General features: G+C 31.1%; 1 protein-coding gene across 3 annotated transcripts; it reads right to left on the reverse strand.

Annotated features, from left to right (window-relative positions):
* Positions 1-41046: 41046 nt before the first annotated feature.
* LOC143238664 (serine/threonine-protein kinase minibrain-like) lies at positions 41047-114305 on the reverse strand. 3 transcript variants are annotated; one of them, XM_076479083.1, is made up of 11 exons: positions 114190-114305; positions 108662-108808; positions 101164-101306; positions 74162-74370; positions 73100-73288; positions 72044-72209; positions 69461-69747; positions 61203-61349; positions 49165-49305; positions 46791-47372; positions 41048-46452 (listed from the first exon to the last, which is right to left on the reverse strand). In XM_076479083.1, exons 3-10 carry the CDS (start codon positions 101267-101269, stop codon positions 46998-47000), a joined length of 1620 nt encoding a protein of 539 aa, XP_076335198.1. In that variant the 5' UTR covers positions 101270-101306; positions 108662-108808; positions 114190-114305; the 3' UTR covers positions 41048-46452; positions 46791-46997. The 3 variants fall into 3 exon arrangements, with proteins under 3 accessions (XP_076335197.1, XP_076335198.1, XP_076335199.1); XM_076479082.1 differs by lacking the exon at positions 108662-108808 and having other exon boundaries at positions 41047-46452; positions 114190-114283; XM_076479084.1 differs by lacking the exons at positions 108662-108808; positions 114190-114305 and adding an exon at positions 102967-103165.
* Between the last annotated feature and the right edge of the window lie 29874 nt (positions 114306-144179).

The raw sequence follows: 144179 nt of genomic DNA on the forward strand, positions 1-144179 counted from the left end.
GTAGATGCCGAAAAACTACTGACCGAGGCGATCATGGTTTTATAAGGTTAACATATCAAGGTCAAAAGAAATTTTGCAACACCTTAAGACATGAATGGCACGAACACACTCATTTCTGAATATCCAAAAAGAACATTGGATAGGAAGTTGACCTAACGTGGCTATCTTGCAAGAAGGGTTACTTGCGAACCAATGTTTACCAGAACTACCGACGTCACTCTGTCACTTGGGCAAGACACCATGCCAACTTACAGTAGGACACTGGCAACATGTTATCTTTGGTTTTGTTTCCGCTTTCTGAATGTGATGATATTATTTGTGTTAGTCGTTTATCTGGAGAACAGGCAAGGAAAGAATGTCTTTTCCACAGTGGTGGTGCGGTATATGTTTGGACAGCTATTTATTATTGTTGAGAAACTGCTCTCTATATCCCCCAGGAAAACGTTAATGGCGCCTCCTACAGACATCACATGGAGACGATATTTTAGCAACGTACTAGATCAAGGCTTGACAATAAATTTGTGTTCTAGGATTACAATGTCACTTCTCATAGTGCGAACATTATACAGGATTATCTCGATCAGGAGGACGTTAGAATATTGTGATTCCCAGCAAATTCTCCAGATTTCATTTCCATTGAGAGCTGTTGGACAGAATTGAGTCGAATAATTGCTAACCACGACCCTAAATCAGTTATTTTATTTGAGTTGCATAGTCTTCAAGTGAGAAGTTAAGTCAGAATCAAGGTTTATTACATCAATAACCTCATTTATATCATGCAACGTCGCCTTGCAGGTTATTTGAGTACTAGTAGAACCAGCATAGTACTAACGATTTGATAAAAACTGATACAAGGTTACTGACACTATCTGTAATAACTTGATGTTTTATTTTAGCATTATATATGTTTCGTTAATGTTTTGCTGCAATATATGAAATGCTGAATTACTCATTTCTTTACAGATGCCTGTTAAAATCTTTTCCCAGTCTAATGAATATTTTATGGTGCCCAAAGAGCTTGTTTTATTATACTAATAACATATTAGATATTTAATATAAACATACATTTTTTTCAGTTTGACAGCACTAACGAAGAATGATCATATTTATTTTAGTATATGCAGACATATTAGCCAGAACTGTAGTTTCAAAATTGTTGTCCAGTTGAAAAGATCCAATAGTTCTTTTTCTTAAGGATTGTGACTTACACAATTGTAATCTTATTTCTGAAACTTACTTTGTCTTCCTTTACCTACTATTAAATATTATCTTAATAAAAAAACACAATATTTTTATGGTTTTAGAAAATTAAAAGTGGCAGGGTAATTTATTTTGATTGGATGGTCACTTTTTAATCGTATAATAATGAAAACCTCAAGGAAAGTATTTGTATATATTTCACAAATATACGTATATATATATATATATGTTGGATATTTAAAGGCTTGTCATGCAGATAACGCAATTTTAAGTTTTTGTCAGTGTACATTTAGAACCATAATGGTTCTATAAAGGATCTGCATAAATAATTACAATATTAAAGAAACTAAACTTTTAAACACTTTAACAGTAACCGTTCCTGTTCACTCTGTGTTTTTACAGTAGTTTACCATGTTATATTAAAACGATTTTGACGCTTCACCACAACATCACATTCCGTGTTGACTCGTCTGGTAATGCTTTACCTGGTGATTGTGTATATTAACCATTATAAAAGATTAAACGAAAATTTGGCAAAAGAAACTTGTGCACTTGTTTTTTTTTTATACAGACAGAGTAGAGATCTTTCTTGATGATGTTGCGTGCTGTTGCTTCAAACACGTAGATGGCTCATTTAAGTACGTGGATTCTAATCTCTTACAATACGCTGCAAGTTTACTTACCATGACTTGAGTACGAATTGTTACGTGTCTTTTTATTAGATGGTTCTTGTTCCCAATTCGATCCACATGATTTTACTTCCTACTGCCGTTAAGCAGGAGGAATATTCTTGTGTTCTTAATTCTAAATACCTGATCTGAGTAAATATTTTTCTTTACATAGCCTTTTGAAAAACGATTCATTTTCGGTGATATCACTATACCTATGTACGAATAAACAATGTATAACTGTAGTTCTGATACAGTTAATTCCACTGCGACTCAAATTGGTAATGATTATCACTTGCCCTATTAATATACATAATCAAGTTCGTTTTAATATAGTGTACTCAATCTTCCGATTCATTCGAATAATTATTCTCATTGATAGACACACATACTTTTCATATTTATTATTTAAAGAAAATGAATAGCATAATAATTCGTTTATATAAATAAGCAAATGAAACCGAGTATGCGGTTCATTTGGTGATAAAAGGTAAAGGTCAATTTGCTTAATACGAACAAATAGCTTTCTTTAATCTTCTATATTTTTAAAATTTGTTTGGAAAATGTTTTTTGCTTAATTGGCCTTATTTCTGTTTTTTATTTTGATGGTTACTTGATTGTTTGAATATGAGACTAGATAGACAATTCTGACGTTACAGTCTCTACTAAACCCGAAAAAGTTGCTGCTTTAAGCGTACACCTATTAGTGTCAAATATTCAAGACATTACTAATAGTTTGTGAAATATTAGAATCTGTTTCGATTCTCTAAAACTATTTTGTATTGCTTACTGCTTCGTTGAACTGAATAATATTTTTTGTCTTATGATTTCCTCTGGGCGAGACAAAATGCTGAGAAAAGTGCGACTAAAATCCCCTAAGGACTCAATTGATGGCTCGGTATGAGTTTGATTTAAAAGTTTTCCTCCCAAACGTTATCTATGAGCGACAAAACGCCTCTAGAGTTTGTAAATTAATATCACATATAAAAAGAACTATTTATGAAGTTTAGTCTTGAGAATTCATCATTCAGTTTACTATTCAGATTTTAGTGGTGAATTATATTTTTCATTTATACCACATTGTAATATTTGTTACTCAACGAAAATTAACGTGAACCTGTAACTGTTAGCAGCAACACATGTATGTTTTGTAGTGTTCTGTTTAATTTTGCATCTCTTTGAGTTTTTACTTTTTTTTATGCTGCTTTTATTTTTGTTATAATAACATACTTTTTTTAATTAAGGTAAATCCTTATCTCTATGGGCAAATTACATATATGCATTAAATTAAGATTCGTACATGATGCAAATGAAAAAAAAATATTTGTGAAACATTAAGTTTTCCTTATAATTTAAATGTGTATGATTATTAACACTTTCCATTAGGTATGATTAACGTTATCATGACGATCTGAGAGAAAAGCAGTTTCAAAGATTACCATATATTGACTTTTTGTTGTTTTGTGTAAAAATAATAGCAATACTCAGACACTGAGAAAGGAGAGAGATATATCTATTCATGAATAATGTGAGTGGACTGTGAATACAAAAATTATTAATCCATGATCCATTTCCACACCCCCCCCGCTAGTACAACTGTAAGTCTACGGATTTACAACGCTAAATTCAGGGATTCGATTCCTCTCTGTGAACTCAGCAGATAGCCCGATGTAGCTTTGCTATAACAAAGCAAACACACACGCACTCACTCCATTTCCACTAAAACTCACTTCACACTTTGGATACGTGGATGAGTTATAAGTGTGAAGATCAATTCTCATTGTTTCATAAGACAAAAGTTGGAGGTAGATGCATTATATAATTTACTTCTTTTAGTCTGAAGGCTCAAAATTACATATAACTATATTCAGATAGTCCTGCTTGAGAAACTAAAATAAAACAAAGTATGAGATGACAAATTTGAAAAAAAAAAATTAATTAAGGTATAATTAAAAACTGAAGTAAATTCGTAATCAGAAACCATAAATTTTACAAAAACAACTTTACTTGTTTTATAAATACTTTATCTATAGAGGAAAATTATAACCAGGCCTAAATTTTATTATAAATACGTTTTTAAGCCGTGAAAGTCTTATTTTTTTACGTATTATGATTTATCCCGGACGAGCCTCTGATTTATTATATTATGTATTACGACTTCAAATAGCATGAAAATGAGTTAAATTGTATTTAAACCAAGAAGTTAATTAAGTGTCGAAATGTATAAAATTTATTATATTTGCCAACAAGATTGATACACATAATTTTTTTCTAATATACAAGCAAAAATATGATTTACAATAACGGTTATTACAATAGTGATTTATATATAAACGTTTAACAGACTTAAGAACAAAACTGAGTTTTCTATTTGGTCTGGAACTAAATATTGTATCGGCGGTTCACGATGAGCGAATTAATTTTTAGTTGATGTAGTACACTTCACTTAACGGGGAGCTAGCTAGCTCTTCTGATTACACATGAATTTTTCCAAGCTGTAATTATATAATGTCTTTGAAAATATACTAACGTCTGAAACTAATTTGTTGAAGCTAAATGATTTGTAGTATTCCAAATCTATAAACGTTCCTGGTCAAATATTTGTAGTTTCCCGATTAAAAGACGTTAATCACAGTTTTTGCCTCCGTGATTTATAATATACCAACTGTAGCAATATATATCTTCTCGCGTTGCATCGGTTACCACATTTTATAATCGTTAATCGAGGTTTGAAATTTCAGTTGGTAACAATACTAGCAATCACTTGTATTTACATACAACACATAGTACATTGTTTATTCTTACACTCAAGAATCTTCTTCAAATTTAGTGACTAGGCAGGAATTTTGCACACACATTTAACAGTATAAGCTCACGTATTTCTAAATATAAATGTCACTTACCCAAACGTCAATATTAAAATAATTATATAAGAGTAAATCCGTTATAATTTCAACTAATTATTATACTTAATACATAGAAGGTGTTGTTAGGACTAACTGCTTATGTCTGTTCGTATGTGTGTGTAAACTTTGTGTTATGATTTATCTAAAAACTCGCATTCTTCAATTTACTTCTAATTAAGTGTGTGTGTGTTTTATTATAGAAAAGTCACATATGGTTATCTGCTGTGTCCACCAAGGAGAATAGAATCCGTGATTTCAACGTCGTCCCACCCGTAATTAAATGACAAAATTCTGTCTTAATTAGATTAAGGTGCGAAATAGACGGAATAGATGTAATACAAGAGAGAAACGTAAATAAATATTGAACTGAAAGAAGTAAGAAATGCAAAGAAGAAAATCGGTACAAAGAAGTTATTGAAAAGATGTAAGATAAAAATATCTCCAAAGAAAAAGGAAAACATATCATAATGACGACAACTGCTATTAGAGCGAAAAAGAAATCACCTCTTCAGGACATTTGAAAAAACTTCTCGGTTAAAATATTGCAAGGAAACTACATTTGTCGTAAATTTCTAGGATAATGTCGATATTGAAACACCGTAGGCGAAAATAATGGCTTGAAATTCTCTCAAAAGTCAATAATCACAACAGATAAAAGAAAGCTTGTCTATTGTCCCTTATCGATGGGGTTTTTCATTTGGTTGCAGTCTTACTTCTTATTGATTTAATGAGATAACTTTCAGCATTTCTCTAACCCACCTCTATTATCAGTCACTTAGCAACTTTACATGTTATTGATGAATCAATTAATTCTCAGATCCTACATGTTACTGAGGTTACAAATACCCACAAAAAGAGCTGCGACAGGTATCGCTTTATATCGAGTCTGATATAATTAATTCTACAGTGTCATATAACAGCATTTGCTGGTTCATTATTTTCAATAAAGTGTGATATACATATTAACCCTTTACACTGTAATTAATCACAGAAAAACTCATAAAGTATCATTTTCTTTAAGTCTACATTGTTACACTCAAGTACCTGACTTCTAAGTGATTTTTAATTGCAGGTACATAAGTTTCTGTATATATGAGCAACAAAACTATTATTTAAACCTTTGGAAATAGTTTCGAGGGGTATGTTTTCAGTAGTTTATAGGTCCTGATGTATGATGTGGAAATATAACTAAATTATTTATGAACTCTCTGAATGTGAAAACGTCATAAAATATACCTTCCTTATTGCTACAGTTTTTATTGTTTTTTTTATTCATTTTGTGATGACGAGTAAAAATGTATTCTAAAGACAGATGGTATGGGTATTACATCTTTAATTATAATAAAGTACGGAACATTTTTTTTCTGTTTGGAAATTTTATGCATAACTGCACAAGTACAATTTGCTCATAGTTTTCCTCAAGTATAAACTATTTTATATTAGAGTAAACACAACCTAACTACAGCTCTTGGGCTATTATTATTTGAACGAAAGGACTTGTACTTCACTCTTATAACACACGATAGCTAAAGGCGCAGAAAACGTTTCTGTAGGCAAGAAAACTCGAGCATAAATTATTGGATTCCAAGTTCGAACACATTAGCCACTAGACAACGATCACACATATAATAATGGTCATCTGTTAGGTTTACTAGCAAGAAAAAATTTAAGTACATAAATCTAAGTATAGTAATTGGTTTCAGCTGGCAGGTAACGATCGATTTACTTTTCACATGTATTCATCCTACTTGAATACAAAGAGCACATTGATAAACAGAAGAAAGAAAGTTAAATGAGACGTTTAACATGAGAAAAAAAAAAATATGTTGTAGTTTGCTTGCAGTTTCCAACAATTTGCACTAGGAAAAAAATATCATTTTACTTTTCCTAACATTTTAATTCTAAGCAGTTTCATATAAATCGTAATAATATTCCTTATATATTTATTTTAAATATGACACAATGATCAATTGCTAGTATCAAAGCCAATCTAGATATTTATTTACCTTTCTCTCGCATTGCCAAGTTTTCTGATAGAGATATATATATAACATTTTGTTCCACACTACATCCACAAATGAAATATCATGAATTGTTTATCAGGAAACTTGATTTATATACAACATATATATGGGCCTGGCATGACCTAGCGCGTTAAGGCGCCAAACATGCTCGCCCTTTCAGCCGTGGGGGGCGTTATAATGTGACGGTCAATCCCACTATTCGTTGCTAAAAGAGTAGCCCAAGAGTTGGCGGTGGGTGGTGATGACTAGCTGCCTTCCCTCTAGTCTTACACTGCTAAATTAGGGACGGCTAGCACAGATAGCCCTTGAGTAGCTTTGTGCGAAATTCCAAAACAAACAAACAAATACAACATATATAAGGTACTACTAGGTATAACTATTAATTTAAGGGTTTGCAATCTTTAATAAAATGAAAGCCTTTTCACTATAGTTACGAACATGATTGTAGCCGAATCGATGTGATGAATTATCTAAATGATTCCATTTAGTTGTTATTTTAAAAAAGTTTAAAAGAACAAGCTCGCTAATCGTAAGTCAAATTTACCCCTTCCCAGAAAGCACCTCGATGCGTAAAACAATCTGAACGTTTATTTTTATCCGTGTTATCTCATAAAGTCATGCATTTTACTGCCAATATTCGATTACGAAGCTTTATTTTGTAAAAGTTTTGTGATTAATGATAATAATTGTAATTTGGAAGGATATAATACGGTTATTCTATTAAAACGATACACTCTTGTACATACTGTAAAGCGATCCTCGAGTTGAATTTTCTATGTATTCTGAATACGAAACGATATGCACGTAAGAAAACTGAAATTAATTTACTCTAAAACTCACTGAATTCTGAACATTTTCTATCAAAGTGCTTGAAGATACACTAACAGTAAATTGTGTTATACTTCCTAAATTCCAATTAATTGAAAACTTCTTTTCGAAAACTTTTTTATATTTTCGTTTTCTCCTTTAGTAACTTTATTGTAAAAATTTATGATGTCACTAATTCATAAATTCACACCAGGCAAGTTTAAAACATTTAGTTCATTTAAAGTTTTAAAAGTATAGATTAATAACAGTATAGATAATAAACTACAACAAAGATGATACTGTTATGGAAACTTGTTTCTGCATGTAAAAAAAAAAAGCACTAACATTTAGAACCTATTACACTTAAATAAATCCCACTTGTACATTAAAAACGACTTATGCTTGCATAACACTAGAAAGGTTTCGAAACCAATTACGACTTGGCTGTCTTGTTTCATAAGCATCTACAAACTAATAGTCCCAAAAGATTTGTTAAAGTCATTTTTAATTAAATTATTATTCAAAGCAGTACCATACTGTTTGTATAAAGTTTTGTTGTAGACATATGAGATTTCGTAGAGTTGCCTTGCAACTGGAATGAGAAAATAAATAACATTTCTTAAGTTACACGGAAGGTGTGAATAAAAATATTATGAAGAATAACAAAGTTTTTTCTAACCCTAATGATTTAGGAAAATTTAACAACTCTTAAGTAAACATTTTGAAAGCTTTTAATTTGCTGGAAGCACGAATTAGGAATTGATGTAATAAAAAGCTCTATATATATCTAAATTATATTTAGATAGATTCACAATAACGTTTTATTCATAATTCATAAATAATTCAGTTTTTCCGCTTATTAGTATTATATCTTCAGTTAAGTAAATGTACAATTTTTAAACATAATTTGAGATTTAAACAAAACATGCACGTTTCAATATTACTTTACAACATGGCTGATTTTCAAACCATTGCCACAAACCATTATCGATTTTTAGTAGTCTTTGCTCATATGCAGATTAACAGATTCGATTTAGTGTGTAAGTTCTCTGTACTCAAGTGGTAACTTCATAGCAACTGGAACTTAACAGAAGGATTTGTTGTAGCGAAAAACGTTGCGAGTCAGTGCTAAAGATATTTATAATTCTGAAATAATAATTTATTAATATCGAATGAATATCTCACAGGAGACCTACAATGCTGATGGAAATATTAAAACTTAAAATTAAAGAAAACAACCAGTAAAAATTTACTGACGCAATGGACTTTTAAAATAAAATATATCTATTTACGGTAACGGTTTGTCGATCGCAAATCAATCGTTGTCATGGTAAGGAGACTATACAATCATTTAAGTCTAATTACTAAGTAGAAGAAGATATAACACGTAGTATAGTAAGATCTAGAGTACTACGTAACATACGAGTAAATCCAAATGTAATATAATTTACCGATACCATTTATCATAGATCGAAACTGTAGATGATTAGACTTATGTGATGTTATAGGACACAAACCAGCCAACTAAACCTTTATTTTTTATTACAAAGTATGAATTCCAAGACTATTAGTAATGATAATATTGATTAACATAAGTTATTGTACAAACCCTACTTTCCTTGCCATTATAAAAATGATCGTTTAATTAGAATTATAACAAACGAGGGCTCAGAAAGTAATAAAAAAAAACACTCAGATAGCTTCTTCAGTACTTGTGTTTCTCGTTATAATAAAGGAACATCGGGTTATTTGCTTTGTCCACTGAAGGAAACGAGGGACACTTCTACAAAAACAAACAGTTCAGACTGTTTTAGTAACTAAATTTTATTATCTGGCGTCATGAAAAATATTTATGGCAAACTATTTGGAAGCACTCAAGTTCAAAGTGTAACACGTTATACACTTTTTAAAAGGTCATAAGAGGTAAATAGTAAAAAAAAAATATGCATCTATACTATAAATTTTAAACTGAACGAAACTTCAATAAAATCTGTAGCCATGCTAAAAATATACAAATTGGAACTTTCAGCATAATCCTGATTTCTTCAAGCCCGTTCCCTTGATTGTGGTTTCGCTAGATAGTAGATAGGTACAGTGAGAATCTCGTTAATCGTTAAAAACGTGAATAAAGTACAGGCTCAAAATGCTTTCAACGAAAAAGTAATCGTCACAACTTAGCAAGTCTTCACTTTCCTAGGCATTAAGACTACGACTCCTTCTGGCAAAGATACTCCAGGGCTATCTGCGCTAGCCGTCCCTAATTTAGCAGAGTAAGACTAGAGAGAAGGTAGCTAGACATCATCACCCACCGCCAACTCTTGGGCTACTCTTTTACCAAAGAATAATGGGATTGACCGTAACTTTATAACGCCATACAGCTGAATGGGCGAGCATGTTTGAACCTGCGACGCACAGATCATGAATCGTGTGTCTTAACCACCTGATCTTGCCGGGCCTGACTCGTTATGGTCAACCGCTAATATATTTAATGAATTTTCCCTCTACCTCACCGTTTCAGCAGTAGTTTTGACAAAACAAAACTACACTCGAATACTTGTAATCTTCTTACGGAGGTAAAATTATAACATACATTTCGTAAGTTTATTACCACGTCTGTAATGTAAATAGCCACTTGCCACTTGCCACAAGTATGTCGACATGTAGTGAACACAGGTTTATGTTATTTAAATAATAGGAATATATGTAAGAAAATCACAAACTCTTAAGATAACATTTATACAACTACAACCTTGTGCAAATTAATTGAAACAAGACGGAAAATTACGATTTTTTTCAATTTTTTGCGTTTTATTTCTGAGAATCCAAAAATTACTCACAAATTAATACATGATATGACCGCCTTTATTTTTCAGAAGATCAGTAATCCGCTTTGTCATCGAGTCCACGAGTTGACTGCAATCTTTACTAATTTTTGGATCGCGGTACCACACCTCAATTATGCCCTCTTTCATAGTACAGTCTTTTCCCCGAAGATTTTCTTTACAAATTGCCCAAAAATTTTCAATAGGGTTTAAGTCCAAAGAGTTTCCAGGCCAGTCCAGCACCTTTATTCGCGTTGTAGTAATAAAATTCTTCATAAATTTCGATATGTGGCACGGAGCCAGATCTTGCTGAAAAATGCCAGATCCATCTGGAAATCTCTTTTTTCAATTCTGGAACGACTCTTCTCTACAAAACTTCGATGTACTGTGGTACTCCCATCATACCTTATATGATATGTAAGCCTCCGACGCCATAGTAGCTGAAAAAGCCCCAAAACATCTTCTTCAAGGGATGTTTTACGAACCGATTGATGTGAGATTCTCGAGGTTTATCACCTGGAGATCTGCGAACATGCAGACATCTTTGACCCTGTACGAAGAAATGAGTCTCGTCACTGAATAACACCTTCCTCCATTGTTCTTGCATCCATTTCTTGTATTTCAGACCCCACTGATACCGTTTTTTCTTCATTGAGTTGATAAGAAGTTGTTTTATGACTAGTCTCCTTGCCCTTCTAACGCAATTTTGAATGACGTAATATTCCTCAAAATTTCGTCACATTTCCCAAAAATAGATCGACCGTACTGCAAAACACAGCTAATGACGCCATCTGTGTGAAAAAATGACTATTAAAGGAAATCAGCGGGTCCAGCGAGCCTACACCGGCTGCCATGCTGAAATATTGTAAAATGAAAATTGTTTCAATTAATATGCAGAAGGGTGTATTGCGCAGCATACTATTATATGTCTTTTTCCTTGTTACCGAAAGAAATAAACACAAAGTTATAAGGCTGATAAAGCAAGTTAAAAATAGATCTTTATATACCATGAAACGTAAGGTGGTTCACTTCTGGGAATTAATATGTGACTTGGTCCACACCCGACCAATTATTCTTTCTTCCATATTTTCAGATTAGGATATAGTTTTTGTTTTTGTTGTTTGTTTGCTTTTTGTACAATCTTCACATGTTGTTGGCGATAAACGTTGTAAATAACACACTTCTATGTTCTGTCTGTTGTATGTCTACATATCTACTTCGCGGAGTGTAAATGAATCTTCACTAAAATTGGCATGAATGTTAATTACGTATTAATTCATTTTTGAAATTTGAGTTTTGCAATTCTCAAAGTCATTTTTTTTTGCATTTTCTACTACTACCTCACTTTCAGTGAATGGATATTCACTATATTTGGCATGGAAGCTCTTTGAGTCTATAGGAATATACGCAACTATTTTCAGTTTTGCGTTTTGCAATATTTACAGGCAGTTTTTTTTACAATTATATATAAACGATACAACTTTTCATGTCTTGAGATAATCTCTCACTAATCACGCATTTCTCCGACTAGATGATGATAATCCATCTAATATCTGAATATGATAATTGCATAATACAAAAAGATTGTGTGTACAGTAATAAATACAGAAACTGAGAATATACTTTCGTGGTATAACTCTAGAGAAAAAAGTTATAAAGGCAAACATAGTTTCATGAGAAATAGACTTTACTTTGTTTTTATCCAACTTTTGAAAGGACTGCATTGTTATGTTACAGATAATCAGCTTTTTAAACATTATATTTCAGTATTAAGCACTTGAACAACTTTTAAAGATTCAGCAACTAAATACAGAACTTTTCTATCACTTCTTATAAACACTATTTAATTTAAATGTATTGAATAGAACTGAGGATCGAATTACAAACTCATTTGTAGTACTTTAGCAACTGCCAATCGCAGTTTCTTTCACCCCTTTTTATTGTTAATGAAATATGATACCCTATGTTTGTATTTATCACATTGATGTATTAAATCAATTAAAATCTTACAAGACTAGATAACGTAACTACGAAAAGAAATCGCCTTAACGTATAAAATAATAAAAATAAATATGGAAACGATTTTAAAAAGGTGCAAAAGACACTTGCTTCAGATATGCAATTCCATTTCGTGTGAAAATTAACAGCAAAAACAATTACGAGGTAATAATTTATGCTATGATTCGTTGTTGCTCAACTAAGCAGGAAGTCTGGCACCAGCATAATGTCTATATAAAGTATAGGAAATAATAGTGTTCCAAGTAGTAGTGTGGTGAGGCAGTTTTAGAAATAAAAGTTTTTTCTTGTGTAAAATATTCCATGAAAGGATATTCGACGTGATTTCATGTTTCATTATGAACTTTGTGCAAGATTGTAATGAGAACACGTAAAATTCCTAATGCTAGTAATAGACGTAGTCGACGTAGAAAGTCGACATTTTTCAAAAGTGACTTTAAGTAATTAGGATTATGGTGTTTATCAAATTCATGAGAATAAAATATATATCTAACAAGTTATCTGACTGTACGTACATGTGTCAATACTAACTCGGTAATAGATTACATTATTTGGATTGAACAAAGTGGTTTTAGTGAGTGTGCAGTGTCTCAAAATCGATTTATGAGATAAGTTAACCAAACAAAACAGTCAAAGTTGGCTTCATACTACTATAAAAAAGCTGATGGCATGTGCCTGTCAGTTTCAATTGATTAACAACAATGAATTAAAGTTTATTCGACAGCTATCATAGGAAATGGGCAACAAGAAAAGTTGTAGATGGAAGGAATAATTATAAACCTGTTACTTATGAATTTAATATTATTATTGTGAATCTCATCTTACAGTGCCAAGTATCTACATATAATGATGGCATTCTCACTGATGACTCATATGTAGGGGATTCTTCTTCCAATAAGCTAGTAATCTGAAACATACAGCAAAAGAATGAATTACATATGTAGTTAAGAGACCAGTGGATCACTCAGAACCATAGCTAAGACCACAAAAAGTACTGATATACTGATTATGGAGCTTGTATTTCATGGAGAATAATATAATGTTTTACACTCTTAATAAATTCACTACATAGTTTCAAGTTATTTTTGTTTGTAATTCTTGCATAGCAGTAACCTTTGTATTTCCATAATTATTATCAATAGTGTATATATATATAGGCTTTGTATTCAACCATATGTAGAGGCTGGTACGTTATAATAAAACGATTTTGTAGTCTTATTATGTTGTTAAAGTTTGAATCATTATGTCTTATTGTGTTTGATCTGACGACCAATTATCTTGTAAATAGTCCTGAAGGATCGTTTTATTCGCGAAAAATTGTTTTAAAGTCCAAAGCACACCAGTACTCCCTCTAGGCTTTCAATAATTCATCTAATATGCGAAGATAACAACGGTTTTCCACCTCTCATTTAAACAATACAATCAATCAGAAATCTAAAGGTGACTTGACCCTATATCTTTCCATTATCTAACTGCTTAAAAAAAGTATTTGATGGTTGAATGTAATTATAAGCAGAAGCCTTATCTTAGTGGATTCATACCAAATTTACTTAGTTTCTACAGAAATCTGCTCTTCATCCATTAACGAAAAGAAATTGATCAGAGATTTATTATAATTATCTAAGTACACATACAATTTTTCGAGTGTCATTACATGCTGCAATTTTTTTTCATGGTTAGGTAGCAATCATAAAATTTCCTACAATTTGTCTTTCATTCATTTACAAGAGACCGGATAATGTTGCGTACGGGTGAATGAGACTCCTAGATAGTTTTTGCCATTTATCTTTGTGTATGTATATTCTCACCTGTTACAAACTCAATCATTTGAATACCACTACCGGGGGACGTGCTGTTGTAGGCCACTTTTTAAGTGGTGCTGGTGTTCTAAGCTGCTCCACATTTCTTTATTTGTCAATCCAATTAAGTACAAGTAATATACCCTCTTCAAAATTCAAAGTCCGTAATCTTCACAAATCTTCATAATCTGAATGTATTTTGAAAGGGCTGTTACAGACCATTCTCAAAAATGATAAAATTTTAATGACATCTCTTTATGTGCGAAACACCAAACAATGTCAAAATGCAATCCAAATACATCCTGGTCTTTCCATCAGCTAAAAAAGGGAGTACATATGCTGACAGTAAGAAACAACAACACTTAAAAACTACAGTAAACATCAGCCGGTTAAGTACATTAGTACGATTAGCCTTTTAATTGAAATAAAGCATACCGTTAATAAAATCAAAAAGAAAGTGAAGTACAAGTATGTCACGATCATAATAAAGTGGTCTACAACGCTTACTCAACAGTTTGGAGATGTCAGCTCAAGTTATGATTACTTGAAAGCAAACTTTAAAAACATTTCAGAGGTTGAAGCCACAATAAATAATGACGAACTACAATTAAAAATTTATGTTAGGGCTACTTCTACCTTCCGCTGATGCACTAGCTTAAACTTTATTGCTTTCTATGATTTCCTTTAAAATTGAATTCGTTAATAATTTGCTATCGAGCCAAACACATCCTAAAAATTATTGTGTCATATAAGAGGTTAAAAATTGGCTACATAATGATGTTGTTCGCAGTTTATTATTTAATATACACAATTCGAAACACGTTGTGAAATAAAATCATCCATGTGGTAGTACATTGAACAACAACTATTTTAATTACAATTTAGAACTTCAAGCCGATAATTCCACAATGTGTAAGGAGCTCCATGTTGTTAAATTCCACGAATATGCTAAACCAATGTCATAAATTGCTTGTTACATGCATGCTAGACATCTATCCTCATTTGGTTCTGAACGTTAAAACTGAAATAAAGAATAACAAAAGGCTATCGCGAAGACCAATGAAATTCACTACATATGGTTTGCTTGCTGTAGACGGGTTTATGCTTAATGATAACCTGAAAAATGCTTCTAATATGACAGTGTCGTCCTAAACGTAAAGATTGATGGGGTTCTTATTAAATTACAGAAGAGTAGAGGAAAATATAAAGGTCTGGTTAAATTGTAATATTCTGAGCAACTCTGCATTGAAGGAATTCTATAGAAAAATACCATAGAAAGATAACGTATCGTGTTATATAGCACGATCTATCCAGTATTAAGCTGAAAAATGTTTAAAATACACCTTTATTAGCTTTCTACTCCGACCTGGATCATGTTACATCGCTCTGGAACGTCTTGGTTTGTCGCATGAGAAATACTATGGTCATATCTCAAAATCACACTGCATTTGGAGATGATTTGTAACAGAAAAGGGAGGTTCATTCTATCACGTGTTAGTGGCAATCGTTGGTAAAATAGATCTGGCCATAATAAGCAAAATTGAAAATCCTGCAAAGAAATATGTCACTTTCATACTTAAAGTGTTCTACTCCTAAGGTTTTGTACAAAATATTATATATATATATATAAGTGTTAATTAAATTATTCATATAAACGTTATAGTCTTTATTTGATATCTACTTTTCACTCTTCTAAGCTCCAAATAACGTAAAGAAAAAATAATACTTGTTTAACTGGAACTACACTGACTATTTGTTCTATTGATATTTTGAGAGCAGTATTGAGAAAATAGTCTTTGGATGTTTGTAAAATTTATCTGATGTTAAACATAGACCTGTGAAATTCTTATACCGCTAAAAAACCGTGGTTGGCAGAGTACATATAACCCTTTGTGAAGCTTTATGCTCAATAATAAACAACAGGTGTCGAACCAGGTTGTAACGGTATAAGTCCGCAGACATACCGCTATGCCACTGGTGAGGGGCAATATTTATTTGAGTCTAAGATGTCTACCATAGTACCAGTTATACATTGCTACACTATAATATGTACATAATAAATCTTCTTACCTGTATTTTGATATTTAGTTTAGTAAAGTTCAAGTCATAATCTATTACATACTATTGTCAGTTTGTTTTGTTTTTCGGAAATTCGCAAAAATCTACTCAAGAACTACAGGTTACCGTCAATACTAATTTTTAAAGGATAGTCTAGAGAAAAGGCAATTATGGACAGTGCCAACCTCTAGAGAAGAACAGTGAGATTTGATTGCTATCTTTATAAAACATCCAAATCTCCGAAGTGTTCAGTGCAATTTTTGACGTAACGGGATGCTCCACAAAGGAAAGCAAATATTTGTCTTACATTCTTCATTCCCGCAAACTTTTATGTAAGATTGCCTCAGAACTTCAATGTTTTAGTGTTAATTTATATTCTTAAATGAAAAACAAAATGTATAAAATATGCAGATTTTTTTTCACAATAACAACATATATTTCAGTAAAATGCTAACATTGACTGACTGGTTTCTTTTTATGGAGAATTAATATATTCTTTTCATTGTCATATTTTTATCAATTAAACCATTTTCTGCTATTCATTCCGAAAACTTGACAAGCAACTTTAACAAGACAAAACCCAAAGGCTTTAAAGCCTATTAGTGAAATCATGACAGTGTTGCTTTATAAGTCCCATTTTTCATTAATCCAACTACCTGTAAAGCACAAAAGCAACTTCTTTCAGTAATCCCTCTAGGAAACGTTAATCTACAAGACATTTTGGCAAGAACACAGATTAACACAGCCTGACAGATCAGAGGTTTGATTATGAAAAGTGTCGATCATAAAACAGCGGTGAAAATGTCATAATTGTTATTTTTACAATAATTTGAAGTTTTAATATTATCTTCATTGGTTAAAAAAGTTTGTAATAATTACGAGTATCAACGATACTAAATATAATTTAAGGAACTCCAGTGAAGAATGTTCGCAACGATTTTGTTAATTAAATTTATTTAAAGCAATTGTTTATGAAAATGGATTAAATTCAATTTATGTTCAACTTATGTTGAACAGATAATAATTTTATACCATATTTTAAGGAAGTTAATTTAATATTAAATCTTTTACACTTTATCCTCTTTTGGCATACCTACCTAACAAAATAATATTATGTTTATATAATTAAGAGTTTAACAGGTTCATTCCCTATCGACAACGTAGGTGTGAATGCTGATGGCATTTGTATTAATGTTACCCATTTTTTCAAATGAAGAAAAGTGTCATTCAAAAGTAAGGAACAAATCTGCAATATTTTAACTTTTTAGAAGATTATACATTGGTATCTATAGCATTTGTCATTTTTCTCACTTACTTCATGTTGTAAAAATTTAATCACTACTCTTAAAACAAATTTCTAATGGTTTTAACTTTTCTCATAATACTATATTTTTATCTGTTTATACCACATCTAACTTCAGTAGATACTAGGCTGGATTGGATATTGTATTCTTCCACGTGAACATTATCGTAAAAGAAATAACACCTGTAGGAAGAAGAGTTTAACTTGTGACGATCTAAATTTTGATTCAGAGACATCTACTCTTAGATGGTTACTTAATGTGAAACCGGAAGTTGCAGCCCATCACGGTGCTGCTTTCAGAAAGATGAAAGCAAATCCATTTCGGTCCGTCGTGACAGCGAAGCGTAAGAGTGATGGACAGGAAATCCTTTTGTGGCCACAAGACTCAGTAATATATTTCGCAAAGTACAATAAAATAGACTTCTCAAGGAGATGAAAGGAGAAAGAAAAAGAAATCTGATAGTATACCATCTACAAGAAGGCTAAGAATTTAGTTCAATAAAAGTTCCCCAGGTAATAGGCTTATAAAAGCTACTTTTTCATGTAAGTTTGTTGTTGTTGTAGAATATTTTTTGTTTCTACTAACACAGTTACTTTTGTACACTGTAAACTTTTCAAATTCTGTGGAAACGGTGCAACTTCTTTCTAATTTTCTGTAAAAGACAATGTCATTTAATATATCTTGTTAAATGTTTTGATTTTTATTCTACGAAACGAAGGTTACTCTAAAAATAATGTTTAAGAGCTGAAACTCAAAAGTTACTGTTATTTCATTTAGGATAAGTTTTTGGAAGTAAAAGTATATCTATGCATTCCTAATGAAATATTTAATGATTTACAGTGAATTATTTTCACTAGGAATGAATAAAAGGCAAGCTGGAACTTTATTCTAACAAAAAGTCATACGTCAAAAACGTTGATCAATTTTGTTGTCTTAATTCGATATTTTTGTTTTGATTTCAGTGAACAACCAAAAACGTCATTTTTAAAGAAATTTAACAAATTGTGTAAAATATGCTATATTAATGAGCTTTGATTGTGTTAGAAGTCTACTCTGAACAAATATTACACTACGAGTTTTCGAAAGTAATAAATATTTGCATTTTAAAAACCATCTGTCAAAATTACCCAACTATAAAAATCTTATTTGAAGAGTGTTAACATTTCTAGCACATAACCTTGGAAGACTCACAAATTTACAGAATAAAAACAACAACATTTTAAAACATTCTAAAACGCTTAACGAATGACGTGTTGAAAACAGCTCCATCCATCAACATTCACTAATTTATTTTATATATCAGCCTCTCCCTAAACACCTGTATTAGTCTATATTTTTAGGTTATTTTGATCTAAAATTGATCTAGAATTGGAATTATAATTGTATAGTTATATTTACCAATTATTTAACCAAGTGTGTGTTTTATAGTATTTAGTTATAAAATTCTTATTAAATAAGACACACATGTTTTCATACAATCTGAAGAAATGCATCAGTTCACTGTAACTTGCTGTTACGTATTATAACTTATCTCCGACAAATCCCAAATTTATTATGTTACATACTGTAACTTATCTCGGACGAGTTTCCGATTTATTATGTTACGTATTTCAAATATCCCTAAATTTTAATTTTAATTTAGAAGTTAATTGAATGTCAATAGGTGTCAAATTTATGATATTTGTCAATAATATTGATACATAAATTTTCTTTCTTATCACAAATATATTTTAATATAAAACAACAATGCAATTTTAATAACTGTTATTATAAATACTTATTACAATTAATGATTTGTATACAATCATTTGAAAATCTACAAGTAATACTGAGTTTTTTATCTAGTCTGGGACTGAATATTTTATCGATGGTTCACGATGAATGAATTAATTTTCTGTTGATACACTGGTACACTTCATTTGACGGAAAGCCAGCTAGCTTATTCACACATTAGCTTTTTACCAACGAAGATATCGTAGAAATACTAATTTCCGAGGTTAATTCACAGACCCTAAACGGTTTATAATGTGTCCAAATCTAGAAATGTTTCTGGTCAAATGCCTGTAGTTTCCCTATTGATAAGCGTTAATCATCGTTATGCCTTCCCAAATTTATAATATATTAGTTGTAGCAAATCAACCTCAGTATTAAACTCTCTTTTGTCGTGTCGATTTATAAACTTTTAGGGTGAAGTTCTCGAAAGTTTAATTGGTAACGACATTTGAAGATACACTAGTGTTTGGTAAACCATATATTGTTTATTATTATACTCGATAATCTTCTACAGCTTTAGATAATAGGCAGAACTTTCACAATACACATGTTTCTAAATATATATTAAACTGAAACATCCGTCGATACTAAAATAAATATAAATTAGTAAATCCATTACATTGATTATCTTCGATCCACAGCTTACAATTGGTTTGGTTCGTATTTTGCGAAACCCTACACAAGGGCTAGTGCAGGTAGCCCTCCCTAAGCTAGCACCGATGGGTAAAAACACCATCCACATCCAGCTCTCGGGCTACTGTTATAAAATGAAGAGTGGGATTGATTGTCACATTATAACGCGAAAAAGGCTGAAAGGGCTAGCATGTTCTTCGGGGTATTTGACCTGCATATTACAAATCTAGATCTCTAATCACCAAATCCACACAGTATAAGAAACGTTTATCAAATTCCATCAGGTGCATAGTTGCACACCAGTTTGTCAGCAAGAATAAGTTTTCAGAAACCACGAGTAAATATTTTTTAGGTTAGATAATAATTTGTGCATGAATCTTTCACTTTTAAGACATTCGGTGCTTTTATATACTATATTTTATACATTTTTTAAATTAAAAACATCAACAAAAACAAAACAAATATTTTCAGATGGCCAAGAAACGAAACTATTATTGTTCTGGAAAATGTAGTTCTTGTTTTACAATCCTCTTACTTACGGCAGGAATGCACAATTTATTATTTGTTATTTTCTATTGCAATGTTGCCATATTACGACCTAATTACTTAGAATCTTTTAAAAGGCGGATATATGTGATTGATGCTATTTTCAGTATCTCCATCGAATTAAAGAAATGAATACAGCATAAATTACACTTGAAAACCCCTTGTAAGCTAGTGCCTACAAATTCTGATTAGAAAACATATATTCAAAATTCATAAATAAACTCAGAATCGGTTATAAAACAGATAATTAGCTTTGCGTTCGTTTAAGTACTGTAACAATTATAGATGCATTCCGATATTTTTTCTCCCCTCGAATAAAAACAAAGAAGTTAAAGTGGAACCCTTACTCTGCCATATGTAGAAATCGGTTCATTTCGAAATTTACATTTTTATCTTAAAATATAAAGCCTTTAATGTTTAATTTTTTGCTTCAATATAATATATTTGCTTATATTTAACGTTTTAAATATAAATTGATCATCGATATTTACCAGAAACAAATTACGTTAGATAAATTGAAATAAGTACCTAAAAGGCATGCAGACTATTTCAGTAGCATGGACTTTTATACTTTCAGCAAATTAACAACAAGCAAATTATTGATCAACTTTATATTATGTAATCATCGTATTTTTATATTATAAATATTATGTGAATTCAAAATTTAATTTCACAATAATACAGTATTTTTGAACATGAAACATGTTACTTTGATAAAAGAGTAAAAGGAAATATGATTTTGAGTATACAGTAATAACATTAAATTAAATAATAGAAAATTTAAAATGAATAATTTCTGTCAATATACGAAGACAACATACTATCTGATACCCCAGTGGCACAACGGCATGTCTGTGGACTTAAAACGCTATAAACCAGATTTCGATAACCGTGATGAGAATAGTACATATATCTATAGTGTAGCTTTGTGCTTAAGACAAACAACGCATTCTAACCGAATCTGAAAATCAGCCAGGGTAAGTTAAAATGTTGCCTTGTCTCTGAATATATGTCATCATCTTGACAGATGCTTGCTCCTATTCGATGTTTTCACCTTAACACTTTTCTGCTTATATCTTTTAATAAAAGAATACATTTAGAATTCCCAGTGAAGATAAAACACTTTTTGAGTGATAAAATTTCAACACACCTTTATTTCAGGTTTGTTATTATTCTAAAGCTAATATTTTTGGTAATTAATTAGCTTTAATCTCAAACAGAAGATCTGAAATAACATTGAAAGGCAAAATTGTAATCGTATAAACATTTATATAAAATTAATTACTAAACACTTCGCCGTGGTGAATGTAAAATTTCGCACATGTTGAGCAGTTGAATCTAAAATAGAATAATTGTAAGATTTAGTAACGATTGCACACGTGATTTTTTTACAATACTATAATAATATGTACTTTTCACACTCCAAGTATTAATCATCTTTAAATTACTTATAGCCAGTGAAAAATTATATTTCCCCATAAAGAAGTTAGAAGCAAATTTAAACGTTTGTATAAAATTTTTAAATAAATAGGATATTTATTCTTGTTTTTCTAAGAACATAAGAATCGGTTTTCGTATTTCCTGGATAAATAATTCATATCAATTGATTTGCAAGGTAAGCTTTCTTCAAGGTTTCTACATATTACATGCATGTAGACTATTAAACTAAGTTAAAAAATCACACATTATGAAAGGAAATTACATTTACAAACGTTATCATTACTTTTTATGTATTCGTCAATAATTTACGATTTTATGCCTATCTTTAAAAAATTGATTATTTTCACTTAACGTGCATGATTTGTTTGTAAATTCTTTCCTTATTTATCGAATAACACATTGAAGTCAACATTTAATTATTTTTTTAACAAACAAAATTCTTGTACGTATGAACATGATCACTGTCTAAAACATTACTGATTTTTATTTCAGTTTAATGCTTTTTATGTTAGTGACAATAAACAGAAACAACCTCCATTGTAATTGAATGAAAGTTTTCCTTGCATAAAAAACAACCCAACTCTGAATTCTACAATAGAAGCATTTACATGGGAAATAAGAATTTCATTCTTATTGTTTATGATTTCATGTCCGAAAATAAAAAGAAATAGATTTCAGTTTATTAACATTTTGTTCTGTTTTCGTGTAAGATTGGATTGGTCAGGAACTGTGTGGTGAGCGTCCCTGCTATGTGCTTATATACTGCTAAAAATTTATACTCTAAACGTCAAACTTGTGATAAGGAAATCTCGAAAATTTTATGCATATTTATTTGCGCTTTAGAAAATATTAAGAAAATCCATTTGGTTTTACACCATTCTAAAAAATGTTCCTTTTTCCCTGAATCATAACTATCAGATATTAAATGAGGAATCATCATTAACTTTTAATCAAAACAAGCTACCTGCATATATCAGAGCCCCTCGCTAGTACAGCAGTATGTCTCCAGATTTACAACGCTAAAATCAGGGGTTCGATTCCCCTCGGTGGGCTGAGCAGATAGCCTTTATGGCTTTGCTAAAAGAAAAAACACACCAACGCATATATCAGAATGGAAGATTATTTAATAATGGATTATCTGGCAAACCTCCGATAGTGATAAATGAAATATTTTCCAAAGATACAATTGTTGTTTTTATCCTTATTTCTGTATTTATGGTGTTTCCCAAGTACTAACGGTTTCAAGTATGAATTATATGAAAAAACTGTGGTTGCTTATGATGACTAAAACACATTGTTTCATCAATGTAGTTAGTACTCACTTATAAAGATTTTTTAGCTAATAATCCTGCTAATATCTCACATGGAGTTGGCCAGCTTAGTAGAGACAAGATAGTCGCAAATTAATATCTTCTGGTGAGAATACAAAGTGGTCATTATGATATTATATGCATATGTATACAGATATGTTAAACATTTAGTCAATACCGTTAATTACAGCGATTAACATTAGAAAATAATAGAATATAACTTACTTTCAAAAGCACATAAAATCGTGTCTCCTTGTCATTAAGCTTACCGTCACACAAAGCTAAAATCTGCGGTTCGATTTTACGTGTTTGATAGAGTACAGATATTTCATTGTATTTTACGCGTGACACCAATAATCTTAAAAATTATGTGCTTTACTCTAACAAGGTATATTGACCAAAAAAGCTCAAATTATGTAACTTTTGAGTGGTTTAACATCTGAGATAGAGCACAAAACAAGATAAAGTTTAATTAAAGAAACTTATAGCAGGACAGTACAGATGTTAAAATAAAAACTACTGTTTATGAATATAAAATTAAAAATAATAGCAAGTTATGTTTGAGTTCAATGCAATTATTGTATGTTGATTTTTTTTTGTATACAGGAATGAACTTAAACTATATTTCCAGTTTATGTACCAGTGAAGTTAGACTTATTGTGCAATTTAAGCATCTGATGTTTGGTTTGGTTTGATCAGTTTTGAATTTCGCGCGAAACTACACGAGAGCTATCTGCGCTAAGCTTTTAAGGAGACATATAGGTTGAAACATTTTCCATTTCTGTACAAATACAATACAGTAAAAGCCATAAACACACAGTTTGTTTGTTTGAAGATAAGCACAGATCTACACAACGGGCTCTCTGTGTTGTGCCGACCACGAATATCGAAACCCGGTTTGTTGGGATTTAAATCCACAGTGTCATGGAAAGGAAGGCGACACACAGTCAAAGAGATACCTTATAAAATACGTCACAATACAATTACTTCTTCATGATTGGCTAGCTGCAGTGAAGTCGACAACAAACAGTCTCTACGTTCTTTTGTTCTAGATTAAAGTTGTTGTTTGCTCAGAGACCACCAGACCTTTTTTTGTCACCAATAAGATGTTGAATGGTGCTCAAGTATATTCTTCGCTGTCTACATTTATCATAAGTGAGTGTATACAAGACATAATACTTTACTTATTCTGGCACGTCAAATAGAAAGCGTCAAGACAATATACAGAACAACCTGCACTTTGTCCTGCCTAGTGTCAAAATTCCGTAACTAGGCCTGGCAAACCTCAAAAGGATGCACTGGCTTTGGGCAGATGTGATGCTAACTGGAATAGTGGGACCACCGATGGAGGAACTTCAGTTAAAAGATAAAGGAGTTGCTTCACTGAATTAACCAATTTGCATCCATCATTCCACTCCAAACACAATATAATTAATCACCCAACTATGACTTTATATCAGGGTATAATATCGCCTCGAAATGACAATACAGTTAGGGTCACAAAACTAGTTCGAAACTATAAAATTAAAGTAAAGCGATTTTGGTTTTACTTTCCATTACAATGGACTTTGTCGGATTTTTTCTCATTTTCAACCTATTTATTAACACCTTCACTATCAAAATGGCGAACTTATTTTTTATCATAGCTTCAAAACTTTATGGATAATTACTTTCAGATACTGAGACGAAATGCCTATGAATTGTCATGTTTCTTCACTTCATAATTAAACACAAGCGAAAAGTCAAAGGTTAAATACACAGAGCATTTACAGTGCAGCTCGAACAACTAAACTCAAGTATATAATACCTGTATCGAAACTACTGTTTACAATATAACCTACCTTTGTTTTTTTGTTTTTATTTCATCTTCGCACAAAGTTACTCGAAAGACATTTGTTTTAAGAGTCCCTAATTTTCATGTGTGGCCCGGCATGGCCAGGTGGTTAAGACGCTCGACTCGTAATCCGAGGGTCACGGGTTCGAATCTCCGTCACACCAAACAAGCTCGCCATTTTAGCCGTGGGAGCGTTACAATGGTACTGTCAATACCACTATTCATCGATAAAAGAGTAGTCCAAGAATTGGGGTTGGCTGGTTACGACTAGCTGTCTTTCCTCTAGTCTTACACTGCTAAATTATGGACGGCTAGCGCAAATAGCCCTCGTGCAGCTTTGCGCGAAATTCAAAAACAAACAATCAAAATTTTGAAGTGGTAAACTGTAAGGAGGGAAACTAATCAAACCCATTCAATATCATCTCTTGGGCTACTCTTTTATTAAAGTATTAGTAGATTGACAGTCAAATTAACGCCCCAACGGTTGAAAGGGTGAACTTGATCAGTAGCGGGAATGTAACCGGTGACCCTTAGATTACGAATCCAGCGCTTTAACCATCTGGCCATACAGGGTCTTCTCTTTCACACGAAAAACTTTCTACACAGAAAATACACAAGTGTTTAAATGAGCATAAGGTTTACAAGCCTAAATGAGCCAAATAAAATTTTTATTTTAATTTTTATATTAAAATTTGGAATTAGAATAATATGTAACAAGCGAAATGTGTATATTTTAGAAGAAGGACCCGAAAATGCTTAACTTAAAAAATAATGTAGCCGTAATACATGCGCCGTAAACGTATCCATGCTACGCGTGAGACATTACTGTCATTTGACGTGAACTTTATTCCTTCTGGTACCGACTTTCACGTTCAGTTAATTACTCATTTACTGCATGAAGCTATAAAGACAGAAATAATGCTAAAATTGAACCGTTCTTCCGATTGTTTGTTTATTTAAATTCCAACTTGTAAAACCAGAGAATTAATATAATTTATCTTGCCGTACAGCGATGTTGGAGGAGTACAGTATTGCAATGTATTTCTTTTTGTTTGCTTATTTTGGCACAAAGATGCATGAGGAGTTATCTGAGCTCTGACTCCCAATTTTAACCTTTTAACCTGACAAATTTTTCGCTGAGCCATGACAAATAGAAACAAATGTGAAATTTCTACAGCCATATCAATTCTATAACCCTGAGCCTCTGGTTAGCAGCCCGACATGCTAACTACTGAGCCATGCCTGGCTCTTTGGTATATGGAAAAGCATTAGCTAACAGTTTGTTACTACTTATTATATGTTGAAAATATAACGTGTTAGATATTCGAGAAATGCACGTTTTTAGTGATATAAGTAGTATACATTGGCTAATAAACATGTTGTTTCTTACCGGTTCTAGATATAGGATAAATCGTTTTGCCCTCTTGTCTATCAGCCTACTTAATTTATTTTGCTCAGTTACTCTCTACGATGTTAATAAATGTTAAATAAGATATATCATTTTTACAGAAAATACTATATGTTGAATATCTTAATCAGGATTTTAATGCTCCATATGAGCTATGAACATCCTGGACATTCTCACACACAAAGTCATAGTTTTAAACACAAATTCATTCCAAGAAGACATCTTGAAGTAAAATACTGTTTAAGTTAGTATAATTTATAACAAAATCATTTAACTTATAGTGTCCAAAAATGAGTGTGACTGTATTTGAGGCAACACTGATTCTTCTCAGAGTGACAAGACAGGTCCGCTAACTATGGGAAACTTTAGTGATGAATAATTCTATGGTCTCTTTCTATTGGAGTTGTGTTGGTTAAAATAAAAAGGCTAAACCACGTGTGCAATTAAGGTGCGCATTTATAATGTAAGACAACACAGTTGAGAAATACACTTGACTGGTTACAAAAGATAGTTGATTTTTCTTATGTCAACTTCCAAACAGTTTCTCTCAAGACCGTACTGCAGACTGTTCTTCTCCCGAAACATAGTTTCAACTTTAATAATTTTCACATAATTCACATAAGCTGCTTCACTCGTTAATGACAGACTCAGCCAAAGTAGCTAGTGCTTCTTTTGTGACTAATACTTCTCCAATGGAATACAAGAGAAATCTTCATATACAGAGATCACTTGACTGCCAGTGATAAAAATATCTGTCTGACTTAACATAACCTGAGTGACCAGAGGAAAGACTTAAGTTGCTATTCTGAGTAAATTACATAGGAATAGAGACAACAAACGTGAAAATGATTTATCGACATTTTTGGTACAAAAATGGCACAGAATAACAAGTTATAAACAGTTCTTCATTGATACAGAGAAGTAGAAAACATTTAGTGTTTTTATATATGATAATACTTTGGTACTATCAAGCAATAAAACTTCAATTCAATAGATACTTTGATCATAATTAATCAAACAGTGGGACTGCTAAAAATGAATAGATAATAGCCATTAATATTACACTCATACGAAAGTTAAATAACTGATTGTCTTATGAAAAAATAGCAATATTTTATTTTATTCTACTTATGAGTGAAATATGTATCTCTTATCAGATTACAAATAATCATCAACTTGAAGATTTTTTCAGTTATTATATGTGACTACTCTTCCTACCCTCCAAGATTTTGAAATTTATTATCTTTAGACAACAACATAAAAATAATGGAAATTTAACCGTGATGTTTTTAAATTCGAAATTTCTCCAATAAATTAACAATTGTAGAATTTCTGCATGTGTCAGATAATTTTATTGATGTATATAAACGTTTATATTTCAATGTATTTAATACATCGAATAATAATATAAGAATTGCAACAGCTAAAAATTGTAGCCGATAAAGTCCAAATAATGCATTAATGGCTAATTAACTGTAATTTTATTATATGGCAACCAAACTTGTATAACTAAGACAGCAACAAAATACAAAGATAGTCAGGCCAGAAGTATATCTGAAACCTATTTGATTGAAAAAAATTATGATCTAAGCACAGTCATTTCTCATGAGAATCTTCATTTTTGAAACGCCCGATATACGTGGAATCTCGTCTGATTCACTAACCAACGGGGAAATGAAATTGGCTTTTACTCGCAAAAGTCAGATGGTTTCAAAAGAGTGAACCCTCCAGGAGCTAGGCCTATCAAAACTCTTCTGATGTAATCGAGTTCGCTCAAGCTGCTTTTTTACCTCACTAGTTATTAGCTATTTTCACGGACAAAAACCTTGCTGCTCTGATTACTTAGCTGATGCGGATTGTCAGTCTTCCAAAGGTAGATAGTATAAACTGGGAACTGAATTATATCCGAAGGTTAGATTGTATAACGCTATTATAGGACAACGTCTTCATGCTTTGTATCAGAAGATTAGTTGTAATTATTGATTATTTTCTGCTTTGAACAAAGAGGAACCGACAAAATAAAAAGCCAAAACATTAATCACGAAACCCGATAGTGATTCATAATAGGGATCGCAAGTAATTGCAGAAAACCCTAAGAGCACTTCAGGTCAAAAGCACCTTGAACAGTAAATATTTAGTTAAACCAACACTTTAAAACCTTAACAATTGACTGATAAGGCTGCACACATATATAAAAAAGCACAAAAAAAGCATGCACATTAAACTTACAAGGAAAAAAATCCGCTCAAAATGACTTGTTTGTAATTCTTATTGTTATTATTTTCTTGCTAGCTTACAATAAAAACAACTGGGTATATTTTACTCAAATCTTTTGTAGAATACTAAATTAGATACTACTTATAAAAGACATTTAAATGCTAAAAATAAACGATTGTATAACAATGAATATTTCATTTTATTTAAATTGGGCAGGTTTAGCTTTACAGGTTCATCAGAATAAAACAGTTTCTGTTTTTGTGGAACGTTTCTAAAAGAGCTGTAAAATGAAACGTTGATTGTTCAATTAATTAAAGAAAAACAACAAATTTCCTGTTATAAGGTCGTTCATTACCAGCGGTGGACTCAGCAGATAGTCCGGTGTGGGTTTGCTATAAGAAAACACATACATTACTAGCGTTATTTTATATCTTGCTGACTTTTAAACGTTTTTTGTATAAGTTAGCACAACAGTTTAATAAACTTTGTATACAAAGTTTGTCCACGTGTTTATTGAAATGCGTTATTTTCTAAAGTGCCTAGCATTTAAATTAATCTAATTTAAAATTTTTAGGACACATTTGCACCTATAATTGAAAATCTCTTTATAAAGTTTTATTTACTAAATATGGTTTGACTATATAAGTTCCAAAAAAGAGACAAATAAAATAGAATGCTATTTTTTTATGGTGTATTACATTTTGTTTCACGTACTGACGTGCTGGACACAGTCAGGAAGTTTAACCTGTTGATGTTGCTTTGTGTCTTAATTTAAGTCTTCACTTCATAAAACATTCATACCAGTTTATTGAAACATCAAACAAGTACATTGTTACATAATAATATTTCGGGCTTGAATACTTTGTTTTGAACAATTAATTTAAAAGTAAAAATAAATATTATACTCTTTTTGTTTTTCGTGTTACACATTATAACTTTTTCTCAACATAACAACTTTTTTGCACTAAAAAAGTAATATAAATCTATTTTTCTCAGAATTTTAGTTTCCATTACATTCTTAAAACAAATGGTATTTCATTACTTTATCTGTTAATAATTTGTGCATTAATCTTATAATGTATAAAACGCTAATCTGCATTATGATAACGAGAAACCTATTTAAGAATACATAGCTAATCTGTAGTATTTGTGATATGCAGCCCTCTCACTGCCACTGTGTTTTAATAAGCTTTATAAGTAAATATGTTTGTTACAGAGTAACCGTTGACTACGGGAATTTATATAGGCCTAATCTGGTTAACTGTAGACAACCAGAAGTATTTAAATATGAACTATTTGCTTAAAATTAAGCACAAAGCTATACAATGGGATGTCTGTACTTTCCGTACGACAGGTATCGAAACACGGTTTCTTGCGGTGTGAATCGGCAGACATAGTGCTGTGCGACTTGGGAGCTTAAATATGAAATATTTTAAGTTCGACTAAACTTATGAAGAGCATTATTGACTCCAAAAGAAAATATAGTTTGACTATGTTACGACATTTTAACTTCAGAGCTGTTTACTTTGTGTATCGACGCTTCGATAACACACTTATCAAGAGTCTGTAGAACAGAATAATAAGTAATTAATTCTTGGTAATAAAAGTTTGACACATGTATGATATGGACCAACAGTAGTGTAATTATTATTTTTCATTGTATACAGATACACGTGTGGTGGTTATTGTACTTAAAGTTTAATACATTACCAGGGTGAATAAAAGGTATCAAAAAATTAGAATTCCTATACCTAAATCTCACGCTTATATATCAAGCGAGAAAATTTTGCTTTGTCTGAAACATGAATAAGTATTACAGTAAGCAGTTCAGGTAATTAGCTGATATCTTAATTAAAAAGAAACATTATTTGGATAATTAAATGGCATCTGTATACTGACTACTTAAACTCTAAATATTGCTTAAAATAATCAGTATGATATCAAAAACACCTTAAAACAGGCCACTATATATACATTCAAACTTTGAACACACAACGCAATATTTGCAAAAAAAACTTAAAATTTAATTTATCCAAATAAAACATTTCCTACCGATAAGAAGAATGTATGTGTTCGCAAAATCCTTATGTGTCTATTTTTGTCCTGTTGTGTAACAGCACTACTAATTTTTTTTTCTGTTCCTACACCGATTAATGATCTTGCTATTTTGACTCTAAATAAATTATTAACTTTTGTTCTTTTTTTGTTATATATCGATATGTACTAGTAAAGCTGACAAAATTTTAATACCAGAGAGCTAATAAGTAATATTATAAAGCAATTTAATTATATCTAATGAATATTTCTATATTTTGTTCTTTACTTACTTTTCTTAATGCTAAGTTACACCAAACGATGCATACGCTCTATCCACCACAGAGATTTGGAACCCGGATTTCAGCGTTGTAAATCCATAAATGGACAACAAACATGGAGTTAAAAGGCGCTCATACCACCTTTTTATTGGAAACCTCTGAGGACCAAACAAAAAAAGAGGAATACATGTTTAAAATATTCCAAGTTGTTTTCATTTTGCGTTGGAAATGATATTCTTAGAAAATTTGACACTTTTTCGCATTCTGAGCGTTTTCCATTTAAACGTTCATAAAGTTCCACATACAAGGGGTTGAGTACGTTATATTTAAACGATTTTGAATATGCAAGTCAGCAAGTCATATGAAAATCACAGCAGACGTATGTCAGAACTACATTTAATGACATTGAAAGAAATGGTATACGGATAAACGTGAGAAAACAGAAAGAGATGTGCGACAAATAGTACCCAAGCTGTAATAAGAAGACTGCGGCATCTTGTAAAGATCTAGAGCTCACTAGAACCAGGCAACAGTACACAACATATTCAGGAAGGGTAACCGAATGGATAAAAAACAAACAAACAGGGTGTACACAAGTTGATTTCACGATATATTTGTTAGACCTTCACATACTTCAAGCAAGGAGCTGAAGAATGAGACAGGTAGTGATATTATTCCAAATGAAAACATAAAAGTAAAGTTGCCGGACGTGTACCTGTAGATTTTTGTGCAATCGATATGTTGAAACGCATACTGAGAAACCATCATCCTTTCATGATGGGTGGCTTATATAACTGATAAAGAAAGTGAGGTCTATTAGACATGACGGTCTTAAAATGGAGCTTTTATCAATGAAAGCTATAAAAATTACACTGCTGGGTTATTTTAGAGCTACACGGTTGTCAATGCATGACTTAAGTGACAACGAAGTCTGTAATGACTTGATGAAGCTACAAAATCGTTATATTATAATGTATTCAAACACTGTAGATTAATATTTTATAGATTTCGTTTTAATATCCTTTCATTGATATACTTCCTGAATTTGTACGAAAATAAACCACTACTGTGATATTTATACATTGAATTGTCACGACTGATCAGATTACAAAATTACCTTAACTTTAGCGTTATCTAGTGACAAATTTGATAACTATATGAAAGTTTGATTTTTTATATTGTAAACATTTCTTATAAAACCATTCAGTAATTACATTAGTTATCCACTTTTGATTGTGAAATCATTATTATACAATAAAAATATGTATATATCAGTGCCCTATAATCTTTTTTCTTACAGTGTATTAAACGTAGTATTTAAAATTTATGCAGAGAAATGCAGTGTAACTAAAGATTCATTAAACTTAGCCAGACGTGAGTGTTTTTATAATGCGTTTATATATGTAAAAAACAACAACTTGAATTTAAGAACACCGACTAATTTGAGCTCTGTTACTTAAATTCTAAATGAGTTTCATAATGAATGTCGTTGATTAAAGTATTATTACTAACAATATTAAATATAACTGTTTCCGTAAATAAGGCCAAACAGCCTACTTTCAGTTTTTAATTACTTTTTAGAAAAAAATGATTAATTCATGGGATATTATTTATTAAAATATAAGAACTTTACGACATTGCAATTTTCATTTTTATTACAAATTCGGTAAGCATGGCTTAGTGAAAGTTTGTGCTATTAAACCTTAGAATTACTACTTTTTTAACAATCATATAATTAAAACCAATTTCAGTTTGCTTTGCCAGATATTTGCATCTGACTAATGCATTAGAAGTTGCTGTCAACGCAATTGGACGTAAGAACAAATTTACAAAAAATATCATCCTTTAGCATGCCTTCAATTAACTAATACTGAATGCACTCAATACGTGTAAAACACTCACTTTGTGAAGATTTTCGCTGTCTCGAAACTTCTTGGATCAGGCGTGATCTTGTGACTAACGTATCGAACTGCATATATGAAAATTCACGATTCAAAAATCGTATCCACAAAAATCTGTTTCAGACTTTGAGATCCCTAGATACGTTATAGGAGTGACAGTCAAATAAACCCTTACAGTTGGAGACAGATGTTTCTGGCCAGCTGCTTTCTCCCACGTCTTTTTTTAAAAGTTATCAAAGGTTATGCGCAGAAAGCCTTTGAAATAGCTTTGCACGAGATATACAAACAAATAAATTAAACATCCTCGATATTTCCACTACACATTCGAAAACCAAGTTTTATTGTTTACAAAGATGGGTCCTAACGAAGGTGGAAGGTGTGTGATGTACATCACAAGAGAATCAGTCAAATAAACATCAAATAACAACATCAGTATAAGGACATGAAGTGTCTACTGATTGGCTTTGACATTATGCGATCTTTCCCAATAACAAAAAAAAAAAAAAAAAAAAGAAATTCACAAACGCTTTTAAATTCCCTAATATGTGTTGTTCGAGTTTCAAGTTGTCTTTTTTTTTCTGCTGAGATCCGCACATTAAGGAAATTAGGATGAATCTAATGTAAACAGCTAATACTCACTCAAAGAAACGTAATTTAAACTTTCACAGCAGATAAAGTTACGATACAATTTCCGTAACCATGATGGCGTGTATGCATTTCTCTCTTCTGGAAATAACAAATAAACATTTTTCATGAACACAGTTAATTTTCCGATATTCAGATTTATCGTGAATGTTCCACAACTGGATAAGAGTCTAAATGTTATCTTCTAAACGTGTATGTTCGCTATACCACTACGATGACTGCTGAATTTGTAATTAAAGATCAAAATTTAATCAAAACGTACTTTTCAGTAAAGTAATAATTTTCTTTATTTTTGATAATGACTTCATATAATATGTTCAGTCTAAAAAATAGTTTAACGGGGAACATTAAGCATTCTAATAATTTGTAACCCGATATTAAGGTGTAAAAATACATAGCAAGATTTCTCAGATATTTCAACGCAGCTTTAAATTTTATATTATAATCATACTAAACTTCAGACATTTTGCTTAACCAAAGTTTGCTAACAACTTTAAAAATGTTATGTACAGTGTATAATACCTTGGTATCTTCACATTCGTTTTTGAGCTTTAAAGAAATTCAACAGCGTTGCACAGTATTAAATTTTATTGTTGTATTTTATATTAACTAACATCAAGAACGATTGTTTTTAGATTTAATGTCATTTTAGGACTTTATTGTTACAAACAAATATGGTATTGTTAAGAATTTGTACAGCTGATACTTTAATTATGTTTTACACGTATGATCCTTTTCATAAATCTATTAAACATTGTTTGAAATACATCTATTTTAGTCATATCTTGTTTTATGTGTAACAACTTACAATTCTATTAACAGGATATTACTCAAAGTGAGATTAGTTTTTGTTTACTTCACAAATTTCTGATAACAAAAATGTTGCAGACCAGAATTATCTCGTATTCCGAGGATCGCAGGTTCGAATCCCATTTTCATCATTAAGGTATACATTTGTCTATTTGCGTTATAAACACCGGCGCAGGAAATCGAACCATATATTTTATCATTGTGAGTTTGGAGACTTACTGCTGACTTATTGAGGAATATAATCGAAAGAGCAAGAAGCAAGTGTTAAATTGGAATTTGGGCCAGTCACTACAACTATTATGAACTATAACTGTTCGTTCGATGTTATGTAATGTTATGTGTGTGTTATTGGTGACATAAGCTTCATGTTCGCTAACGTATTTTTTTACCAGCTTCTTGTCTCAATTAAGATATAGCTTTACGCCATTAAAGTGGTAAAATTGAAGTGGCTGTCAAACCCGAACTGTTTGTCTAATTTCTTGTTCCTTTAAACTCATTTCCTTTCCTCGTATTCTTTCTTGTTTCTGGTTGTTGTCCACCCGAGCTCATTTAAACAAATTTAACAGAGATTAGTTTAGCCAGTTCCCAGACAATTGGTGATACCAGAAATTGCCCGACATGGCCAGGTGGTTAGGGAGCTCGACTCGTAATCGTAAGCTGCCTTTTACCTAGTCTTACACTGCTAAATTAGAGACAGCTAGTGCAGATAGCCATCGAGTAGCTTTGCGTGAAATTCAAAACAAACAAACAAAAAAATAACACCAGAAATATTGAGAAACAAATGGGCAACTGAACCATATATATGCATTTAAGTTTATAGAAATATTAGAGAAAAATAAGACTGAAGTAAAAGCAACATCTCTGACGCTTCTTTGAGATAAACCATTTTGAGAAACAAAATGCTGCATAACAAAATTCCTAACAAAATGTAGATTATTATTGTAAAACTAAGACGTTTCGGGTTTGTTTTCAATATTAGATTATTTGAAAGCGAATCTGGATATATCACGGGCGTACCAAAGGTTTTTGTCACCCGGGGCGGATCCTTCTTTTGGCACCCCACCCCAATAAATGATTTTAAAATTCAAACACACAGAAGCCTTTTTATCAATCTCCTTATCTTCAATTTATGTAAATAGTATTGCATTTAATGCATACCTTAAAACATGTACTCTTCCTGCTTTGATCGGTTTTTCTGATCGTCTCTTTTCCTTTTTAATTTAGGTAAAGGAGTACATATTTTTATAGCACCGTATAGATATATTCCACAAATGGACAAGTTAGAATTAATTATAAATGATTTGAAAATCAAAAAGGACTGTCGTTTCTTCTTTATTGAAATTTATCCGCTGTTGCCGATTAAAACATGTAATTCAGTATTGATTACATTGTACATGTGCCTTGTAAATCGCATAAGTTTAGAAATATTCCGCCTTACAGTTGGCACTCCTAATTACAAATCAATTAATTGAATATAAATTCACATATATAGATATTAATACTAACAGAATATAAAAATGCTACATGTGTTGATATATAAATACGATACGAGGATACATAGACAGCAGATTTAAACGTTGTGCTGATCCAACTGGGAATATTTTAATAAGAGATATTGTTTGTTTGTTTTTAAATTTCGCGTAAAGCTACACGAGGGCTATCTGCATTAGCCGTCCCTAATTTAGCAGTGTAAGACTAGATAAAAGGCAGCTTACGATTACGAGTCGAGCTCCCTAACCACCTGGCCATGTCGGGCAATTTCTGGTATAACCAATTGTCTGGGAACTGGCTAAACTAATCTCTGTTAAATTTGTTAAAGGAGCTCGGGTGGACAACAACCAGAAACAAGAAAGAATACGAGGAAAGGAAATGAGTTTAAAGGAACAAGAAATTAGACAAACAGTTCGGGTTTGACAGCCACTTCAATTTTACCACTTTAATGGCGTAAACTATATCTTAACTGAGAGAAGAGACTGATAAAAAAGTAAGTTAGCAAATATGAAGCTTATATCACCAATAACACATACATAACATTATATAACATCGAACGAACAGTTATAGTTCATAATAGTTGTAGTGACTGGCCCAAACTCCCATTTAAAACTTGCTTCTTGCTCTTTCGATTATATTCCTCAATAAGTCAGCAGTAAGTCTCCAAACTCACAATGATAAAATATAGGGTTCGAATTCCCGCGCCGGTATTGATAACGCAGATAGACAAATATATACTTTAATGATAAAAAAACAAAACAAAAACACCATTAACAAGAACAACACATTCGATATTGCATATTTTCTTGGGGTGCCCTCTCTTGGTAGGAATAACAGTTACACTTGGTGCATGATAGACAAGAAAATTCCAATAAACGGAAACAGTTCTGTATTGAAATACCATAAATGACAACTGGTCAATTATTTTTGAGTTCATGATAATAGAATATTAATTTATGGCTTTTGAATGTAGCTTTTTTAATATATATACAGTATTGTGCAAAAGTGTTAGTTAAAGAGAATACTTATCATTCTGTAGAATTCGCATGTACTTGAAGAAAGGACATATCATAAGAGTTCTGCTTGAATAAACATTAACAAATGTAGGGTCAGAAATAACTGTCATAGCACCCTATTCAATGTCTTAACTACACAAAAAGAAGCTAGCAAGATGCTAGCATATGGTATTGGTATATGCTGTAAGAAATCAAGTTAATAGGATACCACAAACAAACTTTAATAAAAACAATACTTTTGTTGTCACGTCAAAGCTCAAAAGTGTAGAATATTGACAGTAGAGCAGAGAGTTCACATAAAAGATTTACCTGATTCTGGTTGGATTCTCTGATTGAAATACTGTCTGCAGTTATTAAAGTCAAAGGGGGACACATAATATCAACTGTTTGCTGAACACAAACACTTGCATTGAATTTCTATTGTACTAAATATGAAGAAAAATTAAATTTTAGTGTTTCACCTGTTGTTTTATCTTTCATTGTTCTTTGAAAGTAGTCTAAAATCATTTTTTTTTTACTTTGCCCTAACGCTTTTACACAGTGTTGAATATATTGTGTTTTGAGAAGCAGCTTAGCACTGCTAAAAGTGAAGACAACATTAATATATATTTAGTAAAATAAAATAAAAATTCATTCTATTAACTTCATGAAAAACTATGGAAACCAATGAATGATTAGCAGTAGAAATATACTTCATTTCATGAGTTTACGAAACAGATTTTTTTATCTATTTTTATCTAATGTCGAATATTTCATCTACTGTGTATTTTTAATTTCTTTTAGAAACACATTGGTACAGTATAACTGGGTAATATTAAATTCCTGTTGAGTGTCATATCGCAGGGTCGAAACTTGGACCTTCAATTTACAGCCGGAAAAGTTAACCACAGGGCCATGCCCGATTTTGAAGTATCTCCACCTTGAACTGTGTGTGTAAGTAGGACAGCTTTATACAATAGTCATTTCACGTTCATACTTCTGTGCAAAGTTCTGTAACTAGAAAAAATCGCGCTTATTTTAAAACAAAGTGCTATAGTACGCAAAAACAACAACAACAAATGATTTCCATTATTATTTATATTACATTCTATAAATATGTGTTTTATTGTCTTTATGTTTAAGATTTCTTGAAATAAAATTATTAATAATTATTAACTTAAATCACTTCAAACGTTGTTGCTCACATGAAGGTAACGTAAAGTAGATGCTGCCATCTATCTTAATTATTTTAGTAAATATTCTTTTTTCTCTTAGTACAAAAGCATAAACCACAGAAAATGGGATATTAATAGTAATTATAAAGCAAGGTATTTTAATACTGTTATGTAAAATCGTCAAATGTACATTAGTTCTTGCAAGCACGAATCAGTATAGGTTTTTCTCATGTGAAAGAGAAATTTCAACTCAGATAGGCATGATATTTAAATAAATAAAACACATCCGCCGTGTCTGGGTGGTTAGGGTGCTCGAAATGCAACCTGTGGATTGCGGGTTCGAATCTCCGTTATATCAAATATGTTCGACTTTTCATCCGTAGAGTCGCAATAAGGGAACAATCAATTCCACTCCTCGTTGGTAATAGAGTAGCCAAGAGTAAGTGGTGGGTGGTGCTGACTAGCTGCCTTACGTCTAGTTTAAAACTGTTAAATTAGGGATGGCTAGTGCAGGTGTCCCTCGTGTATCTTTGCCCGAAATTAAAAGAAAACACGAACTTCATAAATAATACAGTGTTTTTTCTATACGATCACAACAAATTTAATATATTTTGAAACAAAAGAACTGCATCACATGTTTAAATGTTGTATTCATCATCACTTAATTTCGTTACTGAGATCACCGTTATTTCGTGGATATAAAGCAACTTAAGGTTAGATCTTGTGGGTTTCATATCCAAGCTTAAAAGAAGAGCAAACATCGTTTCTACAGTCCACTTTAAAATTAATCTTTGGCGAGCTAACTTCTTTATATAACAGTATACACTGTTCAAGAGACATGAGTATATGGAAAATTGACGCTGACGTTAATTTTATCCAATGTAATTACATAAATTATGCACTTCCAACAAAAATTTGTGCATTTTGGATAATATCAGCATGATATTAAAGGATGTGATAACAGAACCTCATAGGGAAATATAGTACAAAAGTATTTACAACGCCTGATATTAAAAAAATATAATATCTTGAATCTGTTTTTGTTTTAATATGTACCGCTCGTAAAGGTGAAGCGATTTAAGAGTTGTTCTTATTTCACTAATATTAAAAGTCCCCTAGTGGCATAGTGGTATGTCTACGGACTTATAATGCTAAATAAAATCTGGATTTCGATGCCCTTGGTGGGAAGGGTACAGACAGCCCATTGTGTAGCTTTGTACTTAGTTATAAACAAAAAACAAATGTTAAATAATGGAAAATATACCTTTCGAGTCATGGTTTACCAACAATTCTGGGGAAGAGATTAGCTTTATATTTTTTTCACTTCTGGTATCCAATACAAACAATGTCACTAGTATTAGGATTAACTAACGAAATAATGTTAAATAATGATCTGAAGACAAACAAAGTCTACTGGTTATATTTACCTTGGCCTGGCATGGCCAGGTGGTTAAAACATTCGACTCGTAATTGGAGGGTCGTGGGTTTGAATCCCCGTCACACCAAACATGCTTGCCCTTTCAGCCATGGGGCGTTATAATCTGATAGTCAGTCCCACTATTCTTTGGTAAAAGAGTAGCCCAAGAGTTGGCGGTGAGTAGTGATGACCAGCTGCCTTCCCTATAGTCTTATCCTGCTAATTAGAAACGACTGGCGCAGATAGTCCTAGTATAGCATTGCGCGGAATTCAAAACAACGATCTACCAAAACGCATGATAAGTCTTGGATAAAGATGTGCAATTACCGAATAAATATTTCACAAATTTTGTACACAATTATGTCTAATAACCAATAAAGAAACGAAAAATGTAAGTCAAGGATTTACTTTGTTTAATCAGATCTTAGGTTTATTGGAAAAACAAATTCTCTTTGGACACGACAATATTGATATGTCAATTTGTAATTTTATGGATTTTTTAAAAATGCTTTATTAATTGTCATTAAATCAATTTTAATGGAATGCTATAAATTCTCCCCCCCCTCTAGCTTTCGGTAATATCCCAGTGTGATATTAGAATTTTCTTCTGAGTACTCAATATATCTTTACGACCAGGCAATTGAAAGTATAGTAATATTCATATATAATATAATACAAAATTAAGTTATAAAAAGTCAATGGCAAAGATATAGTATGGAAGCGCATGAAACGAAATGTACTTCTTTCCAATTGTTTCTTTATTTCGACGACATTTTCACTAATTCTTCCTTAAAAATATTATTTTAGTTCGGTACCAACACTTGAAAATCAAGCAGTTTTACATTTTAAAATAATGCTATTGTGTTGGAATCAGATTTATAATGACAAGTTTGGTAAGTTTAATTCTTAGAACTAATTCTTTTTATAAATTTTAAGTCCCGAAAATTACAAGACCAGTTTATATACCAGTTCGAGTATCTTATGCAAGCATATAATAATTTCAGTCCCTGACATATTTATTTGATATATAGAGGAACTGTTAACTATTAAGTATTAGCCGGACTATATTGCTCTTCTGTTGTACATTTCGATGTATTTTATATCGTTTCCAACACGTGTCAACTTCAATTTATGCTTTAAAATAAATCTTAGTAAATATACAGCGTTTCTGAGCGATACGATAAAGGTGTCAATTCGTTAATTTTCTCCAAAATGTTTTCTGTTCAAAGTACTAGTATCAAAATGTTTATAAGCGATAGAGTTCTGCCAAAAATAGTGACAATTTTTTTATTAATTGTTTAATGTAGTTTAACAAATACTACTTACAATATACAAAACACACTGTGAGGTTTTCTAAACTAATTCAAAATTTCAAACTGTTTTACATTTTCCTAGTGGCTGAATTTGTATTCGATTATTAAATTAAAGTGTTTTGTGATTCTTACTCAACATTAACTTTCAGTTGTGTCATTGTTTTAAAGATGTAATGGTATAGATTAGTCCAATACACACTATTATCTTTCGAATTTTATTACATAATTTTACATATTCACAACATCTAAACATTTTACAGCTTTGTCCTAATCTTCTATATTTATCATTACTGTCTCAGAACTATTAAATAACTTCAACTTATACATTTTTACAACAAATATTTTAATCCAGTGAATCTAGATTTAAATTAATGAAACAAAATATATAAAACATATGATATAGTTCTTCTAACTTGTTACACTTATATAGTTATATATACAATTGCTATATATACAATGATGCATTGGATTCATGCATACTAATTCTGATAGAATGCCAATATAATGTATCCAATCAAACTAGAAATTATAAAATGTCACATAGTTTTTACAACATTTTGAAAAAAACATAACAAAAACCTACAATATATATATGTACACGTACGTAAAACAAATTCATTTCGTAAAAACTAGAATAAAAAAGTACAAAAAATTCATTTTTAATATCTTTATTGTGAGTTATTACCGGGACAAACATGTTATATCATATAAAATGTAAAATAAACTATTTTTGTGTAATGTATTTACAATTTTGAGTAAAAAAAAAAAGAACATGAAGTTATTCAGACACTTAGTCTCATTTTCCCTAATTTGTTATTAAAACCAGTAGAATAAAGATATGGAAGATAGCTAGTAAGTAAGGAAATTGTGGTTAGTTCTTTACCTATTCTAACAAAACTTTGTAATGAACACACACACAGACACACACACACGTATATATACTTCCGTTCTTATATTATAAATTATGAAAACACCTATATTTGTGATGTACTCACACACGAAATAGCACGGGGTACGCTCAATGAGCCGAATAGCCAAGGTCAATTAATAACAGATTACCATATTCATAACACCAAACTATGGTAATTATTGTATAACTACAAATGTACTAGCATTTCTTTAAACAAGATTCAGTAGTTTATTATATAAGTTCTAGAATAGTCTTTTTAATTGTCTCTTGTAGTCTGCATTTCTTTATAATGTATTAATTAAAACAAATAGAGTACATTTTGTTTAATAAAGTGCAAAAATCAATGTTGAACACATTTCTGTATTTACCTGTGGCAATCATACTTCTACCCGCGTCACTAACTTTTTTTACATAACCTAAGAATCATATGAACCATTTAACCTCAAAATGTTTCATTTATCAAGTTTCCTTATTGTGCTTAGAGAAGCCGTATAATGTCTCTATAGACAGTGTATATATATTTAATATTTAAGGAACGCTACATATTGAAATGCCTGATCCAGATCTACAATGACAAGCTTTCATTAGCATATCGTATGTGTACTCAACAATTTTCTACGCAATCAAATAACTCATAAATAACGGGTATTTGGATAAATTATACAGTTTAAATATACTCAACAAAGGCACTCGTCCGTGTTACGTTTAGTTAGACTGTTTTTGTTTCTTTTCAAAGCAATATTTAACAAAACATTATAGCGTGTTCTTTCTATAATTTTTTTATTTCAATCTTTTTTTATTGTAATGGTTTATATTAATTTACAATGCTTATATAATACAACTTTCCAATCTGTAATCACATGTATGTAGTATTACATGGATGTTCTTGATTTCTAATCGCCAGAATTTTACACATTACCTAATGTTTTCGACTAATGTTGATGATACATTGATAACTTCTCCACGACAATTTGCAATTTCCTTGTTTCACGCTACTTTCTATTTTATTTGAGGTTATACACTACAATTTGTAAACGAATCCTGCCTTTTTATTAATAAAGATACCTGTACATAAAATGTGTTTGTAAATCTATACAGCCACTTAAGCAAATGATAAATGATATGTTGTATAAAATATGGTGCTATATATTTTACTTTATTAATGATTACCGACATTAATTGTAAGGCCAAGCACCCTTCAAGTATGCTTTTTGTCCACTATTATAATGGATAATTAAGTGGAATATTTATTTCTAGGGAGTTAAGGTTAACGCGACTATTTGACATTAGTATGAAGCAAAATGTTTCAAAGTGGAGTCACAGACACCCAAAGACACTTTAAAACCAGTATTTGCTCTCTTTACTTGTGCTATTTCCAACAACATATTAGCGGTTAACTGATACATAGTAAACAGTACCACCGTAAGACTATTAAATTCATTGGTAACTAATAATTGAAACATTATTTTCCTAACATTGAAATATAACAACTCAAAACAATACATTAGAGGTAGCAATGCTTTGTCATTTATACATTAGGTATAATCAAATTAAGAGAAATAATACGCAGTGAATTCCTAACTTTGAGTTCAAATAATACTTGAGTCATTGAGGTAAAAGTTATGAACGTATAACAAATGTAAGTATATTGTATTTTACGTCAGAATATTATTATTTGGTATTTATTCAAATTTAAAATACTATTATTGTAGTTTTTTGCAGGTTTTAAAATAAGTTTTAGGAAAATATGAATGTTTCATATGCGTTTTAACTGCCCCAAAAGTTCAGTTGTGTTTTACAATGCATCAAGAAACCAGTTTAAGTGAACATTATGTAATATTGATTGATAATTGAAGCTTAGTTTAAAGGAATTTAAATCATATGCTTTATCTGGCTCTACTAATTTGAAACCTAGCTTGAATCAAAACTTTTTATCAACTTAACTGAAAAGGAAATAAAGGTTGGCCTATTTTGTCGTTCTAGTTTTTGACAAAAACCACTTTTCAGATACACAGGCTTGATTTTCTCATAATTGTCGTGTTCGTGTAATTGAAGATAAATAAAAATATAGGACCTTCTCTGAGAAATTGAAACATATGTGCCAAAAATTAATACGGCCAATGACTAACATAAAAAAATAGCTTTAGCTATGTAGTTCTTTGTTAAATTAGTAAGAACTTTCTTGTAGATATAACAAGAGACTCAGGTAACTGCTACAATAATGTTTCATACATGTTATTAATTTCTTCTTCGCTAAAATGGAAGAAGAACATAAATAAGAAGCCAGAAGAAGTACAACATTATATTACAATAGAATAGCGAGCATCTAAGTCATTTCATATTATAATGATTTTAACAGAACTTAGCCTATTGTTAGTCACATGAGGTATCATGTATGAAGCTGCAAAGCACTACAATACACAGCGCATATCTTCAGATTTACAACCGGGTTTCGATACCTGTGGTGGGCAGGTTACAGATAGCTCATTGTGTAGCCTTGTGCTTAATAAAAGAAAAGGTTCAAAAACTAATTTCTTCTTCAAATAGATAATGATAAAATAAATCGTAACGTAATTAATGTATAAACCTGCAACTAACAACAACAACAGAACTCTAGACAATCGAAGTTCAAACATCCTCGGGAGAGCCTTTTAAACTTAATGGAGTATCTTATACAGTACTTAGTTCACTACCATGTCGGCACCTTTTCTTTAATAAAACAAAACACAATCGGATATCATTAAACAAACGATTGTGGTACCAAAATACAAATATCTGTAATGCATTACAAAACTCATTCAGTGCTTGAAGCTATTCATTATGCATCAGTTAATGTAAACGTAAAAACATTGCCTTAGAAGTCCTGTAAAAATATAAATCAACTACAAATAACAAAATTTTATAAATTTACTAGAAAAAATCATTTCGAAAACGACGATTATTTCTCGAGGAAAGGAACAATGCGAATTACTAAACCTGTTATAACAACTAGTATCTAAATATTTCTAAAAGATTACTCTCTCGAAAAAACACTTTGTACTCTTTCTCAAAATTGGAACACAAATAATTAGTCAAAAAATGTAAATAGCTACCAAACGTTACTTAAAGTGTTAATGAGCTATTCTTGTTATAATACTTCATTCATAATAGCTTCAAAAACGACTTTACTTGAAAACAAGAAACGCCTTTAAAATGTGAATATTTTATTACTTAAAAATTCACTCATCACAGAACTGCAACGATATGTATAATACACAAGCATGTTATAAACAGAAAAAAAGAATCCGTGTAAAGTAAACATAAAGTGAAGTAAATGTATTGTTATTTACAAAGATTTATACAGAGAAATAAAACATATGTTACATTACCTGTATATAAATTTTTATACATCGCCGGTGATGAAATTTTTATCTGGTACGAAACGTCCGAAGAACAAATATGTGACTATAACTATTGTGTTCCTGTTTTCGGTTAACTTTGAATTTTTCTAAATGATTCTGTACACTGGAGTTATATTCCAAACATAACAAATATTCTAAACCTAACATGATACTTTGAATGAAACACAAAAACTAATGAAACCAGTAGGACTTACTGTTGTTTCTCCAGATAATTATTTCGTGCTGTACAAAAAGTATTATAAAATACTTTTGTTCAAGTACGCAAACGTTTTCGGCCATTTTTACAGAATTCGTTATCTATGTGTAAATTCATCACTTTATGATATAAGATCTGTGTTTATGGTTCAACGAAATATATTATTTTTTGGGCCGGAATTGTAAGGACTCGATAAATTGTACTCTACTGAAAGTATTTTAGCATAATAAAGGCCTTTCAAGCGTCTTAAATATTTGATACATTCATCTTGACGTTACTTGTGACGATGATACTAAAACTGTTATTTGAGGAAAGAAGCCACTCAAAGAGACACTAATAATGATAGAAAAATGTAAGATGATTATGGTTAATTATCTGTATTTCGTACTATTGCATGTATGCAGTAGCTTCAAAGAACATAAGGTTTATATTGGGTTCTTAAATAGGCCAAGAATATAAATAAGTAATTTCTAATATAAATAATTAAAAAAAAAAGGTTTGGACGAGAACATGGACACACATCACACAAACATATACATGTCCTTTTACACAATATAAGGCATCTATGGTGTAGTAAGTAGCGGCCTGAGTTAACATTGTTCTCTGCCATATATCTCCTTCAGTAATGGCAAATTTGTTGACTCAGTCATTGTTACGTATAGTTCGTAGCCTAGGTCAGTGGAACAACAATAGGTGACCAATAAAAGATACAAATACAAAAGATCACTACTATTGTCACCTATCCCACAGCTCCAGACACCACTACATCTTAATCCAACTTTTTAAATCATTTTTCTCAAAACAACGCCACCCTTCCTTTTCAATACCCATGGAACCAAACTGTCAAACTCAGTCAATACATATATAAAGGTTGTATATGAAATATTTAGCAGAATCGATAGTAACGCAAATGTGAATTAATTCAATTCCACAATAATTTACTCTTCATACTTAGTTTTATTAATATTTGCAAACCTTGTTTCGGGGAGCACATGGAGCTAATATATAAAAAAGACCAGTGTTCTCTTGTTGTTGAGGCGATGTCATAATAACAAAAGGCACTTCAATAAGACTTTGTCGGGCTAGATCCATATTGTAATATAATGAAATTTGTTGCTCTGTAATAGATGATAAGAATAAAATAATTGAAATGTGTCTAAAATCTACATTATTTTCTCTAGTATGGGTACTTCAAATTGTATATCCAAATCTATGGCTATCGGGTAACTTATTTATTAACACAAGTAAAATAATAGTTCAATTACCTGAATTAGAATTTTGTAAAACAAATTAATATTGAAGATGAGTTAAAAACACGTTATTGATATATTTTATGTAAACGTTAGTTCTGAAACAGTTTAATATAACATTCAGCATAAGCACGTTTGAAAGTACAAACCACCAACAACAATATTCTCGAGATAAATACAGTTGAAAGAAATTAGTAATACTTTACCTTAGCTCCATCAGCTCATCGTGTCGTTGGTTCCAAATAATCGAACTTTAACCTCGTCATCTGTTATCTCCACTTCTGCAACTTTGTAATCTGAACCACCGTTTAGCTGGCACTGTGGGAACATAGAGTTTCCTTCACTTTCGTTCACTTGAAGGAGTATGTTAACACTGGCAGGAAGCGAGGCACGTTGATGTTTCTAGTAAAAAGTCACACTTCTAATTTCCTCGTCTTAACATGTCCTACAAGTGGCAGATGAGTCTTGCTTGGGCTATCAGGGCTAGATTCTGATTCATCGCCCCCTCCTGGACCAGCTCCTGGACTGCAAACAATACCTTGCTCAGTAGGTGGACTGTGAGCTGTGTTTGTGCTCTCGTCTGAGGTACGCCTGAAGAAACTGTGTTGTAGACAATTATAGGGAACAACACGAGTTTTGGGGTCAAAATCTAACATCCTTATTATCATATCTCTGAACTTCAGATAATCGGAAACACTGTGTCCAGGTTCACCTTGTCTTCTTCCACTTGGTCCTCCCGACTCAATGCCCAAAATATCTTGAATACGACGCGATCCTGGAGATTTGTACTAGTGAAACAAAAATAATGATCTGGACTGGAGATAACATTTTCCAGTAGCGAAAACAACAACAACAAAAAAAAAAAAACTGGTATGAACCACTTAAATGAAAATCCAAGAATTTTCGAATAAACAAAAGCAAATTGCCATATCTGTTTCATAACATTAAACGGATTTTGTAAAGGATTAACAGCAGTACCAATATAAGGAAAATTATAATTATTTTAGTTTCAAATGGAAATATTTTAAAAGCTTCCAAAGCGTGAATTACAATATAAAGATATAACAAAATTCAATATTTTATAAAGCAAGCTACGTGGACGAGTGAAAATGTCTCCGAAAATTTATGTTATTTTTTATTTGTTTTTACCGAAACATTTCGCAGGAAAGGAACTTGATTTAATTAGATAATAATTTAGTTATATCCGTACAAATAAATATTTTGGAGGAATGATTTTTTTTATACGTACATGCACTTCGTTAACATATATGTGACTTTAAATGTATCACAATATATAAAACAATCCGAATTGTGTATAATTATTAAGTTTATAATACCTTCATTGTTTAACTTTCTTTAAATGAAAATAATATATAATTTCTATAAAACACGTATTTTATACAAAATGTTGAGAAATTGATCAAAATGTTTGTTTTTGTTTGAATGAAAAGCTATTCAGTGAGCCGTCTGTGCTTTACCCCTCGTAGGGATCGGACTCTGAAATTTTAGAGTTATAAATCCCCAAGCTTATCGATATGCCACAGATATGAAAACCAAAATAGAAGGAATACAATTAATCTATTATAATACTACTCAGTTTTTGTCTGTCCTAAAAATGCGTCCGTAATCTATTGCCTAAAGGCGCATACATGTACACCTCATTTCTGAGGATGTGAACAAAGAACATATGTAAATATACTATGGTGTACATTTTGTACAACATCTTACTAAAACTTATTAAAGTTTTCAAAATGTTTGGTTTGAATTTCGTGCAAAGCTACTCGAGGGTTTCAGAAAATAGTTCCCATCCGGATTTTTGTCGAAGAGCTTGCGAGATTTTGGAGCTTGATCTAAAATATGTTTAGGAGGCATCCAGAGAACTTCGACTATCTTGCACATCTGGTCTACCTTTAAATTACAAAGACAAAACATTGCTTATAACCCTCTTAACATGTTATTAAGCACATTAAGCTATTCGAGGGCTATCTACGCTAGCCGTCCCTAATTTAGCAACGTAAGACTAGAGAGAAGGCAACTAGTCATTACCACCCACCGCTCACTCTTGGGCTACAATTTTACCAACAAGCAGTGGGATTGACTGTTACATTATAAGAACGATCATGTTTGATGTGACGGGGATTCGAACCCGCGACCATTTTCAAAAAGGTCTAATGTTAGGTCTTAGAGTAACATTATATGTTTCTTGATAGTTTTAAGTATGGTAAAGTTTATCTCTAACAAAACTAAATAAAAAAATGCACAAATTACACGTTAATGTATCTTTTTGTTTCGAATATAAGCCGTACATAAAGAACAAACTAGCTTCAAGTTAAAACAAATTGACTTATAGATTTTGGTGTCTTCTATTACAATTCCTTTGTACTGTTCTAGACATTCTGTATTTAAAGACGTACTGTTCACAGTAAAGATACCAATTTTACCATAAATATTTTGTGGGTCTCGGCTAGTATTATAATATCACAAACTTAAAATATAAACATTCGCTAGAGTCCTAGTACCAGTTCGTATGCTACACTCTAACTGCATTAATAAGTGTTCGTGTGAAGATAGAAATCCTACTTTTTTTCCATCTTTAGACGGTTTCAGAAAATAGTTCCCATCCGGATTTTTATCGAAGAACTTGCGAGATTTCGGAGCTTGATCTAAAATATGTTTAGGAGGCATCCCAAGAACTTCGACTATCTTGCACATCTGGTCTACCTTTAAATAACAAAGACAAAACATTACTTATAACCCTCTTAACATGTTATTAAGCACGTACGTAACATGTAAACAAACTTAAGTGTTTCTGAAAAACGTCCCCAAAAACCGATGTTCTTCACTAGACTTGAACAAAAAGGTTTTAGCAAAAGTCCTGCAAATTGAGCGAAAATGTTAAACAGTGGTGTGAATTTGTGTTTTCTTTCAGTAAAGCCACATCTGGCTATCTGCGGAGCCCACCGAGGGGTATCGAACCTCTGATTTTAGCGTACTAAATCTGTAGACTTACCGCTGTACCAGCGAAGGACGTTGAATAATGGAAACGAAGCAGCCAATATCTTAACACACTTTTATTAACAGAAAATATAAATCAAACTGGGATAAAGCTTTCGTTATTGTTGTGTTCAATATTCACAAGTAATGAAGTCCTAATCTTGTTACAGAATGGGAGTTGATATTTGTAAAACACAATATACTAAACTTATTGCAAGATCTGTAGTTAATATACGTAGAATTAAAAATCGCTGTAAATTTTAATTATGTGGGAATTAATGAGCGATGACCTACGCGAAACGTTGTTTACTAGCTAATTTAAAATGGTGTCAAGTTTTACAATTGGAAAACCTATAAATCCATTCGTAAAGGCGTAAAACTATCTTGGAATGTGTGTTACAAAAGACTAAGTAACGCTATCTTATATTTCAGTCAAAAACATGAACATAAAAAATATTTTCAATAATGTTCTCTTTGGTACCAAACTTTTGCACAAATGAGAGAAGTCAACAGATCGCCTTTCTATTCGTGTTTTGTTATTCAACACTAAATCTTTACTAAACTCACAAATTTCATTTTTAAAAAAATTGTGGGATCCTAAAACGACTTCCTTATTCCAATTTTTTGCTTTTACTGTTTATCCAGTACGAAACTGTTCTTAATAAAAAATTAAGCTTACATGATTGTTATGTAACATGAGGGTGTATTTTAAGCAGTTATGGATCATGCTATTAACACTATTTTGGATGCTTATTTTATTTCCAGTTCCATTCAGTAATACTTTGTGTGTGCTTAATGTTGAAACTTAACAGAATAATATACATAAATACAATCACGGTTATTTCGTGTTTATGTCAATATAAAGCTTTTAAATACAGTATTTTAAATAGCTTTCACTTTTTCCTAGCTCTGTGGATGGTTTAAACTGATACGGTTGCATGCTTATTATTTAAGCAACATCACTCCATTTATTTTATTATTGTTAAGCAAAAAGTTATCCAAAGAGCGATCCGTGCTTTGCCCACCACTGGTGTGGAAACGTGGTTTCCAGCAGTATAAATCCGCAGACATACCACCATGCCACTAGATGACTGATCATAGTTAACACTAAATTTATAAATTTGTGTTAATTTTTATCGTAAATTTGCAATAGCTAATGAAATTAATATATTAAAAAATAATATAATAAGGTTATTCACCAAAAAAAAATGCATATCAAGGTTTTAGTTGAAGCAGGACAAATTATAAATTAATAATATTTAGTGATATATTCGCATGACAAAAATAAGAGACAATTGTTATCGAAAACACTGAAGAAATTAATACATACGTTTTAGGCTTAAGTTGTACAATATAATTTATACAAAGATAAAAACAATCGGACCATAAACAAATTTGAAATATAATACGTTCACTTTGATCTAACAAATTTTATAATGACTACTAAAATATGTGTGACAAATTTTCTAAGAAAAAAAAAGACCAGCGTTAGAATCAAAAGTAGATTTATAAATATTAACATTTTAGCTTTCGCTTTAGTCACAAGTTCACAAATCCTTAATTTCTTTTAGATGTGTTAAATAGAATTGTCTTGACGAAAAATAAACCCAAAATTTCCATATTAATAAATCAGTTATTCCTTTCCTTGTTTACAAATATACACTGATTTACCCTTTATTAAGACTGCCACTTTATGTCAGGCTGGTTAACCTTCAGTAGCGATAATAATTTGAACTCGCTATGTCTTGTTCAACATACATAACAAAATATGGGTTGCGAATTATTTGCAAATGCCAATAGATATTACTTTGGCGAGCGCAGTTTTGAAGTTGATCTCCAAACTGTAACATTTGGACTGAGATATCAAAATTAAGTAAGCCAAAAAACCTGACCAAGATCATTGTCATATTACTCAAGCCAAATCTATACAATAAGAGTAAAATGGATTAATGATTCTTGATGACGAGAAACCCACATGAAATAAAAATATATTTCAGAACAACGTTTTCACCTTCCTAATTCATCTTTAGGCTAAGACCAATGGATTGTTGATTATTTTGTTAGAAATGTTCTTTTCTGTTAAAGTGGGAATGCGGAATTGTGAGATGAATATGATTGAAAATAGCATTTATGCATACTAAGGATATTATTAATCTTTCTGCAAAATAAGATTAGATAATTCCTCTCAGGATAATAACTGTAGCATCTTGAGCAACATAAAATGTCTATTGCAGTTATCATATTTTTATTTTATCGTCAGTACAGAAAAATGTAATATTTTATAGACTATTCCAGCTTTACATTGTGCACTGTTTACACTCTAAGCAGCAGTGAATTTGTCTGATACTGTGTGCATTTGAAGTAAGTGTTTTTTAAATTTGTTGATGGATGTCTTATGTCATTTTTATAACGATTTTTAAAGGTCACAGTTTTGTTTTTCCTAGTGCCCAAAGTGTTACCTAATAGTTTCTACTGTTCCCAGACTCTGATGGCAAATAATTTTGAAGAGCCAGTCACAAAATAATCTGTTCTACTAGAAATCGAAGAGACAATTCCTCTTGAAGATTGTGTGGATATTCACCAAGATATAATGAATTTAGTTGACACATTACACTTTCTAGTTCACCCTCAGAAAGAAGAAGACGTAAACTTTCGTGAAAGTACTCCAACATTTTTTACTTATATTATAAAATTGTTTGTTTGTTTTCTTACAGCAAAGCCACATTGGACTCTCTGCTGAGTCCACCGAGGGGAATCGAACCGCTGATTTTAGCATTGAAAATCCGAGGAGTTACAGCTGTACTAGCGAGGGACGGTTGTAAAATATATTTAATTTTATTATATTGATGAATTTTTGATAATCAGTTTTGTTTTATCATCTAATATAATTTTTATATGAAACGTGGTAAAAATATGCTAACTCCATTTCTTTTCCTAGAACACAAATAAATAAGCAAAAGGTATTTGCTGTCAATTTTTTATCCAATATATTTAAGCTTATTTTTTCAGTACGACTTACATGGCACAAGTGTAAGTTAATTAAGTAAGTAGACCTGACAGATTTTGACTTTGATAAATGAAACACATAGGAAACTGATATAAACCAAAAGTTTTTTTTTCTATACAAGATATACAAGATAACATAGCAACTGTGAACAGAATAATAAAAAGTGTTAATTTTTTAAACAAAGGGAAATTCTCATTAGTCACGCAAGTAATCAGGTCTGACATCGATCAACAGGTGAAGGTATAAGTTAAACGTTTGTTTGTTTTCAATTTCGCGCGAAGCTACTCGAGGGTTATTTGCGCTAACCGTCCCTAAATTAGCAGTGTAAGACTAGAGGAAAGACAGCTAGTCATTACCATCCACTGCCAACTCTTTGGCTACTCTTTCACCAATGAATAGTGGGATTGATTGTCACATTATAACACCCCCCACGACTGAAAGGGAGAGCACGTTTGGTGTGACGGGGATTTGAACCCGCAACCCTCAGATTACAAGTAAAGTACCTTAACTACCTGGCTATGCCGGGATTTCAAGATTTTCGAAAAACAAAACACACTATAGCATTATAAATTCAGAAGATAAATGAGTGTACTCAGTGAAAAAATCAGAATATCATAGTTCATACTTTTTAAATCCAACGTGAGGTAGTTTAGTACAAATATATTAAGTATAAATGTAGTGTAACACATCACATGAACATGAAACTTTTTGAGTACATAACTTTAGGAGAAGAATTAACATAGCAGTGACTAAGTACTACGAGATAGCCTGTACTACCAAGTGTGAAGGTACTAACAGATATGATGATGGAACTGTTTAAAAGACACTGAGTGTTAGAATAATAGTAAACCAAACATTGATGAAAAACTTAGCTGAAAAAAGGAAAGACATTAAAATACACACATATTGAGAAAGCCAGTATTAATCATGTTATGAAAGATTACTGAAAACATAGAAAAGTTGCTAAAAACATGTAAATAGTTACAATTTCCCAATAAATGAGTTATTTAGTACATCATGTGTTTTAAAAGTTGTTAATGAGCAACTATAAAAAATCATAACATAAGCTTAACTCACTAGGAATAATACGATTCAAAGAAAAACTAAAATAAATGTATCTGTATATCGTATAACTATGCAATCAGAGCTACGGTGACAGTTTAGGTACCTAACTTTTAATTAAAAAAAATTATATAGTTTAATCCAAAAATGTCGACAATTTCTTTCCATCCAAACATTGCTTTGATGAAAATGATATTTTATAAAGGTGAGATATAATGTAGAAAAAGTATGGAAAATCTTAAACACAAATTGAAAAAAAACAAAAATAGAGATACAGCTCTAACGCTACATATATATAGAATGCATTCCTCCAATTTGTGAAGTTTCTACTTTAACTGCAGTAAAAATAAAAGCTTTGATTTTATGAAAATATGTTGTTTTGGATTTCATTGTTGGACAAATTAACATAATGAAGGTGAAAAATGTTTTGATTTCACGAAAAAACCTAAGTACAAAGTTTGAAAACTCTCATTATGTATACTATGTTTAAAATAAGTAGTTACTGGCTTTAAACGAATCGTAACCAATACGTATAAAGAAATGTTCAATACAAACACAAAGAATTGTGGTATGTGCACAATGTTTTTAATGCCTGGAGAATGAATCTTGAAGAAATGTTTAAAATGGTATATTTCTGCTGTATAGAAAAGGGTAAAAAGTAGCTTTACATTTTCAATTCTGTTGAATTTAATTCAGCTTTAGATATAATAGTTATTCTAATAAAAATTAATAATAAAATAACATACATTAGTCCTAGGCTGAACATTTAAGCTATGTAGGTTTTACTTAACTTCAGATTAATAGAACTTATAAATAACTGAAATTACTTTACATAAGTATATCTGGTTTATAAAGATATCTAAAATCTACAGAAAAACATCATTATTATGAGAAATGTACTTCCTAGTTCATTTATCTTTTTTTTATATAAATACAATTTGCTGCATTAAATGTATATTTTGTTATGTATAGAGGTCCATCTTCTGAATGACATTAGATAACTAACATAATATTTTAACATAATTATGACAACTTTTTACTTTTGATATATATTTATATTAAGAGTTCAAGAAACGGAAATGAAACAAGAATCTTAAATTTCCTAAAGTGAGGTTACACAACTTATATTTCTCTACAAAATATATTTTTCTTGTGTGGTAGTTATTAAAACTTTCTTTGCACTCAACCAAAAAGCTACTTTATAGATTCATTCTTTCTTATATTTTTTATACAAATATTATAAAATGAATAGTGCAGCATTGTAATATTTAAACATTAATTCATTTATTTTTTGTTAAGTCGTTAGTTTGAATTTAATCCATAATTATACCTATACTAAGCGGTTATTATATAGCAAAATGGAATATTTCTAATTTATATTAAAAGTATTAAGATTAAAATTTTTGTATTTGAGAAATGTGATATTTTTTGTCATTTCTGAGTTATTAATAAAGAATCAAGTAGAAACGCGAATTCAAAAACATGTAGCAAAGTAATTATTAAAACGTTTACTAGTTTTAGTGTCAAAATATCTATCGGGTTTAATTTATCATATATTTACTTCAACGTGTAGAGTACTTCAGCACACACAGTTTTGGTAATAGAATGTTAATATCTGCTGGACAGAAAAAAGTGCAAAATATCTAAATTTGTTAGGTCTATACATTTGAAACATTGAAGAAAATCAGTGTTTATTTTTATTTCATCTTTTTGCTCACTTTTTTTAGTTATTCTAATTAATTTTATTTTCAATCGTGATTGCTTTCATAGTTATATTATTATTGCTTCTATGTGTGTTCTTCTTATAGCAAAGCCATATCTGCTGCGTCCAACAATAGGAATCGAACCTCTGATTTCTAACATTGTAAATCCATAGATCTACCGCTTTTCCAGCGGGCTCTATTGCTTCTTTCCAACATTTTTTTTAAGTTAATAAAACCACATTCATTCATTTAGCGTACATGACTAGCATTAGATTTTAACATTCCTTTTTTGCAAGATCTCCACTGAGTTGTGACAAGAACTAACCAGAGAATATCGTATAATAACTTAAGGCAGTAGATGATAGATAATAAAATATTATTACGTCATTAGTCTTTGAGTATACAGTGTCGCCTTTCTAAGTTTTGTTAACAATATCTGAACTTACCTTACTGCTTTTTAATCACAATATTTGTGTTCTTAAAATGTTTCATTATTAATAAAGTAGTGTTAGAATAATAATTTATTTACGTATGTGAAAAATGATTTATCGTAATTTATTCTTAGCCATGATCATTTTTATATAAAACAATTATACTCAGATGCTTCTTTAACTTGTAAATAATTCGCAAAGTTTTTGATAAATTGTTTGAATAGATGTTTGATTACTTAATGATTTACATATTTATATTGTCTAATCATTCACAGTTTTGCAATACCATTTGCTAAAGTTCTGCGAATGGTCAGCATTATCTTTATGGTCTTATAACATTAAAATATAAAGTTTGACAGATAAAACACAGGTAGTATATTGTGTCAACTTTTCGCTTAAAAAACAAAAATCTTTTTGTTACCACCCTCTTATTTCGATAAATTACACTGCATTGTCATCTATCGGTATTATGATTAAATCATACTGGTTACCCTTTCTTTAAACATGCAAGGTTTTCAAAATTCCATAACTTTCTTAAACATAGCTTTAATTCTATTTAGAGAGTTGTTTATTATGAAACGACGTAAAAATATGAGTTTTTATGGTTATGACCGTTTAATCAGTAACATCTGCGATACTCTCAATATTGTTTTAAAATTCTAATCAATTTAAAGACTCAGAATATATTTACTCTGTCATAAGTATATTACAGTTTTATGTCAAGAGAAGTTAAAATAAATTCGGGGCGAATAATAATACAAATAACTGAGTTTGTTCTTGTTGCTTAAAATTATAGGTAGATTTCCAGTTCAAATTGATCAAAACACCATTATAAGTCCCTCACTGGTAACGCGATAAGTCTACGGGTTTACAACCCTAATAAAATGAGAGGTTCGATTTCACTCGGTAGACTCAGCAGATAGTCTCATGTGGCTTTGCTATAAGAAAACATGCACACACCATTTTAACATATATCATAAGTTTCAATTCAGTATAGTAGTGGATTATGTGCATTTCAATCGTGAGATAACCCAGTATTTGTAACATTGAAATATGAGAATTAAATCTATGATAACGCATATTTTAAAATAACTTTCCACGAGTAATATTTTTTCACTTTATTACCTTAGCATTTCTCAAGCGTATACAAGAAACTACGTGAATTATATTTAATTATCAATAAAATTATATTTTCTGTTCACGCAGCATGTTACGATTTATTTAAGTAAAATCAATGAATTTTATGTCAGTTACTGATTTAAACCAAATATATTACTGTCAGAGGGGAACGACTGGCCTTAAACAAAGTTAAGTTAGTTTGTTTGTTTTTCTTATTCACAAACCTACAAAAAGGTCTATGTGTGGTCTGCCCACCACGGGTATCGAAAACCGATTTTTAGTAATATAAGCTCGCAAACATACCACTGTGCCACGGGAGGGCAACAATGTTTGGTTGTTTTTGAAATTCGCGTAAAGCTACACGAGGGCTATCTGTGCTAGCCATCCATAATTTATCATTTTAAGACTGGAGGGAAGGCAACTAGTCATCACCACCCACTGCCAACTCTTTGGCTACTCTTTTACCAACGAATTGTAGGATGGAACGTCACCTTGCAATGCCCCCAAGGTTGAAAGGGCGAGTATGTTTGGTGTGACGGGGATTCGAATTCCCCAAACCTCGGATTACGAGTCGAGTGCCTTAACCACCGGGCCATGCCGGACCCGATGCATCAATGTAAATTCGATATATTTTCAATAATCCGTGACGAGAAGAAAGCCCACTTGTAGAGAAAAGTATATATGTAAAAAGGCTGATATGGGTTGAGAAAAAATTTTATGCAGAGGAGCGAACAACGTTTCGACCTTCTTCGGTCATTGCCAAGTTCACAAAGAAAGAAAGAAAGAGATAACTGACCGATGGCTGACCACATGTTTCAAGGGGGTTGTGTAATTGAGTGTAGGAATGTATAGGGCGTGCTCAGATGTTTGATTATATTTATTGATATAGGTATAAAGGTGTTTCTTTGTATTGCTTTATTTTAGGCTTGAGTTGTTGTATAAGTAAGGCTTCTTTAATTTTGCGTTTATGTTTGTTTCTTTATTCAGTATTTGGGTGTCTTCTATGGTCATGTTGTGGGTATTTGATTTGCACTATTCAAAAACGTGTGAATGTGACTTTTTGTGTTCTTTGAATCCCTTTTCCATTTTTCTACATGTTTCTCCAATATAGAAGTCGTGGAAGTTATCACATTGTATTTTATAAATAATGTTGGTGTGGTGTTTGTCAGTGTAGTTTTTAAATAGTATAGACCTTAATTTTGTGCTTGATTTTTAAATAAATTTAGTATTAACTGGAATGTCATATTTTGTTATTAGTTTTTGCCAAATGTTGGTTACTTTCCTGCTGATGTCGGGAATATATGGTATGCAGCAGTATATGGTTTTGTGATTTTATAAATCGTGGGGTGTATTTACTTTTGTTAATTGGTTTATGCTTTTTGTCTAGGTGTGTGCGTATAATGTTTTATACGGTTGGTGGAGGAAACTTATTGATGTTGATGAAGTATTGTTTTATTTTGTCTAATTCGTCGTTAATTCTATCTGGTGAGCATAGTTTTATGGCTGTGTTTATTTGATTTCTTAGTATGTTGAGTTTTTGTTTTGTTTCATGTGCTGAGTCCAGTATGGGTGATTTTTCGGTGGATTTCTGTTTTAAATTGTGTATCAGTTCTTGTAATTATGAGGTTAAGAAATGATATTTGATTGCTTTCTTTCTGTTCAGATGTGAAGTTAATGTTGGGATGTGTAGAGTTAATGTGATTTAAAACTTAAGTGTGTATTTGTAGATGTGAATCCAGCAATTGTGTCGTATACATATCTGTACCAGTATAGTGGTGGATGTAATGCTGTATTAATTGCTTGTGTTTCAACTTGTATCATAAAAATATTGGCTAAAACTGGTGATACTGGGTTGCCCATGCTTAGGCCATTTGTTTGCATATAATTGTGGTTGTTGAACATGAAGTTTGTCTTCATCGTGGTGAATTCTATGAGTGTTGCTAATTGGTTACTGGGAATGTCTATAGTTGGGTTAGGGTCTCGGATATAGAGTTCTAAGGCTATCTTGCAGGCTTCAGTGGTTGGAACTTCTGTAAAGAGGGATATAACATCGAACTGGCCATTAAGGCTTTATGATTAAGTTGATTAAGATTAGACTTGAAATTAAAAGAGTCTTTGATGAATGAGCTGGTTGATGTTACATATTTGGAGAATGTTCATGCTATGTATTTATCAAGATTGTAATTAAACGATTCATATGTGGGCATTATTGGTCGTAGTAGACAATCTGGTTTATGAGGGTTGGGGATGCCGTATATTTGTGGTGTGCCTGAGTCGGTCTTGCGTAGATATGAATAAAGTGTTTTTGAAATTGTGTTGGCTTTTTTTCATTTTTAGTAGTATTTTGTTTAGTTGCGTTTCGTGTGTCTTTGTTGGATTTGTGTTTATTGATTTAGATTTGTCTGTTCATCAACATTAATAAGTTTCTTCCACAAACCGTAGAAAACGTTATACGTACACATCTATACAAAAAGCAAAATCAACTAACAAAAGTAAATATATTCCACGAATTAAAAAATTCACGAAACCATATACTGCTGCATACCATATATTGCCGACATCAGCAGAAAATAACCAATATTTATCAAAAACTAGTAACAAAATATAACATTCCAGTTAATACTAAATTTATTCAAAAACCAGGAATAAACGTAAGGTCTATACTATGTAAAAACTACAGTGACAAACACCACACTAACATTATTTATAAAATACAATGTGATAACAGCTACGACTTGTGTATTGAAGAATTTGTTTGTTTGTTTTGGAATTTCGCAGAAAGCTACTCGATGGCTATCTGTGCTAGCCGTCCCTAATTAGGCAGTGTAAGTCTAGAGGGAAGGCAGCTAGTCATCACCACCCACCGCCAACTCTTAAGCTACTTTTTTACCAACGAATAGTGGGATTGACTGTCACATTATAACGCCACCACGGCTGAAAGGGCGAGCATGTTTGGCGCGATGGGGATGCGAATCCGTGACCCTCAGATTACGAGTCACACGCCTTAACACGCTTGGCCATGCCGGGCCGGTATTGGAGAAGCAAGTAGAAAAATAAAGAAACAAACATAAACAAACGCAAAATTAAAAAAGCCTTACTTTTACATCAACTCAAGCCCAAAATAAAGCAATACAAAGAAACACCTTTATACCTATATTAATTAATATAATCAAACATCTGAGCACGCCCTATACATTCCTACACTCAATTACACAATCCCTTTCAAACAAGTGGTCAGCTATCGGTCAGTTACCTTTTTCTTTCTTTTTGAACCTGACGATGACCGAAGGAGATCGAAATGTTGTTTACTTCTCTACATAAAAATTTTCTTAACCCAAACCAGCCGTTTTTACAAACGTATTTTTCAATACATTTTCACTTCAGTTTCTATGCATTTGGAATTAGCAAAATTACTGAAAAATAAATTATTGCTTACATACAGTAAGTTTAAAAATGTAAAGAGATCGATATTGTACTCGCAGTGATTGAACTCTTAAGTTCAACAATTCTTGAAAGTAAAGAAAGTTTTGTTCTTTTGTCCAGTTAATATTACTTTTAAACTCGTTAAACTACTTTTAAAAAGGTAAACAGATTAGTCCATCACTGAAACTTATTCCTCGTTTTAGTAAAAGTAATTATGTTATATGTACAGTACATATATTAAAATTATTCGTTAGAAATGGACCTCGAGTTTCACTTTTGGACGTTTTCTTTTACTTTATAAGAAATAAAAATTAGAAATTTTAGGAACATTTTTCAAATCACGCTAAATATACATCAGCAGTACTAAACCATAATTCAATATCTAGGTTTTGGAATTTCTTTAAATACTTTAACATGTAGAAGTCCACTAAACAAGAAATAATCATAATTGATAAGCCAAGTTTTGGTTTGTGAGAACTGTTAATTTGTGCAAGTTTTCATCAAACGTATGTACATATGGCAAACAGAAAAGGAATTATAAAATAAGAGAATCATATTCATATCATGAAGACGTTTTCATCAAACGTATGTGCACATGGCAAACAGAAAAGGAATTATAAAATAAGAGAATCATATTCATATCATGAAGACGTTTCTTGTTACTTAAAAGCATATACTCAAGAGAAACAAATTAATATGAATGTTCTTTATAAGATTAAGTTCCAGTTGTACTTCGGATCTATTCTCTATTTAAGTACTATGTTTTTCCACTATAGTCTAGTTTACAGACTCCTCTATTTGTTTACCGGGAACTTCTATTAAATGAAATATTGTCATTTTAATTACAGCTCAAAATATTTATAAATAACAAACATTTACCTCATTTGTACCGCTGAATAAAGGTTCGCCGGTATGCATCTCTACAAGAATACAACCAAGACTCCAGATATCAATGGCCATGCCATAAGAAATTCCAAGAAGAACTTCTGGGGAACGGTAAAACCTACTCTGAATATATTGGTAGATCTGGACGGAAGAAAACAATGTAATTTGTAACTTAAAACGTATATTCATAATTACTACACTAGTATAAAATATGATACACACCTGTACATGTAATGAACGAAGATTAAACGTACATATTTTTATCATTCATTGCTAGTCACATTTTAACGCTATTAAAATGAATTTCCAGTGTATTTTTTTCGCAACTATAAACATGAAAAAATAAGTTCTAGTTATTGAAGTGTTAATAGCAAATTAGATGTCAGATAACACTTTCGACTCATTTAATATTGTTATGAAGTATTTTATGTCCTCTAATTCATATTGACTTATATTTAATTTAATCAAGTGAATATTTTAGTGTGGTCAGGAAAGAAGCTTTTCTTTTTTTCATATTTTACAATAATTCATTGCATGAAACAGTAGAAATTCGTATATTACTTTACGATCTGGATCATTAATCGCTAACATTAGTTATTTACAACTCTGTTCAAATACAAATCAAGATTTTTTCAATACGAGAATACGTAAAATCCTTTAGACAAAACTCAAAAAATATAATTCAATAAATAATTCAAGCTTGTGAAGAATATCTATATGGTAATATTATTATACTCTATTTCTTTCCTTCAGCGAAAATATTATTTGAATAGGTTGTTTTTGAAAGGTAAAAGCTACAGATTTAACCATATTTTCTTGAATATGAATTTTGTGCTTTAAATATAAAGTATTATTCTTAAATGTTAGAAATGCGAATCTTCTTACTATTCAAGTGGAATAGTTAGAAAGTTAAATAAATTAAATTTCTAAGTTGTCTCTATTAGTTCAGGTTTTGCTTGGAAATTTGTAAAACATGAAAAATTAACCCTTGAATTAATACAACAGTAAGGCGTTTCAAGTTGTTTTTTAGCGAGTTATGCATCAGACTGACTAATATTTAGTTGGTTTTTGTTTTAGCTACATTAGGTCTGTTTAGGAATGTGAATGTGTTGCATTAAGTTAAGGCTATTTAATACCAAGGAAGAATTAATTCATTATTTTTGTAATGAATTTTTAGTAACTGCTGTACGAATGACTGTATACTCTTCAAAATGCTGTAATTCCAGTAAACAAGTTCTGTCAAGTTTTATTTCATCAAAAGATCTGTTGTCAATCCGTCTTGAAATAAATTAATAATATCAAGGCTTTTAAATTTTACTTATGTAAGAAAGAATGTCAGTGATGTCGAGAAAACCCACTTGTAGATAAATATATATGTAAAAACGGCTCATTTGGGTAAAATATTTTCTAAACCCAAACAAGCCGTTTTTACATATATGAGAATGAATGTATTTAAAATATTAAATACATGCTTTCGTGATTTTGAAAAATAACTTCATGAAGAACACATGTATTTTGCTTTGTAAAAGGTGTAACAAAAACGATTTATCGTAAAACACAGTACAACTTTTTGTAGATTATTTTATTAGTAAAAACCATTATTGGGAAAAATTCATTTTAAAAAAGAAGAACAAAGCTTCTTGAAATCAGATCGTGAACTGTGATGCACATTAGCTATTGTTACTATACTGGCAATCGATGTCAAGCGATTGTAGTATTGTTCTTTCCTAAATTGCCGAATTATCAATTTAAAATAAACGATACAATAACTGACAGTGTTGTATTGGTCTAAACTGTTTTACTGTGTTCTGCTGTATAATAAAGTGAGAAATTTGGTAGAAACTTATACAAATATATAGTAAAATAAGATATACATTGAAAACAAAATCCAAGTATTAATACTGAAATAGCACAAAACTGTTAAGTACAATAGGTATTTCGAAATAATATATATTTACATAAGCCAATTAATAACGTATATCTACCTTTAAATAAGGCTAAATTACATTACAAATATTTTAAATGCACTTTATACCATTTCTTATCACAAGTTACAATAATATTAGTTGATAAATGGCTGAAAGTTTGTAAAACAATACTTTGGATTTTGTACAAATATTTTTATATATTCATACAAATTGAAAATAGTGGCGTTTAAATAAAATTAACTCAAGAAACTTTTTTAAGCTTTTACTTAGATATTTTGCAGATTGTTGTTTAGTAAAGTGATGTACTCATATTTTTAAACACATAATTAAGCACTTTTTGGTTGTCTTTTAGAATAAAATCAAACATTTGTTCATCAAAACTAGAGGAAACTCCATTCAAAACAGCAATCTGTACTTTAAGGCTAATTGTGCTTACTTAAGAAAGTTTGTCATCTGTTTATTTAAGACGTCTCTCAAAATGTTTCACTATTGACTGACATATTTTAACCATACTTGCTGATGCCTTTACTACATAATCTCTGTTTTTTGTTGTTATAAAAATTGACAGATTTTTAAAAGGTTTTCATCTGCCAAGGCCTGCATACAATCTCTACAATGCATTCTTTTTTGCTTAATTTTAACTACATAATCAAACGTATCCTACATTTGCTTCCTTATAGGGAGAAAAGGATGTGCAATTTGATGCATTTTCGTAATCATAGTGAACCTATACAGAGTCACGTATTTCAATATCATACCTGTGTAATACACACACGTCTAATACAACTGCAGGACCATGAGGAAGCACCATGTGATCTTTTGTGACATTTAAATTTGATGTTTCACCCTCGGCTGTGCAGTTTCCTGCTACTTTTATTTGATGACATATGAGCAGTCTTTTATATGTAGCTCTGAACTGTCGAACATTAGGATTATTATTGCAACCGGAAGATGATCTAATAGCAATAAATAAAGAGTACCAAGTTATCCTGATTTAATTTTTATGTCAAAATATATCTCATGGATGGTGAAGATGATAATTCTAAACTTTGATATAAGTGCTGCACAAAGTTTATTGTTATTAGAAATATAATAAATTGTGTTTTACGTCGAGTAGTATACGTTCTTTTAGTGGTGACATCTGTTAACTGAAATATATAATTCTTTTTCTTTCTACAAGAAAAACTTTCCAAAATAACTTACTGTAACTTCCTATTAGATTATTACATTTTTTATCCAATGGATTACTGAAGTTGAACAAAACATCTATCAAATATTCTTATTATTTTAATGTGAACTTAGTTCCGCCAAATTTAAAAGAAAAGGTTCAAGCCTATGTTACACAATTCTATGGCATCTGTCACACTTGAACGTAGAGTTTATACTACAACATTAATATTTCATTTTTTGTACTTCTTCCATTGAATGTGCATTGTGCGTAATTTATTTCTTGTTCTTGCAATTTATGTAAATCACTAATGATCTGCATTTAATATATCCTCCATTTCCATTTTCGAGAATTTTCTCAAGTGCAAAAATGTTTTGAATAAGCCTTAGCATGTGACATATATCAAGTGTGACATAAATTTTACATTTTTTTCATTTCCAGGGTGGAAAACCTAATTTTGTAGGCGTTTAAACGACACATTGATATTCAGTTTTTCAACATGAAGAAGTAGCAACTTAGACCATCAAACACAAGTGCTACGGTTATAATCTCAACACCTGACAGTTGTTTCAGGCACATTCTTATCAAGGTTGTTTGTTCTTGTCCTGTTATGCTATTAAAAAAAATGACTAATAAGTACTTTCCTGTGTCCGTTTTGGTAGCAAGAGAAATTGTACCCTCTTCTGTACCTGTGTCAATATCATTATGGCAAAAAACTTCTGTGCCGTCCACGTTTTCCTTTGGCCATTTTATCCAGCATTAAAACACACAAACAATTTCACTGGTTCCTTCTTTTTTTACAATTTTTATAATGAATTTAATGCTTTCTGTATGAAGCCTGCTTCTCTTTAAGCGCTTTGATACTACTTTCGAATAAGAGATAAATGTGTAAGGTAAAACTGAAAGCACCTTTTACAAAATTATTGGCTTTGGTGGAGGAAAACTGACAAAGACCCCAAAAGTGAAGGATATGCTTTTCAAGCATTTTTCCTTTTTTTAATAAGCAATGCTATTTTAAAGCTTACTAAATGGGTATCAGTAAAGGTGCTGTTCAGCATATTAAGGCTATAAATAGATATTAAATTTTCTTTCTTTTTTTTTTGGAGTTTACACAATTACTTGTAATGAAGTAACAGTTTGTTTCAATCGCCTGTTATTTTGGTTTATTCTTAGCTGTGCCAGACTATCACACACATAATTGCTGGAATATAAAAATGGATAATTTATAGCATTGTTTTGAGCTGAATTTGTACCAGAAGTAAGTGGATCTGCAGTTATCTTGTCTGGTTTGTTTCAGTTGATGTACTTTCGTCCTGACATCCTAGTTTTGACAAACCGCAAATAAGTTACCACTTACAATAGGGTCAATAAGTTACCAAGCCCAATAATATTTTTTAAATAAATATGTCATTACAGAGATACAGAGAAAACGTGCTTTATTGCTTGAATACTGTAATTATTATTATCATGTTTCTTATTAATTTCTATAGAAATGGTATCATGTTACTCGAGAAGATTGTTTGTTTCTTTGTTTGTTTTTTTAATTTTGCGCACTCTACACGAGGGCTATCTGTGCTAGCCGTCCCTAATTTAGCAGTGTAAGACTAGAGGGAAGGCAGCTAATCATCACCACCCACCGCCAACTCTTGGGCTACTCTTTTATCAGCTAATAGTGGGATTGATCATAACATTATAACGCCTTCACGGCTGAAATGGCGATCATGTTTGGAGTGATAGGGATTCGAACCCGAGAATTACGAGTCGAGCGCTTTATCCACCTGGTCATACTGGGCCTCACTCAACAAAAACATATGGATTGTATAAAAAGACAGACATAGCAATTAAATGTATAAATTAATGTTCCTAAGACAGCAATGGTATCAAAATTCCCATTAAGTTTCAATTTAATATTCTCACTGATTTCACAGAAATATTATGTTCTTAATAAGATGCAGTAAAAAATTACTGTGAGTATTTAATTTCAACTATATAGTTAGAATTTTCAATTGATTAGTTCCTTCACACAACTGTGTGATATCAATGTATCTAGAAAGAGGCTTTAACAATTGAAAACAAATACTAGACAGCTCAACATCAATAAAGTTTTCTTAGAATAAACATTAACCCAATTTTCAACAGTGTTCAGATATACTTGAATAATTAAAATAGCGCATAATAATAATATATCTTTTGTAGATGCTCATAAAATGACATTACAATATGTAAAGTATTATCTCTCAGATAAACATTTTGACCTGTTCAATCTTCACCTGATAATTCAGATCACAACCTGGTGGCCTTTGTTAGCTAATTATACTATGCAACACAAATTATGTTCCTGGATAGTATCTGTTATTCCTTAATTGAATACGTTGTAAAAGTATAGATAATGGCTATTATTCCCAACAAACATTGCTTTTATGACCTGGATAATAAAATTTAGAAATTAACCTATTTTCTATGTAAAAACGGGCAAAATTGCACATTTTCATTTACATAAGGTCTGAATAAAACAACATGTAAATCAAGATTTACATATATATTAAAGGTATACAAAGATGTTTAGAAGTGAGTAGTTTCTTGACATTTGCGACTGTAATATAAATCACTTTCACGTATCAGACACCCAAATATAGTATCCCATCACGTTTTCGTTAAACGCTCCTTGGTAGCGGCGTTCAAAGTCCAGTATATCTTAGTGGAAGCGCTCGCCTTCCTCCTCTTGCTCCTCTCAGTATTCTTTGTTTGTTTTCTGAATTTCGCGCAAAGCTACTCGAGGATTATCTGCCCTAGCCGTCCCTAATTTAGTAGTGTAAGACTAGAGGGAAGGCAGCTAGTCATCACCACCCACCGCCAACTCTTGGGCTACTCTTTTACCAACGAATAGTGGGATTGACTGTCACAATATAACGCTCCCACGGCTGAAAGGACGAGCATGTTTGGTGCGACGATGATTTGAACCCGTGACCCTCAGATTACGAGTCGAACGCTTTAAACCGCCTGGCTATACCGGGCTCTCCTCTCATCCCATGTTCCCCTTGAATTTATCAAGATGAGCGTCAAGGATATGGAATTTCAGGGACATTCTGCAACCTATTTTGCCGTAATTCTTAACCAGAGCCTCAACCAGTTCCACATAATTTTCGGCCTTGTGATTGCCCAAGAAGCCCCGAACCTCTGCGATAAATGTGCCCCAAGCTTTTTCTTCCTTCCTACTGAGCTTCTTGGGGAATTTTGTGCACTCCAAAACCTTCTTTATTTGTCCAACGAAAACACCAGCTTTGACCTTTGCTTCAGACAGCTTAGGAAAGAAGTCTCGAAGGTACATGAAGGCTGCAGACTTCTTATCAAGAGTTGTGACAAATTGTTTCATAAGACCCAATTGTATGTGCAATGGTGGAAACAACACCTTCTGGAAGTCCACTGGTAGCTCACATTTGACATTGTGCCTCCTCACAGAGAACTCGGTCCGTTGTGGCCAGTGATTCCTGTTGTAATGTCCTACGATGTCTCTGTTGTCCCAGAGGTAAAGATAACAGGGAAACTTGGTAAAGCCTCCTTGGAGACCCATTAGGAATGCCACTATTTTGAAGTCTCCGATAACCTCCTAGTCATACTCATCATACTTCAAGGCAGATGTTGTCACAGAGAACTTTTTCGCTCTTGTCTTGATGAATTGGCCACATACATAGCAGAATGCGTGTGGAGAATGCTTGAAGCCTCTTGGTGCCATCTCTGATAAAATCAGATAGGTCTATTTGTTCTCTTAGGCAGCTATAACTAAATTGAAGTGGTGAGCGGTGAGCCCACCGCTACAAGAGGGCTTAAGTCTAATGTTATATTTTGCCGAGATTGGAGAATTAACGAAATGCTATTTTCTCTCTTGTTAATAATCAATCTTGAATTAGTTGTGTTGGGGTATATGCACTCATGGGGCAGTTACATCTAAGGGAAGTTAGAAAGAGTTCAAAGTAAGTGCTTTTGCTGCAGGTATAACATTTAAACATAGCATTATACACAGGGAAGAACTATATTCACAAAAATTACAGCTCGAAGTAAATAAAGTGCCCCCAGATGTTGTGGATATTGTAAACTTAATAAAATCAAGCTCCTGCCAAATACGGAGGCGTCCTGGTTGTCTCATGGGAAGGTACTCAAATAAACTGTACAGCTGAAAGACGAATTCCTTATTTTTGACAGAGACTGCAACTTCATACTAGCAGCACACTGTATGAATAAAAAGCAACCTCCAGTATTATACAACATGGTTGATATGTTCGATAAGCTCAAAAATCTTAACCTGTCAATGCAAGATCGGAATAGCAAAGTTTCACAACTAAATGAAAGAAGTGTCTACATTTTGCAAAACATTTGCACTGTGAAAAAGAAAACAGCTTGAAAACTAAAACAGTAAAATATTTCCTTACGTTAGTGAGTTAAATCATAGACTTGTTCGTGATGTTATTTCTATTCATCTAGAAAACACTTTAGTGTCAGATTGGATTAGGAATCTATTTAATGGAAGCAAGATTTCTCATCTACCAATGGCAGATCCAGGAAACCTCATAGAACTATGAAGTGATAAAACTGTTAAAGCAGAATTCATGTCGAAATATCTTACAAACTTCTTGACGCTGGTTCGCAGAGAACGCCCTCGCCTGTCAAGAAAATGGATGGACGTGCTTTTAACTTTCATTCCAACATACCTGTACGAGTCAGCTATTTTTGCCTTGACAGCAATTAAAGCAAAACAATAATTTCGTTTGTAGGCAGAGGAGAATCTTCCAAGTTGCTATGTCAACAATTCAGCAAAAAAATGGATTTCAATCTAATCCAAACTCAAACCCGTCCTCCACACTAAATTGAGTAAACTGAAACTGTACGGTTTAAGCTATGTACCATTTTAAAACTTCTTTAATTTTTATATGCTTACATGTGTTTTATTTTGCTCATAAATGTTGCAAGCACTAGTTATAACTATTATATATACTTTTTGCATTATAATGTATAATTTGAAAAAAAAATAACAACTGAACTTGAGCCAAGTAGAAGAGAAAGTAGCATATGCCTTACAAAATACTTCTTTATATTTTGTTATTGCCAAAAATGAATATATTATTATGGATTGGAAATATCAATAACATAATCTTACTTACCCTGTGTCCTAATTGACAGGAACTACCAAAATCAACAATTTTAATAGCACTGCGTTTTGGGTTACAAAGAAGAATATTTTCTGGTTTGAGGTCACAATGAATGACACAGAGGTCAGGAGAGGACAAGAAAGCCAAAGCCATGCACATCTGTTGAGCAAATTTTCTGGTCAGATTTAAAGAAACTCCACGAAAGCTTGTATTTCTGAGTAGATCATACAGGTTGTAGGAAAGAAGTTCAAACACCAGACATAAGTGGTTCCGCCATAAGAAGTGGTTTTTAAGTTTAACTACAACCAAAGAAGAAGTTATAAGAATCAAATAACACTTCCTGAAAGAACACAGACAAACACTGACATAAATATGTGTGTATTCTTCACTCAGTATAACATTAGTATCACAAAAACGAAATTATCTGAGGTTGTTAGTTTTATATATATATATATATAGAATGAGCAAAGCCACAATAGGCTATGTGCTATGTCCACCATTGGTAATCAAACTCCAGATCTCAGCATTATAAGTCCATAGACTTACTGCTGTCCCAGCACAGAGAAAGATACATAAAATATACTAAGTTCATACTTTAAGGAATGACATCAAATCTTTGCTCCTAATTTCAGTTCTCTCAGTTACAACGATGTATGTGAGGAATGTATTATTCCATATTTTACTAAATGGAACAAGTGTTCCAAATTCATAGCTTATTTAATGATCTCACATGGAATATATTCTTGGTTCAATATAAAAGGGAAACTTTTTATGATCCGATCACATAAAATGCACAACAAATTTTTCAAACTCTGATTGGATTTATATGAGGCATAATCAAACATGGGTCAAAGATACGTTCAAATACTTGTTAAGTTATTCTCAAAGAAAATTAAGAAATACAGTATCACAGTCATGTTTTTTGTCAGAACAGCAATACACTACTTTATAAAAAAGAACACAGACAGAAAAGAATGTTAATACAAATAGATAATTAGATGTATGTTAGGGTTATGAAGTGTTAATATGTAATATATTAAAAAAATGTAGAATATTTTAACACAAAACTAATCACGAAAGAGAAGAATATAATATAATTAACTGCACAAACAATGAAATAGTTGCATTGTGAAATAAATTAATGTTAGTTTGTTGAATGTCATAACATACAAATTACGATTGTACAGAATGATAATAATGATACTTACTCTGTATCAGTCATACCTGTTTGTTATATTATAACATTAAATTTTCTTAATGCACATAATTACAATACGAAATGTATTTAAAATGTTCGTCAGCAGGTTGTGTAACATAGCAAGGACATTCTGGAAACTGCAAGACTTTCTCTATATAACATTAATCCATGAAGGTGTATAGCACGTGATAAACATAATTTGTATCCTGCCATAGTCAATATCATTGATGTATTTTTTTCTTTTGATAGTATTTCTGTTTTTATCACCAAGTAGCTTTACAGCAATAATTTTTCATGGAATTACTCTTTCTTTAAAAACTAAACAAATCACATTCTGTACAAAACCAATGATTAAACATTTTCATTCACAACTTTGAAATAAACAGTAGTCAAAATGTTTACCTAATAAACTCTCAATGGTAATCCATTGTCAGAAGAAGAGATCCAAAATGTTTTGTTTTTGTTTTATAGGAGAAATAAAGTTTGCCACCATACATTAATTGTTTAATTTATCTTTTGAAGAATTTGTTTGATTGTCATTAAGCACAAAATTACACATTGGGCTATCTGTGCTGTGATCACCACATATTTCGAAACCTAATTTTTTAACATTATAAATCCACAGATTTGCTGCTGAGCCATTACAGGAGATGGGAGGCTTTTGAAGAAAACTTTGATAGCTTATATTGCAAAAATGTTAAGAAACTACTTTCACATTATTTTCTATTCAGCAATATATCAAATATAAAGACACACTGTAGCATGTCATATGGCCAAACTGGTTGCTGAATTTATAGCACTAATGAGAATTTTACAGCAAATGTTCATTAAATAGTTAGCTAGGTTGTGTTTTTAATTCAGCTTGTGCATGATTATATGTAAAACGAAATACAAGCGCATTCCCTTAAGTCAAAGTTGAATTCTTTTTCCGACAGCACCTTTTTTTTTCACATATGAGATGTTTTTGATTAGATACATATGTTTTTACACATATTGATAAATTACTAAAATAAGTAAGACTTAAGTCTTCTATGAAGTAGTTCATCTACATGGTCAAGATTCTAAGTTTTCAGTTAGGGTTACTGTTTATTATTTACCTTTCTGTCAGATGATAAAAATATGTAAAAACTGGTATTAATCTATTCAACATTCTACTACACTTTCCAATTATTTTAAATGAGTAACCAAACTGCTTCTGTTCCTAAATAAATCAAGTTATAAGGCACATGAAAAAAATATATAAGATAATTTGCATCTCACAATTCTGCCTCATTGAAAAAAAAAAGTCAAAGATGAATGAAAGATTAGAGGTATAAAGATTTGTGGCTTATTGCACGTTTTCTTTGGGGTATACAATGGAAGAACTGGTTCTTATAACTGTTATATAAGCTACTTACCAATTTTTTCTTTTCCCATTGGACAATAAGCTTTCTTTCCTTCATAATTATTCATTAAATTCAAAAGTCTGACTTCAATGAAAGCTTGGTTCAGGAACGGTTTCTTGTTTTTAATAATTTTTATGGCAACAAAGCAATGATCTTCTGAATCATAGGCTTTAACAACCTGTGAATAATAATTAAAATATACATTTTATCACAAGGTTAAAAACAAACAAAATCCTTTTTCAGTAGGTGTTGAATATGTGTGCAACACTGCTATTGTAGTTTTATATTTTATTAAGTAAAAGTCTAAAAATTTTTAGTGAGACTTCACTCAATAATTTTCCTATGAATTACTATGGTTTAATAATTTAAGTCAAATCATAGCTGGATATCTGCATCAATATCAATATTTCCACAAAATATCAAACAAACAGTAAAATATTTGAGCACATCAGCATTACGTATGGAAATTACTTTAAAGTTTAAAACCTACTTTTCCAATGCATCTGAAATGAAACAAGAATCAATTTGTATTGGAATTAAGCACAAAGCTACACAACTGGCTACCTGTGCTCTTCCCACCACTGGTATAGAAACCAGGATTTTGGAGGTGCGAGTTGGCAGACATTCTGTTGTGCCACTGGAGGACAAGGACTTAGATAGATATATATTTATCTCAAAAGAGTTCCTCCTAATAACCATGTTCAAGGCCTATTTAAAGTTTGCATCAAAATTTAGAATAAAAACATACAGTAAATCAAATATAAACACTCTAAATAGTTTATTTTACAGAAAATTTCATGGTTAATTAAGTTCAATATCACAAATTTATGAACTAAATTAAAAATCAAACAACGAGACAATCGCAGCTCACTATACTTAAAAAATACCCTTAGATTGAAAATTATGAAAACTAGCCGTATTTTTCTAAAAAATTTCCATGATAAATTTAGCGTAGTTTGGAAACAAATTACAGCAACATGGAAAATATATTACGTTCCACACAGAAGAAGGAAATATTAACCTTATCCAGTTAAGTGTGAAGCACTGAATACAAGTTTGTAACTTTACCTGTCCAAAGGAACCCTTTCCTATTATCGAATCAATTTCGTAGCGATCTGTAAACTTCTCACCGATCTTGACAATATAGTCATGATTTTCGTCATCAAACCCGTCGTTATATACCTTCCGTTCCTTCTTGGTGTCGGTGTCCTCTCCTTGACCCTGCTGAGCTCTACGTTTCTTCTTCGCATAATATACCTTAAAAACAAAATTAGGTAATCATTTCGGAATCGGCAACGATCCAATTAAATGCATTTTAATCATACCCTGTGCTGCAAATTATTAATTATTTTAAGCATAAATACGGGCAACAGGAAGTTTAAATTATCCTTCAAAATAATTATTATACACATATCTAATCTAAACAGCGTTGCTTTGGATTCTGTAATCTGGCGTCATCACACATTGATGAATTACTTGGAAAGAATGCAATATAAAAGAAATTCAGTAAAACTTCACCTTGTATTCTTGATGCAAAATACGTGCAGTGTAATGTTATCATGTACAGATAACATCTCTAAAACAAAATAAGAATATTGTCATATCACGTTTCAACATTCTATAGCAACCACGAGGTCGTTTTATTGTTATTACTATATTCTCAGTATTTAATAATAATTGGATTCGTTTTTCTGTGTTTTTCTTTACATAAAAGCAGACCGCATATGTTTTCTTTTACTTTAAATCCCTTCAACTGCATTGATTAAAAGCAAAAGTTATCACGATGTAATAACCCATTGATATAACATTACTTCTCATCAAATACTTATTCATGCAGTTCAATCATAGACAGAAAAATACCTGTTTAAATTAAAGTTAAGACAGTATTTCGATATGATAGTTTTAAATTAAAATGTTTATATAATAAAAAAACGTATAACTAATTCAATGAACTAATTATATAATGGATTTTGTGCTTAAAAACACTGAATGATCGACAATTAGCATAAATTAATGACGTTTTGTTTTCTGAAATACCCCTTGTCTTTCTAATTAGGCTAAAAACATGGATCCTTTTATTTTTACTCAATTTAAGGAAATCTCATAATATAACAAATATAACAGTCTTACGTCATTGATATGCTTATAAGTTTTTATAAGATCAACACTGAGCTTGCGTAGAGGAGTGGTGCTGGGATCGCGACCTTTTGTTAGAACCGCGGGCTGCAACGTTGCTACGTCCTCTTTTGCGGATCCTTGAGACCCCGAACCCATTGCAACCAGTTGATCTTGGGTTACCAGTCGACCATACATGGAGGCTACTGCCTGTGCTCCTTCTCCTTAAAAAACAAAAATTAATTAGTAAAAGCCGAGTACACAAGAAGTCGACTCACATCATTAAATTTTATTTTTTGAGAAGTTAGACTTCTAACTTTGTTTTTAGTCTATGTTCATGTCATATCTTTTCGAGAGATTTAAAAAAATGTTTATGTTTAGGTTTTAGTCTAGCTTTTATTGATAGTCTGTTGCTTATTTACGTTTTCAAAGAGAAGATCTAAATAATGGCAATGCTCTAATCTCTAGGCAAATAACTGGTCTTCTTTATCTAATAGCAAGAAATTCTACCATTTTAAATTGGAGATTTTCCTAGGAATGGAAGATGATGCGAGAGAAACCAGGGTACGCTCAACATAAGAATCGCTTATATAAATAATAAAAATGTGATCACAGACCTGTTACTTACAATTTTCCATTTCTAAAGATTGCATCCTTTCTCAAATGAAACCAGTTTGATATAAATTTGTAACATTGCAAAACACTTTCAAATTAGAGAACACAACTTAAACTATCATTAGTTTAGAACTAGTTTTAAGGAGTATAGCCCTCATTAGCTTAGCTAAATGATTAATATTGTTACAAAATAATGTATGATAAAACATAAGGTGAAGATAACTTTACTCACGTTTAGCTGAAAGGCTTGCTTTTTTTTTTATAAAGGGGGAAGATTTAAGTAAGTAAACACATATAAAATTCTACTAGAGTTAACCCTCTCCCTGTTCATACATTTTATTATTATTTCCCAAAGAATATTACATAATAACATATATAAGTGCGGGATGTTTTTTTAAGAACAAGGGATATTTCAAGTGATCCTTCAATTTTTATGCGAGGAAGAAAGACTGATACAATCAGTTTTTTTTTTCAAAATTACAATTCCATAATAATTATCAACCAGTGTTTCTTGGTTTGTAATAAACTCTGCTTGTTTGGGTCATCTTGTTATGGTACTGTGTACAATTAATTAAAATCATTTTTAGCACAAACATTACAAAAAATCTTAATTTCTGCCAGACTTTAACTCTTTTCTATAAACACATTTATTATTTTGGACTGCTTTTTCAATTAAATGGTACATACAAAGGATTGAAACCTTGGATACCAGCAATTGTAATTTATTAATATTACTTATGTAGTCATGATTTTTGTCATTAGTGACTTCATCAGTCTTAAACAACTTAGCTAAGCAAGCGATACACTGGAATAAAGCTGCTGTCTTTTCAAGTAAGAGTATGTTACACCTGGTGTTGCACCTTCTTCGCAGTGCAGAAGGAGGGTGTCAAATAGTCTTTGTTAATACCAGTGACTTTTTCATTCACCAGCAGAACCTTCTAGTGGTTGTATCTCAGGCATGTAAAATCATATACCACTAGCGTGGTATTCAACCGATGTTGTATGCTTTTAGAAATGTAAAAGCCCTTTTAACTTAGGTTCCGCTTTAAAGTCACGTTTTAAATGAGCTTGTGGATATAACTGTTTGATAATTATCTTCTTACTCATGTATGAAATTGTGCCTGGGTAATGTATGAGTAATGTTACGGTTTTCTTCAGATAATCGTATTTGACAACAAATGGAGTATTTAGATTTTCAGTTTTTATGTGGATTATTCTATTTAGGTATAAAAAATTCAAATAAGTGCTTACACTGGAAACAGTTCATTTAACTAGATATCTCTGTTAGAGAACATTAGAGAGTCCTTACAAAAACCCACACTGTGAACCCGTCGGTCTGATATTTTTGCCAACCACCGTCTGAACAAATTTTATAGTGGCTACCTCTGCAACATCTTCCACACCAGGGAAAAATTCCAACTTACAAGGTTATCTCTTGCCACTAAGTTCAGAAAAAGAGCTCTTAACTAAAATATATGCGCAATGCCATTACATCTGCAAACGTGAATATCTGAACAAGGAACACAAATGTGCACTTGTATTCTTTATACTTCGTTTTAAAGCATGCAAATACATGATAAATTATTGGGCAATTAAAATCTAAAAAATCCAGCTGCAATTAAGAAGTTGCATATGATTCAACAAACACTATAATTCATCAATTGTTTTGTTATTACACATGCTGGTAATAACATAAACGTGTAAGTTAAAACTTCAGTTCATTATTTGATACCTTTAAGAATACACTTAATCATGACTTAGTTACTTCGTCTGTTTCTAATAAAACGTTTTTAACCATAAGAACAAAAATTTATAATTAATTTGGTGACCTAGCTAATGTTTACTCTTAACATATTGGTTCCTTATGTCATTATACGGTAATGTATAAGCCTATACAGCATTTCATCTTGTTTAGGATGAATATATCGGGGAAACAAGAAGAGCACTATTTCATTGAGCTTTATTTTAATATCTCAAGTGAAAGATACAGGGAAATTATCGGTGTGATAAACTACTAAAACAAGTTAAACACTTAAAAATAACAGTTATTAGATTCACGATACATAGAATTATTTACATTTTGGAAAAACACTGTGTACGGTACTTCCTGAGTAAAAAAAAAAAAAGTAAAATGCTTAGGAATATATCCCCGCTTAAGAAAAAGTGCAAAATCTCGTAAACACTTCCGAAAAACCAAATAGTGTGTTCTTGTTGTTTTGAATTGAGTACAAAGCTACACAACGAGCTTGCTGTGCTCTGTCCATTACAGGTATCAAAAACTGGTTTTTAGTGTTGTAAGTCTGCATACATACCGCTGTGCCACTGGGGGTCTCAGATAATGTATCACATTATAACACTAGTTAAATAAAAAAACCAAAAGTAATATTTGTCTTGGTAAAAAATCCTTTGCAAACATTATATCTAAATCCTAGTACAAGATGATAACAAACTAAATCTCCGATGGAGTAAACTTTAAGTGTTTTAAAACAAGTTGACACCAAAACCACTTGGGCCTGCAAAGCTTTAATCAAGAGTCTGTAAACAGTAGGATAAAGAAAATTATTGAACTAGTTCATCTGTAAGCATAAATATAACAACAGATGATATTCGTCTCAAAAGATTGTCAGAAGTTAGTAAAATTCCAAGACTTGTGGATGTTCTGTTTTCAATTATCGTAATTCGAAGCTCACGCTTAAGCTTATTTTTGCTAAACTTCATTAATTCGTTGTTTAGTTACATGAAACAAACAAATATTTTTCGTCATGATAATAATAAGAATAATTTTACTACCTATATTCAAGTGTTATATTACAATAAGCATTTTTGTACAATGTTTTCAAAGAGGGATTTGAAGCATTATGATAAGTTACAAGATAACCCTTGTTTAAAACACTAGTGCTGAGCATTCGCAGTGACGTAACAGTGATTTAATGATCCACGCTGGAATATCTAAGGATTATTTTCTCCAAGTATCTATTTAGTTCCGAACAAATGTAGGTTCTAGAATATTCTTCTTGATATATTGATGGGATTGCTAATAAACGCAATTCGTGTACGCACCATCTGTTTAATGATGTTATTCGTTTTCCCTTGGTAATCACCTGTGATAAAAATCAGCATAAATTCCTGTTAAACCAAAAACACATTACGAGTCTTTAGGGACACATAACACTAGCCTCCTAATTTCTTAGCCGTGTAAGTGTTCTTTGAAATCTCTCCATACGTTTATCAGAATAATGTACCACCATCTGCTAAATAAAACACCAACAGAATAATGACTGAACGTAGTACGAAGGTTCACAAAAAATAAGAAACCTGAAAACAATTTTTATTATATTTTGGGAAACACTTCAAAATAACTTTGTTCAAAATGGTTCAGCCATTGCTCTAGCAAGATATTTTCTTTATATACCAACATATGAAACATTCATTGACTAACATTAATATGTCACCATTTACAACTGTAAATACTAGCACTGTGCTCCACGACACTAAAAGCAAAAAGAAAAAACGTTCAAAAGGAATAACAAGAAAACACATTATAATGTTAAATTTAAAATTTTACCAGCTTCAGAACCAGTTTATTTAATCCAACACTGAAATAATCTAATTCAAACCCAGTTTCAGCATGTTAATTACGTGATAATATATATATTCCATGCTAATACTTATATATTTACTCGGTTATTCCAGACAAATGAAGCGGTACTGTTTAGGTACTAAGAAATTAAATTTTTTCCTTTTTTTTAGAAGATGACTGTTATTATTATTACTTAGAAAATACTGTTACTGTTGTATTTAACACGTTAAATAGTTAACAACTTGTCTAATTCACTACAAAGTTCAAAGTATCTTCTTTCTCGTACACCGCTTGTACAGCGGTAAGTATACGGAATTACAACGCCAAAATCCAGCATTCCATTCACCTCGGCGGACTCAGCAGATAGCGCGATATGGCTTTGCTACAAGAAAACATACACATCCTTCTTTCTCTCTGAATTCTAAAACCTCACATCGTGTAAAATCTATTTTATTATATTTTTCATTTAAATATTTAATGTACGAAAATGATATCCACAGTTTATTTACTGTTATCTTAATGTCTCAATATCTGAAATCGATAATACCTAAAATAGTGTTGAAAACGATCATGACATAAGTATGTGAACTTGGAGTAAATAGCATGTCCAGCATGTGAAATACTAATGACAAGAAAATGTAACGATGAATAGTGGCAGAGGGGGTATGTCTGTGGACTTATAACGCTAGAAACCGAGTTTTGATACGTGTGATTCGCAGAGAACAGATAGCCTTTTGTGTAGTTTTGTGTCTAACTACAAACAAATGAATAAAGAGAACATAAATATTAATTACAATTAAAGTACATAGTATCCGATATAGGGAAATTATCTATAACATAAAAATGCGAAAATACTTCATCATAAATATCTTCAAATATTTCATAATAAAAGATGTTATTTCTTTTAATAATAGAATCGTTATTTTAAGAGAATACGTATAGTGATATTACGATGATATAACACTTACATTGCTTTTGTAATGGACGTGGATAGTGATTATCATAGCATTTCTTAATAAGTATATTCCATATTACCTCACATTAACACCTACACTGATTTAACGCGCATAATTATTTACTAACCCAATATGGATATAAACTAAACCCTGTGTATCATATCCTTCTTGGTAAATCTTAATTTTCTGAATATCACCGAACTTCGCTTAACGATTATATTGTTTTGTTTATGAATTTCGCTACACGAGGGCTATCTGCGCTAGTCGTTCCTACTTTAGCAGTGTAAGACTAGAGAGAAGGCAGCTATTCATCAACCACCCACCGTCAACACTTGGGCTACTCTTTCACCAACGTCACATTATAACACCCCGACGACTGAAAGGTTGAGCATGTTTGGTGTGACGGGGATTTGAAGCTGGGACCCTCAGGTTACAAGTCGAGTGTCTTAACCATCTGGCCATACCGAACCCTTAACGATTATATTCCCCCATATATATGTTTTTAAATTTAAGCTAAAAACAATTTCACACATACTTACGAGTTACACATTTTTTCTCTGACTTTTTTTCTTATTTATCCTCACAAGCACAATATTTTACTGAATTACTGTAGAAGTCTCCACTCACGTAATTAAGATCTTCACACATAAAACCTAGACAAATTAAATTCCAGTAATTTTGAGAAAGTGTAATTAACCCTCTAGACAAAATCATTATTTTTGTAATTTCTTTAAATATTATCACTTCAGTCTGAGTGCTTCTAAAAATAAAACAAAAAAAATGTCGTTCATCAATCTGTTGTGGTTTCATCCTGCTATTTTGTAATTAGATGCTGGTTTATTATGTTTGTTGAACAAGATGAAGTGCCAAATGAAAGTGTCATAAATTTTACTGTTTTTGCTTATTTTTTATTAGTTCGGCTGTTGTCATAAAGAAAGAGTATATGAAAATAAGCCTGCCGTTACTTTATAAAATAACGTCTAAGGAAAACAAACCACTGTAGCTGCATTGTAATTCCAAATTATTTCAGTGATACACATGAAACTTTGATGACTTCTTTGTGTCAGTCTTTTATTTGATTTTTTTAGGAAAGTTGAGAGGTATTTCTTTCGTGGCCCCCGTCTTTAAATAATAAAGTACTAACGAACATCATATCTACGTGATGCGACAGGCCCTTATATGAAAAGTAAATGACTAACTGTGTAGGGAAGCAGGTCAGGAGCTTAGCCATCAGCAACGACAAGGAAACCGGATGTCAAAAGATGAATAGATCTGTATCATAAACGTGGTGAGGAATGAACGAATGTGGTATATAATACCGGCGCTCTCTTGCAAACTGTGCTTGACGTACTTTTAACTGCTCTAAATATTGTACACTGGTAGCACCCTCGTTATTAACATGATGTGGTTTGCACAAAGAAACGGAGACATATTAAGATTTGATATATTTCTTTTATAAATAGTAGAGATAATAAAAAAAACAACGACACTATTTATCAACTTGACATAAGTAAGTGCGACTAATAAAGAAGAAAGACAATGTGTACCTTATTAATATTACTTAATATTAATACTTATGTTACAAGATACACTGAGTGTTTAAACATTCAGAACTAAAAATGCCACAGTCAATCGCACGAATCCATTGCGTGGTTACAATATCTCTTTTTCTTGTGACATCTCAGAATAAGTCAAATGGTTCTGAGTTGATATTTCATTTTTTCGTTCAGAATATTTATATTTTTTATTTTATTTGTTGATTGGTTGTAAATTTATGTTTGTCCAGAATCAGTGCCCTATCCATATAACTGGAAAATTATGATAATTTCACTTGTCATTGGTCTTAACTGTCAAACCTTAACTTAGTGATAACGAAACTATATATTGTATAATAATGAAACATTTATATTATGCTAACATCATTGAGAAATGTCACTGACATTATTGGAATAGTAAGAAAAACTAGCGTTTTGAAAATCAAAATTTTATAGCCCATAATTATAGCTTGTACCATAGGATCTTTTTTAATTATTTCAGCGTTTTTGATTATTATTTTTTAATTTATTTTTGTTTCTGCTTATTTTTACCTTAAACCAAACTAATATAATTAGTCAGAGATTTGGATTTGCTGTTTTTATACGCAGTCCTTCCTTTTGATTTTCTTTACTTAACTTTATTGGTATTAATTTTCTCTAAAACATATTCAATGTATGTTATTTGTTGCTGGCTATATCACACTTTTCCGGTACATTGTTCAATCTTTATGAAGTTAAGTATAATAGCCTTAACTAATGGCATATTTTGAAACTATAATTTAACTTAACAAGCTGATTATAGTAATTCTATTGCTGCAATTGTGACAAAATGTAATAACAAAAGATATCTCACATGTCCTGTTCTAAATACTTTTCACGCTATTGGTTACACAATTTCATTTTGTAAAATAAAAATGTAATTTATCTAATAACATGTACCAAATGTAATATTGAATACCTGGGTCAAAATTCAAACCCATTGCATATACGTATAAATGTACAAAAATCTCAAGTTAAAAACAATTTAATTATTTCTATAGAAATAAAACATTTCAGGATTCACCCATTTACCTCTCATAAAACTTCTACATTTTGACCTAAGAACATTATATCTTTATAAATTAAAGCAAGATTTTAATAATTCTAATGTTATGAATTTGAGTAATATTTACTGAATTGTTAGTTCTCTCTTTATAAATAACTTTCCATAAAAATAGGAAACTAGAGTTAAATGAAATAATAAATTAAAATGGGTTAATCTTTCAGAATTTTGTAGTCATTTGGATACTGTTATTATTCTAATATTAGTGTGCGTCAGTTATTATTCAAAAATATTTATCAACTTAATTTTCCCAAAACAGAAGCATTTTGATTTTCGAAATGATCATTCAAAACACTTACTTGAAGATATTATAAAATATCGATTAAAAGTCAATGATTTATTAAGTTTTAGAAAGAGAAACTGCAAATCAAACCTTCATATTTGGTAACCTGAAAATTATAAAGGATAAAATACTACGTGAAATACTCAAAAAAAGATCTAAATACAGAATAATACTTTAAAATCTATTGAAAACAATATTAATGAATATATTTTAAAACCTAACTATACTACTATCCAACTAGATGGTTTCTGGAATGGAAGTTGTATGTATTTAAAGAATAAAAATAAAATAAAAATAAAAAAACCCTCACAGATTTATCGTTTCATCTGTTAAAAATATGATTCAAACATTGCAAGAAAAAATATTATAGTTTTCATTGATAAGGCTAACTCTAATTTTGGTATAATTTGTAAAACGTATGCGTTAATTATGATAAAAGAAATTAATCGTACACAAACATTTAAGCTTATTAACCAATCCAAATAGTTTCTTTAAAGGTTATAATCAACTTTATTTTAAACAAAATACTTATGTAGATTTAACTTTTCTTTATCCTATTCCTAAACTACATAAATCTCGAATTAAATTTAGATTTATTTCTAATTCAATAAGAACAATTATTAAAAAACCGGCTATATTATTAAATATATAGGTAAAAATAGGCTGGTATGGGTTGAGATTTTTTTTTATGCAGAGGAGCGAACAACGTTTCGACCGTCTTCGGTCATCGTCAAGTTCACAAAGAAAGTTTGTTTTTTTTTAATTTCGCACAAAGCTACTTGAAGGCTACTGTGCTAGCCGTCCCTAATTTAGCAGTGTAAGACCAGAGGGAAGGCAGCTAGTCATCACCACCCACCGCCAACTCTTGGGCTACTCTTTTACCAACGAATAGTGGGATTGATCGTCACGTTATAACGCCCCCACGGCTGAAAGGACGAGCATGTTTCGTGCGACGGGGATTCGATACTGCGACCCTCAGATTACGAGTCGAGTGCCTCAGCCACGTGGCCATGCCGAGCCCACAAAGAAAGAAAGAGGTAACTTGCCGTTTTTACATATATATTTTTCTGTACAAGTGGGTTTTCTCGTCATCACGGAATATATTATTAAATAAATTACTTAGTATTTCACTTGATAAAATGAAAAACGTAAGTGTTAATAATAAAACACATAATTTTTGAATAATAAAAATAATCAACCTATTTTAAAATATCTAAAAATATGAACAAATAAATAATATTGAAACATTTTATTACACCATATTATTTCTATTTAATTTCATAAAAGTGTCTAGAGCCCGGCGAGGGAAATCAAACCCCTGATTTTAGCGTTGTAAATCCGTAGACTTACCACGGCACTATACATATGGAAATTAATCTTTGTTTTAAATTCATTAATAGAACAGTTCTTTTATCCTTTTATAGAACTGTAAGAAAGAAAATTTAGCTCCAAAAACATGAAAGATATATTAAGTTTCTGTAATTACAATAAATATATATTTTTCAATAACTAGGATTTTAAGCAAGTAATAGGAGTTCCTATTCTATCTGTAAAGCAAATTTATATCTTTACTATTAAAATAATAGATTAATTGAAAACTGCACAATTCCAGATATTTTTACCTTAACTTATAGATATATAAATGACTTAATTTGTTTAAATAATTCTGAAATAAATAGCATTAACAGCACTATTTATCCAGAAGAATTAGAAATTGAAAGTATTTCAATATCTAATACAGAAATATATTACTTATATTTAGAACTTAAAGTAATCAATAAGGCTATCAATGTAAATATTTTTGACAAGAGAAAATATTTTGCTTTTCCAATTTATGGTATTTAGTGTACGATACCCTTCTCTGAAAAGAATTATAACTTCACAATTATTCAGATATTGTAAAATTTGTAATAAATTACAATATTTTATCAGTTATGTTGAAATGCTCATACAAAAATTAATAGTTAATGGATTTACTAAAGAAATTTTAAATAAAATGATTAAATTATTCTGAAACAAACAAAAGAATGTATTAAATAATTATAAAGAAATAAAAAATTGAGAAATTTTACTAAAATTTCTTATAACTATTTTTAGTCACGAATAAGGTCATTTAACAACTTGGCACTATTTATGCAGCTGTATACCTTACAGCATATAAAGGCTTGTGTAGAGCATGATAGTCACAGTAGACGTAATAAATGAGTAGTGATTTACTATTTTATTTAGATAAGTGGATGGGAGTTTTCATACCAGTGTAGTTCGTTTACCGGGCAATAATTTGTGCCTTTCTACCATAATGGGGGTTGAAGCGTTAACTTACTTACCCTTACTTACTTAACCTTATTTTTAATTTTAATTTATTTTTTCGTCTTTACTTTGAAAAGAAATCACCTTCCCACAACTGTCTACAGAGTGTGAAGGGTGATATAGATGTGGTATGTTGTGAGCTTCAGCACCTACATCTCGCTCTCCTAAATTCTTTTCCTATATCTAATGCTACTCCTTTATTTTATTTCTTTATGTGAGACTGGCGAATGGAGGTTAAGACTGATAGACGGTGTTTCCCCACCTCAATATGGGTCCTACTTCTGGAGTTACCACCAAAACCTAGGGAACATTTCATACCCCACATTATAGCTTGTGTTCTGGGATATTTTTAATTAGTGAAGCGCTTTTGTTTATTATTTTTAATTTATTGTTATTTCGGCTTGTTTTTAGGCTACAAAAAGTAATATAATAAGTCAGTCAGAGATTTGGATTTACTGTTTTTACGCAGCTCTTCCTTTTGATTTTCTCTACTTTATAATTTCTATATATATATATATATATATATATATATATATATATATATATAACAAATATAACCAATCGAACACATGTTTTCAAGTTACTAGCGAGCCCATGGGCTCATGGCCCACATTTACATTTAAATGCAGATTTACTCCTTGTACTACTGTTTTGCATTTTCTTCAGTTTCAATTTTAGAAACAGTAATCAGTGAATATACTTATTTCCATGCTATTATGTAAATCGACACCAAATTCGAGGTTCACTTTCAGGAAATCCCTGTAAAGTTTTTTTTTTGGGGGGATAAAGTAGCCAGGTTACCTAAAATATTAGGTGAGAAATTTTTGTTTGTACATACCTAGGAGCCTAGACGATTCGTTTGTGACCATTTCCCTTTATATAAACCCCAAATTCGAGATTATGTTTCACACTGCTTAATATTCGGTGAAACCAGAGGTTTAGGAGGAGCTACATGACACATTAATCTTATTATATAAATGTCTGTTGTATTAGTTTCACCTCTCTCAGCTATTATATTATAGATCACATAAGACTCAACATAAAAAACATGAAAAACAACATAGAGAACATATCTGTGTGTGTGTGTGTTTTCTTATAGCAAAGCCACATCAGACTATCTGCTGAGCCCACCGAGGGGAATCGAACCCCTGATTTTAGCATTGTAAATCCGTAGACTTACTGCTGTACTAGCGGGGGACAGGGGAACATATCTTCAATATGGTATTCTATAATAACATGCACCTCTTGTAAAATCGCAATTAGAATGATACTATATACTTATGTTCATTATCATCAGTATTAGAATTATTGAACTAATTCTCATATACATGATATTTAGTTGTGAATACATCTGTATTTCTGGTTTTGTATTTTAAGGATTAAGTATTAAAATAACTTAAAGTAACACTTTAGGTATGATCCTACTATTATGGAATACGCTTTAATAAAGACGAAAAAAGCAAATGTTTTCTTGCGATCTTATTATTCCACGCTTTGCGTGACCAGTGTTTCATAAGCCTCACATCACAGAAGCAAGTCTATCTCTTCTTAGTTCACTACACAATAAATTCTGATAAAGAAAAGAGACAAATGCAGGTTGAAATGCTAGTTACTGCATGCAGGACCTGAACTACCCCTGTGCTAAAAAAGAATTTAAAGAAATATATATAAATATATTCCTTACAGCTGCACTCTGTTAGAAAAAGACATTATACATACGCTTAATTCAAAATTAAATCTAATATCATATGAATACAACAGTTGATCAGGGGTAAATTTATAGACTTACAACCCTAAAATATAGAATTCGATAGCTCGTAGTGGACAGATCAAAGATAGCTTATGTGTCGCTTTGCTTTAAAGCATACCAATGTTATATGAATGTTTTTATCCATTTACGAAATGCCTTGTAATGTTCAGTACACATTAAAACATTACAGATGGACCATTACCTACATACTCTAATATATTTCAGCCAAAAGACAAGATAAAAGAAGTAGTAACAATTTTAATATATGTATAAATATATCAAAAGTTAACATTACAAAGATAAAAATTCTAACATAATAATTCATCAACGGAATGTTCATTTTTAAAACACATTTAATTCAACAAAGGCCTTAAACTCCTCGTCTGTTAAGGATATCATGCCTGTGTTTCACTCCTATAAACGTACTGAAAAGGTTATGACTATTAGATATGAAGATTAATAGAAACATACTTATTCAAGAGAGTTATAAAATATAGTAATATTTTAAAAATATAGTAATATTTTAATAATATAGATATTTAATTCGTAGTTTTGAAAAACCAAACACCTGCCAAATTAATTTTCATGTCATGATTTAAGTCGTTCTCTCACTCGAGGTTAGGGATTGATAAGAGCTACATAGATTGACCGATCGCTCCTATTTACTATATATGTTCTGATTAAAGCTGATGAAAGATATTTTAAGGAAATATTTGTACGTACGAATAGATCATCAGTCATCATGAGAAACTGTACTTTACAACGTTGTTGTACAATAAAGTCAAATAAAAAATATTAATAACTTTGTTTATTTACGATATTTTTTTCAGTTTTTGACATATGAACATTACATTTAACATTCTTAGCTACAGGCTTTGCAAACATTACGTTAATAATTGTTAAATTGTCTGATGCATGATGCAGTTTCACAAGAACCTTGGTCACCACTTAAGACGAAACACACTGTCTTAAGGATTTCTCAGCTAAAGGAATATATGAATATTTTAAATGAAATTGGTTAAGTACTTGTATTAAATAGAATTTGTGGAAAAATGCTCTAATGTTTTATCATTACACGTTTTCTCAGTTTTCATAAGTGTTATATCATTCTTCCATTTGTATTAATAATATCTTTTCAGTTAATTTAGAAAAAAGTGACAAATTAAGACACTATAGGTAATAAAATATTTTTAAAGCCATGAGTTTTTCCAATCTTGTCCAACAACAATCGCTTTTTACCTAAAATGTATCAGTGTGAATATGTTAAAACAAAAACAGTTATACTATGCAATTTTCGACGGCACTTACGTTTAGTTCTATCTTAAGACACCAATATCTACCTATCATAAAATTGCAAATGAGCTTAAAAAATATTAATATATAAAATACATCAAGAAACATTCATATATAGGAAATCAGGCCTTTCTTAAGTTATGTCCTAGTAACATTTATTCGTAGAATTATTCCGTGAAACTTGCCGCTAGTTTTCACATTAGTCATACCGTGGCTGAATTATTTTTTATTTACCTTTATTTACAAAATAATTTTTCAAATGGTGACCTTCACTGTGAAATAAGTGGAGAACTTAATACAGTCCATTTTCTAAATGATTATGTGAATCCAGAACATAGACTTTTGAAAACAATATTTTTACGAATATGTTTCATATATCATAAAAAAGGAGAGTACACAATTTCTAAACGTGTAATTCATTGTTAGGTGTTACTCTAAGAAATGCACTATAGATGAATAATACGTATATGATTCGATAATCGCCTTCGTGTTGTGTAATTTCTCATAAACACGGCGTATACAATGGGAATGGTCGACGTTCTCGTCATGCACTATTTAATATACGATTACCTAGGATTTTGGGACAGTCGCGCAGTTCAATTTACATAGACTATAAACGTAGGGGAGTAAATAATGTTGTAGTGCTTTGGTAAACTCAGAAACAAAGTGTAATTATTAAATAAATAACAATAAAAACCCAAGAACTGAATGAACCGTATACGACTTTAAGCTCACTTACGACATACCTTAGGAGCAATAATAATTAATTGTACAGAATAATAATATATTCGAGATTGTATGGAAAAAAACAACAACAACAACACGTTTATTAAATTAAGTTTTCTATTTTTTAACCACGTTGTAAATAAGTTACATAAACAATAAATTTGGCGAATTTGTGATAAAACAAATATAACAATCAAAATTATTATTAAAATTAAAACGATTTAAAAAAAAACCTTTAAAATAATTACCATTACTAAATATTAATCACAGGTAGTGGACTTACATTAGCAGTAGAGAGACGAAAGTATTGTTTCAAGGAAATATTAAAACAAATTTTCAATGTATATAACCAAATATTCATGCAAACATAGAGATTTGGGAATAATTATTCTTTAGTTATGCGCTAAAATGCTCACAGTCCAGGAGACTGTACTCGACAAGGCTTGTTTCTATTTTAGGAAACGGTCGATATGGTCAAAGAGCTAAGTGCCCTTATGTATGTAATCTATTGCTCACAGTGTTTTCAAAGTATGCATGGCGTGCAAGCACGGCTGTTTTCTGTTCACGCAAGATCGTGGCATAGCCCATAGATGAAATAAACGTGTGTTTCCAAACTTAACATTTCTTCAGAGGTTAAATATGCGCATGAATTCCTGGCTCCAGAAATAATATATGAATACACATTTTCACAAATGTTTGCTACTTATTTCTTAAGATCATCAGTTAGTTTCATACGCAATCCTATCTTACCACTCGTTTCTGAACAAAATGGGGTACTGTATTTCCTGGAAAATTTTATATATTTTATCAGCTAATCTAAGAAGCTAAAATAAAGTTAAATATTTAAAATTGGTTAAAGTGTTAAAAACCTAACATTTTGATATTTTGCTTTTCTGAAAGAGTAAAAACCAGTTAGAATAATGAAACAAAATTTCTAAACGTAAGGTACCCATAACAGCATTTCTTACTGACTTCATTTAGGCGCAGATAGCCCAGTTTCTTTGCGCTATAAAACACCAAACGAACTTCATTCAGGGTAAAGTGGTGTTCAATTGTCGTAACAAATTATGAAGGTGCGGTATAGCTAAGAAACTATTAATGTAAATACATATATATATTTTCAAAAGTATATTTTGTATAGCTGTAGGAAATAACTCTCTAATTCAAAACCATGTTTCTTGTTAGTAAACTGCTTATTATTCAGGAAGTGATTTTATGAAAGCCCAGCCAATTATGCAATATTCTACTCAACTGAATATATTATGAAAGAGACACAAAAATTAACGAAAGGAAAATGGCGCCCTAAAACTGGCCTATGGTTGGTATACTTCAGAGTACAAATGATGGACGACCTTTCACAACTTGTTTAAAGAAACAAAAAAACCTTCAAGAATTTTATAACGTATATTAATTTTTAATCTATGAAAAGCATTGAAAAAACTGTAGTAAAGTTGACATGATGAAATTGTTCAAGTCACCAAACATAACCACATTGTATATCGAGTATAAGTAAATAACCAACCAACATTTAATGAACTAGTGCATATATAAAATGTAATATTCTTAAATTGAACTATAACTCAATATTACTTGAATACAAGAAAGAAAACGTAATAACCCGAACGCTTTCGAAAAGTGGACTTTCCTTCGTTACAGGGAAATGGCAATTTGGAAAGTCCACTTTCTGAAAAAAGCTCAGGGTATTGGGTTTTTTTTCTGATTCTAACTATCTTCTGTTGATTATGCTTTGTAATATCGTGAGCATAAATTTATTACAAATTTCACTGCAGTTTCTCAACTAAAAACAAAAAATCAGTTTTCAAAAACTTTCCACATTTGTTACAACTGAAGGAGAACTACGATTAAATAAATATTTATGAGTTTATTTTATTTTTGTACAAATAACTTATTCTATAATCTTAAATTCTTTAAGATATTACATCTTACACTATACATCACACGCACTTCCTTTGAGAACTTTGAATGACAGGAAACGTGCATTGCCATAGTTACTTCAAATCGTGTATTGTAATATGTTCTGTTATACTTTGGTTTCTAAACTAGTTAAATTTTATAGTGTTTAATCTTTAAACGTAGGTTTAATAAGTTCTAGCACCTGAATTTAATGCAATGTATAGTTGACTTTTAAACTAACGATTACCAAACTGTTTGACAAACATGTTAAAATAATACCTTTTGTTTTCCAAAATAATATTACCAAAACTGTTTAAAATACATTGCAAGTAAAACAAAAATTACTCATTTATAGGAGATTTTACGTTAAACAAATATTACATAAAATCCATATCAAAATAATTTTATGTCAAACTGTGACATTTTTATCGTTATTTTTATGTATATATATATATATATATATTTAACTAATTCTGTGTATTCTTTTCGAGTTTAGTTCTTTTAAGTTATATTGTTCTGATACTTAGTATTTCAAAAAGTTATCTTTATTTACTTTTTCTTGCACTTATCTAATTTAAATATTATTTAAATTTATATGTATAGTCTTGGACAAAATGTTTGCACATTGTTCTATACTGATGTTATTGTCTACGTGCATGGAGTAGGTACTGAGTAAACGGACCAGTACTAACAGAGAAGATAGTGTATGATGGGTCAAACATGTACGAGTTGTTATTCTACCTATTCGTCAAAACACACATACTCACCTATTTAGTAGAAAAGGGTGTGATTTTGGTACAATCTTTTTTCGTAATAAATCAACACTTTGTTCAAACAATTTATCTTAACTTGTTCGACTGTCCAGTAATTGTATGAAGCAAACTGACATTACCAGAATAGTATGGTACCCCCAATGTGCTGTGTCTAGAATCTGAAACGTCATTGGTCTAGAGAAAACAATGTTCCCAAAAAGATCTACTGATAGACACTGAGAACCTTTGCCCAAAATACCTATGTTTTTATCAGGTTATCAGAGTCAAGATCGAAAGAAGTCTTGCGACACCTTACGACTGGAATGGGACGAGAAGATTCATTGCAGGGTATCCATAAGAACAATGAATAGGAGACTGATAAATATTAATTTTAGGTTGCAAAAGGAACGCTTTTGATTTAAGAATCCCATGTACAAACTTCTGCTTCAGATGCTTTAGAAAACTTAGGCTAATATTTATGGTCTTATGAAGAAAACATGCGTCTGTAAGATTGTAACCAGACTAATGATTACAAAGTAAAAATATACTTATATTTATATGGAAAAACCTAAATTTTCTCAAGGAATTTTTAATATATGTTTTTGGCTAAAATTAGAATTAGATGTATGCTAATCCTATTAATGTTAAATGCATGTTTCTATTTCTAGTGGATTAACGCCATTCAATTATAATTTGTAAAAATACATATTTTAATAAAAAAATGTTTGTATAAACTTGATACGTCTACGACGTGAATTACAATTATTATGTAATGCAGCCGCTGCTCAATAAAGGTATATTAACGTCAATAATGTAAAGATTAATAGGAATTCATAGCAGAATGAAACAATCAAATAGTAAGTTTGTAAATGTGGTCCTTGCTCGGACAAACCCCAAATAATTTATATTCTTGAGAGATGTTATGAAAATAATTAAAAAAAATATTTCAATTAGAAACATTATTTAATTTTGTGTTTGAATCCAATGAAATGGTTAAAATTATCATCAGAAAAGAGGATAATTGTCTTAATTTCATTTTTCTATTTAAATTTTAAAACTAAAATAAATGACGTTTGTATTTCTAACATATTTTTACTTAATTTATTGTGTATAACTATTTAAGGACATTTAGATTCCTACCTAACCATTGATTAAATTATTATTGAATCTCTACCATATTGTAAACTACTTTTGAGCCATCTACGTAGTTAATAGTTTCAAATTAAAACAAAAAAACAACAATAATAATAATAGTAATAACAGAATATAGGTATTTCACAATAAATAAATTACAAAATAGAGAAGTATAAAAATACAAGTATAGCTATCAAACAATTACATGTATGTACAACTTGAAAACTCACTTTTAAACACATTAGAAGTAACAATGATTAGAAAAAAAAATTAAGTAATTATATATATTATAACAATACGTTGGGTTACGTGTTGTCTTAGTTTTCCCTACCGAATAATTAATTTTTCGAGGTAAAATTTCACAAACGAAGACAAAGAACATTAGTGAATTGTAATATACTTTTCGAATATGAGAAATATTGATTTTTTAGAACAAAATCAACCTTTATCGGTGACATGGCTTGATTAAACGACATTTCCCCTATAATAACAGGTGATGCACTGTATTTCACTATTGTTACATATTTTTTCCAGCAATCACAAATATTTCTATGGATGATTCAGCGGAAACCTCTAACATTTACGCTCTAGAAAAACAAATAAATTCGAAAGCAATACATGGCACTTTAGAAAAATAATTATTGTAACATATATGGCAGTGTTTATACTTCTGATATTGTATTGTATTACAAAAGTGTGTGTGTGTGTGTGTGTGTATATATAACGGTTTTATCGCTTACAATTTTAAAACTATCTATATACAATTGAATGTTACACTGAGAACTTTAAATTAAATCCCGGATCATAATAACAACATATAATTAAATAAAGAAAACTAATTGATAACTAAACAATATATATACAAATAGTGTGTGTTTTATTACAGCAAAGCCATGTAGGGTTATCCGCTATGTTAGAAGGTAACCATACCCTTAATTTTAGCTTTTCAAATCCTAAGACTTATTGCTGTCCCACTGGAAGACTGTAAAAATAACATTATGTTTCTTCCAAACAGTTACCTTTCTGTGGTAAGTGGTTAGAAATCAGTAACTGCAGCCACGCTCCTTGGATAGGGATATAGGGAGGAACCTATGGTTTAACTGGTGCTAAGAGTTCCTCAAACGTGTAACTATAACGATAAAAACCTACTATGCTTTCCAAAATATATATTTTAGTTTCATATAATTAGGTGCTGAATTAAAATAACTGGTCTTAACTGACGTTAACGTCTTATACTTCTACATAAAAAAGCGTCTGACGCCAAATTTTAAAAATGAGAATATTACAATATGTATACAATGATTTCAGAGTGATCTTTACAGATTAAAGCTGAAACTATCATTTTAACAAATAGCATAATATAACGTTTTGAGACAGCATGGGACCTATTGGTTCATTTTGGGTGTTCCATCCTCTGAACTGAATCAAAATAAATAATTAAAATATTAAATCCAGCCCTTATTAAACTTTTTGTTAAACTCCTTTAAATTTACTGCTTCTACAACTTCCGAAAGTAATCTAAAATGAAGTCTGGAATAATTTTTCTTTCAGGCGAATATCAATATACCAAAAGAATAGAAACAAATAATAATTATTTATGCTTAATACTTAAAGGTCCTGAGATTATCAAATGAATCAACCAAGATTTCTAAACTTACAAGCCCAACTAACTCTCTAACATGTATTTCAGATTGTGTCCTAATACATATTTATTCTTTTATTCAATGTTTCTTAAAGTGCATTATATTTTAGTCTACAATGCATAGTGATAAATAAAATATATTAATTGCCCATTTTGATAAATAACAATAAAAATAAATTAATTAATGTCCATGAAAGCTAACTTACCATTTAACTAATTAGTAATTTTTAGTTTGATTAGCGTTTATATTCGGAACGGCCTGTAATAAAATAACTAATGATTATGTAGATGTAAATAATATTGGCCTTGTATTCTATGTTTTCACATTATAAATCTACTCACAATTGGAAGGTTTTAGAACGAATTTTAAAGCTTTTGCATCATGTATCCAGGTTTAAAATTCTTAACCTTAAAACAGAAATGAAAATTGGAAAGTGCGCCAAAAAATTTATTGATCAAAAATGTACTAAGATAATGACTGCATTAAAAAATCTGTTAAAAATAGCTTGTTTTATTTTCATGCAAGCCTCCGAGGATGCGTCATAACTAAAATACAAGCTATAAATAATCATTAAATATTAATTAATAAAATCTATGTAAATCTATAGCGAATGATTTATGAATTTCTCACTTGATAACCAGTTAGATAAAGGAGCTGATGGTTTCATCTTGACCTTCATATTTTATCAACTCATTAACCCACATCAGTAATTACAATGAAATTATCCATATCTCATTATATAATGTAAAATATTGAATTCCTAAAGTTGTTCTGTTTCGAGTTATAAATTGTTTTCTTTAACCTCTTCATTCGCAGCATGAATAATACGTTATTGATATGAGTGATATTCTTACACAATTATAAAATGTTAGATTTTACCTGTAACTTATGTGTTTTATCATTATGTTGTGTCTGATTTCTGTTATTTTCTAAACAGTAATAGAAGCGAACTTTCAACGACGTTTTGAAATTTAAGCATATATTGTTTGGGCCACTGGTTTTATTGTTCACACGTATATAAGATTTTTACCATTGTCAAAACAGACTACGTTCGTTCATAGCACAATGTTTTATTTTTACATTCTTTCTGTAAAATAGACTATTTTCACTAGTACTAGACTCATTTAAGATTCAGTCGTTGACGATCTAGGGTATTGCGATTACAAATAAAGTTTGAAAGTATGAAACAAAACATTTAGGAATGTTAAAGGTTAAGCAATACTTCTAACTGATTTTCAAATGTTCGCTCGCGAGAACATTCTTTGAATTTTCAATATGTACGCGTTTTTGAGAATCATTGGAATTGTTTTATTTACATAAATGCAGATGTCTGATAATTTTCAGCCCCCCAGTGGCTCAGCAGAATGTCTGCGGACTTACAACGCTAAAAACCGGGTTTCAATACCCTGGTGGGGTGAGTACAGATAGCCCAGTGTGTAGCTTTGTGCATCATTCAAAACAACAACTGATTATTTTGAAATAAACACATTAAAAATCAAGTGGAGGAAGAAAAGATTGCTCTTTTATCAGTTTAATGTTCATAACAGGCTATTTTGAATGAAAAACTAGTCTTGGGATTAGCATGTTAAATTGATTATAGAAATTGCAAATTATTAAAACTTAAGGATATATTTATTTAGATAGCTACAGAAAAGGAAATAGAAGATAAATAGATAATAACGCTTTGTTTTTGATAGTAAAGTGAAAAGAAATGTAAGAAACAAACGTTTCTCATGCATGTATTTTCCTGACAAATTTATCAAGTTATCTGCTAATGTTGTAATAATAAAAAAAGAAAATTCTACATTAAAATTAAAACTTATTTTTAATATCATAAACTGTAGGGATGAACTTTACTAGATTTGTTCTGAATAACAATACATTTACTTTTATGGGTTTATTTCATCTTTAACTATAAACGAATACATTTTGTAGTTATGAAGCTATAGACTATTATTTAGAGAACAAAAAAGTGAATATTAGGAATTTTATTTTCGTTTATTCAATTGAAAGAAGTACTTTCTGGGGTTGTAAATGAAGTTTAATTAATGCTTAATTAGATCTAAACACTGAGAAATAGTTTGCTAAAAAAACCAAAATAAATAGGTATTCAACAACTGACTTTGATTATTTAACAATTCAATATGAACATTATTTCTTTAGTCTTATACTACATGCGCAAAATTAAAATTAAGAATCAAAAGTACATCTGACGTTTATGGAGTTCTAACGTTTACAATAACTTTTATTAACCCTTAATTATATGTCGAATGTTAAAACATTCTAACAAACGTTCTTTCATCACTTTTAGAGGCCTAGGTATGACGATCGAGCTTTTCCAATTCTCCCCTGCTCCTTCTGTAGCTACCTGAAGGCAGAATAAGGAGGTTTCTGTACACGAGGAAAACATAATTACGACATCTACCCGTAGTACCCGTGCACGTATGATAACACTGATTCATCTAGCTTCAACCATGATGCCTGGGAAGCTCAAAGGAGCTTGAGAACAGAAATTCCTTTTGAATACATACGATTAAATTTAACGTCGTTCCACAAATACAATAGAAAAAAGAACAGAAAATTATTTTTTAGGTTGTTAAATATTTTATATTAATAATCAAAACGTTAATTAAAAATCAATTATACATGCAAAGAGGTCAAATACAATACATAAAAACTGTCATTTGTCACTTATGTTGCAAGATTTATCATAAGTACGTTAATAAAATGCATTGAAACACCATTGTGTTCCACACAGAAAGCATATCAGGCATAACATGCATACTAAGAACTATGATGAAATTACATCTTTCCCGATATGGTAAACATATGATTTATCAATGATGTCCGAAAATTCAATACCCACAGTCGAGTAGTTATCATTCACATATCAATTCTTAATAAATATAAAACAGAAAAGTCGAATCTTTCAAGTATCAATTTGCAGAGTACTAAAATATGCTCCAATATAATAACAATAATAATGTTAGTGAAAATATACACTCACTAATCTGTCTTTGAAGTTTCATATCTGTTTTACAAATTATAAACGATGTATTTATATCACTGCTATGAAAACCAGCCAAATATCAAATACATTCCTTACTAGATGTACAGCCAATGAAAGTTTCCTGTGTAATAACTGAATCCATCTTTATTCTAAATATGGATAACTGATATGTCCAAAATACAAATTCTTGAAGAATTCAAAGCATTATAGGTTTACATGATCGATGTACATGTTTATGTTTCAGACAGTCAATAACTAATCACTAACAATACCCTTGTTCAGTGAAAAGGAGATATTTCAAATCAATCCTCACAATTATGCATTAAGTACGTATCAATGCAACCAAAGCTTTTAAAGTAAAATGGTTCCTAGAAATCTATAAAAAACATTTGTTACCTTAACAAATAAGAACTATTGGATTGTTTCAAATGTTTTTCTTAAATTTTAATTAAACCTTAGGATTGGTGTGTTTAAGTCTTGAATTTTTCCAAATCCAAATATATTAAAACTTAAAGCTGGTCACCTTATTGTAACTAAACAAATATATGTTTCATCCGTGAAAAGGATATTGCTTGATTAAATATTATAGAAAAGGAAATAACATATTGTAACTGAATAGTTGACAGAAAAGCAGAATATATTTTAGAAATGTACAATAAATTATACTTATTCAAAGATCATTCCTAATAAATTAAACACCCAAAACATATACACAAAGTTTACCTTTTTAAATAACAAAAAGTATAAGGTTTCTGTTTGATAGGCTTTATATTCGGTATATATATCCCACTTCCAAACTATCTCACAGTGTGTTTTTCTTATAGCAAAGTCATTTTGGGCTGTCTGCCATGTCTCCCGAAGGAAAACAAACTCCTTATTTTAACGTTGTAAATCCGAATACTTACCGCTGTACCAGGGGAAGAGGGGAATTCTTATATTGATTGAGTATCAAAGTTGAAGTTCTTAAGTGTTTATTATTAAGTGCTGAACTAGTGAGGGAACTTCTCTCATAATTCTAGATGTTTTACTTGCAACACAGTTTGAAGTAGTTTCATATTAAGACATATATTATCTATTAAAATTTTATATTCAATATAACGCCAGGAAATTATATTATCTACGTATGTTTGATGTTAATAGATAGGTAACTAACAAATTACAGTCAAGCATTGTTAAAAGTCATCCACGCTACTTTGCACGTCATTTTATGTTTCTCTAAGCCCACTACTGAACCTCTTATCATTCCATTCAACTTCCAATCATAACAACTCGGTGTTGCTTTCTTCTTTTTTTAATTTGTATATTTGTTAATGCTTGTTCGTTACGAGGCTAAGCGCGACCTAATAGATAGCGTGTCGGACTATGAAACTGAGGTTCCCAAGCTGACGTGCCTTTATCAACAAAAATAATCGTTTTACACACATAGGTGTGTTATAAAAGTGACAGTTAAATCCCACTAAGAAGGGTATCCCAAAACTTGGCGAGGGGTTATTTTGACTAGCTGGCTTCTCTCTAGTCTATCACTTCAAAATTAAGGTCGGTTAAGTCTTTCATTTCGATATAGTTTGAGACAAAACAGCTTAACAACTGACCTGTGCACTCATGTTTACGTTAAACCTAAAACCATAAAAACTTTCCATTAAATAGCAATTTTTCTAATCGACCAGGCTGAGATGATGACAAAAATAATTGCTCGAAACTATACCTTTCTATTGGTCATGGTATGGGTATAGTTAACTACTGTAGACAAATACATTTCTGTTTTTTTCACGACTCGTATTCATAACTCTAAACTTAAATAATACAGAAAACTTATGTTAAAAATAATTGCATAAAAGCAGCTAAAAAGTTATTTTAACCTAAGTCTGTAATCTATTGTTTACTGTTGTATCATTTAAAGACTTTATAAATTTTGTTCACATAATGGACGCTAATTCTAATATTCAGTTTTATCACCAGGTTATTAGATCAACTTTAAGTGTCATATCTATAACCAATGATTTATTTCATAAACATTTGTCATTACTTACTCAGATGGGATTTTTAGGAAAGTTCATGATGTCATCGCACGAGATTATTGTATAACGTTACGTTTCAAATCTACAAATATGTTTGCAATGTTTAGTTTTCACTGATTAAGATATACAAGGCGAAGCACAAATTTTTCCGAAGTTTTAGACAAAGGAGAAGACCAATAAAATACCGTTTTTTATCAGTTATATTTTTTAAAGGTGAAATTTGTAAATTAACACAGAAAATAAATAACAAATGCAAAACATAATTTATTGAGAATGTTTGTGCGAGTCATATTGCACATGAGTAAGGATAAAATCGCATGTTATCTATAAACTTTGAAAAATTTAAAATTAAAATATCCACTAAGATATTTAAATTAACTAATACATCCTAATTATTGGGCGTTATTTGTTTTACGATCATCTTTAACAGTTTTCACCTGATACTTGATAACACAAAACATTCTTTTTGAATCAACGAGACTGAAATAATTCAGGAAGAGGTCTCACAATTAATGAAAACTATTCCAGATTTCAAGACTGATGCCTGGAATAATGTTTGTTTGTTTTTGAATTTCGCATAAAGCTACTTGAGGTCTATCTGTGTTAGCCGTCCCTAATTTAGTAATGTAAGACTAGAGGGAAGGCAGCTAGTCATCACCACCCACCGCCATCTCTGGGGCTACTCTTTTACCAACGAATAGTTGGATTGACCGTCACATTATAACGCCCCCACGGCTGAAAGGGCGAGCATGTTTGGTGCGACGGGTATGCGAACCCGCGTCCCTCAGATTACGAGTCGCACGCCTTAACACGCTTGGCCATGCCAGCCCAACTAGGATAATACGCACTAAAATGTACCATCCTCATCTTTAACACGTACAAACCATGAATGATTCGTAAATAATATGTTTAGTTATTTCAACGAAAATTTTAATGTGGCTGTAAACAAGAACAAAGGTTTTGTTTTTTCCGATGTTAAAAATACACTTTAATGGAATACTCTTTCTCGAATGAGACACTGCTGAATAATTTTGCCATTTATTATGAGTGTTTCATTAATCTCACGAAAAACAACGTGCTGCGTATAATAGACCTTTATATTTGTAATTTTAGGTAATTGTTATATTTAGTTGCTTCATTTGTGCCAATGGCTTTAATCATAATATTCTGTCACGTATCTGTTTATTTGGAGAGTGAAATAAAATGCTTATTAGTCTTTCGCAACCAATCAATAGTTACTCAATTTCCTTCATGTTACAACCAAAGTCCGTGCTCATTAGATTTCTCTAACAGATGGCTCTCATTTCCAGTCTACGTCATCAAATACAATTCAACGCAAGGGTGACGTTTACTTTCATCGTGATAGCAGTACCATCCATGCAGTATCTGATGCGCGATGTGTGTATTGCAGATACTACCAAGTAAAATCAATATATTGATTTATTAGAGAACTTAAAACGTAGAAATACATACACATTTCCAATTCTCGAATTGTGTGTCTGTACATATATATGTGTGCGTGTGTGTGTGCGCGCGCTGAAGGCAAAAAAAAAACCTGAGTAGAAAATAAATACCAGTCCATAATCATGATGTCTCTCTGTTTTATTAAGAAATTAATATCTTTATTTTTATAATTTCAACATGTTTAAGCAACACAGATGCAATTATTCTATATCCAAAACGTCCATTTCTTTGGTAATTCGTTTATTTATTGATTGATTAATCATAGTAAAATAGTTTACTTGATAACAATGTTCATGTTCCCTCTTTTTATAAATAAGTGTATAAAATACTATGGTATAACACAATGTTACTGACAGATAAGGTACGTATTGCCTTATAACAATTATTTTATCGTATACGAGATTTAAATAATTTTGTTCTTTGTTTTCTAACTATTTGCATAGTTATCATAATACTTAAGAAACTTTTGTACGTGAAATAGTTCATGAAATAAATAAAGTTACTCTTAAAGTAGTAAAAATCATTTACTGTATTTATTCAATTGCAGAACGTTAGGAAAGTTTGCTTTTGAAATAAATGAAAACAACGAACTCTAACCTTTTATGATGCAGGTTATTTTAAATGTTGACGTAGACAGCAAACACTAAAACCTAAACTATATTTATTTACCATTAGAATTCCAAAATACGATAATCATAAAAAGTTATATATGCAAGCCTATTTTACAAATACTGTCATAAATAACGAAGGCAACTGAACAGAAAAATGATATACTAAATGTTCATGAAAATACTGTTCAGATCAATTACGAATCAAAACATTTATTCCCTTTCAAAGTTTGCTATAAGACAAAATATTGGCTCGTAAAATATCGTTTAAGCAGAAATTATACTTGCTTTTGTTTTGTTTCTTTTTAAGAAAATACCACTCACCCATGGCTTGAAAAGCTTGATTTAAATATTTTTTTTCTTGTTCACTTTTTTCCCAATCGGTGCTTGGTTGGTCAGTGACCATTGACTGAGAATCGGCAGTCTCCATTGGTCTCCAGGTTCTCTCAGTCGTCGACACTTCACCGCTTCGTGACATGAACAAAACAAACACTAATTATAAACTTCCTCGCAATAACCAGTTATTGAAGTTTAATACCTAAAAGTTTTATAGAACTTTAAAAAAATACTTTTCTTGGTTTATAATTATAACAGAAAGTACATGTGTTAAAACGACCCATGTAATACAGAGTTATATACAACTAACTTCCTTTTGTTAGAAATAAAGATCCCACATAAGCATTATTTGCTACAGTACAGTAATGTAGTAAAACAACGGTGCACGCGTTGTATTAATTACTTGAATCTAATTCTTAAGATTTTCAATTAACTACTTAGATTGGGTGATGAAATTAAAGCTAGCGGGAGGGATAGAAATTACTAACGGATGACACGATAGAACTTAGATCGTAAAACTGTCAGGCTGAGTGAAACATAACTTATCAATTTTAGTACAATTTGAAACCTTTCTATCTAACAATCTATATATATATATAAAGAGAGAGAAAGACACTAAAAATACAACACAACAAGCAAGTTACACAATGAAATGTATAAAGCTGTAGCGAAAATGAGAAATTATATTCCTTGTATAAGTTTTCTTTATCCAAGATGGAAGTTCTGTTATAAATCTGAATATCGCTAAAAATAACCAAGATGAAATTTAAGATTTTAAAATAAGCTATTGCGCTATATTTGAAGAATATAAATTTATAAAACTGTTTTACTATATTAAAATGTAAATGCGATTTGATATTTTATGAAATAATTTTAAATAAGACTACAAAAGAAAAAATAACATTATCAAGAAAAATATGCAAAATAAAATAAATTTTAACTTGCGAAGGCCGATATTTTATTACTGTTACAAAGTAAATAGTGGTCGTTTATCACAGTTTACTAGAGGAGTGTTTTGTTTGAAATAAATCTTATTGTAATGTTGTTTGTCTTTACATTTCATGCCATAAAACTTGAACTGAAACTACAGATACATGACCTATTAGTTTTATTCTTCATTACTCAGCTTCATATTATTGCGCAATAGTTATATTTAAGAACAGATGTTCATTTACACCTAGCTAACACAACAGCGAACTACAGAATTGCTACGTACTAAACAGACTAATGCACTACCTGATCTATTGTGTATTTGAAAACAGAGATAACATAACAGTAAAATATAGTTCTGTAAACACTTTTGTTGACAAAAGACTTCTACAATCTATCTCGTAAATATACACTGACGTAACATAACTGACCGATCCATATCATGCTTGTACATTTGCCAACTTCAAAACACATTTATATGGGATAGCTCGTTCATGATAGATCTTATACAAGCCACAAAAAATCAATGATACATTCTACACGTTTCAACTTATAAAACCCTTGGGCTCACGTTGTATGAGTAAAGTACAACAAACTATTCTATCTATCAAACAAACATTAACTTTCTGTTTGTTTGTTTTTTTGTAAAGGTCATGGGCAAACGGGTCAGTTCATTATAATAAAACAGTATACTAAATCTAAATATATAGACTTTTAGTACCTATCATAATACAAAACAACTAAGAAAATCTGCTGTATAATCATATATTTTATCATAAAATCTACTACAGTAGTCATACCGATAAAGTACTGATAATATTAATTTGATAAAACTCCTTATTGCCAGCTAAGCAGTCTTACCTTCATTAAATCGATATATACAAGCAAATAGTAAGGCCGTCTTTTACATACTGCTATTCTACGACTACGCGAACACCTGACTGTCGAACGTAGAGTTACCAGATCTCTGCACCTAATAAACCGAGTCTCTTGCCATCTCAGCTGATCGAGAAGCCTTGACTTTCGCCGCCATAACGTCCAGACAATGAAAGCGACACGCATGTCACATTTGACTTTACTCCAAACCGATTATGAAGCATTTCTTGTTCATTATGCTTTAATAAGCATTTATTCGGAATAAGAAAAAATCTCTAACTATATAAGCTGCATACGTGTTAGTGTACTCACGCTAACGCTTTTCACTGTTTTGAAATTTTAAATTTTTATTACAATTATACAGCAGTAATGAGCGAAGTCCAGATTAATTCCTGGAAAAATTACTGTCTTGACGTTATGTTCCATTGATTGCAGCAACTCTATTCTAACGTGCTTATCTACTGCCCTTTAAAAAATGTGTATAAAAGTTAAATGCACAATAACTAGATTTTTGTCACTAGATGGCAGGTAAGTTATAAATCCTGTTAAAATATTAATGTTTTGTGTTTGTCATAATCCATCCTATTAGTTTTTCTAGTGTTCTTATTGGAATTGCGTTCCTTTACTCATAAATCACATTCTTACGCTTTAAGAGAACAATGGCATTCACTTCCTGCCCAAAAGTACTGGCACAGCCAGTGATGAATATGAAACAGTCGATCAACAAATGTGGTTACTTTACTTTGCCACACTTAACAATATTTGACAGTTTAGTTTTTTCTCATGGGAGGAGAAGCGATTTGCACGCTAGAGTCTTATTAATCTGCCTCTGTCTGTACAGTGCTTTCTTTTCTGTTTACACGCAAGTTAGCTTTTAACCTAAGAGAAATTACTCTTGCACCAAACATCTTGCGCACTCACGGATTGCACACTAACGCGTCTTAATCACTATGAATATATTTTAAACACAAGCAAATCCAGTCACATGCTGTAAGCTCCTGTAAAACAATTTGTAGGAAACAGCTTATAATAAATGTAGTAAAAAATCCACTCAGAAAATACAGAGAGCTAATGACGAATCAAGTCATGTTGGTAGGCTTCTACTGGTAGTAGAATGGTAACTGGAGCTTCATATTTGCTTGTAGTTGAAGGTGAGAACAGCAAGATAATAGAATCCTTAAACTTGTCGTGTAAGTTCGCTATATGTGATATGAAAAATGGTGAACTGGGATAGACATCACAAGACAAATATCACTACACATCAGCAGTTCCTTGGCAGTTGTTAGTGTTGGTAATTTTACAAAAGATCAAAAGAACTCGTTAGAGAAAGAACTTCAAAAGACTATTCTGATAAATATCATTTTTTCATTCATTGTTTCTTTAAAATATAAAAGAGAAGATGTACTATGCTATTATTTGTCCCTACTAAATTATAGTAACTTTTGAAACTGAAACCGTAATTCTATCTATTTTTTTTTCTGAAATTTATTCTCACAATCCATTATTGCATTTGGATTAATCTTGTTAACACTGGATATATTAAATGTACTTTCGCAGGGTCACCGAAAGTGTTCTCTTTCAAGGGAAAATAAAATAAAAATTAAAAGTAGTAAATATTTGTATTTATTTCATTTGAAATTCATATGTTAAGAGTGCATAATTCTTCTCGTGATTCATGGCATGCGCACGTCTAACTGGCGTCACGACCGTATAAATTTCAACATTAAGCATTCTTTATATGTTGTCATTTTAGTGTCTCCTAACTGATTGACAAAAAAGACCCTACTGTATAATGGTTTAAATGATTAAAGGAAATTACCCCTTCAGTTAGCTTTCGGCCCTTATTTGGGAAACTCGTGATTTAAACTATATGTTTGTGTTCTCATACATTTGGTAATTTAACAAAGAAAAACAAAACATATATATATTGAATATACAGTTTAACAAAGTGAGATTAATTGCATAGTTGGAAAACGTTTGGTCCAAGTTAAGCTACACAGTTGTCTATTTGTGCTTTACCTACAAGAGGCATCAAAACCCGATTTCTAATGTTGTAAATCCGCAGACATGTCGTTGTGGTACTGAGGGGCACTGGAAATAACACATTATTTTATGAATATTTGGAGAAAGGAGTATTGTGAAATTATAAATCCTCATTATTTATGCCTGTACTAATTTAATTTTTTATTGTTTTAAGTCAAAAGTACAAACGGTAGTGAATTTCACTAAACTGTACCATCTCTTTTTATTCTAGTACTTCTCATAGCAAGGAGACTTTTTTGTAACATGCAAAAGAGGCAAATAAAACAAAGTTTAAACCTTATCTATAGATCTTTTTCAATTACGTGTAATACGAAGCACGTGACAAGTGAGCCTTTTACTGGAAAATTAGCAGAACAACCCTAAAAAAATTCAACGTTTCAATTTAAACTAGCTCAATATCGAAAACAAAAACTGCATAAGCTTTATGAAAACTAATATTACAGAATACTGAAATCTTTATAGAATGTTTCATCACACGTTCGATGGAGAAAGCTCATTTTTGGTTGCATTACTAAGGCACGAATCGTGTCAAGGTTGTAGAAACTTCTAATCTGTGGGTTACTTAACCATGACTTTTTTTTCCTTCTCCTTTACATTTTAATCTAATACGCTTTGGAGAGTTACAAAAGGCTGGTCATTATAAGTATAAAATCTTCAATGACAACATATAAGTATTTTTTTAATTTTAAAATGAAATAATATTTATTTACACAGTGCTTAAAAGATCAACAGCTCAAAATGTTGTCAAAAAGTACGAACTAAAACGATAAATTACACATAATAAGATAAAAATTGTCTTAGACTTGAAAATTTGAATTGATTCTTGATTGACTCCTAAATAAACTCTATACTACACTTAATATTGTATTTAGCTTGAACATAGTACTCCTGATGTAACTTGTTTGATGTGGATGATGCCATTTAAAAACTTTCACTTGATACAGTTTGTCTAGATCTGATGTATAGCTGCTTATACAGGCAGTTGAATTTCAATTCAATCTTAATATGCCTTTTTCAGCATGCTAAATTATGTCCGCATTGCTCTGATTTTATGAAAAGAAAAAATGTATTAGCAGTGTAATATGCTTTCTCTATTAGCTTCTCGTGAACATGCATGTTTCCTGACAAGTTTTATACCCAGTAAACATGACAAGAAATATTAATACAAGCTCCAAGGAATCAAAGCTTGTTATTTATGCGTTTCAAAGACCACAGAGGGAAACACTGTAAATCTGTAAGTTTGTTTTTAAGTTTTAACTGAAATATTCACAATAGGCTATCTTCACTCCTTCAACCTCTTTTTTTAGTGCTTCACACCACTAAACAAAGCGCTGATTCACTTGGTGACCTTTGTTGATCAAAAAATTCTTTCTAAATCAAATTACGCAAGACAAATTAATTCGTTTCTTTGTAAAGCTAACCGAGATACAGTTATAAAGCAAATTTGAAACAGCTCCAAAATTATAAACTAAAGTTCACATTCCTTAGAATTGTGTAGTTTTTCTTCGAGAAATGTATATAAATTGTAGAATACAAAGAAAAACTATAATGTTTTCATTAATATAATTTAGGAAGAAAACAAATTGTATATTAAGAAAAATATAAATCAATTTTTCTTCGATATCAAGAAATTATTAAACTCTGTGTTTCTATCCAGCATGGTCAAGTGATTAGAGCGCTAGAATCTTAGGGGCACAGGTTTAAATCCCCGTTACACCAAATATGCTCGCCCATTTAGTCGTAGGGACGTTATAATGTGACAGCAATCCCATTATTCGTTGATAAAAGAGTAGTTCAAGAGCGGGTAATGGTTGGTGGTGACTAGCTGCCTTCTCTATAGTCTTACATTGTTAAATTGGGGACGACTAGCGTAGATACAGCCCTCGTGCAGCTTTGCGCGAAATTCAAGAAACAAACTATTCAAAATAAACAGTACATAATATGACAGTTGTAAGCTTTAAGTGTACTGTTACTTGAAATGTTACGACTTAGTATTTATTCATGCATATATTTAAAACATTTTTTTCATGCATTTACATTAAATAATCTGTAGATAAGTAGCCTGTGCCTCACATGGACTCAAATATGACACAAAAGTAAAAAACAACAGACATGCATGTATTTATAGTGTAATGCGTCTCTAGTAATATAAGTAGTACTGGATTTATCTGAAATTGCATGTTAAGTAAGTGACTGATTGTTACAAGTGGCGATATTATCGTGGCAATATGCATTAAACACTAAGTTTCGAAATTGTTAAGTCTTATCATTATTTGCATTAAGCTATTACCATTGCGATCTTTAAAAAGAATAGTGCTTCACGAAGCAGCAGAAAATTATAGTTATAGATTACGTTACAAACTCAAATTATATATATATAGAAGAATCACAACTGCTTAAACTTAATGGATTCAATCGTTCATAATACTGGAGTAACCCTGTAATATAAACGTCGAACTTATTTCTCTGTCACGAATTTTATCTGAAACAGTCAGAAAAAGAGGTTATAAGTAACTGTTGAAAAATATATAATGATATATTTATAATATAAATATGTGTGTATTTTCTTATAGCAAAGCCACATCGGGCTATCTGCTGTGTCCACCAAAGGGACAATTATCTGAACTACAACTTAAATCGTTACACGGTGAAAAATATCACATTAAGCTGGGCATATAATGATGAGATATATATGGGATTAATCAATGAAGTCGATAAAATATATATATTATATATATATATGGGATTGTTCTCAAATATTTCAATAATAGATAAACATTTGCAAAACAAATTTCTCGGAGGACTATGGTTTTTAATGCTATTTAAATATTTCTTAATTTCTAAACTGTGGACTAAAGGCTTGATTATGCAAGGAATGAATACAAGTTATGAAAAACTCACTGAATAAGATTGCGTAATGTCCCTTACAAATATATATTATAGTATGTGTGATTTTGAAAGGATGTATAAAACGGTACTAAAAATAAATATGTCCTATCTCACTAACATCTTACAAGTAGTATACTTTTTACATAGTACCTATTAATTAAATAAACATCTTGTTAAACAAAAAGTATTGTCTTTTCTTGTTATTCTTCATATCAGGCTTTGTTTACAATGTAATATTTTACTTAGTTCAATGTAACAAGTACTTCCAATGCACAGCAATACAAAGATATCATGTAGAAGTAACGGATAAGTGGCTATTAAATTTGAAAGAAATCACTTTAAGGATCCTTATCGCTTTATATACCAACATATATTACATGTTTTTGTAATGGCATTAAAATCTTTCATCATTTAAGTAATGAAATTCTCAAAACCATCATAGTCTTGTAATATGCGACAACCATTATGCACATTTTAACACCATCATAGTTGTTGTTTTTTATTACTTACATAATCTACTTTTCAGTACCACAAAGAATCAGCGCAAAGAATCTTAAGGTTTTGCGTTTATAAAAAAATGTCCCAAAAATTTTGTAAAATAACCATATTTTGAAAAGAATTATTAAAACAATTGAACTTAATTGATAGGTATGTTATCATAGCATATTACAAATGAGTTATAACACCAAAGTATATTAATATTAATATACAGATATTGCAAAACATTTTTTTAACCTGATTAACTCACCTGCTTTAATATCCCATAGAACTGACACTAGAACTGCCAATGCTAGCATTAATTTTAGCTACAATGAAGTTACTATCACATTCCTAACTGGCCGTTCACTGAGTGGTAATCAGAACGTTGCTGATTCAGACACTTGAATCCTGTATCCTGAAAGAATGTTTTATAAGCTATATTTTAACCACTGTCAATGGAATAAAATATCGCACACGTCGTTTGCATATTATTTTCGCAGATATCTTTGATATGGATATAATTTTTATGTTATTTTATTCGATGTTTTCATTTCTTGTTCTTCAGTCACAATCTGGAGTTATAACAAATAAATCTTACTATCGCATATTTTTAAATAATAATCATATCAATAATTGATGCATATTTTCACTTTACTTTCATTTTATTAATAGTTTTAACAACGATTTCGCGTTTCTTCGTTTTAAAAAATGGCTAAATTACTTTAAACTGAATATTTGTTACGTTTATGTCACAAATAATTTGTTAATTTAACAGTTTATATTATCAGCTGTAAGACAGTTCTCGAAAATGTTCAAATACTCGGAGTTCTCAAAGGATACAACACTCCATTGCTAAACGACTCGTAACATGATATGTAGTTTATTATCTGAAAATAAAATGAAGAAATATTCCTATTTCCATTGTGGCTGTGACAGATGGATATTACTTATATTACTTGCATTTGCGAAACTGAATAACATTGAAAATTACAATTTGTACGTTATATATTAATTTGTTTTTCATTATTTAATACGATTTTTATTGCAAAACACGTATCATAATTTTGCATTACTTAATATGGAAAAAATTCTACAGGCTGTAGTTTACTTAACCTGAATTAGATTGGAAATTCTATAATAATAATGAGCAAGAAGAGTGAAGTGCAACTTTGCAAAATCATTTTTCCAGTTAGTTATGTATTTTCCTCGCTAAGACCAACTGCTGGGAAATTTAATGCACACGCGAGGCTAACTTCATATGTTTTATCCAGGTGTACACCTTCAAGTGCTTTCGCTTAGGCAATCACAAAGTAAGGAGGATTGATCAAGTTATCGATTTATGCTATTGGTTAACCCTGGTGGCGAGTTACTCCTTTATTTCGGCACGGTATACTTGGGCATATTTTTGTAACTTGAAACAGTTATATTGAAGAAATATATTATCGATACCGTTAAATATTAATAATTATTATATCCAAACCTTTCTTTTAGGCTTAATTGAATTGAATTCACTGTGAAGACTTGGTGTACGAATAGTAAAAAAAATAATTATTAGTGAGTGCGTGTGTTTTCCTATAGCAAAGCAACATCGGGCTATCTGCTGACCTCACCGAGGGGAATTGAACCCCTAACTTTAGCGTTGTAAATCCGTAGACCTACCGATGTACTAGCAGGGGATAATAACTGTTGAAGGTATCAGACAGTGAAACAGGTATACTTATAAGTTATATCAAGTGCATTGCGTAGAAAGCATTTTTATTTGTATGATTTTCAAAGGACTTGAATTTATCGAACTTGATATCAATTAATCTACAAAGTCAACAATATTTTAAAACTACTATTTGTACGTTAAAAAAATTCTCATTCAAGGCAAGTTGTCTATGATTTTCGGATTACTCAAAATCATCTCACAATCTCTACTCAAGTGATTTCATGGAGTTCACTAAAAGCAGTGTAAAATAACAACAACAAAATTCTTAAATGTAGTAAGTTTAAAGCAGGAATAAAAAACAATCTTAACACAGCAAATTAGAAAATCGATGATTAGTTAAAAACATGGTGAGTAATTTCAAGTAAACCTAAACAACAATGAGGAGTTTCTTAACATTTTTCCAAGCACAAGCACTATCAGTAATTTTATAAGTAAGCAACCTTGACAGTTATATTAGAAACCTTTTATTATTTTCTGTGTGTCCTGACAGTAAACTCTGAGAAAGTTTCATATAAAGTTAATTATCTATTTTGTTAATCGACTTAGTTCAGTGTAGAGCAGTACGTAAAGATTATGTAATAGTAATGAACAAGTGGTTATTAAATTCAACACAAATCATTTTAGAAATCATTATGGTTTTATACATGTATTACACGGGTCAGTAGAAAGTATGAAAGAAAAGGGGGCCCAGAAGAATCAAACACTCAATGAATTTGCATTTGCTTTATACAGATACGCCTAACTTTCACAATTATATATTCGTTTGTCTAAAACAAGAGTCCTATATTGTCTCTTGTTCACACCTGTATGTAATACCTGCATGCTACTTCAACAGCATCATCTACGTTGCGCTTAAAAATCGCTACCAAGAAATAACAGGCGAATTATAACCGCAAAAAATATGTTTATAACACAAAAGAATAGCGAACACAATCGAAATATATTTGTTAATACACCAAGATGCGATAAAAAAATATGTTACAGTCACATACAAATCTGCTTGAGCAGTATCCTATTGTACGTATTCTTTTACAACTTATTTATATACATATATAAGATATATATAAATATATCACGTTATATTTAATATATTTGAATTTCGAAACATGTCTTTCATAAATATTTCTGTTTCGCTAACATGATTGTTTTCTGCGATATCCTTTTAATTATGCCATGCTAATGAAAAGTAATCTGTCAACATTATATATATTTTGCCATCTAAACCTCTCAGTGGTTACTTAACTACAGTATCGTTATATTTTTAAAGTAAGGTATATATGAAAATATCGTATTGAAAATAATCCCACATCATAGACAAATCCACTGTCTAGCCACTGACTATTCCTTCCCGCCGTGCGCCGTTTCGTAGTTTGACCAATCTCGTCAATCAATATCAGCATTGGCAGGAAGTAATAGAATCTAGACTTTGGAATGGCCGACATTTTTGGTGGGGGCGGTTTAAAAAATAGGAAAAAAACATCTCGTTTGGCAAAAAACTTTACTATAAATACATTTATAGCTCTGGATTGATAATAATAATAAATATTATTACTTAGTTCGGTTATTCATTGGATGAGACGTTGAATACAATGATTAAGATTTTAAAAGAACGATAAATATGATAAACCAGGATTTGCTTATTTTGGGTGCACGCTTTGATGATTCGCTATTCGTGAAAATATTAGAGCCAGTTCAATGATTTTATTCTAATATAACTTCGTGAGGAACATAATGTATTCAGTTAAGTCATTATAGATTTAAGAAGGTCCAAGTATTTTCTGTCCTCCAGTGGGATAACGGTACGTTTACATATTTAAAACACTAACTTAAAATCCGGGATTCAAGTCCTCGCAATGAACGCAGCAGATATCCCCACGTGGCTTTGCTCTAAGACAAATAAACAAAACTCTTCTATCTCTTAAAGAGATGTTAATTGATGAATAATAGTTTTCATAAAAATGTTGACATTTTTATAGCCATCTTTTTTACTTTTAATTTAAGCCAAATTCAAATTTGTTTAATTTTTCTTGTTGATATAGCAATGTTTAACATCACGGTAAGTTGACAATTTAGCTTAGAATTTACCTAATCAGAGTATGTTTCCAAAACAGGAAGACCCTCCGTGATTCATAAGCAAGTCTAAAGACAAATCACTAAAAACTGGGTTTCGATACCCGTTGTGACCACAGTAGAGATAGCCCACTGTACAGCTTTGTGATTAACTACAAACATGCGCATGAAAAAGGAAAACAGAACATATCTGAAACATTTTTATCTTATAAAAAATAACTCACAGAACAGTTCTGTATGTATCGATTCACAGAGGAATATCGTCCAATTCTGTACTGCGAAAGCTTTAATGGCTAAATGGTTATATACGTAATATTTTTAAGTAAACGTATGTTGAATAAAACAAGTTATAATATGTAAATTAGACTATACGTGTTTGTCAAGATCTGTATTATTAATTGAGTTTTTTTTACCTTGACATAACAGTACTTATTCGGTAACAATTCCAACTTCTAGTTCATAGTTCAGCCAAAGCTATATAGTTATACACTTATACAGGCGCGACACCCGTCTCAGGCAGGAATATGTACACGGCCTCTGCAGGTTCTATGATCGAAGAGGCGGTTACCATGGCAACCGTCGTCTACCCGTGATCTTTTAGACTCAAATGAAAGGTTCAGCTGAGCGCTTTGTCTTGCCGATTTCTTACACTGGGCAAGCATGTTGACAAAGTACAATAATTGACAGCGTATTCAGAATAGGTGCAATGCGCGTTAACATTTGAAATACAGAAATTATACACTACCTACATAATTACAGTAATAAAAAGTATTTTGATGAAATTTATTTTATTCGTATTTAAAATTATTTCAATATATTTTAGAATTGTTTCTTCCAAATAAAGTTTTGGGTGTATTCTACGATATACTTTGCAAATTGACATTTTACACCATATTCTTTACTGAGGGAACGAACGAATAACATCCACTTCAATAATACTCACAGAACATCATATACCACTTAACATGCAAACTGATACAGTTACAAACAGATTAAATGATATATCAAATACACGCAATTATTATTTTTTCATCTAAATCGCTTATAAAGTGTAAAACTGTGACAATGAGAATAAATATGTAAATGTAACTTTCACCTTTGGTTAAAGATATCAGAGTGATACAGTCCAATGTTACTTAAATGCAGGGAATACAGAAGCATTTTCATAATGTATTTTTAAATAACAAAATGGAAAACAAAGAAAACTTAAGTAAACGTGTTCGAAAATATTACCAGCTATTAAGAGATCGTAATGCATTGTTATTAGATATTGGCCGGCTGTATGTATATATATATAAACTCCGTACGAATTCGGAAACAAGAAACTCGCAAGACGAGGGCTAAAGGGGGGGGACATATTAAAATGCTGAGCCTTTTATGTATACAAAACGAAGTTTTTGATTTTGTTTTATCCAAATATGACAAACCAAAGTAACATAGCATAAACATAATTGTGTGATTAATCAGAATATTTGTTTTAATCTAATTTTAGTTACATTTGATTAATTATTAAAGTTTTACAAATTGAAGTAACTATCGACAAATATATTATATTTAACATTAAAATTTATCCTCCTTAATTAGATGTCATATGTAAATTATCATCTTATACGTAATGCTAAAATATAACTTAATCTAACATGAAAATGCCCCGTGTTCGCCTTTAGCTGCTGATCTCTGAAGCCAGACAGAAAAGCCGACAACAAATATCAATATTAAGCTTTATCACACAGAACTTAACGTGATGTTTAAAAGCAAAGAACATATTGTTTTACTTCAATATACATACACGCATATATAAAATAGTTATATTTAGGTTCACTAATATTTACAGAATAACGTAATTGGTCAGTCGTCACTAGTCAGCCTTCGTTCTCACCACCAACTGGTGTCACACGACACACTATTCCAGCTATCTCGTTTTGCATTTCCCTATTATGATAAGTTCGTTATGGATTCAAAACTGTATTTTCTATTTTAAAAATTCAAGTAGTTTTAATAACATAATCTCTTACCTTGAAAACCTAGGACACACGCTCCAGAGTAACTTACAGTTCACAAGTGTCTCTCGACTAAGAACCTTGTAAATAGTGTTCATACGATATGATAGCAGGCTACACCTCTCTACTCCTCTTCCACATAAACGTCGCTAGTACGCATGCGTTTGGAGTAACGGTTTTTGATTAGACTTGAGAATGTGCGCATGGATAGGGGCATTGGTCCCTGTGTCTGGCAAGCGATATGGTTGTATATATATCTCGTGACGTAGTCTTCTCTGGTAGCCATTAGTAGATACGGGGGGTCGCACATGCAATAAATATTACTAACATAATAAATAAATTTTACAGTAAATTATGTGATATATGTTAAAAATTAACTGAAGTTGTCTTCAGAGTTCAGCATTTTCGGCAAAATTTCTTTATTTCATATTCCCACCCAATATCATTAGCAAGTTCTCGCTTAATATTTTATTGAATCTGACATTTTTGCGTATGATTTCGGCAGAATTAACATCTATGAAATAAAACAAAATGATTTTTGTACTGTGATCAAAAGTAAATTTATTTAATGAAACAACATAATTTTAAGTACAATTTACTTTAACGGACAAAAAGTTTTATAAAATAACGCACTGGATAACGCATTAAAACATTCATTAGATTTCATTTGAATTTAAGCATAAAGCTACACAATGGGCTAGCTATGTTCTTCCCACCACGTGTAACGAAACCTTGTTTCTATAGTTTTAAATCCCCAGACATATTGCTGTGCCATTGGAAGGTCATTCATTAGGACAATGTATTAACTAAAAGAAACGTATCTTTATTCTTTACTGAACAAGAAATGTACAATTGAACGTTTAAATAATTTTACGTACTAAACGTAAACTCTTGCTTTTCCAGTAAAGTATAAATAGTGGAAAAATTCTACGAGGTCTATCGCAGATGTGAATATAGTGCAAATTAAGATATGGTACCATATGTTACTTAGATACATTTTAAATTACTTCTACGAAATAATGTTATTACCAATAAGTAAAGTGTGTTATTTAAAAACTCTATCAAGACATAAAACCAGTTTAAAAAAACGTTACAACGTTAAATGGAAAAAAATGTAATTCTTCAGTTTTTTTAATTAAAGTAGATAAAATTAAAAACAGTAAAACCCTATATAATAATCTAATACTTTCATGAAAGTACTTTTCAGATATGAAGTGGAAAATTTACGAATAATGATTTGAAAATTTCATTTAATTAAATTAATAATTTAAATAAATAATTCAAAAGAAAAGCAGTTTAATGTCGTGATTTTAAATAACCTGGAAATAAAAGCGTCAACAGAAATCACAAATTATCATTAAAATACGATCTTAATTTATTGAAATTTTAAATAATTTTAATAGAAGCATTTTGAAAACCATTAGATGATGCAACGTTTATATTTGCGAAACGTTGCAACTTTTCAAATAATTGTTTTCTTTCTTATTTTAGCTGTTTTTGAATTTTAAATACTAGAATTGGTTTCGAAGTTCATCATCATTTTCTTTTCGTGTGTATTTCGTTTCATAACTCTGCTGTATAATAATTAAGATAATCCAATTTAAAATATAAGGGACGAGTATAAAATACACAAGGCTTTTATCGAAATATACCTACGATCGAATTCACCCAGTACAGACACAGTCCTTATCAAGATTTCTCTGAAAACAGAAGCATATTAAAAAATGAAAAGCAAGATATAAAGTAATTAGTACCTACTAATTAAAAAATAACTATTTAATAATTAGACTTAACGTGATGGTATAGAGTAGTAACCATGACAACGGTTCAAGTTTGTTTAATTTGTTTGATGCTAAGCACGAAGCTTCATAATAAGCTATCAATGCTGTCCCATTAGCCTCACACCACTGAACCATCGGGTATAAGAGTGAATATATGTATATATATATATACATATATCTGTATTTCATAGGAATTTAAGAATGAGATCGATTAATTCCTGGGTGAGGTTCAGTTTTTACTTTTCGTAATTTTATAGCAGACTTCGTTTTACTATATTTTATAATTATCATTATTAAAGAACACATTCGAAAACAGAAACACAAATAATATGTTCAAATAATCGTGAAGGGCCAATTCTATTCTAGTTGTCTGTAAGCTGTTATGTTAAGAAATAAATAAACAATTGTCAATGTAATTTTACAGTGTTTAAATGTGTATTAAAATAATTTAATTACAAATACGAATTATTTTTATAAGATCTAAAAAATGGAATATAAAACATATACACATAGATATGAATATCTTATACTGTAACATCTGTTAAAACATTAATTCATCTTTAAGTCAAATGATCTGTGGATATCACCACTATGGCAAAATATTGCGAAAAGAAGAGATAACTTCTATTGTCAAAAATTAGTATAAATGTGGATTGCGGTCAAGAAACCTTTGTTAGTAGGAAATATATATTAATTCCCCACTTATCTAGGTTATTTTATTATATCCTTCATCAGTCTATTAACGTTCAAATTAAACCAAAATACATATTTTAATTGTGATGATAATAATATCAGAATGTTGTAGTAGAGTTTGTTGTTTTTTTTCTCAACTTGAATAGCAGTGGGCGATAACCTGAATAACGTGACCTTTCAAATCTCCACATGATGACCTGCCTCACGAGAAATAAAATGACAGGTTTCTGCCGACAATAATGTCTGACGTATTTCCAACAGCATCAGGGTTTATTCCAATTGAGGTTCGATAGTATTGAAGTTCGATCGTTTCGTACCGTATGCATAATTTTAAATGTGAAGGAATGCCAAAGGTTTACTAGAAAATTAAATAATATTAGAGTAGTTCCTAAAAATAAATCTCATTAGAAGGTATTACAGTGCGCACTATTAAAATTTTAAGGAACATTAATTTAGAGAGTATATTAAGTGATTTTTTTCTTAATGCCTAGCTTTAAAACAGGTAGCGTATTATGTACATATGCACCTAGGTATGTTAATCAAAAGAAAAGTGTTCAAATAATAATGATGTGAAACTTCTCAGACGTCCAGGAAATGCATATCAGATTTCTGGTTTCTGAGAAATGAATTCCATAAAAATAAGTTAAATATTTATACAACACTAGAAGATAACCTAATAGAATTAAGGCACACATGCTATAAGTAGCTAAAAATAAAAACTTCATTAGGCTTGAAAATTGCAATACTGAAAAGTTAGCAATCAAGACTGGTTTAGAAGATACCTCTAAGATATGTGACTAGTAATGCTCAAAGGAAAACTAGCAGATCGTTAAAATTTTGAAAAATAAATCGACATAAATTGATGTCAAGTGTGAAGTAATTTTCCCCACAAGAAAGGAAAGGAAAATGTTTACAAATATTATTTAAGAGTAAGGCCCAACGACATATAAAATATGTATATTTCCAGTGTTTTCTAAAGGACTACTGGTGTTGAATTGAGTTCCACAATTTTGCGAGAGGATATTTTATTATTTTATGTATACAAATGTGAATATATGTTACATCTACTTGGCAAAACTTCATGCAATTTGCTGATCAAATACAACTTCCTAGTAAGTTTACGCACATACAATACTAAAATATGGGGTTCGATCTCGCGCATATAGCCCATGATGACTTTCCTCTAAGACAAAATTCCTCTCTTGTTAAAGCGATCGACTCGTAATTCGAGGGTCGCGGGTTCGAATCCCTGTCACACCAAACATATTCGCCCTTTCAGCTGTAGGGGTGTTATAATGTGACGGTCAATTCCACTCTTAATTAGTAAAAGAGTAGCCCAAGAGTTAGCAGTGGGTGACAATAACTAGCTGTCTTACCTCTATTACACTGCTAAATTACGGAAGGCTAGCACACAATAGCCTTGTGTAGCTTTGCGCGAAATTCCCAAACAAACCAAAGCACAAATAAGTTATCTCCTTTGAAAAAACGGCCTTTACAACAAATACGAGAAAAAGTTAATCTCACCTATAGTTGAAAGTATACGGACTTGTGGTGATCTGTTTATAACACCTGGATTATGAATATACCAATAACCGTTGCTTTCCATTTTTCAGTTATGATTCCAAAACACAAATATTAATAACTAAAATGTCATAAGACTGTTATATAAAAATCATCTCATAAATAGTCATTTCTACAATGTAAACAATAATATGGTGTTATGACTTTTTATTGAATGATTTGTAGAATGATTTGTAAAGGAATATAATTGTTAATTACTCACATGATGAAAATTCTACAACGTTCTAGTATGTACAGGTAGTTTTCTACCTTGTATAATGTTTACTTTTGTTCTCTTCTTTGATATATATATATATAACGTTTTCTGATATTTGACTATTGTGGCTATTTAAAAACACATTCAGAAATAGAAACACTATTAATACGTTTAAATAATCGTCTTCTCGCCTCATTACCACAAAGGGAAATTCAAAACAATAACAACAAAAAATGCGTGTTCTGTAATTTGAAGCTGTTGTTGTGTTATAAAAACTACATAGGGTACCCAACCTGGATGGAAGTTATGTAAATCCATTATTAAAAAAAGGTTGTCTTAGGATACGAAAAGTTACTTCTTTTATATAAAATTTAAAAAAACGCCCATAAAAACGGCAAAACGTAAAATGTAAAATCGTAACTTTACATGTATCTTTTCGTAGACCAAACAAACCTTCATATCAAATTTGGTGAAGATCCATAAACAGGGGCTAAGTGGTGGTTAGAAAAAAAAGTAAAACATTCACAAAAAAAAACGCAAAATGCAAAACTGAAAATCTGTGTATATTTCTTCACGGACATAATAAAACTTCATACAATTTTGGTGAAGATCCATCCATACATTGCAAAATATTTGCATGGATATACAATAGACAGCACTATTATATTTATATAGATGACATCAGTATATTAGATCTGCGTGTGACGTTTCATGACTATATCTGCACCCTGAGAATGGAGAAAAATAAAGTTATTCGTGACGGAAAACGGAGGTAAAATGGAAAAATGGTAACCCCTATTGCAAATTTATATGCACACAGGATAAACATTTGGAGAATTTGGAGGTTGCACATCACGTAATAAAAACGTTTTTCCTATTATCATATAAGCAAGAGTTCTGTTATAGTATTATGACAGCTAACTCTCGCTATTTAGTCAACCACGATATCAAAAGATTTGTCGGTGGGTGCTGTTGACTAATTGACTTCCCTCTAGTCTATAATTTCAAACTTAGGGACGTCTAATCCAAATACATATCGAGTAGCTTTGCCAAAATATTCAAAAAACAGACGCACACAAATAGTTTGTGTCCTCCTATTTCTATTCATGCATATATTACGAAGATTTTTAACAAAGCTAAGTCAATTCTGAATTCAAAACAGGAAGAGTAATATTTTGTTCATAAACAATTCGGCCACCCGTGAAATACTGGAAATAAATACCTCAAGTAATTATACCTGTATTTTGCAGCCTTAATTTTCATGCGTTATAGAGCATCTTCAAATTAAATCAAGGAGGCTGCTCTGCTGTAAAAATTACAATGAATAAAACTGGGGTTTCTAAGTCAACATTCGCTGTTATATAATATCTGCATTTTCAATGTCCAATAATAACAGTTCAGAGCACTGGCATCATTTCCCAGATATATTGCATAGAGAACACTCCCACGTTAAAATAACACGCACTTAATATAATATGTCCACTTGACAGTACATACGAGATCATATTTGACCTTTTGTTTACACAAGATACATAAATATACCACACAAATTAGATTCCTTTAAATTTTAGCATTAAGTTCACGACTTTTTACCATCTTCATAACACTTCATGCTGTTCACAGTTTAACGTCAATAAAATGTCCTTAAATAACGAATCGAAGATATCACCAGTTAATTCTATAAAAAATGTTCAGCCTTCCAAAGTAGCATTAAAATGTTCAGGAAAATACTGTTCAATAAACCATACTCATCATGAATGGAATAGTTGCTTTGACAGATGTAGTACAAAGTTTGACAAGAGGGAAGAATTAACATTTATTCTTTATCCGTCTCCATCAAAGTATTGATAAAGTATGATTGAGTTAAATATTTCCTGTTTTGATTTTCTCCTTCTGCAGTGGTTGCTACGTAACATTGAGTATCTCTGTTATGCTGTTTTGAAATATGGGAGCAATAATAACTATCTTTCAGCTGTCCATTTTGTTCAGAACATGAAGAACAACACCAACTTCCCTGATGGTTAATATTCCTGAAACCACAGCAGTGATATTGACAAGCATTAAATACTAATTCATTTTCTTGCGGATTCAACTAGAATAAATGGACAGATTTTATATAGATTCATATCTTAAATTCATTGCAGCAGTTGATTCACTGATGTCAGTGGATGGTCCTAGATTATCTGTTGGATTATCCGGTTCTGTTGGATTTTACGTGTTTTTTTTATTTTACTTGTTCTGTGTTGTTTCAGTTTGTTCATTGTATTTGATATAATATAATGATACAGTAATGATTTCTGCTCAAATTAGTTACTGTCCTTAGGCTTAACGTTATTCTTGTGATAATTTCCTTCACCTTATTACGATCTTTTTCAGTGTTTCTTTTTCATCAAAAAAGCCACCCACAGTTATACCTGCAAAACAAATAAAATTGGATATTTATTTGTCAGGTACTGTCGTAACATTGCATCAATCATCTGTCCGATAATGTTTTTTACTTGCGTTATTAATTTGGAGGACTTTTAATAATTTCCAATACCTTAATTCTTCACTAACTTCCTGTATAGGTCTCGAAGTTTTTGAAGTAAACGACGTTTAGGACATTCATGAGACATTTACTAAATGTCATATATGAATTGCATGAATACTTCCATATATACTTTGTATCTGTTAGCACTAGAATAAGTGATCTTTCTCTTATTCATAAAATTATCTATAATAACTTACATGATCATAGAAGTCATTTTGAGGCATATCAATAACTTTTACTTTGAAAATCAAATGATTTTGTGCACATTCTTTGATTTTATTCCATACTCTAAGTTGTTCATTGTTACTTAGAATTTTCATTACGTTGTTACCCCTTTTGTCTATTTTCTTCTCACACAGCAAACACATTTAACTTGTAAACTGTTGTAAACATCATGGAGGAGTGGATATTAGTTACTGGATATTGTGCATCAAAATTAGCAATATATGGTGTATAATTTCTTTTCTGCACCTTTCAACTGTTATTCTGTTAATATATATTTCTTCATTTTTCATCATTTAGGTACATCTTGTAAGAACTGAAGTATATGGGCTACTAGACTATTCAATCAAAACGTAATATAATTTGGCATTTTTGTAAAAGCATTAAGAATTGAATCATGTACTCTGTCTGACTCGACAGTGTTTTCTGAGAGATAAGACGTTTTAATAATTCTGTGGTAACGTTTCATCCCCTCTGTCCTTCAAAAATAACTGTCTCCACTTGTGACTCAAGTCATTAAAAAAAAACAGGATATTTAAAAACGCTCTTTTTACATTTTAATTAAGATATATGTATATATAGACATGAAATTCTTATAAATAATCTCAAATATTTAGAACTTTGTAATTAAAAGCATAGATTCTTACTTTCTATTCAAAACTTAATGTTTCAAGCAATATCGATATTAATATAATATTCTGTCATCATTATGGTAACTGTGTGCACCTATTACGTTTTTCAAAATAAATTAAAACAAAAGAATTTTTGTTTTAATAAGTTAGCTTAGACTATTTTAAAATGTAACATTAAAACTTTAGCTTCATTATGTTTAATTAATGGTAAAAGTCCTTCGTAGTGCATTAAAATATCTCCTAATTAGTAAGAAAAAAGAGAAATAAAACAGTTGATTCTTCCATATTTCCTGTCTAAGCGTGTATTTAAACCATTTTTCAATTTGTTATGGTTCTCATTAAAAATATCATTTATTTACTTCCTAAACATCATTCATGGTGAAGAAAATAGCCTGCAAAATAATGAGAAAGACGCGTGATGACATCAGGATTTGTATTTCAACTTCAACATGCAAATTTTGTCGAAAAAGCATTGTATAAATGTAATGGAAATAACTGACAAGAACATTTACTTTTTCACATATCAAATCTGTTTTGCTTTTGATAGTCATGCACCTAGAAAGCCCTAAAAGGAAAATATTATATCAAATAAAGAAAATAACGTGTGCGAGATCAAGAGAAATAGTTGATATTTCAATCGTTATTTGAAATATTATAGAATATTTAGTATATGCATTAAATCCATGTATCATTTTATATAAACGTATATATATATATATATATATATATATATATGTATCATTTTACAAAACCAAGCTCTCGAAGATTTGTGTAATATTTCTGCGCATATTTTCGTCTATAAAGCGAGTTCTTTTTCATTAAAGTAATTCATCTGACAGTCAGGTGATTCTCTGGAAGTCTTCTCATACTTGTGATGGATATAACTGTCTACAACAGGTAACGTAATCAATATGTGGAGCAAACAAAATGTCAACAAATTATGAAACATAATTGTTTTGACGAATGTATAAATGTTATAATGGAATCTGTTCTTGCGAGCATCGTTCAGAAGAATAGAAAACATTAAGAACAACAATACGAGCCATCAATTTTGATAAGTATCAAATTATCAAATTCAAAAACCTAGAAATTCGTGAAAACGCATTTACAAGATATGAAGTCTCTCTCATATTCTGTCTTTACGTTATTTTTAATACATTTTCCAGCGTATGGGAAAGGTACTTCTTCATTGTAATAGTATCTATTATGAAATCAAAATGGCGTTCAAAGATTAAATATTCTTAGTCTAATCTGAGTTGCCACCTATAGATCGATAATATTTTAGTTTGATTGAACACTAAACGTTACTTAAATTTTCTCGAACTATAGCGTGTAGTAAGCATTTCAGTAAAAGTTATTTACGTAACGGGAGCAAATAGCCAGTAATGTTTAGTTGTAGTTATATAAAGGATGTTATTTAAATTCCACTACGTATTTCGGAACCACGATGATTGGCACATTCTCATAGAATGTGTTTAAGTAAAGATCGGTTTCAACGATGGAATGATCAAATAATTATCTTCAGATGCTATCTGTAGTACATTTCAATTATTACTATAAAAAGAAGAGATAAAACATGAAAAAAAATCAGTTCGCGAGGCAAGGAATCATGGTTCGTCCTCTAAACATGACCAAATGCAGAAAAGTAGATATTTCTGTTGTGGGGACATCATTAACAATATAATTCGCAAGAGAAAGTTATGTAGTTAATCTAATAAAAAAATTACCTTACGTCGCATGGGTAACATTTATTTCATAAAATGTTTGCTTTTTAAGTTTCGCGTGAAGGTACTCAGGACTGACTATGCTAACCGTTCCTAATATCTAAGTGACAGACTATAAGAAATTCACTCAGTCAACATCACCCAACGCCAATTCATGGATTTCTCTTTACCAACATACAGTAAGATTTACCTTAACATCCTAACGACCTTTGGTACAGAGGGCACTCATGTTCGATGACGGGTTTCGATTCTGCGATTCGCAAATTATGAGCCTCTTTCATGTTTTTTGTTGTTATTCTATGTACGGCATGAAGGCATTGTAACAAGCATTTCGTCTCTAATTTTACTTAGTTTATAAATACACATTCGTATTTGAATATAATTATTAGAGGAAAACGAATACGAAGAATGCACTGAACACGTTTTACTTACTTTATCTTAGAATGTGTTTGGTTATTTACTTAAATAAAAATAGTCAGGATTAGACAGTAACTGACTTAGACGTTCAGTAAAACTAGAAAGGCTTGATGCAGCTGAAACATCTTGCACGAAATACCTCCTTACAACTGAATAAGATTAACCTCGCTTTATTATGAGAACGATGTGCCAGACTATTATGCCCCCCTTCAGTGACACAGTGGTATGTCTGAGGACTCACACTACTAGAAACAGAGTTTCAATACTCTAGTGGGTAGAGTACAGAGAGCCTATAATATGACTTTTTGTTTAATTCACAACAATAAATCAATCAACCCAATGATGCCCTTGAAACTACGTTCTCCGTCATTTGCACTAATTTTCTAATGAACATTATCATCAATTACTATCAACACTGCAATTTCCATTGCTACAAAATTTTGAGAATAACAGCGAGGCGGCAATTTAAACCGCAAGCAAACTTTCCACAGATCCTTCAGTTTACGTGATGATCATGATCACGCAGACCAAATACAGAAATATTCATTGGGGTTTCATCGACGGGCTCTGAGTATATCACCGATGATATTTGCCTCATTCCAGTTCGTTTTGTTTTTCTTCCCTCATGGCAACAGACGATGAATTTGACTGGTAGCTTGCAAGCTTTCTTTACCGTCACTTTATTGTTTACTGCATCATTAATGACGTCAAAAGAGATGTTATCACATTGATCTTTGTCTTTGTTTTGTTTTTTCTCAAAAGTTTTTTTCTTTGTATATAATATCATTGCTCAAAGGTGTGAGGTCGGAATTCGTTGTTCTATTAAACGTTCTACCGTGAAATATCTTCTATTTCGTCGAAGAACATTAAAGATTGTCTTTAATGACTGTTGTATCCTTCGGCTCTACACTATTTAACAATTTACTAAATAATTATTCTTTACAAGAAATGTTTATGATCTACGCCATGCATAATTCTAGTTGGGGGCATTGCTCTGTCTAATAACTAGAGTTAACTGTGTATTCGTTTTACAGATTAATGTGAACAGACAATGTGAATAATGGTGATGACAAGTTTGATACTTCATGAAATCAATTTCAGTAAATTAACAGAAAAATATCAAGAGTATGACTCTCACTGACTGTGCACGGCCCGACATGGCCAGGTAGTTAAGGCACTCGACTCGTAATCAGAGGGTCACGGATTCGAATCCCTGTCACACCAAACATGCTCGCCCTTTCAGCCGTGGGGGCGTTATAATTTTACGGTCAATCCCACTATTCGTTTGTAGAAGAGTAGCCCAAGAATTGGCGATGGATGGTGATGGCTAGTTGCCTTCCCTCTTGTCTTACACTGCTAAATTAGGGACGGCTAGCGCAGATAATCCTCGTGTAGCTTTGCACGAAATTCAAAAACAAAAAAACCCAAACCTGACTGTGAGTTAACAAAATTGAAAGTTCACACCGCCGTAACAATGTGTAGCCTTTACTTACAACATTTCACCAACTTAACAGAACTGTTTAAAACACGAAAATGGTAGAGTACGACACTTAGGCAGATGAACTGTTGGTGTTCTATTCTAGTGGTTAGTACGAACTCTAAATAAGATATATGGAATTAGAAAATATTAATAAAATTAATTACTTTCAGAAATCATAAGATCAATATTATATGTTTTAAACTTTGGTGTCACTCTTGGGCATAAGAATGGGATTAAGATAAACTGTTTGTGTGTTTTCTTGTAGTAAAGCTACATCAAGCTACCTACTGAGCCCACCGCGGGGAATCGAACCAACGATTTTAGTGTTGTAAATCCGTAGACTTGCCGCTGTACTAGCTGGGGGTAAAATAAACTCAAAACAAATCATATGCAACAAGCTCTCTTTGTGTCAAGTTGTTATTTAGGACACATAGTTTAGTTCATAAAAAATGTGAAACACTAGATACAAAGTACGAAACTATAATTCCTTAAAAATATCTAAGGTACGGCATTTTCTTAGGATTATTTAATTAATGGCATTATTTGTTTAAAAAGTAATGTAACACTTTTCTGATAGGGTGTGATTTTGTAATTAAGCACAAAAATACACAATAGGCTATTTGTGTAGCGAAACCCAGTTTCTAGCGGTGTAAGTCTGCAGACATAACGGCGACCCACTGGGAGGGTGAGTTTTTTTTCTGATAGTAGCTAACGGAAAAAAAATTCTTCTTTATCTTTCTACCCATCTATTTATTTAAAGTATCTGTATTTATATTTCTATGTGTGTGTGCGTGTACTTGTTTCAAATGTCAAAACACGAAATGCAAAGAGAGCAAAGAAGCAAAATGAAGGCTTAGGCACACAGGCGGGAAATTGGAAATGAGAGTGGAATACCTTCACCATTACGGACGTATCTAAAAATGTCACTATATTTATTGACATATGTACAAGTTTATGTATTATGTGTTTCAGATATTTTGACACTTAAGAATGTGGTGCAGTAACTACTTAGTTTTAATTGTTGAAATTCATTCTCATAATAATGAACTTGTAAGCAGAGAAACGTTTACACTTTGTTAGAAGTAAAACAGAATCTTCATGCCTTTACGTACTCCTAGTAATTTTCCGTCTAGATCAACGGACTAAATTAGATACTATCCATCGTTACATTAAAATATATCTAATTTTGAAAAGTTCTCATGATCTACGATATATTTTGGAGCTTCTGCGTTGGCGCGTTGTTATAGCAATGCTTAGCAAAATGGAAGTGAGTGGACGTGAGTGTTTCTATAGCAACCACAACTGCAGGACGAGATGGTTATGGTGAATATTTGCCGGAGTTATAAAGATGGTTCAGTTTTTGTCGTTTTTTTTTATTTAATTTCAAAGTAAACAAACATAGTTTTAACTTACTCAAAATCTTATTGGATAGTCTTATATGTAGAAATATATTGAATTATCGGAGAAACATCCACTAATCGATATATGTTTTGTATAATGCCAAAGTGTGAGAACACGTAAAGAAAATCAATTTAAGAAATAAAAATATCTGCCACTATTTATTCATATACCTTTTTGAAATTTTTTATATTTGCAACTAATTAAGTGAGCTGGTGACGTAAATTTAATTGAAAATTACAAAATACACGTGACTTAAATGAATTATAAGCATATTGTGTACTGCTCAAACTTAATAAATGCAATTGGTCATAGTTTTTGCTCAACCATGTCTAAACAATCGTTTAACATAACGTATCTCAGAACGGCTGGTATGGGTATTAACACTTTTAGTAATAAAACAGAGAACAACATTTCGACCTTTCTAGGTCATCTTCAGGTTAACATCTTTGTACTAAGAAAGTCTTGTAGCTAAGAAGGTCAAAATGTTGTTCTCTGCTATATTAGTAAAAGTGTTAATACCTATACCAGCCGTTCTCAGATACATTTTTAATTCACGTGGGTTTCTCGTCATCAAAAAGAAGCGTGTGTTTGTGTTTTTTGAATTTCGCGCAAAGCTACTCGAGGGCTATCTGCGCTAGCTGTCCCTAATTTAGCAGTGTAAGACAAGAGGAAAGGCAGCTAGTCATCACCACGCACCGCCAACTCTTGGGCTACACTTTTACCAACGAATAGGAGAATTGACCGTCACATTATAACACCCCCACGGCTGAAAGGGCGGGCATGTTTGGAGCGACCGGGATTCGAACCCGCGACCCTCAGATTACGAGTCGAACGCCTTAACCCACCTGGCCATGAAGGAGCGTTTAAGATAATGATTTATAAGAAGGTAATTTAATTATTGTACTTGATAGATAAATTATGAAACCTATAATTTCATATATATATATTATATATATATATATATATATCCTGATTAATATTTCACTTCTGTAAGTAGGAGACCTTGTGCAACTGAAATGTAGTAATTAATTTTGAAAAAATAATAATAGTGGAGTTGGGTAACGGCGGTGGAGTGTATACTTTCAGTGTATAATTTCAGAGCAGATTTTCAACCAGAAAAATTGTTGTTGTTTTTTCCGCGAAAAGCTACAATTTCAATCGTTTTCGTGTTTTAAGGTTTAAATTATAGCAATAAACGTTTCCAATACTGTGAATTGAAACCCAGAATTGGGTATAAATGTTTTGTTATTATAATATCTTACAGAATTTTAATTCGGTGTTCTAAAAGTCACTTTACCAATTAGTCATTGGTAAATAGTAACCCAAGAGTTCCCTTTAGTTTATAACTTCAATATTAGAGGTAGCTGCAGCAAACAGCTCTCGATTAGCTTTGCAAGATTTTCTACAACTAATCATGGAAATGTTTTGAACAGATTAACTTTTTCAAATACAAGTGAGTTCCAGCAAGGCCAGGTAGTTAGGGTGCTCGAATTGTAATCTGAGGGGCGCGGGTTGGAATCCCCATCGCATCAAACATGATTGCTCTTTCAGTCGTTGGGGCATTATTATTTTATGGACAGTAAAAGAGTAGCCCAAGAATTGGCAGTGGGTGCTTATGACTAGCTGTCTTCCCTCTAGTGTTACACTGCAAAATTAGGGACAGGTAGTCCACGTGTAGCTTTGTGCGAATATAAAATCCGATGGAATATTTCTTTTGTTTTGGTTTAATAGTTAAGTCATCAATGACATCAATCCAAAATGACGAACATTCAAAATACCATGAAATCAAATATTTGAAGTAATTTTACTTTTTAACAAAATGCAAATTAGATAGAAACAGAGTTAAAATATTTAAAATACAATATATGAAAATACAGCAGAAACAAATAAATTACAGGCCTGCGAAAGAATAAATTATATCTTTATGAATAAACAAATCAGTATTTGTAAAACAATAACTCATCAAACATAAAGTGACAAATCAAAAAGTATAAATTAAGCAGAAAAATTTATAATGAGTTAAAAAATTCCTAAACTCAAAATTAAAATAGTTTATTACCGACGTTTAGGCTTACCACTTTTTTCAAGGTACAGCATTTTGTTTGAGTTGCAAGAAGAATAACTACAACTTATACAAAACACTGTATTTTAAAATAAGAGTAAGCCAAAAACGTTGGTAACAAACCATCGTACTCTGCAGTTTAAGTCAATTTGTGACTATTATGACTCCAGTTTTCACTACATAATATTAATACTAATCATGCTAATGTAATTTATGATTGCATAAAACAAAACCTCAACATACTAAACTCAGATATGATATAATAAGTTAAACTTATTTGGGAAAAAGAGTAAGCAAAATGAAGAAATTTATAACAAAGTAATATCAATCAAAGTATCATAAGGACTGATATAAATAATGAAGTAAAACTTAATAAAGATTGCGGATAGTGGCTCAACGATAAGTCTGAAGACATAATGCTAAACCCAGATTTCGATACCTGTGCTTTTTACAGCACAGATAGCTCATTGTATACTTCTGTGCTTAACAAGAAAAAATACAAAACTTGTCGAAAATAAAAACAATAAAAGACACTTTAAGTAATCTAACAAGTAAACAAATTAAAGACAGGTATTTCAGAAGCACTGTGCTCTCCAGTGGCTCAATGGTATGTCTGTGGACTTAAAACACTAGAAACCGATTTTCAATATCCGTGGTTGGCAGAGAACAGATAGCTCAATGTGTAGCAATTAAAACAAAAGCATTGTACACCGATGATTAAATCTCTGTTTACTATTAAAGAAAAAGTGGCTATCTAAGATTATCTTAATATTATGGAATCAATGATAATCAAATTTATTTATATACTTAATTATTGTTATGTAATTAAAATATCAAAGTTAAATATCTATGATGTATTATAAGACTTTTAAGCAGTAAAATACCAGTCTTACAAATAAAGTTCTCTATATACGGATCTGTGCAAAGGTGTTATGGACCATTTTCTGTTGATAAGAAACTTCGTAAATATCATAGTTGTTAAGCTATTCAGTTGTTTCATTTGGTGGGAAAAGTACGCTATGGCAAAGAATGGTAGCTTTCACTGTCTACTTTATCGAATTATGCTAATTGTTTGTAGACACGCATAGGAAACGAGCTAAATAAAACGGGATGACCTATATATATAGTCTAAGTTGTTTATAGAGACTCAAAGGTTAGACATTTTGTGTACTCAACCAATCTTGTGAGATTTCACAAAGTGAAAGTTCGGATGGTGGAGTAGCTATTGAGTGAAACTGATTTACAGAACAATACATTGTTTTAGGAATCACAAATTTCATTTTAAAGGCATTAAAATTTCTAAGACTTTTTTAGGTGGTAGTAAAATCCTGTGTTAATGACACACTTTTCTGAATAATGAAAAAATACAATTAATCTCTTAAAAGTAAACTAGAACATAAATACATTTCTCGCAACTTTGACTTATGTAGACATGTCTGTGCCTTATAATAGAGTCGTTATTTTCGAAAAATCTTGTATTTTTATTTTGTTTGACCTCTGGTTAAATAAAATATTATGCTTATGGGAACTACAATTTTAAAGGTAAGAATTATCAGAGTATGAAGCATGTATTTATTGTAGTTGTTCTAGAAACTATAAAAGGTCGTCGGCAATGTGTGAGGTACTTTGACAGAATAGATGAATCTCAAGGAAAGTTGGTGAAAATATAGAACTGAGAACTATGACATCAGAGTGGTATTCAAAAATAATGGCTTCCCTTCTGGCCCAGAACATGCAGAAAATTACGGTTATTGGACTATAAATGGTGAACATATCTATACGTATGTGAAAGAAGATGGTGCGAGACATTTCAAAAAAGTTCACTTGAGAGACGTCTAAGTTTCTGTTCCACAAACACTCTAGTAAAATTGTAACTGAGTTTAATTTAGAAAATGTAAGACAATACCTTCTGTGGTTAATACTGAGAGAAACCTCACGGGATATGTTCCAGTCAAATCATTTGAACAAAATATTAGCGTGTGAGGATGTATGTGAATTGAATATGTAACTAAGCAGGCCGAGGTTTAAATCCATATCATATATATATCAACACTTTCTCGTACTGAGCTCATTAACTGTAACAAGTGAAAAAAAATTAGTCAAATGCAAAAATGAAGATGATAACAGTAACATCGAAATGAAAGAGGAAAACTAAGTGTGAATAATATAATCTCTGTGTGTTTCACAAATGTCATGTATTGGGCTTTCTGTAGATGACTACAGAATGTTTACCAAAATCCAGGAAGATGAATGGTGAAACAATGAAAAAATTTAAATGCAGTTCTTAAGAAACCACTTAAAATAACTGTAGGAACAACCATTATGTTTTATACTTTTCTGACACCTGGAATTAAACCACCAAGGTTGATTATTTTCCATGTTCAAGGTATGAGAATTGTTGTGTGATAATAAAGTGTCAGTGTACCAGCTGTGAGAGTAATCCATGTGAAAATATCAAATTCTAACACGAAAACAATTACAATAAAGTACTGCTTGTCTATCCTTTTGTCGTTCTGGATGGGTTAGCACTAGATCATGGAGTTCATTTTTGAAGAGCTTTTCATATAATAGTGGCATTCATAATAAATATGATTTGTGATTCCTCCCAGCTAAAAACAAGAGAGTTTATCCTAATGAGTTTAGGTAATGATGAGGGTGAGTTGGAAAATATCTGGCCCTCTATATAAATGTTATAATATTACTTAACCAAGAAAAAATCTTTATAAACAAGTACATAAAGATCAGTGATGACGAGAAAACCCACTCGTCAGAAGAAGGTCGAAACGTTATTCTCTCCTCTGCATAAAAAAATTAATTTCTCAACCCAAACCGGCCGTTTTCACATATAAATTCATAAAGAGACAACCAAACTAATACCTACGTCATCACAGAAGGTTGAGAAAAGAATAATAAATTAGGTATGAGTTAAACCCTCTTCTCCAAATGAAGAGATTGAATCCAGTCTAAAATGGATATATTTTGAAGATACAAGTTACAGAGTTGTTAGTTGTACCATCTGTTTCCTGAATAGAAGCTGACACTTATGAGCCACCAAATAAAATATGAATGGTATGGAATAAATCGATATATGGGTTAAAGATGGACCAAGTCAGAAATAAAACATACTCTTAGTCGATACAGAAATCATTATGTAACAGCCATGAGATGATGGCTACTTCATCTGTGCTTTAAGATCGTTATATGCCCATTATTAACTTTAGAAAAGGAAAATTATAAGACATAATAGTGCTTCTGTTCCTTATACAGAAAGATGTGTAAGGACAAGAAAATTTACAAGTTAAACCTCAATTTTCTAAGATAGGAGTGACATTGGCTTGATAAGAAAATGAATTATTAAGACTCTTAAGTAAACGTAAATAGAACTTTCTAAAGTTCACCAATTCAGGTAGCTTAGTGCAATACGGTAAATCTATGCCAAAAATGATATTACTAAGTATTGATAAAAAGCATACAAAACATTGCTTGATTTCAATATAAAACAGGCACCTTTCATGTTACTATCTTTGCAATGTATGATTATATTAATATCTTAGGATGGTAAATTGAAAATGGAAGTTGAAGAATTTTCTAAACGCCAAGGTAGATTGCACCTATCTTCTTTTTCTTAATACCACGAGAACAATTACATAGTTTTAAATAATGCAGTTAGCATTTTGGTTTAGATATGGTGAGAAAACAACAACAGAAAATGCATATTTGAAGTGTGAGTGAAAGGACGAATATTACAAAAACAAAGAATACATTGTAAGACTCACAGTATATAAATGAAGGGTACAAATAAGCGAAAATATCATGGTATCATTACTCATACACACACTCGTAACAAGAATGAAAAACGTAATCTGTTTAAGTAATTCCACGAATTTCATCAGAGAATTCGCTTATCAACTTGGACCGAGAAAGGCATAATTTATTTCCTTTGGTTATTTTGAGTAAAAAGAAGTATTCTTTAAAATGTTGCACTCTATTTTATTTTTACGACATGAAGTTTATCATTATTACTAAAACGAGTAACTTTATACTATTCTAGCTTAGTAAGAGGTTAGTATCATATTTCAAGCAAAATCAGAAGAAGTTTTATACAATTAATGTTTTACCTAAGTTAAATATGATGTCCATTAATCAATGTTATGTCTTAATGTCTTTTAAACCGTTAATTGAATCTGCTCTGCTAGGACTGGATTAAGATAAATGTTTGATTTACATGAACTAAGTACTGGTTTAGGGCAAGACTTTTAAAGTGGCTTTGATAAAGTGAAATATGGTGAAAAAAGGCTGCAGGTGACATATATAAAATTCCGTTCAAATACATGCATACTCCTAAGCATAAAGCTCAAGTATTTAGGTATATTTTTTGTAAAGATGACATTTCTTTCTACCACATATTGTAATGTGATAGACCAAACTGACAGTAAGCTAGAAATGTGAAACTTTCCTGGTTCTATGCTGTAGTGTTCTTTGGTTTGTTGTAGACATGTGAATCGTAACAGTTCAAATGTTAGAATTCTAGGTTTACCTGAAATGAGAGGTGCAAACTCAATATTAAAGTTATGAAATAGACCTTCGTAAAGTCTCATGTTTCCTCATATCAGAGCCACGATATAGATTCTATATTATTTATCAGCACCATTCACACAGACATGAGTACTGTAATAGTTAAAGCCCACCATGGATAGGAATGGTTATGGCTAATGCCAGTAAAACACTGAAGTTCTCACAAAATATGTATTGTATAATAAATAAATAAGAGTTGAGAAATGTATTATTTATTATATTTATAAATAACCATTGAAATTAATAATGAATAATGTTTTCACAATATTCTTACCTATTGATGCGCTTTACTTCCATACTCTGATTTTCTCTAAGTTTTATAATGCATTCTTTATTGACAGAATACGATTGATATACCTTCAGGATTATACGGTTGTCGTTGCTAAGGTTAAGAATTTACCATGAAGCTACAACCAGATGAAGACGATAAGTGATTGCTGACATAACGGCTTAATGTATTTGAAGATATGCCTATTTGGGTATGGTTAGAAGTAGAATATTGGAAGATGCATGAATGCATATTACTGGACATTAATAATAAAAAAAACATTGTATGATATTATAAAAACCAAATGAGAATTTCCTAAATTGGCTGAAAAAATAAAACAAAATGCTTATTTAAACAATTTCACAATCTTAGGATTACTAAAAATAAATGATTGACGCCTCATTCGTTCAATGCATGTCATTAGGTGAATATTATGTACTCTCAAGACATAACTTTATTTAAAATAAAGTTTTAATACCCATACCAGCCGTCTTGAAAATACATTTTTTCCTTCAACTGGGTTTCTCGTCATCATGAATAAGGGAATATTACAACAAGCCTGTGAAATAGACACTATAAAATGTGAGTACTGAATCTCACTGCCACTACAGTTAGAACTAGAAGGTCGAGATAGATTTCAGAAATAACACAACAGACCAGAACTCAAGCTCTAAAGAAGTTCACGTTGGGAATTAAGGAAAGGTTAACAGATTGTACAAGTTTAGTACCAAAATATTACGAAATAAAAAGATAATGACGTACATAGCAGAAAAAGGTGATATAACAATGTTACCAACACGTGAAATAAGTGCCAAGGAACATTATTGGCAAACTTCACGGGTATTGTATAAAATACGTTAAGGAAAAGCAGTTTTATAAAGTTGGTTAATGTATTTACTGCACATTTTATTACTTAGTGTGAATAGTAATAACTACTTATTCGAATCAAGAGTATATCACATTTTCTCAGGGTTATGCACATAGTTAGTAACTGTAAAAAAGAGGTCAACTTTATACAACGTACTTACCGACAAGAGCGCACCGTAAGACAGGAAAAAAAAAAATGATAAAATACTGAAGTAAACACATTTTCACAAAGGACACTGGTATGGCTTAAGTGTCCTTGTAGTATAAGACAACAATTTAGGTTAGGTAAATGAGTTTTCAAATTGTCATATAAGTCACTATTAAGCATATACTTCGGTTTTCAAAAAAAGTAAACCAGTTATTTTCAAGAAAAACGACAATAATAAATAAGATATGATAATTCGAACCTGGTAATACCGTGAATATTTATACGTTTTTACTATGCTCGAGGTAACCACACCTTTAGGTGTGTGTTTGTATATGCATTTTATATAGATATTATATAATCATAAAACATATATACAAACAATTATTTTATTACGTACTACGTTCAACCTGATTTTAATGATATTTACAGCCTTAAAGTGCAGTGTTATTGTTTTTTTTGGGGGGTAACAATAAACGAGCCATTAATCCTCATATGTACAGTCTGTGCACGCTCATTATCAGGCCACGCCCAGCCATTTTTTAATATTCTATGTATTTTGTGATAGAGTACTTTGAAGCTATGAAATACTGAAAAATAAACTGTACATGTAGAGCCATATTACGGTATTAGTTCTTTTGTTTTAGGATATTAGTTATTCTCTTTCAATTTTTAGTTACGTGGCAAATAGAGCAATCTTTATAGTTATCATACAAAAGGGGTCTCGAATTGAAAATATCTGAGAATCCAAAACCAGCTTATTAGATATTTCATCATTGAATAAAAATAAATATATTTATATTAATAATCTCTTCTCGTGTCAAACCTGTATTGGTTAAAAAATAGTTATTTTAAATTTAGTAAAAAATAGTTATATTAAATTTAGTAAAAAATTTAGTTATTGCATAAATATATACAAATAAGCAAAATGAACTTAATTAATTTTGAAATTGATTCTTCGCCACATAGGGTCTTTTAGAGTAGAAAAACAAATTGTAACAAACAACAAACATTCGGATAATGCCAATAATGGAACAATTCGACGGTACAGTATTCAACTCGCTCACTTTACAATACAAAGAAAATTTTCGAAAGTAATTAAGGCACTTACAATAAACTAAATATTATAATTACACATAAATATTGAAAAGCCTGCTGATTGTCATCACGACACTATATGGGTATTCAACTGATGCAAATCAAACATATATTTACAATTGTAATAAATAATTAAAAACAACGTTTCTCATTTGCACAGTTTAAAACTTTTTCGAAGCCTTGCGATTCCAATTTAAAATGATACATTACACATCGCTAGGTGGTTAGGGCGCTTCACTGAAATCCTTGTCTCACAAAACACGTTCGCCTTTTCAGCGGTGGTGGGAGGGTTAATATGTTGGTCAATCTTACTGTTCGATAGTAAAACAGTAGAGATGCCCAAAAGTTGCTAATTTAAGGACGACTAGCGCAGGTAACTTTGATAGGTAGTTCACGTAGAAACTTGAACATATAACAATGCCATTTTAAAGTGAAAATCGTACAGCTTCAATAAAGTTTGAAATTGTATAAATATGAAACGTTGATTTTAACTATTTATTACAATTGTAAATATTACACAAGTGTTAGTAATTCATATTGATAATGTATTTGTTATGCGAGTAATAAAGATTTGTAACGCTGATCTGCTAATTTTGAAAATTACCCTATCTAAAATGCTATATATAAGAGAAATAGCTTGCATAAGACATTACATGAGTTTTCTTGCTAAATTACGATTCTCAAACATACAAATGTACATAATTCAGTATTTAAGTCATTGCTAGTCGAATTTTTTTTTATAATTCTATACCCTGATTTTTCTCAAGCATAAACTGGAAAACATCAAATGCAATTATAAGCAATTTCTTCAAAACGTTAATATTAAAAACAAAATTGTTGCACGTTAAATTTAAACAGATAGGTTTTATGAAAAAATTTAGCAATCCTTGGAATTTTATTTCAATTTTACGTTCCAATATTTTCTGCTGCGAAGTTAGCTAAACGCAAAACAAAATTTCATTTAATTATGAACATATAATTTGCAAAATGCAAAAAAGTAGCGGTATCCTCATTACAAACATACAAAGAAACAAATCGAGTACTGCTTTCATGTGTTATATAATATATTCTTTAATGAGCTTTTACATAAAACAATTGGCTGTTTTATACAAGAACCTTCAAGTAACTTGAAATGATGTTCAGAAATAATATTCTAAAATATCATTTGTCTTATTAACTAAAATGTTTTGTTTCCGTCGTTTTCTTTCTTTTTTTTTGCAAAACTAAGGTTTTATAGGTAGATATGTAAAGTTTCATAAAAAAATAAATAAACTACAGAGACAAAATACCGCAACGTTATTTACTGAATAATTCAGAACTACTATAATACCAGAACATTGGTACTAATTGGCTAAGAATGTCACTTCGGGTCTTGTTTCTGCCAAAAACGTTCGGTTGGAAAGTACCTTTCTCGAAATGTTGTGTCTTTCAAATATAAATTGTTCAATAATCTCGCTCGCTTTATAAATATTTTGTTCACAAAAGATGATCTTTTACCCTAACAACCATATATAAAGTTTTCAAGGCATCTTGCAAGTTCGACCAGCCCTGTTAGTTTTATATGCGAAACACATGTCTGCTTATCATCTGACCACAGTTGTGGAGCCATACCATTTATATTACATGAACCAGAAGTTTATAATAATGCAACCTCTCCATTTTGTACCTGATATAAAATAAATGAGCTAATATAAGTAAACAGAAGCACATTTTCCCCAGTATGAGTTCAGTTCAAACTTCAGAACAGAGTTTGAATTGTCTTTTAACATAACAATACCGTTAATATTTTACACATTATATTGTATGATCTTCTAACACGATTACTTTATACATCGTCCAAAATTATGATTCTTTATTTTTAGCTTTTCTCACTTCGTTTAATTTGTTTGTTTTCAAGTTCAAAGCTACACAATAGACTATCTGTGTTCTGTTCATCACGGATATTATTCTCATTTAGAGAAATAACCGAAGGAAAATTATTTTTTTGGAAAATTTAGTTATGAATCTTTCGAAATATAAATATATATATATATATATACTGCTATACAACCTGTTGAGAATGGGAAGTATAAGTTTGAATATAGCTACAAAAGTTCGAAATGTGTCTATATTTGAATATAAAATTTATATTTTTCAGTGTTCAAGTATTAACCTTACAGTTCAAACACTCAGTGATTAGGTATTGTAAACGTGCTTACAGTCGTGAACTTATCGTCGATTTACCTACACCTATACTTATATGCATAGTCTTACATGTTAATGTCCCCTGCTGGTACAGCGGTAAGTCTACGGATTTACAACGCTAAAATCAGGGGTTTGATTTCCCTCGATGGACTCATTAGATACCCCAGTGTGGCTTTGCTAGAAGGAAACACATACATACATACATATTTATGACCCCATCAGTGACACAGCGCTATGTCTATGGACTTTACTGCTAGAAATCGCGTTTCGATACGTGTGTTGCGCAACTCACAGATAGTCCTTTGTACAATTTTGTGCTTAATAACAAACATTTATATTAATTCATTATGCCAAATAACTAAACTAGCCTAATAGCTATACCTACAAGAAAAATAATTGAGCTATTGAATATCGTTTTCAATTTTTTAAATTTCACATTATATGGTGTTATAACAGAATTATTAATAGCCCTCAACAATGTAAATGTGCTTATAACTTTTCAATTCTCAAAACTTAGTACAGTTCTTTAAAATATAGCAAAAATATTTGCAGCGAAACCCCTTCACATATTTCACTGCTTCTGCAGTTAATGTACATACCTAATGTACATCTTAAGGATTTTCTTGTGGGTGACATATTTACTTAAAGTATGACATAAAACACAGCAGATTTTGTTTCTCAAATATGCAACATTCGCGACTTTTGAACTTTTCTGATCACACACAGACACTGAACCAGATCCTTTACATAACTCTTTCGTTCAGGTTGATCGCTTTTGTTGTTGTTGTTCAGACTACATTCCGCGTTACAAGTATTTTGTTCCTTCCAGACCAGAGAACTTCTAGTTATCTTGTGATATCCTCACAATTAAATTTTCTGAAGTACAAGTTCGTGATGGCTGAAATACCTCATTAATCAGCCCTTGCCTCTTTTCAGTTAAACTTAATCTTATAAAAGCCAGTATGAATGAGCATAGTTACTCTAAGGTCAATGTAATTTTCTATTGTTTCACATTTGTCGTTCTTTTTTCGCTTTAAATTGAGAATTTGTTTTTAGTTGAGATCAATATTTAGCTTCATACTTTTTAACAGATTTGATAACTGCTTAGATGAAAAATACATCATTACTGAAAGATGACGTAACTTACAATGTTCACACAATGTATGTAAACCATAGATGTGAAAATGAAAGGACATATTTTTCAAGAGTTCTAGTATTTCTAATATTTCACATCTGCGTTTAGTGTGAAATTATTACATTTTTACATCTATACTTTATCAATAATAGACGTTACAAGTCCATATAATTTGATAAAATGCTAAAATAGAATACTGAAATACTTCTATCAAAAAGTCACTTATGTTATTGCAATCAAACATTATTGTTACTATCCATATGCCTACAAAATTCCTGGTAATTTCATAAATCGGAAAACTGTCGGACACGATTTTGGCCTGTAAAATATATAAACATATTTTGTTATTTTTTTACACCACTAATATAAATATAAATGCATATAAGCAATTTATTCGCCACTGTTTCATTTATTAGAAATATTTATCCATCAAATTCAATTGGCAACAAGGTTTAGTCTGCGATCGATAAATAAATTGAAAATATCTTCGTTTTTTACCTTATAAAACGAGATATCATTTAATTTTAACATTTTATAAAAAACACATATTTAAGACTAATTTAGGGCTTAAAAAGTATTAATAGTATGAGTGTAATTAATATTCTTGTCCTAAAATATTTCTATAATACTTGTGACCAATGAAACGTGTGAACATTTTATAGAAATGTAAGTAAACGAAATTACTCTTTCAATTTTGTGAAAGAATGTTATAGGAATAACTTATAATCAATATCCGCCTACAGCCTAGGAATATTTTGCCATTATAAATTCGGAGCTTCAGCTGATTAATAATAATAATAGGTCATAGGCAAGTTAACGGGTTTACAATGTCAAAATCTTTATTCGATTTTCCCCGTTGGACAGACCTCAAATAGCCTAATGTATTGCTTTGCGTTAGAAAATAAAATAGTAGCATAGCGTTGTTTTTTTTTTTACGCAACCGACTTGTAAAACGGTTAAACCATTCAAGGATAGACAAACGAGAAACTTGAAATTAGTTTTGATATTCAGGCTCGATACCATATTGAGTTTTGCAGTTATTATAACTATTTGCTTTTTCAAAAGTTCATTTTTTACCTTCCCTATGATATTTAGGAAATTACCAAAATAATATTCTCATACAAGAATTTCTCGTACACAGAGGTTGATAGGAAATAATAAACCACACAGTTTGATGATATGAGCCAAAGCTCTGGTACCTCTACTCTTCATTGATTGAATCTGCACGAAGCAATTTTCCACACAGGTATTTTGACAAGCCAAGTATTCTCAGAGAAAAAAGATCACTAATGTTCATAATTCTCCTCGTTTAGATTTGAGAAAATTATTACGTAAAGGGTTTGAATATGTCACTAAGATTTATTCGCTCAAAATTAATCATATCGGAGCGCCTACAATATCCAGCTATGTACAAAAACCTAGTTGCAGAATTAACCTCTTTTTTTTTTTAATTCTCCTTTCACTACGCATAAGGTACGTGCATTTTAGCGTACATAGTTTGATAAAATTAAAATAGTAGATAAATCTCGTGTTACATCCTCTGTCCTTTAAAGGTTGAAGTTGTGTAATAAAAATAACAGAAAGTATACTTAGATATATAAACATATATATTTTAGTAAAATTAAATAAATACATTTAAATGTTAAATGAAGTTAAATTAGTAAACAAAATCATGAGGAAAAACTGAGTTAGAAATAGTAAATCCCAACCTCTGATTAATTATATTATAACCATAATTTTTTAACAACCAAAACAAAACGCATTAAAATTTTAATGTTTTGTTTTGACTTTTAAAACGTTATGGTTATAATAGATACATATGATATATATATTTGTAAGCGGATAAGCACTTTGTCTTACTTTTATTTAATAATTTATACGATTTACAAATTTTACAACTTTTTCTTTTCATATAAATTTAGTACATTGTTTATATATCTGTTTACGACTACTGAAGCTCTTTGGCTTGACATCTGAAGCTCTTCTTTTTGACACTTTTATTAAGCCTGGTTAATTTTTCATCAGGCTAGTTTGTTTGTCTTTTATTTTTTAATAGAATGATATAAATTCACTGAATACCGATAGCATCGAAAACTGTTTCACCTGTGTGAATTATAAGATAAGAAAGTACATTTTTGTAACCTGATTTACAGTACATTTAAATCTACTACATTGAAGTTTAATAAATATGCACAGAGAAATGTTGTATTTTATTTATTTATAGCAATCTACTGAAGTTATCTGCTGATATCACCAATTCTGAACTATTGACCAAAGGAAAGACAGCCAATTAGAAGCATCTTACCAACCACAATAAGATATTTACTATTACTCTTAAAACGCACCCACAGCCTAAAATAAGAAAAAAATTATGGTATCACAAGTTTCAAACTTGGCTTCCAGTTTCTGAAATTTAAAAACTTACTAGAGGGTCAACCCGGACCACCTGTAGAATTACAAACATTTTGTACTTATTCTAAAGTTTACATTAGTAATTTCTAAACAACTCTTTGAAGTGTTCGGGTTTATGGAGTATATGGAATGAAACTTAACTTTAATAATACGTTTCTCTAGGTTTCTGTTTAGGTTCTCTTTCAACGTAAAAATAAACTTTCACTACGAGAAAAACAACAGCATACAAACGTAATGCTTTATTAACTTTGCAAATTTACTGAAACCGGTTTGCCTTAGGGCCCAGCATGGCCAAGCGTGTTAAGGCGTGCGACTCGTAATATGAGGGTCGCGGGTTCGCATCCTCGTCGCGCCAAACATGCTCGCCCTCCCAGCCGTGAGGGCATTATAAAGTGACAGTCAATCCCACTATTCGTTGGTAAAAGAGTAGCCCAAGAGGTGGCGGTGGGTGGTGATGACTAACTGCCTTCCCTCTAGTCTTACACTGCTAAATTAGGGACGGCTAGCAGAAATAGCCCTCGAGTAGCTTTGTGCGAAATTCAAAAACAAACGGTTTCCCTTAATATGAGAAAATTAGGTTTGGGGTAATCGCTCAAAAATATTAAATAATTAACCTAGATTAATGCTTGCAAACACATTACAAAAATAACTTACTACTTTATTACGGTGATTTTTTTAACATATTACCAACCCAATTTCCTGCCTTATCAAAAGATATACTTTGGCTTGTACATTCCCGCATCACTAGCTAATTTCACAACTTTGCTGATGGATGTTGAAGATTACCACAAGTTTAAGTTTTGACAGTTGTAAGTTTAAGACAGTCTAACAGTTTATGAGACTTGTTCCTAAACTGGTGGAAAAACTGTATGAAAATGAAGAAAAATACTCTTATCAATAAGATTTAAACGTTATGAATATTTTAAACCAGCTTTTAAAGTATATTGCACCCTGAACCAACTTTAGAAGTACAGTTCACATAAAAGAAACATCTGCTTTGGTATTCGAAATTATATGATACAGTTGACAAATTATAACGTAACATGTAATTATGTAACAAAAGTTTTCATTTTTGTTTTGTTCCTGGGCAGAAAGTGTTATTTCCTAATTGCTTATGCCTGAAGTAAACACTTTGCTTTTGTGATCTGGGAGCGTATAAGAAGAACATGATGGGAGACTATATTTGGGGGCTGATACCTGAAAGTGATTTACATTACAGTCGCAAATCTCGAAAAATACTCACTTTTAAACATTTTTGTTCATTTTTGCACAACGTTAGTATAAATGCATGTAAATCTTGATTCATATGTTGTTTTATTAAGACCTTATGTGAATGAAAATGTGCAAATTTGACCGTTTTTACACAGAAAATAGGTTAATTTCTAAATTTAATTATCCAGGTCACAAAAACAAAGTTTGAAGGGAATAATGGCCATTTTTGTACTTTTACAACATAAGCAATTAAGAAATAAAACACATACTATCTAGGAAAAAATTTGTGTTACATAGTGTTATCACACATTTTAGAATAAACTTTTCTTTTAGTAATTCTTCAATGAAACTGGACTCAAGTTGGTAGATGTGGTGAACACAAACGAGAAACAAACACAGTCGTTAAAATTTTTCTTACATTTATTAAAGGTGACTTTGTTTGTTAGTAAATGTCTATCATTCAAACGTACATTTTATGTTGATCACTGAAACTCAAGATGCATAAGCACAAGATAAGAATTAGAAATGCAATTTTTCAAGTCTACTATAGTGAGAGAGACAAGATCGATTGCTTGAAGCATTGTAATTTATAAGTACCATCCTCACCCATATTGTTAAAAATCAAGACATTTTAAAACTTTCTAATAATTTATGAAACAACAAGTCTGACAAAGTTTAGGCGACTTTTCTTTTAGAAAACAAAATGTACGAGTTAATGATATTTATGTATATTTTAGAAATATGTAAGCCATTCGTGATTTTGTTTTTCTGATGTAACCTGAGACACACAGATAAGTATTCTATATAAAGACAATGGATGTTTTCTTACTGCTTCGGTTTTTAGAAATTTGGAGTATTACAAATAATATTGGTATTTCTATTCTGTAAAGCACCTTCTCCATCTCTGGATATGAAACCCCGGATTTTACTGTTGTAAATGCCAAAGTTTACCGTTAACACACCAAAGGACATTTTCAATGGATTTTCTTCAATTGCTCAACTCTATCCTGCTTAATTACAAATGATACCATGATATTAGAAAAATTAAACTTAGTTTGAAAACTAGGAAAAAGTTTTATTTTTAATCTCGCGCAAAGCTACACAAAGGCTACCTGCGCCAAGTGGTCCCTAATATAACAGTGTAAGACTAGAGGTAAAGCAGCTAATCATCACCACCTACCGCAAACTCTTGGGCTACTATTTTACCAATGAATAGTGGGATTGACCGACAAGTAATAACGTCCCCATAACTCAAAGGAGTGAGCATCTTTATTGTTACGGAGATTCGAACCCGCACCCCTCATATTACAAGTCGAGCACCCTAACCACCTGCCCATGCCGGGCCCAACTGGGAAAACAATTTTTATCATGAAACAGCCATGACGTTAGT

This window comes from Tachypleus tridentatus, chromosome 13, assembly GCF_004210375.1.
Source record: "Tachypleus tridentatus isolate NWPU-2018 chromosome 13, ASM421037v1, whole genome shotgun sequence".
In the NCBI taxonomy this organism is placed as follows: Eukaryota; Metazoa; Arthropoda; class Merostomata; order Xiphosura; family Limulidae; genus Tachypleus; species Tachypleus tridentatus.

Coding starts and splice junctions, on each gene's coding strand:
- LOC143238664 (XM_076479082.1), bottom strand. CDS start 114,272: ATGAACACTATTTACAAGGTTCTTAGTCGAGAGACACTTGTGAACTGT. Junction 74,371..101,163: donor TCAAGCTTTTCAAGCCATGG/GTGAGTGGTATT, acceptor TTGTTTTTTAAG/GAGAAGGAGCACAGGCAGTA. Junction 73,289..74,161: donor CTTATAAGCATATCAATGAC/GTAAGACTGTTA, acceptor TTTGTTTTTAAG/GTATATTATGCGAAGAAGAA.